We start from the raw sequence: 107,931 nt of genomic DNA, 5'->3' as shown, positions 1-107,931 counted from the left end.
GCAGCCGTTATGTGTCAAGGGAGCTTGTGAAAGTGACCACTGCACTTGAAGTGCTCCTAAATAATCAGGCTGCCAACACTGGTGCAAGTGATGTGGGGGACAGTGAGGAGACAACAAATCGCAGCAGTGTAACGCCCCATGCAACTGAGTCCAGGAGGAGCAGCAGACGTCAAGGTACCGGCACTGGATCGATTGCCAGTGACGACAGTCTGCAAAGGGAATGCAGCAATGTTGAGCGTGGCCGCAGGCATTAATGCAAGCCACATTTAGTCTAGCTAACTGGGTTACTTAACCCATGACATCTTTGTAGGGTGTTTACAAATAGGACTGCCATATTAAGCTCTTCAAGTGGTGGCGTAGTGCCAATATATTAAACTACGTCATTCAAATACAACAACTGGCTGTGTCTCCTTACTTACTCAAAAATAGTTGCGTATGATCTCAGCCTGTCTTTGTCTGGTGCTGGCGCCACTCCTGCTGTGTTGGGCTCTGGCTGTGCAAATTCATCATCATCGTTCTCAGAGTCAGTTAATTCAACTTTTATACCTTTCTTAGTGGCAAGGTTATGCAGCATAGCACAAGTTGCGATGATCTTGCTTTGGGCAAGTGTGTTACGTGCGCATTCCAGCCCCAACCCTCCCCCCCCCCGCGTTCAGTCAGCAACGCCACCACTACTAACATCAGGGCGGGACTGATTAATGCTAGATCGGCGGTTAAGCATGCAGCCGATATTTTTGAACTACTTTCGGACGGCCAACTGGAGCTGCTGTTCCTCACGGAGACTTGGATGACTTGTACCTCCGCTCCCAGTGTGGAACTTGCGGTCCCCAGGGGGTTCAAGATAGCTAGAGTGGATCGCCCCCTGGGTAGAGGGGGCGGACTAGCAGTGGTGTTTAAGGAGGGATGGAGTTTTGAATCCGAGCCTCTGACTGAGAGTCTAGGGGGTGAGGCTCTTCACTTCTCCATTAAAACCTCTCCCCACTTTACCTTAGGTGGATCTTTGATTTACAGGCCCCCGGGCCTGGCTACCCATTTCCTGAATTCCTTAGAGGAATATCTAGTGCCGCGGGCCTTAGGTTTTCCTAAGTTTCTTTTGGTCGGTGACCTAAATATTCACATGGATGCCCCTGATTCCTCCGAAGCCCGCAGGCTTGGGGAAATTCTTGAGCTTGCCCAGTTAGAACAATGGGTTTCTGGTCCTACGCACGTGGGTGGCCATCTACTTGATTTGGTGTGCGCGAATTTCCCCATCCAGTCAGTGTTTGTGGAAAAAACAACCTGGTCTGACCATGACTTGGTCAGGTTCAGCTGGGAGATGGCAGAGCCCAGCCCCCCGCCCCCTACATGCCATCTTCAAAAAATGAACCTACCCGCGTTTAGACTTGCCTTGTCTAACACTCGTCCACAACCTAAGGGATGTTTGCACGAAGCAGTTGGGGAGTTTAATGAATGGATACGGCAGGCGGCGACTGCCTCTACTAAGCAAACTATGCTGACTAGAGCCAGACGCTCACCCTCCCAACCCTGGTTTTCCCCTGAACTAAGAGAGATGAAACAGGGCTGCAAAAAATTAGAACGTTTATGGAGGAGAGTGTACAGCCCGAGGCTAAGTCCGCCCTACGGCTTGCTCAAAAAGACTACTATGCAGCCATTAGGGATGCAAAAGGTAACTATTATGCTGGGCGCATTAACAAGGCCGACAACAACAGCAGAGAGATCTTTGCGATTGTTAAAAGCTTTGTGTCCCCTGTTGCGGAAGCTATGCCCCTCCCGTCTTCTGCGCAATGGTGCGAGGAGCTGTCTACTTTTTTTATAACTAAAATAGCGAAGATTCAGCAGGGCCTTTTAGAGGCACTTCCTGCCGACTGCTCGGTAGCTGGCCCCTGTTCACCCTCTCCCTCATCCTCTGGGCACCAACTTACCACCTTCGCACAAGTTGCGGAGGATGATGTTCTCCATCTTCTCCAGTCCCTAAAATCGGGCTCTCCTGCCGACCCGTGCCCTGCCCGAGTGCTCTCGGAGGTGGCGGTTACAGTCTGTAGTGAGATCACGCAGATGGTGAACCTCTCCCTGGCCGCAGGCGCGGTTCCCCAGGTTTGGAAACACGCCAAACTCCTTCCACTCTTGAAGAAACCAGGACTGGACGTGTCGGTTCCGGGAAACTACCGACCCATATCCCTTCTACCTGCTCTCACGAAAATCTGTGAGAAGGTAGTTCTTCAACAAGTGGAGAGCTTTGTCGAAACATCTAATGCCCTCCACCCTGCCCAATCGGGCTTTAGGGCTGCTTATAGCACCGAGACGGCCCTGGTGGAGATGACCGAGGCAATTCGGGAATGTCTAGACGGAGGTGGCAGAGCGGTCCTAATTTTTTTGGACCTCTCTGCCGCTTTCGATACTGTCCCCCATGACCTCCTTCTCGGTCGGCTGTCTGCCATAGGTATTGGGGGAGTGGTGCTGGAATGGCTGTCCTCTTTTTATCTGATAGGACCCAGCAGGTCTGGATGCCTCCGCATGCCTCTGAGCAAAAGCCTTTGCTTACAGGGGTCCCGCAGGGGTCCACACTTAGCCCCTTACTGTTCAATGTGTACATTACACCTTTGGTATACCTAGCTGAACAGTTTGGGGCTAAAATCCTAGGGTATGCTGATGACACCCAATTGTTGTTTACCTGGCCAGATGACAATCTGGACACGTCTACAGTCCATCTGTGTCTGTCCTCGGTATTTCGCTGGCTAACACAGGCCCAGCTGAAGTGCAATGAGGACAAGTCCGAAGTGCTCTTTTATGGCTCCTTCCCCCCCTCATTTAAGAGCACACTTTGGCCTTCTAACATTCCCTGCCCAAAAGAGATGGGGAGACCAGCGAAAAATCTGGGCATTTGGTTTACGGAGGATCTCAGATTTGAGCATCACATTAAAAAACTTACAGGCACCTGTTTTGCCACTCTGAAAATGCTCCGCAAGTTTTTCCCCTTGCTCCCTAGGGAGGCCAGAGAGTCGGTTGCCAGAGCGCTCATACTGGCTCGCCTCGACTACGCGAATGCACTGTTCAGTGGCATTCCGGCATACCTGGTCAAACGCCTCCAAATTATTCAGAATGCGGCTGTACGCCTGCTATTTAACATCCCCAGGTGGAAGAGCGTTCGCACTGAGCTGCGCTCGCTTCACTGGCTTCCCGTAGCGCAACGCATTCTGTTCAAATCTTTGGTGTTGGCGTTTCGTGCAATTCATGACCAGGGCCCCTCGTACTTGAGAAAGAGATTCACAAGGTACATCCCGGCACGCACCCTGAGATCCGCCTCTCTGTTTAAACTGTCCCTTCCCCGTTTTAAACGTGCCAGACTGGGCGGCCAGTCGCTGTCTGTTGTGGTGGCTCGGGCCTGGAATGCCCTCCCTCTCCATCTACGCTCCACGCCGACAGTGGCTGCTTTCAAAAAACACCTGAAAACTCACCTATTCAAGAGTGCAGTCTAGGAGGATCCCCCGATGTCTTGTTCTCTGCCCTCTGTCTTTTTCCTCGCGCCAGGATACTCACCAGTAACAGAGCGCGTTACAAAACGGTTTATACATTATACAGATGATGGGTGTGAACTGACGCGTGCCTCCGCTTTTGTGGGGGCAGCGGAACCTGCTTTTCAATAGTCCAAACGTGCGCTCCACAACATTGCGTGTTGATTTGTGCACTACATTGTATAGTCTCTCACTTGGGGTTGAGGGGTTTAGGTAAGGAGTGAGGATGAATGACCGCACAGCATAAGCGCTATCACCCGAGTGGGGAAGACAGTGCCATTAATAACAGTCACCAACACATTCATCTGCAGTATACATCAGGGTGTGTCACAGTGATTTACCTAGCAGGTATCCTTCTCCAAATTCTCCCGCAGCCAGGTGTGTGTAGATCCCACTGTTCTGGAAAATGTATGAGTCGTGGGTGCTCCCCGGAAATTTGGCCACAATGTCGGTGATTAAGTTGGCTGCATCGCAAATTACCTGCACATTTATGGAGTGGGTGGATTTTCTGTTTCGGTAGATGTACTCAGTGGCTGCAGGTGGGTAGATTGGAATGTGTGTCCCATCAATGCACCCTATAACATGCGGGAACTGTGCCTTTTGGTAAAAGTCTGTCTCTGTTTTCTGCAGTTCCGCCTGTGTGGTTGGGAAGCTTCTGTAGTGATGCATTCTCTGCATCATGGCATGCAGGAAGTTGTTAAAGAAACGGGATAGGCAATTCTGTAACACATCACCTACCGCAGCTATCACCCCCTGGTAACTGCCAGATGCAAGTAGGTGTAGGCTATAGAGCACCAGCACATGTGGTGGTATAGCGTGCACCCTTGGTGTTGGATGCTCCAGGAGTGGGTGCAGGTCCCTTATCAGGTCCAGGATGGTTTAGGGGTGTAGCCTGTACCTTTCATGGATCTGTGCCTCAGTCAGTTGGAAGAGTGTGATGCGCTGTCTGTAAACTCGCTCCTCCCATCTCCAGATCCTCACTCCTGCTGCCTTTAGCCGTAGCCGTCTTGCAATAACATAGAGGGCCGCCATAGTGATCACACAGTTGCATTTTGGGGCTGTTTAAATACAGTGCACCTGATTACCACCTGCTTTGAGTCAGTGGTAATTACCGACTCTTAAATTCCGAATTTGTGGGAATTCAGTATTACCAAATTTTTCTACATCTCTTTTCTTGTTTTTACAGTTTCTTACTTACCAATTCAGTATTTGGGTGTACGGTAAATCCGAATCGGTAAATTAGGAATCGGTAATAAGAAATCGGTATTTACCGATTCCATTCCTACATTGGGGATTGCTAAATACTGGTCGGTAACGCAAAAATTTACCAATTTTCGGTATTACCGAGCGGTATTTAGCTACCTATGTGTAAACGTATCTAAAATCTATTTATATAAGTGTTTATAACCCACCCAAAATACATAAAAAAATTCATTGGTACTGGTTGTACATGAAAAGAGCATTTGTGCTGTACCCATTTAAAGCAATGGTCCATTCTAAGCACATAGTTCACATTTGAAATGCTAACTGAATGAATCATGAAAATAAGTTTCTAAAATGGCTCGTAAATACAGAAGAAAAAAGGCCAAAATCATTTCATGTCATAATACATATAACTGTTGATATGAGGACAAGGTAAAATATGGTCTCTGGAAGTTTTTCAAAGAATTTCTAGTTCTCTATGAATAGTTCTACTTTAAGCAGATTACTTTGTGCCAAAAAATGAAAAATACAAATTTGGAAAACAAAAATTAATCATAGAAAAAAGAGTTCCAAAGTTAGAACTTTGTTTTGAAAAAATGAAGGTCGAGTTCATAGTCTCTCAGTTGGATTACCTCATTAAGAAGATCAATCGCACATAGATGTGAAGCATCGCTGTCAGCATTGGTCGCATTAGCAATGTTCGTATTAGATGGTACCTGTGTGCCTGTTGTTTCTCGTACATCAGCAGTAACATTTTGCATCTGTGAGATCTCAATGAATGCCGTCATCAGGATTGGTAGGCGCTGGGGACAACACTGTGCATGAGCCATTACTGGTCCAAGCAAAGTATCAACATCCGTTGGCATGACTGATGGGAGTGTCAGACAGGTGTCCAGCACACATTCTTCTCCGCATAGCAGGCATCGTAGAACAGGTAAAATGCAATCTTGCCAAATTTGTCTGAATGAAAAAAAACATGTGGCATTCAATTCTCTTAGACGGGGTAGTCCCAAAATGTGGACGATGCGCTCACGACACTTCATCGCTAGTAGAGTTATCTCCACTGTGAACTGGGTGTCGCTGGTAATTTGGCTTGCTATATGGCAGCAATAGGAGCAAAAATAGTATTCCTACAGCGAGTCCTAAAATTAGAGGCACTCCGCCAAACACTGAGTGCACGAAGTTTGGAAATATTCCTAGGACTGCTTCAAAAGGTGCTAACAGTCCCGAAAATGTTTTCTAAAATACATGTACAATACCACTCGAATCAGACATGTTTAAGATCCCACTTAACATTTCTGAGAAATGTATAGGCAATTTGTAGTTAAAAAGGCATGTATCTCTGCAGAGGTCCTTGCAACTTGCAGATCATACGTTTCTTTGGCCGAGGTCAGTTGCACAGTTTTTCGTAAAAGAATGGCTTTCATTTTGCTTAAAGTATCAATTCGTATAGAAGAGATGTTCAGTAAAGGCCAAAGTGGCGACTCCCAGTCTGTCTTGGTTTTAGGAAACAATACTTGCATACAGCAAGTGACCCTGGCTGACACAGTTACTAGATAGGGTAAACCTGGCAACATGTCACAGCAGCTGTGATCGTTCAACATGAGGTAACTTCCATTAGAAAGCTGTCCAGAAATTGTAACAATCACTGCAGCTGGAGAACCTTGCAGGTGGCAGGATAAGTTGTTTGAGGAACCATCGCAGGCCCCTTGTAAATTAATACCCTGACAAAGGAGAGAACCGCTTAGTGAGTTTTCACAATTTTTACCACTAAGAAACACTTCTTTTCCCTCACTCCAACATCTATGTGTGTATGGTAATTCCCAGGATGTCTTGATGTATTCTTTACCCAACCTTTCATATATGCCTGCTGGTATATGTTTTAAGCAATACTGAAAATGGGAAATTGTATCAGGCAGAGTTATTGTTCTTTGTATAATCCATTCTGTGGCTGGTCTTTCAGCGTCAGTTAATGGTAATCTTTCCAGTTTTTCAATGCTCTGCACCATATAGTCTGCTCCCCTCTGTGCCAGTTCGATCTGTTTATCAGTGAGATTAAATTCTGAAAACAGTGATGTGGTATTGATTAGACGCTAAGGCACATAGCCTGAATGAAGGTTTTGTAAAGTCCAGCCTAATAGCATGATAGAACGTAATTGCGACTGACCATTTTGCAACATGACCAAGTCCTGTACCATGATGTCTATGGCAGAGGATACTATGCTGTCCAAAGAATATATCCTGGACGACAGTCGTTAACCCATTGTCTACTACAGAGAGAAATTTCTTTAAATTAATACGATCAATTTCTCGTATTCGTTCTGCAGTCTCGGCTTGTGTACTCTTCCATACTTCATTATACACAGCATAGATACAGGCGTATATAAAAGGTGTATGATGCAGTGTTCCTGGTCCTAGCAATAATTCTCTAAGATCAGCGCCATCTTTAAAGATAAGTGTTGTTTAACATCCCTAAGTGTAGATCTATGTAGCCACTCAAGGCATAGTTTCCCTACACTGTATGTTGTTACTATTCCTGGATGCGGTCTTCGAACATATCTTGGATCCAGCCTAGTGAATTTGAACCCCCGTGTTTTATTCAGGAATCTATCTTGACAAGGTGTTTGCGTCTGTGGGCCAGATTAACCACTTTTTCCAATCTGGATCTGTTCTGTCGTGATGCAAAATAGTGTGTACGTCGACCTCCCCCTCAAAAGTGTTACTACTATTGAGGTCGACGTACACACTATTTTGCATCACGACAGAACAGATCCAGATTGGAAAAAGTGGTTAATCTGGCCCACAGACGCAAACACCTTGTCAAGATAGATTCCTGAATAAAACACGGGGGTTCAAATTCACTAGGCTGGATCCAAGATATGTTCGAAGACCGCATCCAGGAATAGTAACAACATACAGTGTAGGGAAACTATGCCTTGAGTGGCTACATAGATCTACGCCGATGACCGCAGCTGGTTGTATCCTTGGTGAGGAACGATGCTTTAAATCAGGGGATCAACAATCTGGCCCCGTGTCTCACCAAGGTTCTGGAATGGATGACCTCCTCCTTTTTGAAGCTAAATGGGGCCAAAACGGACATTATGCTTCTGGGTTACAAAGCCCCAATTAACCCTGACCCTTGGTGGCCGCACTGCCTTGGACCCCCCCCAGCACCTAAGACCCATATAAAAAGCCTGGGGATCTGGCTAGATTCCTCCCTTGGATTTCACTACCAGGCTAAGAAGGTAGCCGCAACCTGCTATGGGCTGCTGAGAGTCTTAAAAAAAGTGTTAGACCTCTTGCCATTCGAAGCCAGACGATTGCTGGTCCAGTAGCTGATTATGTCGCGGCTGGATTATGCAAATGCCGTCTATATCGGGGCTCCAGTCGGCACCATAAAAATTCTGCAATCTGTACAGAATTGCGCTGCTCGGCTGCTCATGAAAGTCCCCAAAAGATGCTCAGCGAAAGCCGCACTTCAATCCCTCCACTGGCTACCCATCAAGGGAAGGATTATATTAAAAACCCTGTGCTTGGCGCATAAGTCCATCCATGGTGCTGGCCCGCCTATTCTGGATCCCCTCTTTCGTCGCCATCAATCAGTGAGATCGCTGAGATCCAACCAGCGGAACTTGCTGGTAGTCCCCAGGATGAAGCTGGCCGGGATGGGTGGCCGTCGGCTCTCTGTGCACGCAGCTAAAGAATGGAACGTACTCCCAGATGACATCAGGCACGAGTCTAACCACCTCACTTTTAGGAAGCGTTTAAAGACACACTTGTTCCAATAGTGTCTTCCATGTCCCTTGGTCTTACAGCGCTGGGATGCTCAAGAGTAGCCATGCACTATAGAAGAGGGTATTCATTCATTCATTCATTCATTCACTATCAGGAGTAGGTGTAGATATAGACGGGTTGTTCAAGTCTTTTATCTTGGCTAACCCAAGACAAGACGTCTGTTGGACAGTGTAATTCAAAAACATTATTTGCTCTGGGATGATGCAGGCTCTAAATAAAGCTTCTATCCCCTGCACATGCCAATCTTTTGTGCCCCAGACAGTTTTTGTCTCAATGTTGTCTTTCCAAAAGTCAAAACTTAATGAAGACAGCTTAGCATAAAAGGCTGCAGAATAAAGTTGCTTGGTGTTTGTCAACATACTTTTCATTCCTGTCTTATTAACATTTTTAAAGTAAAAAGATTCTGATTGGATACATTTAAGCCTGAAAAGTATGGAAATGTTCCCAATTTTTTTTTTGAGCAACCCTTTGGTGGCGTTTGAAGATTTGTGCAAGAAATGATGACCATAATGATTATAACAATACATGTGTTCATAATCTGAAAAACCTAAGTATTCATGATTTGTAAATACAGCAGACATTTCTAAGTCTGACATCATATTATTAACAGACTCAAAGTTCCAATCATCAGAAAAGGTACTAGAAGAAACAAAGTCATTCAAGGAAATCTTGAACTGGTGTAGAATCTTCAACTGCTCCGATGGGCCAAAAATGTCATAATCAGTTCTGTCCCAAGCTATACCCCCAGCTATACCCCCAGGTATAGGAACGGCTGTGATGTTCACTGATGACAAGTCTCTTTGTTCACGATGAGATGATTTGTGTGGCTTGAGGAGTAAGTTGATATTCTTACTTGCTGTGTCCTTTTTAACATATCTTCCATGCTGTGTCCTTTTTAACATATCTTCCATTTATCAGCATACCCAGAGTTATTACCAGAGTCAACCAAAGTAGAAGAAAAAGCACACCCAACACAATCCAAAGTTCAATCCATGGTAAAACCAGATAAGTCTTTTCCAGGTGACAAAAAAGTTTTTTTGCTTGTTCTTTAAAAGTTCTTTTTACTGGAGTCATTTCAGGTTCGCTGGGATCCTCGGAAAACGTATCAAAGTTAATGAAATAGCCAGATGCAGTTCTGTCATTTGTTGGGATTGCATCAGGATTTGTTGAAATCGCTGGAACCACTCGATCACTTGTTACATTTGTATAGTCAGATGCTATTTCATTGCAGACAGGCGCTTCTTAACAAACTGTTATTTGGGTTTCATGAGGCACAAGTTCCATAGCTTTGTTGCTTAGTCCTTAATTTCGCACTGCAGATTCTTCAAAGGTGATGAGTCTCTCAGTTTGAACCTCTTGGATAGTAGCCAGATTAGGGTGTCTGCTACATCAGCGGAGTCCACTTGCACTACTGCTTATATTCGGCCACATGATGTGATTTTACCAGGTCGATAAACACAAACCTGTTCTCCTTCTTTCCAGCAAGGGGCAGCAGTAATTCTGTTCTTCATCCGTGGATTGCTAGGACAGGTACTGGTTGTCTGTAAGAAGGCCCAAATTCCTTCTTGTCCGTGATCTTTTCTCTGACTAGATCCCCAATCTTTGGAATCCAGACAGGCCTTGCTGGGACGGTCGGTTTCTGTTCAGTAGTTGTTGGCTTCAGAAACACATTACTTTGTTTCATTCTTATTTAATTTAAGTCCTGCAAAACAGCCAAACGGTCTTCGATATCAAAGGGTTTTTGGTCTACCACTGAAGTCTGACAATAGAGGTCCGATATCATTCTGATACCAAAAAGGACTTCACATGAAGTGATAGCCCCTAGAGAACTTCTTGGCAGATTGTTAAGACTACGTAGGACACTTATTAGATGTTTGACCCACCCGTCACCCAAACCCAATACCAGGGCTGTTATAGATTGCTTTATGTCCCAGTTTTTTCTCTCCACTACCGAATTTCCCTCAGGATGAATGGACTAGAGTACAGCAATGCAACGCCCAGATTGGCCATGACCTCATTGTCAGCTCGAGAGCTTAACGCAGGACCCTGGTCAGAATGTAGCGTGCCGACTGCGTATATGCCGGTAAAGACACGCAAATCTTTAATAACAGTTTGAGCATCAGCCGAACGCTGAGGCCACATCCAAATTAATCTTGAACACGAATCCACTGCGACCATGATATATTTATATTTGCCATCCCTCTAAGGGACCGCAGTAGTCCAGGTAAATGCAAGCTAATGGTTTATCTGGGATTAACAGGGGCATCTGCGCAGGACGTTTCACAGTAGAGACTTTCAGATTTTGGCAGATTTCACAATCCAAAACATAGTTTCGAGTCTGTTTCCTCATGCAAGGCCATCAGTATCTCGGTTTTAATAATGACACTGTGATGGAAACACCTGCATGTGCAGAGGCAAGCCCTTCATGTGCTGCTAAGATTAATCCTAAAAAATGTTCCATGTTTGGAATTACTCTATCCCCCACTCCAGGGATTCGAGCAAACAGAACATTATTTGCATTAGTTATGTAAGAGTATTTGAGTGGAAAGTCTTTTGGTAATGTTTTACCACTGTCTTTGCTTGAAGCATTGGCAGCTTGCATTATCTCGCAGTCTATTTTTGTTTTTGAATGAGTGATTGCAGCTATGGAAAGCGTTTGCACAGCTGCCTTCGTGGCTTCATCAGCCAATAAATTCTCTACAACGTGAATGCCATCACGTTGATGACTCAGTGTATGTATCACGTGTTTTGTAGTTCTTGTTGTAACTGAACTACTTGTTCCCGAAGCAACTTATGCTTTATCGTACCACCTTTTGCATCTTTGTAACCGTTTTGAATCTAGTTCTGCATGTATTCATTGTAAGATTGAACACAATAATATGAATCGCACACTATAAGTGTGGGGAATTCACGATCTGTATCTTCAAGCGCCATCTTGAATGCTTGTAGTTCAGCTTGCTGAGCTGTACTATCTCCTAGAGATTGGGTTTTAGTGACCATTGTTTGAAATTTGCAATCTCGTCAACGATCTTTAACAATCGCGCATGCAGCACTATAAGCTTGTTTACCCTCCGTAGCGGGCTGTGCTGATCCGTCAGTATAAATGATACATTCATGCTTTCCTAGAGGCAGAATTTCAGTCGGCAGAGGATATTCTTGTTCATATTGTAGAAATTCTTGTATTTTCAAATATGGATCAAAAACTTATTCAATGTCTGTTACAGCAAGAGAAATAATCCATTGTATCCATCTTGGATGTAATGCTTTAACATTTGGAATGCTTGCTATCGTCACTGCCTCTGAGGCAGGTACACGTGTAACGACCATTATGCGCTTTCCCTGTGCTATGACTCTCTCTTTTGCTACTGCAGTTTGAACGGCTGTGAGAATTTTTTCTGTAGAAGTGAATTTCATTTCAGCTTGTGTGTACAAGTGTGATTTATAAGCTATTGGTACTTTTTCTCCTTTGTTAAAGGTTAGGTACGTGAATCCGCATCATCCTGGAATGATTCGGATCACTAAGTTGCGTACGTTTACACGAGTTTGTAAATGTTTTGCTGCTAACATGTCTGTTTGCAATGAACGCAAAATTTCTGTGTGTTTTTGTGTCCAATTCGTTGTTTTATAATCAGGTTTGATTAATTCATAGAAGAGTTTAGCCCTTTCTGCGTAATTTAGAATGTATGTTCTTCCAAAGTTCAGGAAACCTAGAATCAACAGTAAGTTTTTCCAGTGTTTTTGGAGGTTGGAGCAGCGCACACTTTTCTAAAAAGTTAGCTGCCAGGCTTTTGGCTTCACTTGATAGTTTGTATCCTAGAAAAAGGACATTGAGATAGGCAATTCTCGATTTCTTAAAATTTAATTTATACCCTTCAGAGGTGAAGCCCAGTATGATGGTGTTTACCCTGTTCAAGTCATCGTCTGTCAGATAGACGTCATCTACATATGATAGAGCTTCATCATCATATGTTTGTAGTAACTGTTACTCTAGCTGAATAAAACAGGACTATTCTTGAATCCCTGAGGGAGACAACAGAAATTACGCTGTGTCCCCATGATTGAGAAAGCGGTCAAATACCTGCTTTCATGTGCAATGTTTTGACAGACGAAACTGTTAGAAATATCTAATGTGGTTTTATATTTTATACGCACAATGTTAGTCATTAATGCTGCACTATGTGCATTTTGTACTGCAAAAGTTTTGCAACAAGAGTTTAGATGTCTGTAATCCAATACTAGACGATATGTATTGTCTGGTTTGGAGACAGGAAACAAAGGATTGTTCATGAACGAAGTGCATGTTTCAATCACCCCTTGGTATTCAAGTTGATCTAATATCTCCCTGACCTGTTTTTTAGCTTCTTGTTTAACTGGGTACTGTCTTTGTGCAGTTGGTTGAGTTTTCAATTGGATTTTATGGTGAGGAGAAGCCTCATCCCATCCTACATGATTCTTGTATACTGCATGAGCCAGGGCAACTGCCCATTTCCTGTCATATGTATATTTTAAATGAATTGGAATATGGTTGGAGAAGGCTGGCACAATGATGTCCTCGCCACGTGGGCACTCCCTGACAAATTCTGGTGGCCAGTCTTGTTCAGCGAGAAGAATGTCATAACTCTGCGAGAGTCTCTCCCAAAAGAGTGCTCCTATTTTTCTTGTTATATCTCCCTCCATCCGAAGTGTGTAGTTTAGTTTAGTTTTTAAATTTGTAGTGCGCAACAGCTACCCAAAAAGGGTTTCCCGGTGCAGAAACGGCAGGGTCAGGGCATGCAAGACACAGAAGGATCTTATCTGTCGAACAGCCAGGTTTTTAACGAATTTCAGAACTGTATGTAGTCTGTTTCATTACGGAGTGCAGTGGGAAGAGAATTCCAAAGTGAAGGTCCTAGGTGTGAGAAGGATTTGCCACCCATACGGGCTAATATGAATTTTGGCACCACAAACCTTCCTTGGGTGGCCGAACAGAGATTACGCGATGGAAGGTATGGTTTGACCAGAGCTAGCAGATAACTGGGCGCATTACAGGATTTGATTTTGTGCATATAGCTGAGTGCCTTGAATTTGATTCTGTTTTCGATTTTTAACCAGTGTAGTTTGCGCCGGTGACTTGAGATAGAGGAGGTCTTTGTGACTCCGCACAGAAGTCTAACAGCGGCATTTTGTGCCATCTGTAGTTTGTGAACTACAGGTTTATTTGATCCAAAATAAAGCATGTTACCGTAGTCCAGCCTTGATGTAACTAATGCATTGACTACGGTTTTTCTGGTGGCTTCTGGTAGCATCCCGCAGATTTTACATAGCCATTTGATGATGGTGAAACAGGTTGCTGTGACTTTGACAGACTGAGGATGCATACTAAGTGCATCATCAATTATGAATAAGGCTCCCGGTTTTCCGTTTAAACAGATTTTTACAAATAAATACAGACGGAAACCTTTTTGGTTTTTGTCTGTATTTATGTATAGAAACGGGAAAATACTTACAAAATAATCCTGCCGCCTCTGTGCTCCACTATGAAATCCGATGCAGAGGTGCTCAGGGGCTGCCAAAAGAGATCGGAAACTGCTGAATAAGTGCAGCTGAGAGCTCCGCGTCTGCAGAGACCCTCCAGCACCCCTCACAGCGGGGTTTTAATTGTTCGAGCAGTGCAAGCAGCGATGTCCATTAAGAGGTGTGAAAACACCTCAGGACATCGGCTGCAGGCCCAGCAACCTTTTGTTTTGTTTTGGGAGGAACAAGGAGGTTATGTGGCAGGGTAGGGGGGGTTAGTAGTAGGGTGGAGATACTGACTTGAACTGCGGCGTTCATAAAAAAGAGGGCGAACTTTGTGTGCCAAGAGCTAGGTCCACATCGGGTGTCAAAAAAATATATGTAAAATTAACAGTAGTCTTTTTATAAAACAATTTAGTGGCCCATTGCATTCTGAAAAAACACCCGAGCTAAGTGCCTGCTAAGAAATCCAGGCATGGCTCGGATGACTCTGCGACCCCGACTTCTCCCCTTTCCCTGCCAGGATCAATGTGTAAACCGTTTGACCCCCCCAGGGAAGTGGTAGCATTTTTACAGAGTGAAATATCATTAAACAATGTGAACACGTCCATTGTGTCGAAGCTGCCAATCACCTGAGCGGAGATGCAACACAGCCGCGGCTGATGGCAGCAGAAACCGATGAGTGATGAGGCATGCAGGTAGGGCGCAAGCAAACTAGTGAAAAGCCTGGACTGAGACACAAAAGCCTCCATCGCCAGACGCAAACATTACCAGATTGTGGAACTACTCATTCATGACACAGATGAAATCACGATCTGATCTGTGAAAGGGAAACTCTGAGTCAGAGAACCATGGAGGTGACGTCACTTACACAGCAAAAGCTCCATGGGCCCTGGTGAAAGCGAAGCAAATTGGTCCCTCCCATCCACTGGCAGAACAGTAAAATACAGAGCCAGAATGGGGTGTATCTTGCTCCCATCTGCCCTGGCGCTACTGCACCTGCTTCACCCTGTGTACCAATGAAACACTGTGAGAAGAGCAGACGTCAGGGCGGGGCAGTGATTGGCATTGGGGTGTGGGGGCATACCTATCAATCCGGACGGTGCCGCTGTGTGACCCACAATATCGGCTCCCAACACACGGTCACCTGGTGAGGAGCCGACATCACACTAAAGAAGGAAAAACGAGATGAAAACCACTGGGAATAGTGGATTTACAGGTTGTTTCCGGAGGCTTTAAACTGCTGACGTCCATTAAGGGGAAAACACCACAGGACATCGGCACGAACCTCTGTACGTTTTTCTGTTTTAGGAGGAGGGGGCTTTGGAGAGGTCGGGTTCAAAAGTGCCTCCTAGGTATTTCCCGTCACGAGGCCCCGCCCCTCCTCACACTGAGGTTATTCTTCAAGTTGGCGGTATGTGCTGGTGAAGTCTCCAGGAACAAGGAGCCACTTGTTCAGCTCTCGAGTTGTTTTCGGATACTGTGGTAACAGAAGTTTGCACCATACGTCATCCTATCCTGTGTAGACCTTCCTTCCACAGTAGACAGTCAGTTTCTGTCACATCCAACCCCCATGGCTGGTCGACGAGAGAAATTGCATCCCTTGATCTATTGAGCCATTGGGATGCAAATGCCCGGTTAGCGACAATATGATTTTATTTACCACTACAATCCTTTTTGTTGTACTCCTGAGAAGGTCTGCTGATGCCACTGGGAAAATCCATGCAGCCCCTTGCGACGGTGCATGGTAACTGCGCATCAATTTAGGTGGTGCAGCAAATGCCTTGGACACCGGAGGGCCAGCTCAGTTCAGAAAACTGTTCACAGGATCCTTCTTCACCACTTCCTTCTGGACAGCAATCCACCTTTTACTTTTGCTGAGCGCGCCTTAGCTTGTGGGATCACACAACACTTCCCACCCTTTCAGCCCTCTTCAGCGTGTAGGGCAGCCCGAAATATGACATGTCAGAGTAAGGCACTCCATAAAAGGAGGTTTGCTCACGCCTATTTGTAGCCTGGTTTCCAAAGAGAGAAATCATATATATAAATTGGTTCTGTCCCATTTGGGTGAGCAGCTAAACTTTGAATATTCCTCCTGTAGTGATTAGTGCTGAACCCTTTCCCAGCACACACAAAAATATTTTAAAACTGTCCTTCAAGCCAATATTTGGATGCTTCTTATAGTTCGAGTTCCTGCATGGCTTCTGTGCCAGTACACTGTGGACAGTAAGATACATGCTATGCTTTCCCCCTAGGCTGAGACCAATCCTGAATCGGTTTTAAAAAAGACCATATTCCGGGAGGTCTATGTGGAAGCCCCATAGATCAATAAAATTATGCCAGAGCATGGTAACGGAGATAAATAAAGTATTATTCAGTTTCGATACCAAGTTGGGATTTCATTGCTATCTCACAGAAAACAAGCATTTGCAATGCAATAGGTCTCGCATTTGCGAGAATTTAAGGTATTGCCATTGTAAATGGCAATGCCTTTTATATAAGTTTTAAAAACCAACACATAAATAAAAGGAATTGGCGTTTACAGCAGGGACATTTTTTGCATACTTCTTTGTGGTAATAGTAGGTTGTTGCATATGATCTCCGGATCTTGTTCGGCCTTATACTACCACTTGCTCGTGTCTCCATAGGCCCTAGGCGCTAGAGAGGTTTCACTTCTCTGGGTAGTGATGGGGAGGGACTCCCCTCGCTGTTCAGCCACAAGGCAGGAGAACATGCTTTCTTTCCCTCAGTAGGGGCATAGGGGTGGAACGATATACATGCCTCCTCAAGGTAGGAAGGAACTGGCCTGCACTCTCAAATGAAGGCAGGGTCGCTCCCAATGTGTAAAGTGTGCTTAGCATAGGCTCCAATTGAAGAAAAAAAACAGCTAAACAACCTAGGGCATGTGTGCATGTCAATTTAAATAAATGGGGAAAAATACTAGCTGTAGTGTCTTTTTTCTTGCTACAAAAATAAATGTGGATAAATACAGGTAAAATGAACCAAAAATAAATATGGATAAATACAGACGGAAATGTTAAAAAAATAAGTACCATAAAACTGGGAGCCCTAATTATGAAGCCTAAACTACGAAAATGATGCGGGAGATGGAAGATCACCCATTTTACATGGCCAATTCTGGTTGTTCCAAAGATCCTTTGGTTTACCCAACACCAGTATCTCTGTTTTTTCTCCGTTTAGTTTCAGAAAATTATTTTGCATCCATAACGCTGTGTTATGTAGTCCTGTTTTCAAAATGGAGGTAGTACTTTTATTGTGTGAAGATAGGGAAAAAAAATTGTGAGTCATCGGCATAGAAAAACAGCCAATGGTCTCACGAACAGATTGAATAGTAAAGGGCTGAGGATGGAACCCTGTGGTACGCCATGATCAAAGGAGTGAACTTCAGAGCAGGCATTTTGCGAGAAAACTTGGAAGGTACGGTTGGACAGGAAGGCAACAAGCCAATTTAAGGCAGCTCCACCGATACCCTGTGACTTGAGTGTGTCTATGAGCACCTTGTGGGACACAGTATTGAACGCTGCGCTTAGGTATAATAGGATAAGCGCCACTGTGTCCCCGTTGTCCAAATGAGTACGTATGCCTTCTGTTACCCCAAGAAGGGTAGTTTCTGTGGAAAAGCCTGCTCTGAAACCCGATTGAGAGGGATGGAGAAAGCCATGTGTTGTGGCATATTGGTTTAGGTGTGAATGAATATGCCTTTCCAGAATCTTAGACAGCACAGGAAGCAAGGATATGGGACGGTATTGCTGGAGATTTCAGGGTTTGCATTTGCCTTCTTAAGAAGTGGATAAATCATCACATGTTTCCATTTTGATGGGATGGTGGATTCCGTTATCGAGGCATTTAGGAGATCTGTTATTACAGATAGTGCGGTAGTATTCAATTGTTTTAATATGGAGACGGGTAGTGGATCTTTTGAAGATCCAGTTTTTATAATGTTTAATGATTTAACTACATTTTCTCTAGTCAATAAAGGCCAAGTCGTAAGAGTATTTGGGAGCATTGAATTTCTGTCTGATAAGGAGAAGGATAAACTGTATCAAGAGGGATTTGTGAGTGATGGACAGTGGTCACGTGTTCTGCCTGTTCTGACACAATGTCTTGATATATTTTATCTACTTTTTGGATAAAAAAAAAGGAGGCTGACTCTTCACACTTAGGCTGGGTCAGTGCAGGTGGTTGTATTGATGTTTTAGATCCTGCAAGTTCTTTCTTCGTATTAAAAAGAGTTTGAGCAGTTAGTTGCTTTGGAGATGTCCAGAGTGACAACGTCAGCACGTGCCTGTTTGCAGAGTTTGTGGTATTTATTCAGGGCTTTTTTGTAGATAAGTTTGGATGCAAGGGTATACTCATTTCTCCACTTTCTTTCTAATATCTTGCAGGCGTTTTTTTCAATTTTAAGTGACCCATTGCACCAAGGGGCAGGTGGACGATGGTTATTGTTTTTTTTTATTTGTAAGAGGTAAACATGTATCAATGGCTTTAGATAGCCAGTTATGCACAGAGGAAGAAAACTGATCTATGTCTTGCGAATATAAAGGTTTCTGTGAGACTAAGAAATCATTGAGGTTATTCATATTTAGTTTCTTCCAGTTTCTTTTCAAAGATCCCTGTGAATTTATAGGGGGGAAATTGTGTGTAGAAAGTGTAAGAAAATTTATTTGATCGGATAGTGATCGGACCAACTAGATGGCAAAGCCGTCGAGCATGTAATCACTGAAAGGTTGGAGAAAATGGGATCCAAAAGATGCCCAGAAATATGCGTAGGACCTGAATTTAATAGGTGAAGATTCAGGGAAGCCAGATCAGAAATAAAATTAGAACTAATTTTACAGGCTGTGTCTCCTAGATGAAGATTAAGGTCTCCTAGAAGAGTGAAATTAGCTGTTTTTGTGGTGTACGGAGCAATAAGTTCTGTGAAAGCTGAGGTCCAAGCTGAGGGCGAGTCCGGGGAACGATAGACAAGTATCCCTGAAAAGGTGAAGTTAGGGAAGAGAGTTAGTTTAAAATAACCAGCTTCACAATTTGTACAGGAAAGATGTTCAAAGTCGCATTTAAATGTATTCTTAAAGAAAATCGCTATTCCTCCACCTGTTTTTAATTCACGATCCTTCCTTACTATGGCATAGTTAAGAGGCAATCCTGCAGCGATGTCTGGGCCTGAGCTATCTTTCAGCCACGTTTCCGTGAGGAAAACTGGATCGGGTTTGTCATAAAATAATCAATCAAAAATGTTTGATTTGATTTTTGGCAGCAACAGACAATTCATACTGATAAAAGTAAAAGATGTATTATGTGAGATATGTGCGCTAGAATTTGGCGGTAGACTGTCCGTAATAGCTTCTAGGTTTGGAGTGAAACTAAAGCCGCAGTTGGCGCATGTTTTATGCTCATCCATTGAGTACAGTCTGGTGCTGTTAGATATCACCGGTGTCTGGAGAGCTTTCAATTGTTCTGAGGAATATTTATGATTATGGGTATATTCCTTAGATTCTTGATAATGCATAGATCCCGACAGTTTGATGACGGGACCAGGGGTTCTGGACCTGGGCCCGGTCCAGGCGCGGACGGGCGCAGACAAGCTTGCCTTTGGCATGCCCGCTGCATGCGTCCGCTGCGTGTGCGCACTATCTCTGACATTTATACAGGGAGGGGAAAAAAATAGCCCGCTACCCGTTTGCTCGCCCCAAGATGGCAGCTCCTTCGATCGGCAGTCTCTGTCCAAATGACCCCCCGGACAATGCCTACTCGGCTGTGTGTTGAGTTCCAGATTGTAGAGTGCAATTTAAAAGTGAGCAGGTGCAGTTTTAAAAACAAACTCAGTGCTACTTTCAGATTAAGCGCGGTGCAGAAAGAGTGTGCAGACTGAATTCAATTGACTCCTGGCTTCCGCCTCAGGCATCATGCAGTTCTGCGCAGGCGCTGCTGACTTAGACTTTTAAACATAGAGGGCAAAAGAATCTAGCCCGCTACCTGTTTGCTCGCCCCAAGATGGCGTGTTACTTCATATAACTTATGTGGATCGCTAACCCTGGTATCTGCAGTTTTAACTTGGATGTGATCATTTAAGTCCACTGTCTCAAGATGATCCTTCAAGTTCTTGCGAGCTATGGTGACTTCTGCTGTGCTGTCCAACATTGTCTGAGCCCACTCCCCATTCTTGAGTTATGTCCTCAAATCCTCAGCATGTCTGATTTCTAGACCTGCTACGTCCTTTTTGGTGAATTGAGGTTTCTTGTTTTTCTGAACGTGTTGATCGTCTTTGAACTGCACACATTCTTCCTTGTGTTCTGACCGTCCTCTTTCGGATTTCTGTGACTAAGTCTGAAAGGTACGAGAGGAACGTGTATCAGTATCTTGATATCTATCAGGTATTCTCAAATCATCCCTATTTTTGAGGTTATACCTCCTTTCAGAGGGCTCCTTTTGAGGAGACCTACCCCTGGAATGAGAACGCTTCTCTTTAGTAGTTTGTTTAGTGTTCTCCCACTTCTTTTTAGGAGGAGTAGGAGTGTTTTTAATAAAGACCTTTTCAGGATTTTCAGACAGTTGGGGTTTCACTGGCTTCCCACCCAAGCAGTCTCTACCTAATTCTTCATAGGATTTTTCAATTATTCTGGCTAGTTCTTGAGGTTGCTCAGTTACAACGAACTCCCTTAATTTCTAGCGGATCGCCACGGATGCTGCTTCACCTTTCATATTAGCTAATATTATTGTTGAGACCGGTTTGAAATCCTTCAGTAATTTCATACCCAGATTTAAAGCAGGCTCTGCCCCGTATTAATTTTGAATCTGTTTCAGGATGTCTGGTATTACCGCCATAGATGGAACACCATGTGTTTTGGTGTAGATTGCAGCAAAGACTGTACCCCAAGTGTCGCAGTCCTTCAGATGTGGTGTGATCCCCATTGGTAAACATATTGTTAGAAATCTGTATTTGTCATGAGGGGTAGTATCAGGAAATACTGCTCAGATTTGAATAATTTTTTGAGTTATCCGGAATGGAATTTGTTCCCGTTTTGCGGGTAACTCACCAACGACTGAATGTAGAGTCTGTGGTGTAATTTTATTTGTGTTCCCATCATAAGGGGATGTTGTGAAATCCTTTTGTAGGCTAAACTATAAGAGTCCGCATGACATATTGAACCAATTATCTATAGATTTTAATTAGCTCTTAGAGTTGAGCTAATAGTTCCGCATCTGACATTTCATTAATTTCAGCATGTGGTGTATAGCTGGCTAAAACCGGCCATGTTGCTCCTGGTCTACCTAGTGGACGGAGACTGGTAATGTGATTTATGTTTTAGGGCACCTTTAAACCAGAGCGCATGCTCTTGGTATGTGAGTGGAATTTCAATATCCTCGAAAGGAATGTATTCCATTGGTGGGTCATCTCCTTTGCAGAAGTGAAACACTTTAGTTACTGGACTTGCTTCAGGGAAGATTATCCATGAATAGAATACCTCTGTCTGGTGATATTCATGTGCCTCTATTATGAAAACTACCCTACCACCTCTTAGGCCATTTTGTATAAGTTTTATAATCTGGAATGCTTACAGCATCCTCGTTGGTTTCTTGGAAACCTGTAAAGTTAAAAGCTTGTTCGGCGTCATCGCTTGTAGCTCCACCGGCCTCGGTGTTGTTGCCCTCCGTTCGTTGCCACTCCTTCGTCAAACAAACACATTGGACGAGTGCTCTGGTGTTCACGCAGGAACCTTCCTTTCACTCTAACAGCCCAACTAACCGCGTCCACTTTAGCTTTACAACAAAAATTAAACACTCGGTCAAAAAGGACACCTCGAGGGCTATTCACAAAGGTATCTTACACCTGTGAATACACTACACATGCAAGGATGCTCTCTGAGACTTACTGTGCTACTTTTAGCTATCCACCATTACAAGCGTAAACATACTAAAATATGTAGACTTCGCGTCTGTACGCCATTAAACTAAGGTGGGGCAAAAATGTACAAATGTAACTTACTACTGCAGCTAAAGTTGAGCAATCGACAGTACAGCCCCACACATAGCCAGTCAACGGTAAAGCAAAACCCTCCCTTAGAAAATACTGGAAACAGAGACTTAAAAATAGAACCCAATAGGAAATTAAGATAAATTACAATTATTTATTTAGCCTGCATATAAATTCAAAAAATTTTAAAAACAAGTTACTTCATGATAACATTTTAAACTTTTAATTTTAAAAATATTGTTACTATTAAGAAATTAAGTTCAAATAATTATATTCATAACTTTTTCTAAACAGATATGTGCAAGGCAATTTAATTATTCTGAGTACATGACAAAAAACGACAATTTCATTTTCGGTGTGATTTTTTACAACAAATCTGTAGACATTTTTATTTAACATTTAAAATTAATGAAATTTTTAATTAAAATACAATTTACAAGTGTAGCATTTTTCATTTTGTTCTACATTTGAAGTACATAAAATTAATTTACATTGATATTAAACATAAAATTATATATATTTTCAAGTTCAATTAACTTTTCAAATGTATCCTATGTTTTTACAGAGAGAGCACCACCCAAGTTGAATATATTAAAAATTATATCTTTTCTTAAGCTTAGATTAAAAGTTTTCTACCTAAAGGAACATTTGCAATATGTAATAAGAATCATTAAATGAGTTGTAGAGAGATAATGATAATACATTTAATTATACTTTACGAAGAGCAGAAGGGAAGGGGAACATGGCGGCAGGTAGACGCCAGTCGCAGGGAGCTCAAGGGATTCTTCCTGCTAGTCTCACACATTACACTACCTACTACTGCTGGAGACCTAGCTACATTACCCTCCTCTAGACCGTTCTCCAGATCCTCACCTCTTCCTGACCCATCATCTCTTAGAGGTTGTTGTTACTTAATTTTTCTGATTAATTTATCTGCATCCTCTCCCCTCCCTTAGATTGGGCATCTCATTATTACACATAACCTTCAACTTGTCGAGGAATATAAACTTAACAGAGGCTCCCAGAGCTCTTCGCTCCTCCATTTTCACGTCCGCTTAACCCTCACCCAATTGACAGATCTCCTGCTTTGCTTTTCAGTTTAAAAAGTTTAGATCTTTAGCTAGGACACTCAATCAGCAGCTGGGGCATATATATTCTGCTATGTTGACATCCCTGAGTGCTGAGAATCTTTTATATAATTTGGAGAGCCTAAATTTTCCAAGTAAGTAGGGGAAAAAAGTCCCTTTGGCAGCACTCAAGGACTGGGTGCACTTAAGGAAGAATCTTGGGATTCATGCTATACAGACTCAGCTCCCATTGAGGACTCTCCTGGGACTACTGTGTGGTTGAGGGATGAACTCAGTCTCCCACTACAAAAGGTAAACCCTAGTACCCGGTGGGATCTGAGGTTGAGACACACCTCTATTGCATGGTAGGACCTCCAGTTGTTAATGGGAAATGAAATCTCCAAGTTGAAATATCTGCAGCTCTGTTCATGGTGTTCAGAGAAGAGACTAGCAACAATAGAGCTCTGGGAACACAAAACTCTGTTAAATGAGGATACGTGGTTTAAAAAGGAAGTATCTTTGTGGTACTGGGACATGGTGGTTTCAGGGGACGAGAAGAATATAGATTGACACCAGATATGTGAGAAAGACCTGTCGCAGCTGGCTGTGGAAGATCTCTGGCAGCAAGTTTCTAGGAATCTTCTTGACAAAACAGTAAAGATTGCAAAACCATCTCTTCACTCTCCCCAGAGCCCACTGAACACCCCAAAGACTGGCTAAGTTCTCCAAGGTGGCCCCAGGTTGGAAGAGGTGCAGTATAACGGGAGCAGACAACACGCATACGTTAATGGATTGTCCTATTCTGGAACATTAATGGAATAAAGTAAGTGGCTATGTAGAGGAACTTATGGTCTGTGAAGTAAAGATAAGACACTCTCTGATATCCTTTGGGGTAGACCTGGCTTTGAATAACCTCCATGAGCACCAAAAGGACCTCTTGTTCTTACTTACAAGAATAGAAATGTGCAACCCCTGAATTTCTCTGGTTCTGACATCTGAACTAGACTGGATTAAGACAGTAAGGCATGTGAGACAACTAGACCTAGCGTGTAACAATAAAGAAGCCGGAAAGCTTAGGTCACCTTTAGTAAACTGGCAAGCGAATGCTATTAGTCCAATGATTACACCATTCCTTTGCTGAGTTGAGGTCGGACCGTATTGTGTATAATACCATTCAGCAAGACACACAGTCATATCTACGGTAAGGAGTATCTCAGTCCGTCGACTAGGATAACTAGAGTTGGGCAGTGACTGACCATGGAATGAGGACGAAAAAGATGAATTATACTTTTCTAAAAATGAATGTTATATCAGTGTTTAATTTAACAAACCATCTTAAAACAATAAAATACTTTCATTTCAGTTAATTTGGCCATTAAATTACATTTATTTAGATTTTTAGTTTACAATATCATCATCAAAACTTTATTTCGGTTTTTATAAACCATAAAAGTACATAGTAAAAGTACATCACAATAACATTTTTAAAATCAGCATCACAGCAAATAAGATAAGGTTTTGATAACTGGGCCCTATATCATGGACATGGGGGAGCTTTGCATAATTCATCAAAAATGTCTAGAATCATTTAAAAAGAGTAAACGGGGATATACACAATTTTATGTTCATACATACCAATAAAATTAAAGCTATTAATATTCAATCGACATATAATCAATCTGCATATTAATCCAGTACCTGCTTGCATTATGCTCTAACTAGAGTTACAATTTCAAACCATTTTTAATTCTATAGAACATAACACACATAAGAAATCTGGAGACGCAAAAGACTATCAGTCGTGCAGTATCTGATAGGAAAATTCTTTCTGCCAGTCTTTAGTGCCTTAATTTGAAGGTGTTACATAAGGGTTTCATCCATCTTTCCCTTGGGGACTTATACGCCGGGCAGAAATATAAAATATGTACATAATTTTCCTTAACCAGTATAACATTTTTACAGAAACTGCATTTATCCGAGTCTTTATCATGAGTCTTATTTCCCCATTTAGATTTTTTGTCGTTGGTTTGAAGGACCCCAAACCTAAATTTAAGGTATAATGACTTAGCCACCGGGGGGTAAACCTCGTCCAAAAAAGTTTCAAATTCGGGCACAGCTTTGAACTGGAGGAACCTTATGGTAAAAGGACCCAAACTGGCATCCTGTAGTAAAGCATTGCGTTTGTAATCCCAAAATACACGCTCTACTATTTTACTACAAGATTTTGTTAGCTATTCTGGTTTTTTTTAAGGGATATCCTTTATAATGCCAAAGGGCATTAACTCCAGAAGTCCAAGTCTGTAATGGATAAGTTCTTCCGTAGTCCAGATTGTTATCCAGTACATAAGGGGACGTAGCTCAGCTTAGCTGTCAGTGCGTTTGAGATTAATATCCAAATAAAAAGATACCAGTGGGGTTCTTGTTGGCAAGGATAATAGACTTTGTACAAAGTTATTTTCACCCACTTCGAAATTGTGTTTCCAATGCGGCCCCCAAAGTTCTGCCTCGTACAGGGCTGCAGATGGTGCCTTGCATTTGTAAACCTCGATGGCAGGTGATACAGCCTTCGAGGTGCTCCCTCTGTGTTTCTTTAATATTGGCATAGAGTTTTGGAGCAAGATTAATTTATTTTTGTCAAATTGGGGTTTCCACAACATTTTAGAATCTAGCGTGATGCCTAAATAGTTAAAACTATTCACGTACTCCAATCTTTCTCCTTGGAGTTCCAGCTTTTTTTTTAAACGTTTTACTTGGATTTATGGACATATATTTAGTTTTACTCGGGTTAATCTCAAGTCCCTTTTTGATGCAGTACAGGTGGAAAGTATTTATCAAGTTTTGGAGCCCACCAGGAGTTTGAGAAATTAGAATAGTATTGTCTGCAAAAAGTAGAGCAGGAATTGCCTCCCCTCCTAGCTTGGGAGGACGGCTCTTACTTCCTTCAAGGAAGGAGGGGATGTTGTTTACGTAAAGGGAGAACAAGGTTGGTGCGACCACACAACCTTGTCGCACCCAACACTTCACTGGGATTTCTCTAGTGAGTTCTCCTCGAGGCCCCCACCTTACTTTTGCAAAGTTGTTTTCATGTAATCTAATTATTTGCACTAGTAGTTCGATGGGCATTCTAAGGTTTCTCAAGTGGATCCAGAGACTGTTTCTAGGAACTAAATCGAAAGCAGCTCTTAAGTCCACAAATGCTACATACAATGTGCTATGTCTAACCGTAATATATTTCCAACACAGGCACAAAAACCTAAAGACCTGGTCGATCTTGCTAATATTTTTTCTGAACCCTGCTTGGTATTTTGTTAATAGGTCCACTTCTTCGATCCAGGACAAAAGACGCAGCAATATGTGTCTAGCGAATATTTTCTGTGGGATGTCTATAAGACTGATAGGGCACTAATTCGCCCGATCCAGTCTATTCCCCCTTTTTAAAAATTGTGACGATCTCCGCTCCCCACCATGTTTTCAGTATTGGGCCAAAACTTGCTATAGCATTACATAAACTGTTCATATTAGGAACCCGGGTTGATAAATCGTGTTTTAGGAGGTCCCCAGCTATTTTATCTATTCCCGGAGCTTTCCCAGATTTTAGTGTTCCACAAATATAGTGTGTGTTTCTTTCAATGTGAAATGTAAATTAGCTGCCTTCGCTAACTCAATCATTTCTCCCATGAACTCAAAATTTTCTGTAATAGATTCATTTTTTGATTCAGAGTAGAGCATGGAGAAGTGATTGACCCAGGTATCCTCATCCAGAAATAAGTCTCTCTGTTTGCTACCAGCCCTATTACCTTTCGTCATTAAGTTACAAAAACCTGCCTGATCCTTTGTTTTGGCTGCTCTAATTAGACCTTCCCATATCTCCTCGACCCAAGCTTTTTTTGCAACATCTATTGTTTGGTTATATGACCGTCTTAGAATCCTTGTTTTAAGTAAATCCTTTCTTTTTATTGCGGCTATTAACTCAGTCTTTGCTATACGACAGTCCTTGGAAAACCAGGGTTTACCTTGATTGGCCCTTTCGGTTATTTTTCCCCTCTTACTAATTGTTGTTTTACTTAGTAAAGGGCCGAGAGCTTCTACCAACCTGCCATGTAGGTCAGTCATTAGAATTGGTGCTACATTGTTCTCAATTTATGTAGACAGGGTCGCTATAAAAGCTAGGTAAATGTTAGTCAGTAGCTTTTTATCCCCCAAAATATTGGGCCATTTTATTGCACGATCACTCCTAGTTAACATTATTTGATCATCTAAGGTATCATAGTTAGCTTGTACAGAGATCGCTGGAGAAACCCTCAGGCTCAGGGGTAGGTGATCACTCTCCGTTCTTAGTTATATTAAAGTCACACAAGAAGCACCAACAATTTAGTGACACCATTATATAGTCAATGTGACTTTGCAAAATCATTCTGCAGAAGGTGCGGGCTTTAGGTCTGTCAGAAGGAAGGCGACTGTTACAAGATCTAAGATTGTGAGCCAGTGTTAGGCCTAAAAGCTGAGTCACTGCTACGGTACACTTGGCCTCTTTTTCACTAGCCAGGGATGGAATGTTATATGCTTGATCCTGAGACTCCATCAGATCCCCAAAACCATGAACCGGCTCAAAATTACAGTTAAAATCGCCGGCAATAAATACCCTTGGGCTATGGCCTAATGTATCTAGAGCACAGCCAAGTTGGTTGATAACATTTGATTCACCCTGTGAAGGGGATGGTCTGTTGTAAACATTAAAAAGATATGTAATTTTGTTATCTTTATCCCTGAACCTTAGACCCAGTATATCTTTGGTATTAATTTCTAAAGAGGTAATCTTGATTTGCAAAGACACACGAATCCATATAATAAGTCCTCCAGAAGGTCTTCCTTTTACTGAGCGTGTTGCCCCCACCCCATACGTTTTGTATCCTAACCTGTGGGGACTTTCTAACATCCAGGTCTCTTGCAGGAGTATGATGTCATACGTTTCTATGAATGAATGCCATATTGGAGCCACCAAATTTCTATTTAGCCCTTCGATATTCCAAGAGACAATGGATAGGTCTGAGCAATTATTGAACTTTCTATCGCAGCAAGATCCATTCCTCAGAGTTTCCACAATCTGATTTGCCTTTGTAACTTGACCTATAACACGTAATATACAGGGAGATTTGGTTCGCCACCATATGCCGGTCCACATTGATGTTAATTACCTCTCCTATGCAGCTAGATGTCTCTATCACGTTTATACCCTTTAACTCTCCCCTCTGGTATGAAGTTGGGAGAGGCTCGTACTCCCCCATAAGCTGGTCACTCCCAGTTGTTGGTCAATCTACCCCCTCCAATCCCATGAGAGAGGAAAATCTATTGGAGGTGGGGATGCTGAACATAGGTGGCCTAGGACAGGAGGTGTGATTTCCATATCTCCCTGAATTACCCACTAGGGTTATCGGGTAAAAATAACTCAAAGTTCTTGCAGTTATACCCCCTCATAGCCCTCACAGTACCACTCACGAATGTGATTTATCACTCTGTGATCCTGGAAATTTACTATGATTATATCTCCAGTGACGTCTTTTGGTCTCCTCCCTACCCATCCCGTCCTTCTAACATTTATGATTTCACCGTCCAGATGTGGAGGTAGTGGTCTATTTACTCTTAGCCAGTACATGTCTTTATTCTTGAGGGTCTGGTAGCTCTCAAATTTCCCTACTTGTAATGGAGGCACCCCAGTTAGTACAATTACAAGGGGTTCTGCCTCTGGTGGGAGATCGATGCAGGTAACGGGCCCCATTGTCTGTCTGTCTTTGTTGGATGACCTCTGCTTTTTATCCTCAATTTCCATGTCATTTGTTTTAGGAGGCCTATTTTCAACTAATTCCTTTGGTCCACTAGTTTCCCGCACTGTTTTCAAATTCTGCATGCTAGAAGCATTGTCTTGGGCATTTAGGTTTGGCTTGCTACTAGTTTTATTAATGGGTAAAGAGGATGCCGTTCTCACCCCACGCAGGCGCCCATCAGCGGCCATTGCCCAGCAGCGCGCCCCAAGCACAAAGCTGCTGACATCGCCCCCGCAAGCACACTCCACCCCCCCCCCCCCCACCCACTATCACATATATGTTTACATGTTTGTAGTATCGGACCCCTGCTCACGGACGGTGGCCTCTCTGACCCCTCGTGTTGGAGTCGGCAGAAGCCGCTGACGGCACTACAGATGGCGACTGCAGGCGTAGACGCTGATAGCCACACCGACAGCGAGGCTCCTCCACCTGAAGGCCACATGCTCCACTAACAAGGCCGGCGGCCGATGACACACTATGGCCCGCAGGGGCTGCCCCACTCCAAGTTCAGGCACACTTGCGCACGCGCACCTCTGACCTCCAGCTGCACTGTAACAGCATCGGCAAACAGCACACCGTACAGAGGTGACACCTACAAATACCGTGCTAGTGGGACGGACTTCGAGTGGGGAAACCGCGATAGGAACATTGGGACACACCGATACGAACTGTTTTGTTTAGTTTGCCGATTTCATGGCTCAGTTCTAGAAAAAAATGAAAAATAAGGCGTCATTTATGGACTTTTCCTTTCTTGACTTAAGAAAATGTGACTATCTTCTCCATGTCCTAGCACACCGGGGACACAAGGGACGCAATGACATGCCCTTTTTATGATGGCCCACACCCCCACGATTCACCGTTCATTTGCAGCCGGCCCGCAGGGTTGTAGGCTTTGCTATGTGTACTGTACCTTTGAACATTAATAAACGTCTTAAAAAAAAAAAAAAAAAAAAAAAGAGGATGCCGTTCTCACCTCGGGAACAATAGTAGTGGGTTGCCTAGATAACAACTCTTTGAGGGAGTTAGAATTGGCAGTTCCAATATCGACAATGGACCCCATTTGCTCATTAACACGCTTGATTTTCTCCATTATAGGTAGCAGCATAGATTTGAGCAGAAGTTCAATATTATTCATTAATCTTTGCTCAGGAGTTGGTATCAGATTCTCTTGATCATTCCCACTTGGGGCTGGAACTATACTCTTCTTTGAGTGTTGGTGGGCTTACAAATTTTGGCTCTACTTCCCTTATGCTTCCCCCCCCTCTTTCTTTTTTTGGAAGTGGCCACTACTTGAGGTTTATCGTTTGAGGATTTCTTGGAAGTGACGTTTCTAGGGGATTCTAACAATGGATCTTCTGATAAAGTTTCCAATAATGAATCTAAGGTAGTATCAGAGATAATTGGGCCCCTATGGATCGCTAGTCGGACTGGAGAATCTTGTAACTGTAGTGGGATGTCTGTATCTACCAATTGATTGTTATTGTTGGTAGTATGTGTTGGGGTTTTCTCTAGATGTAAATCCCCCAGGAACGAACGTTTATTTTGCCATTCAGTGGATATTCGTCTCTCAGTTAAAACTATTTCTTTTTCCAGTACTGAGACTGCCCTAGTAATAAAGGCATCCAATGTACCCCTAACAGACCCTCCTATTTATGATTTCCGACCCAGACTCTGGATATTATTCATGTTTTGTGCACTATATGTAACACAATAAGCAATAAAAACGAAGTAAAACCAATAGGTACACAAAGCCTTACTAGAATGTTCAAAAGTTCGATGAGTCAAAAAGGTCCCACTCAGCGGCCGCGACATTCCTAGCGGCGGCAGGAGACCGTCAAACAAAAAAGTGAGTGGCGAAGTTCCAATCTTGCACCAAGGGCCCCAAGCAGTTTCAGCTACAGCAGCAGGTATATTTTAGGTATAATGTCCAGGTCCACAAACAGAGTAAAGGGGGGTGGCCCAGCCCAGCCTCCTCTGACCACAGAGGGCCCGCCCTTTGCCCGGGCTTAGCCCGGCGAACGCCCGCGCGCGTCCCGCGCTGCGCGGCTTCGCCCGATCTTTAATGAGCCCTGGCGCCGCCTGTTGACGCTGATGTCCTGCGCCTGGGCTAGGGCTTCTGGGAAGTGTAGTTCTTGTCCCTTCCGTGGAACACCGGACACACAGATAGCCGTTCCCCTCACAGCGTTATTGAAGAACTGGAGGCAGTTTTCCTCACGGCGCAAGTGCTGGTAGGGATATCGCCTCTCCTCTCACGCAGGCAACCAAAGTTAGCGCGTCCCGCGCTGCGTGGCTCCGCCCGATCTTTAATGAGCCCTGGCGCCGTCTGATGACGCTGATGTCCTGCGCCTAGGTAGGGCTTCTGGGAAGTGTAGTTTTTGTCTTTCCATGGAACACAGGACACACAGAGAGCCGTACCCCTCACGGCGTTATTGAAGAACTGGAGGCCGTTTTCCTCAAGGCGCAAGCGCTGGTAGGGATATCGCCTCTCCTCTCATGCAGGCAACCAAAGTTAGCGCGTCCGTTTACAATATTTAATGTAACATTATTTCCTATGGGATTTTATTTGACGTCTCTACCTCCAATATTATTTGTGGAGGGTGTTGCAGTTCCAACAGATGGCAGTGTGTGATTTTGTAGTTACTCCAGCTCGGAGCTGGATTACATTTAAGACTGTTTAGGTACATTGTGGCCATAGTAACTTTAGAAGGGTGTCTTGTAAATTGAAATGGGTTTACTCCTTGGACAGCAAATTTTTTGCCCTTCCTTATCTCCTACCTTAGCCTCTCATCCTCATTCATAAGTATTTCCCATTTTACAACCACAACCTTCTGTCCCTCTTACATTTACTACTAAAAGGTATGCCAACATGTGGAAACTGGGCATTTGAGGCAGACAACTCAACCAGAAAAAGATGGGAGAGGCGGAACGTCCGCACATAGGTTTGTGAATCACATTTTGCAGTGCTTTAGTCGTTCTATTGTAGTTCATGAATAGGCCTGATTACCTGTGAGACTCTCTTGGAGGTATCTGATGTAAATTTAAAGCTCATGAGACTGTCCCCAGCAGATGGGAAGCAGGTTCCATTTGTAGCAAAAAAAGAAATGGTAAGCGGTCACTCAAGTGGATCTTTATAATACGAGGAAGTGTTCCCTCAGAACAGAGGTGTTTAGGACTATTTATAGTGGGGTCAAGAATGGTTTGCATATGATTGGCCCTGTCTGTAGTTCAACAAAGACTAGAGAATGATGTGGCGGGATGTTGAAGAGATTAACTACCAGTTGTTCCATCACCTTTAGTTTTTCTCAATGATCAGCACTTGGTGGCACAGGCAGTAACCGACGTTGGGCCTATACAGACCTACAACAAAGGAAGCCTTTCTTCAGCTCCCTGGTGAGGCTTATTAAGGCTGCAGACAGTTTGAGGTTACTTGCATTCCTGATCATGGGGCGTGGCCTTAAAGTTCAGAATCAACTCCACTTTGTGGGTTGGAGCCATAGCTTATTATCACACAGGGAGCAAAAACATGGGACGGAATGAGGCCACGAATAGTCACAAAGAAATAAGGCTAATTCAAGCATTTCCATCCCTCGCTGTATGCTTTTCTCAGGACACAGATTGTTGGAAAATCAATGGATTGATGTCGTTGTGGCTGCTTCATGTGAATGTTCTGCTATAGTGAAACCTCCTCCCCAGGGTTGACACTGACCACCTTTTATTCTCCCGCATTGCCTATCTCATGTACATAGGTTGCATTTATAACTGAAGTTTTCATCACATTTAGAGCACTGTTAATGTTCTTTCTCGCTGTGGGCCCTCATGTTGAATCAAACTGAATCTCCAGCAGACACCTCCCTGGCATTTAGAGCAATTACAAGGTTTTGTCTAGTGTGAGTTCTCTCGTGTTGAACAAGGGTAGATTTGTGGCTGAAGCTTTTCTGGCATTCAGTGCACTGATAAGGTCTTTCACCAGTGTGAGCTCTCTCATGTTTAATGAGAGAGGCCTTACAACTGAAACTTTTTTGGCACTTTGAGCACTGGTAAGGTTTGTACCCAGTGTGTGTTAGCTTATGTTGAGTGAGATTACTTTTCTGATTGAACCTTTTCTGGCATTCAGAGCACTGATGAGGTTTTTGCCCAGTGTGGATTCTCTCGTGTCTAATGAGACTGACTTTACAACTAAAACATTTTTGGCATTCTGAGCACTGATAGGTTTTGTTGCCAGTGTGTGTTATCTTATGTCGAGTGAGACTATTTTTATGACTGAAACTTTTCTGGCATTCAGTGCAGTGATGAGGTTTTAGCCCAGTGTGTGTGTTCTCATGTTGAATGAGACAGGATTTCTGCTTGAAGCTTTTCTGGCACTCTGAGCACTGATAAGGATTTAGCCCAGTGTGGATATTCTCATGATAAATTAAACGGGCCTTACGACTGAAGCTTTTTTGGCACTTTGAGCACTGATAAGGTTTGTACCCACTGTGAATCCTTTCATGTTCTGCAAGATGACTTTTCTGACTGAAGCTTTTCTGGCATTCAGTGCACTGATAAGGTCTTTCACCAGTGTGAGTTCTCTCATGTTGAACAAGAATAGATTTGTGGCTGAAGCTTTTCTGGCATTCAGTGCACTGATAAGGTTTTTGCCCAGTGTGGATTCTCTCATGTTGAATGAGATGGACTTGATACCTGAAAAGTTTTTGGCACTCAGTGCACTGATAAGGTTTTAACCCAGTGTGTATTCTCTCATGTTTAGTGAGATGATCTTTCAGTCTGAAGCTTTTCTGGCATTCAACGCACTGATATGGTTTTACCCCAGTATGTGTTCTCTCATGTTCAGTGAGATTACCTTTCAGTCTGAATCTTTTCTGGCATTCTGAGCACTGATGAGGTTTGAGCCCAGTGTGGTTTGTCCCATGTTGAATGAGAGAGGATTTGTGAGTGAAGCATTTCCGGCATTCAGGACACTGATAAGGTTTTTGCCCAGTGTGAGTTATCTTGTGTTTAGTGGGGTGGGATTGATAACTAAAGATGTTCTCCCATCCATTACTCTTATTCGAGTTATGCGAGTCTCCATGTTGGGTTTGCACCTGGACACCGGCCATCTTAAGACTGAATCAGATTCCAGAATCTGTACTTGTTTCTGTTACACTCCGCAATAACTTCTAAAAAAAAACTGCAGATGCTTTTATTAACATTTGTGTTCAACTAATTATAGCTTTGATCTGGAGATTATTTTCTTACTTTTAAATGAAGCCTGTCTAACCTGTTTTATAAACTTTTATTAAGGAGCCCCTTGTATTTAGTGAGCTGGATTTATTTACTCAAAGTTATGCCCGGGTGAGTTCTCTCAAGTTGAATTAACTAATTTTGTGACTCCATTTTATAAGATTTGATTTAGGAGTTTTAAAGGTCTTTGGGGTTTAGTTTTTTCCGTTTAAGTATTTTTGTTCATGCAAGTAATGACAGGGGATTAGGGCATGCCAGAGTGGCTTTATGAGTTAGCAATAGATAGGACTGCCCTCTTTTTGACTTTGTGGCAGTACATGCTTTGTAGCTCTTTGGCTAAGGCAGGTACATGATCGACTTTGGCGGTCCGGGACACTTTGAAACTACTCAGATCAACCCAAGCGACAGCGTGGTGGGGATAATGTTTTGGTATTGGAAAGAATAATCCAGCGTCTTTGCTGTAATGAGAAAGAGCATTTAAAGTTAGTTTTTTCAAACAATGTCTTCTCTCTAAGAATCACTTAAGACGTAGACAAAAGCTTGCTCTTTTAAAATGCCGTTATTACTCTTTCTGACAATTCTGTCACTTCAAGGTCACGGATACTGTTTTTTAGGAGGGGATTGGCTCTCCAGGGCATTTCTCATAAACCGTCAGACAGAATTTACTCTCAAATGCACTGTGTAGGTATCAATTGTAGCCAATGTCCTTTGTTCAACCAATCTTGAAATGTTTTTTAAGTGAAAATAATTTTACAATTAGTAGATGCAGATTTTCAATACACCTCTGAGATCCATCCATATTTCAGAGGCTCATCAATCTCAGTAGCTGACTCTTCGTAAACAGTTATCGTCATTTTTCTTTAAATATTTGACAACATTCACCAGTTTCTTCCGCTCCAAATTCTTCACCATTCCTGGCACTTAGAATACGTTTCTCCTCTAGAACTCAAGAATGTTTTAACTTTTCTTGAAATAATCCTTTTTATTGAGTGTCACAAAATGAAAACCTTCTTTTATCTACTCATGCTTCGGTCACCTGGAGAAATAGAGTTAGATATTGTAAATTAACACGTAGAGAAAATATTTATGACTTTGTACTTTGCAGAAAGAAAGCATTTAAAGAAGCAAGATAGGAAATCAGTTTGAGTTGCATTTCTGATAGTGATGAAACAGATCTGGGACACAGTATAGAAAGGAAGCTTGAAACCACTGGAACTCAAGGTTGTGAAAGCAAAACAAGGTAATATTTAAGAAAGAATCACAAGTTAGACATATATTCTTGCACAGATTATCAGACACATCCAACATTTTTGTAATACTGTTAATGAATTATCAGATGCTATTTATTCCATTGCACACTGGAAGTGTTCATTTATTCTTTTTTTCCAATGATCTATGAAAGGACATTTAACTGAACAAAATAATTGGCCTGTTGTAATCACTGCTTCAAATGCCTGCATAGACTGAGGCCGTGTCCAGTTAGCTCAGTGGAATTCATCATTTCAAATTTGGGGATGAAAAGGACTTACTTTGTGGCCTGGAACTCATCACAATCCTCCTACAGGGCCCAGGCACTGCAACACCTGACAAAGGAAAAACATCACAATATTAAGGGAAACCAAAAAGGGCAAGAAAAGAAAAAACACAAAACAGAGGAATTAGAGAAAAAATAGACTATCTTCCATTCTCACCACAAGTACCCAGCATGACACCTCAAGTGGCAAAAAAGACAGAAAAGGTCAGGATGGGAGGATGTAAAGAGGTCGAAGTCAGATCCAGAGAGAAAAGATGCAGAAAGAATAGACATAGAGAGGATAGTATCACATGGTGTAAAGGAGGCGAGAAATGCAACAATTGTAAAGGAACTGCTGGGCAAAACAGGAGGCAAGTGCTCACAGTTCAGTGCCTCCTATCCTGATAAGGAACCGGACCTGCACTAGGCACCCAACAAGTTCCATCAGGTTATTATCGCATGTGTGATTGCAACAAGAAAAGTGTATGGAGGGAGTCAAATGCTGAAGTTGGAGAGACATAAACCTAGATCAAGAGAGGGAAAAGAGAAAGAAGAAACAGGCTACAAGGAAACGTAGGGTGCTAGGAAACACTAACCGACAGTTATGTGTTCCTTCCTCCAAGAGTGCCAGCCTCGCCTCACAGTATAGCCTGATTATTCCATTCTTGATAGGAAGTAAAGACAAGGTTTTACATAAGATGACAATCGCACTTTATCCCATCTTTTAAATTACCGTCCTGAACAAACAAAACAAAATGAGCTGTTCTCTGAAAACCATTGTGTAGCAACTATGGTTATAAATGTACAGACCATGATCTATGATCCCACTGCTGGGAAAGGTCTGGGTGCATGTGGAGCGCACCCACACCCTCAGAGAACAGACCCCAACAACACAGTCCCTTCATCATAACTCCCATCTGTCCATTTACGGTTCATGAAATTTGCGAAGCAGAACAGTCTGGTTCACAAACAGCATGTTAAAGTCCTCCTACATACAAACCATGCTCTCTGAGAAACAGCAATTCAAGGTCAGGCTGATGCAGTGTGGGAATACTGAGAAATGGAAAAGGAACAAGCCATCAATATTTTGGCGCTTTTTATTTATAAATTATTTAAAGGGATGATGTAGAGGGTTAGTGTCTTGAGAGCCCCAAAGAACGGCAACTCAAGAGCCGGAATTTGGACTTAAACCTTCGCAGGACAAAGCTTAGAACATTGGAATGTTGAGCTCTCCATTGTAGACCTTGGAGCAGCAGCAGCCCGATATAGGCCCGCTGCTCTCAACAACAATACAATGTCTTATACACGGCCTCTCTCGTTCCCCTTTCTCTCCAAAATATATGAGTTCGGCAGAGAAAAGCAAAAGATAGTGCCTTTGCAGTCGGGCTCCAGGAGCCTTCCCTCTTCTTCCCGTAGCTCGCAGTGTCACTGGCGTCTCGGCAGGGGGGGTGGGGAGGGGGGAGGGGGTTTACTGCTCAGCTCCTGCATCTCCCTTCATCACCTGAACGACGAAAGCAGTTTAGCCGAGCTCAAGGAGACCAAGGTGTGGACTCCAGCCCCTTTCATAGCTACTGCTGTTAATGTTCAATAATTAAATACCGTGGCAATGCTTGCAGCTCCTAACTGTTGAACATTCACATCAACAGCTGTCAAACAAAGGTTCGGAGTCGCAGGGGTATCTCAACCCCCTCAGTCTCGGTCTCCTTTGTTTTACTAATTAATACATTCTGCCCTCCTTAGTCAAATAATGTAATGGCATATAGTCCTCCGCAGCAGGCTATACCAGGCATTAAAGGACCACTCCCTAGTTAAAGGCCTTTGCCTTTGGAGCTGTAAGGCCATATTAAAGATTTAAAATATTTACAGTAGTCAGGAACATGGTTACTCTTTCAAAGAAATAATCATTATAGTATTTGCAAGAGGATCACAAAGTATATCAATAGACAGACCAACACAACAACTGTCTGCTAAGAAATGGAAATAGGTTCTTCTATAACATCAAATAGCAAATTGACAGAGTCTGCTTAGTTAAAATGAAAGGAAAGTTCTTAAGTATAAAATTAGGGGTGGGGTGTAAACTCCACTCCGCCTGCAGATTTCACAGAGTTTACTGGCACCCATCCTTATTTTTCAGGTGATTTCAAGACAAGGAGGCCCGCTGATGTGTCCAAAGCAAGGCGGCCCAGGTTGCACCATATCTATTTTTGGGAATAAGACTTTTTTGCATTTGTTGCAGTACACGACCCCTCAGCCCCCAGCTCAGGTGCATTTGCCTCACAATACCACTCCAGTTCATTATCAGGGTGGGAGTTATCAGTGACAGATGGGCACAGTAATGTAAACTCCTCGGCCAGTAGCGAAAATGCTACTTCTCCAACTGAGAGGGGATGGGCAGTGTGTGGGAGCCCCATACCTCTTACTGCCCATCCCAGCCAACCAGAAACTCCATTTGGGATCACATGCCTTAGAGTTCTCAGACAAAGAAGGTTTCACCACCTACCTCGAGTCTACCCTCCCCCACCTTGCAATATCCCTACAAAGCCAAAGAAGGGGCAGCTGGCACTCGAGTGGACTGTGCAGCTCCAGAGTGTATGGGCAGGTCCCTTCTTTGCCTCACTCGGTGTCTAGCTGGCGCTGTGCAGGCAGAACGCTGCGAATAAGACTGCTGCTGCTCGATGGGATTTTTGTTGTCAGATCTGTGCTGCTGCTTGGGTCATCTCCCTGTTGCGAGGAGGGGGAGTCCTAATCATCCCCCATCAATCTCTGGAGAGCTTGACTTCTACGGAGATGGAGGTAGGGAGAGGCACATCCTGCACAGCCAGAGAGAAGTGATGGGGTGCTGGCACTGGATTACTGTGGTAGTTATGGGCTTAGAGCTGGATTTTGTTTCCATGTCACACGTTGTGCTTTCTCCATTGTGTGCGGAGCACAGTTTCTTTTGCGTTATGACACTTTCTTCTTGAGTGGGTAAGGCTTACAGTGGTTGGTGAACATGGGCTGAGAATTCTTATTTGGAATTGAGCCTTTGTTGAGGTTTATTTTCCTTGACTCACATGGGGCTGTTGCCAGTGCCCCCAAAGTGTTGTTGGTTTGAAACTGCTGGGCGGGGAAGCATGAAAAAGATGGTTTGTTTGTAAATCTCACTGCTCCGCATGTTACTCTTGGAGGTTTTGCTACCAGTTCCTAAGGGCCAGTCTGTGCAAAGGTGAGGGGTGTTAGTAGTATACATTGTGAGGTTGAGTCGATGGTATGCATGCTTCTGTTTCATTCTATGTAGAGTGCTATTTGAGCTCCGCCTCACAGTTACAGAATGATTTCTGAATCCTGGAGCCCCCACATTGGCATCAGCATGTGTTGTTTGCAGATTAACTAAACTTTCTTAGCCTTTGGAGCCATCATAAAATGTAGGAGTCACAATGTGAGGTTTCAGAAGTCTCTAAAGGATTTTTTTTAAGTTAAAGGGTTTCATAGCGATCCTTCTTGAGGAGACAGGCTACACTCCCTATGTCTTGCGGTGCCTCAGCCCCTGAATGTTAGGGTTTGGGGGCAGGATTGAATGATTAAAAGATCTGAAGATGAGCCCTTAGCACATAGGGCCCCAGTGCTTTCTACCCAGATCAGTGAGGCGCTTATTGTGTGTAGGCAAAATGTGCGTACTTCGTATGTCTTTGTGCGCAGAGTTGGCTGTACCAATGAGTGTACTTAAACAGATAAGAATAGACCCTCTAATGGTCTCTTGTTCTCAACAGCATGGGTGTGAAGCACCAGGATTGCACCACTCGCACCAACATCAGGGGTCCAGCTTTTGGTTTCTTCCTTCTGTTATGTTATTTTATTATAAGCTTATAAAGCGCCTTATCACCCAGAGGTATCTAAGCGCTATCAGTGGACACACAACACCAGTGAAAGCACACAGCCACCCTATCAAAGAGGCCCCCAAGCCTCCAGGAAAAGCATACTTTTCAAATTCTTCCTAAAAGGAAGAAGATTGGTTTCTTTCCTGAGGCTAGCTGAAAGGCGATTCCATGCCTGGGGGACGGTATTAGAGAAGGCTCTGCCACCCTTAGATGTGAGGTTAAACCGGGGGCATACCAGATTACATGCCTCAGCGGATCGCAAGGCCCTACTTGGCATGTAGGTAGTAAGTCGGTCCTTAATATAGCTGGGAGCCGAGCCATACATGGCCTTATGTACAATACAAAGGCTCTTAAATTTCGCTCTCTGGGCAATTGGCAACCAATGTAGATCCTGTAGTAGGGGCGTGGCCCGAGTTCACCTGGGTTTGTTGAAAATAAGTCTGGCGGCGTCGTTCATTACAACTTGTAGCCTATATAAGAGATGTTTTGGTAGGCCATAGTATAAAGAGTTCCCATAGTCCAGGCGTGCCAGAATCAGGGCAGAGACCGCCAGCCTAACGGTAGAAAATGATAACAGAAAGGATAGTTTCCGAAGCTGGCGCAATAGACTGACGCATGCGCCTACCACCGCCGACACCTGCTGAGTCATGGACAATAGGGCATCAATTATGTGGTGTAGTTGTGAGGGTAGGACACAGGGGGCAGATTTACAAGGAACTTGCGCATCTGCATAGATGCGTCAGTTTCCTTGCATCAGCGCCGAACGTCCTTGCATCACTATGGATGTGCTGTATTTACAATACAGTGCTCCATGGTGCAAGGATTAACAGATGAGTCAAAAATTCTGACGCAACTGTTGGCGCAAAAGTGGCGCATTGCTGGAGTTACTCATGAAAGTGACGCAACTCCAGCAATGCGCCACAACAGATGGGTGAGTCCCATTCAAAAAGTCCTACGTCATTCCTTACTCCTGGTCTGAGCAGGCGTAGGGATTTTGACGCAGTGAGGTGCAGAGTGACGCAGTGAAATCTTGTCAATTTCACTGTGCCAGCTCTACGTGGCTTTTTGCATGGGAACGCCCACCCTGCATACATTATACCGGACGCAGGTATAATGTGATGCAGGGCTTTACAAAGTGATGCATCTCCCTAGATGCGTCACGTTGTAAAAGGGCCGCAACTTTAACGCCGCAGCTGCGTCACAAAACTAACGCAACGAACGTGCAACAGTAATGCGAGGGGCTTGTAAATCTGCCCCAGAGAGTCCCCGAACACCGAAGCCTCACTGCCTAATTGGTAGTTGTTCGAAACGGGACCCCTGGCTGGCCAAGGCTCGTGCCAAAGTCAGTCAGAGATCGCCATTCCCAAGTCAGGGCAAGGGAGTTACGCACCAAGATAACCCCTGCTCACCCTCTAGGTAACGTGACGCGAGCAGCAAGGCTCATCAACCATAGGTTTCAGGCCTTATATAGTTAGGAATTAGCTTTAAAAAAAACCTTTGAAATTCACTCAAAAAGCTATAAGTTTTAGGGGTGTTCTAGTTAGCTGGACATTTCACTCATACAAAACCATTGAAATTGCTCCTATATAGTTAGTTGTACTAACTATATTTCGCGCACCCACAACCCACTGCTGATGATGTCACATATTAGATCATTCATGACATGGTCAGTGACATCACTGATGACATCATCCACGTGACAATCACATACACCTTTTCATACACTAGTAAAATCTTTCATCCCTCTTTGTAAAATACGGAGTATCATATTTGAATCCATTGTTACAGCAATACAAGTATCTAAAAACCCACTCAGTGATTCATAGATGTATACACACATCTAATCACTTACCTGTAGATTCACTCATACATGCTGTCAATGAACAATAGAACACTATCAAATATACTTATACACCTATATCGACATTAAACAGCACACATTCTATTCACATATGAAGTCAACCTACTCACTTATGCAAACAATGGATCATACTTACATATTTACTTAGCTACACACTTATACAAACACCACTTCATCTATTCATTTAGATAGTAAGTCATACTTAGTGAATTATAAAATCATTATTACAAGTATACAGTTATGCATACAGTCACTCACACAATCATTGAGTCTTATGCATACTTAGTACTGTGAGAAAGAACATTTTTTGTTCGAAACTTTGGTGGGTGATGGTGGCTGTTAGGTTTCACACCAGTTATAGTTAGGTGGAAATTTTACTCGCATGAAACCATTGAAATTCCCACATTATAGTTAGTTGGACTCACTATAACTTGCGCGTGCAATGCACTGCTGACGATGTCACATATTACATCACTCATGACATGGTCAGGGACATCACTGATGACATCACTGATGACATCTCAAATGACATCACTGATGACAACATCCTTGTGACAAAGTGGCAGACCTCCTAACAGCATAAAAAAACCTTTGACACACATTCAAAAATAGAAACTTAACATTTTCTTAAAAAGGAGAAACCAATACCAATTACAACAACTTATTAGGTAATTCCAACATCTACATACACATCCACTCATTCACCAACAGTTCTATATAGTCACTCATGCATGTACTCACTCATCATATGTACTCATACACCTATACATCCTGTTACACACTAATACTCATCCATATAGTTACTCACACACAAAAAAACATTTACTTGATTATACTGCTATATACACACCACTACACATACTTCTACAGAAACAGAAACATATTTACTCTTAAACAATCAATTATAAAAACACATACGCACTAACCCACCCATACACACAATCATCCACCCATACAGTCTTGCACACATGCTGTCTTCAAAATACATACAAATAGTGAGTCACTCATTCATGCATCTGTGCTCTAAGTAATATCCCCCACCGAACCATACAGACACCGATACTGATACTCAAAAAAACAACTAATAACCCATATACACACTCATGTAGCTACTCACCAACCCATGCAGCCACTTATACACAAAGTGAGACACAGATATTTAAATATTTAAACATTACTCGCTAATATATGTATTCACTAAGATACATTTAATAAGTCAGTTAACCAATCAATTTTACACAAAAAAACATCCATTTAGACATTTATTTACCCATTTATTCTTCCATCAACCTTTAGATATACATATATAAAAAATATTTATTTTTCAGAAAGATACACATTCACTGGATGATGTCATCAGTGATGTCATTTGAGATGTCATGAGTGATGTCATGAGTGACGTCATGAGTGACGTCATGAGTGACGTCATCAGCAGTGCATTGCACGCGCAAGTTATAGTGAGTACAACTAACTATAACGTGGGAATTTCAATGGTTTTATGCGAGTAAAATTTCCACCTAACTATAACTGGTGTGAAACCTATGGTTTTTTTCAGTGAATTTAATAGGTTTTTTAAATGCTAATTCCTAACTATAACTGGTGTGAAGCCTATGGTTTTTTCAGTGAAATATATATATATATAATTTCTTTGGCAAAATGAAACCCCTCATTTTGTTCCTTTTCAAATTAAATGTTTTAAGTGTTACCACTTTATTCCAATCAAGATGACTTCAGGTGTGCCATACTTTTGTCATAATTAAGACCGTTAGCGCTCTAGTTGTTCTTTAGAACACTGGGATATTCTGTCATTGGGCTATAGTTGGGCTACATCTGGCTGATATTTGGGCTACATTTGTTTTTTTTGTCTCTGGTGGCCATCTTTGGGCTACATTGGGCTACATTTGGGCTCTAACATATATGTAGCCCAATATATATTTTTTCAAAGTTAATTTTCGTAAAAACCACTGGAGCACATATCTTGAGACATAGCAAAGGCACATCGGGCTACCAGTCCCTACAATTTTGCCAAGTTTGGTGGAAATCCATTCAGCCGTTCGGGCTAAAAGTGAGGTCGACCGCCCTATGGAAATTAACACGGGGAAAACACGTTTTGGGACCCCCCCTTGACAAATCCCCCCGAAACTTTCAGGGAAGGACCGGAGCTCCACGAGGCAAATTTATTCACAATAGAATTTTGAGATTTTGCATTGAAAAAAATCCTAACTATAACTACGACCGCAAGTAGGATTATATATATATATATATATATATATATATATATATATATATATATATATATATATACATACATACACATACATAAACACACACACACTAGCAGCCCTCCCCAGCATTGCCTGGGGCAGAAAGGGGCTGGGGGCAGCATTTGATGCTTGCATGCACGAAGGGCTCCCGCCGTCCCGCTGTGCACACCCGCTCCCGCCCGATTCCTCCCGCCCGTTCCTCTGTGCACACCCGCTCCCGCCCCCCCTCCCCGGCTCGCACACCCGCTCCCGCCCCCCCCCCCCCGGCTCCCGCCCCCCCCCCCGGCTCCCTCCCGCCGTGACTCCAATGTGCCTTTAACTCACCTGAGCTGCCGCTCCTTCCCGCGCTCCTCACTTCACCGCCACTCCATGTCCGCCGCTTCATAACACACCTGAGCCTCTGCTTCTCCCCGCGCTCCTCAATTCACCGCCGCTCCATGTCCGCCGCTCCTCGTCATCACGCACGTCACGGCCAGCGCAGCGTCGCGGCCGGCACTACTTTTTTTTTTTTAAAGTTATATTTTTAAATTTACGTTTATTTTTTATTTTTTATAGCCTATGTCCATCTGCACACACTGACAATTTCTACAATGTATCGGGTGTGTGGATTGGCGCTGTGGTTCTCGAGTTTACCTGGCTCAAAGGTGTGTGTTCTCTCTTTATAATAGTAGTATAGATACACACTTCTAATATTAGTAAAACTGTCTTATTTGTGCCGAGATCTATCAAATGAACACAATACAAAAATAATACTGACAACTTATCTATGTAGCTTCAGAAAATAAGTTTAAATTAAACAAGTGTGGCTAATATATATCATAAGCAAATCAAAAGGGAGAGAGAGGACTAGGTAAGCCAGTCCGGGTCCCCTGGTTATATGTAGAGATATCAATATAGGACTAGCTATGTTGTGTTAGAGGAAACTCAGAAGGTATATCTGTGGGCAAACCCTTAGGTTTGGTCATGAAGCCCTCACACACCAACCTAGTTGGTGTCATGCTTCATCATCGGGCCCACCACAGTGACACCGAATGTGTCCCGGGTGTGCTGCGACTCCAGATTACTGAGGAGCTGGTATTCTTACTGAGTGTGCAGTGTTGGTGAGAATGAAGGTGAAAGGTTTTAAAAGCTATACAGGTGGTCCCAGTTCCCGAGGGTAAGAGGTAAATTTAATACCTGGGCCCCTGTTAGCAAGATAAAAAGGCTGTGGACGATGTGGAGTATATTAGGGGCTCCTACGTCCTTGTGGTCTACATGTTTCAGCCAGGCCTTTTGATTAAAACTGGCTTTCCTCAGGACCAAATGAGTATGTGTGGGTGAAAATAAACTATATTAAGTGAAAATGTGTGGTAAAAAAGTGTTGCACTCGCTAAGGTGCCGTACGTGTAAGAGGGGGATTCCCTCTGCTTTACTGTACATAAAACACAAAGACAGTACAGACATACAAAAAGAGTCATTGAGAATGGTATTAACCAAAACACAACAAATAGCCGGCTTCTGGTGTGCGTGAGCGACCTAGAGCCGGCTATTTGTTGTGTTTTGGTTAATACCATTCTCAATGACTCTTTTTGTATGTCTGTACTGTCTTTGTGTTTTATGTACAGTAAAGCAGAGGGAATCCCCCTCTTACACGTACGGCACCTTAGCGAGTGCAACACTTTTTTACCACACATTTTCACTTAATATAGTTTATTTTCACCCACACATACTCATTTGGTCCTGAGGAAAGCCAGTTTTAATCAAAAGGCCTGGCTGAAACATGTAGACCACAAGGACGTAGGAGCCCCTAATATACTCCACATCGTCCACAGCCTTTTTATCTTGCTAACAGGGGCCCAGGTATTAAATTTACCTCTTACCCTCGGGAACTGGGACCACCTGTATAGCTTTTAAAACCTTTCACCTTCATTCTCACCAACACTGCACACTCAGTAAGAATACCAGCTCCTCAGTAATCTGGAGTCGCAGCACACCCGGGACACATTCGGTGTCACTGTGGTGGGCCCGATGATGAAGCATGACACCAACTAGGTTGGTGTGTGAGGGCTTCATGACCAAACCTAAGGGTTTGCCCACAGATATACCTTCTGAGTTTCCTCTAACACAACATAGCTAGTCCTATATTGATATCCCTAATATATATCATAAACATCAAACTGCAGATATAAAAATATGGAACAGTCGGGGGACCGCCCAGAACCCTTGTTGCAAGTATCCAAATCCAGATAATCCGATACTGTGCCCCAAATTTGTCGCCCTAACTTCTTTTTACGATGGCCTTTAAGGGCATACAGACTAAGCTCCATATCATACACAGAAAAGAATCGCCAATTATAAACCACCCAGTCCCAAAAAACTGTTGGAAAAAATGTTGTGGCTGCCAGAGGTGTATACCATGATATTCTCTCAAACCCATACATTTTCCTAATTACTTTCCATACCTTGTATGCTGCCCCAAAAACCTTAAATCTAGTGCACTTGTAGTAGCTCCAATCTAAATTTAAAAACAAGCAATTTTTAACCTTCACTCCCAATAACATCTGATATATGGAGGGGGCATTCCGCAATATCCAACGGGCCCACCCCTGTAAGTAATATATTAATTCTTTGAATCATACATGCATAGTAATACAAAGTGAAGCCCGGTACGGTCCAACCACCTGACAATCTAACGCATAGCACAACGGGCCTTCCCCCTAGACCACAAGAATCGCATACAGATAGATTGGAGTTGTGCCAGGCACGGCTTTGGATTTTCCAGGGGAACGCATCTGAAAAAGTACAATACTTTTGGCAATATCATCATTTTTAATAAGTTACATCTCCCTACAAGAGAGAGGTGTAGGCATTCAGCCCGATCTACCTGTCGCCTTACCCCCGTCAAGAGACCGTCCCAATTTGTTTTAACTAGGGCAGTTGCTGAGACCCTAATCTTGACGCCTAAGTAAATAACCTCCTGGCACGCCCTAGGATCAGCATAAGTCGGTAGGTTAGCACACAGCATCTGAGTTTTAGCTGTGTTTAACTTGTACTCGGATACTGCCCCAAATTCTGCTGCACATACTCTATCTCCCACATCGCATTAGTTGGTCTAGGAGTGACAAAAGCGACATCGTCCGCATAAGCGAGGACCTTAAACTGATAATTCTGCATTTTCAATGATTGAATCATGGTGTTTGATTCCAGCATTTTTTTTAAACGGGTCAATATATGATGAGAAGAGCAGTGGGGAGCACTGGCACCCCGGTCTAGTACCACACTGTATGGAGACTGACTCAGACTCGAGTCTCATGGTGCAGATACGAGCTACGGGTTGTTGATACAATGTCTGCACAGCAGTAATAAATTCTAAACCAAAACCCTGCCACTTCATTACCTCCCATAAAAAACGTCATGAGACTCGGTCGAACGCCTTCTCGGCATCCAGTAGAATTAAACACAGCGCTTCCCCAGTTATATTGACATAATCAAAAAGAGGTATTACCCAACTAACGTGATTTGTCGTACCACGGTGCGGGATAAAACCATGCTGCATAGTAGAGACTAATGGAGTAATAACTGATGCCAACCTAGTGGCCAATATCTTTGAGTAGATCTTCCGTTAAGCATTTAATAACGATATGGGCCGATAGGACCCAGGTAGATTTGCAGGCTGTTCTTTTTTATGGAACACGACTATACTTGCTTCGTACCAAGACTTGGGCGGAGCGCCTTCCTGAGCCGCTCTTATTGTTGCTAACAGATCAAGCTGCTATACACTAAAAAACTTTTTGTAAACTTTCAAAGGTAATTTATCTGGGCCTGCTGCCTTGCCCACAGCTAGCCCATTCACTCCTGCTTCCAATTCCTCGAGGGTAATTGGAGCATCCAGCCTGTCTGCCTCACCTACAGGGAGGTCTGATAGACAGTATTGGCGCAAAAGCGTTCCCACCCTATCCTCATCATAATCGTCCCCATGATAAAGTGTGTCATAAAACTGTTTAAACACCCGTAGGATACCGCTTTCACTCTTGATAGAAAAGCCCTCCGAGTCAATAATAATATCAATTCTTTGAGCTGCCTCTCTTACTCTTAATTTCTGAGCGAGGCATCTGCCACTAGCCTCCCCATACTCATAATGTAACTGCTGTTTAATAAAGAATTTTTTTGCAGCTTTCTGAGACCATTTAAGATGTATCCTTGCTTTGAGCCGTGCCACTTCCGTTGTAAAGGGGGTGATATCTGTCGCTGCCTGGATACCCTGCATAAGTAACTCCTCAGCCTTTATAAGACCCTGGTATAACTCTTGGAGTTTTGCCGCCTGCTTTTTTTGATTTTATATTCCCACACTCAAAGCTTTGCCCCTAAAGGCGGCCTTGAAGGTGTCCCAGACACACCCAACATTGGTGCTCCCACGGTTTATACTAAAGAAAATAGTAATCCATTCTTTCATGTGTTCCACAAATTCCTGGTCTAATAATGGGATCGAAGGAAAACCCCCTGGGCTTATTAACTGTTGCAATATCTATTATAGAAATAACCAATGGACCATGAGCTGAAGTAATTCGTGGATACAACTGGATAAGTGCCTGATTTAGTAGCAATTGTGGAGCAAAAAAATAATCAAGTCTCACTAACTTTTGGTGAGGAAAAGAAAAAATAAAAAGGTGTATCCAGGCTCTACCCCCGCAGAAATGCCCAAACATCAACCAAGCCATGTGCATAAAGTAGTGATTGCAAAGCTTTAAAGACCTGTTGTTTCCTGCCAATATACGTCGCATTCACATTGCATAGTACATTTGGAGCCAAGTTGATGTTCAGGTCACCACACAAAATCAGAGGTGTTGACCAAGTCGCAAGCTCTACATTTAAAAATCTAAAGTGGCAGCCTCATCTATATTGGACCCATATACTGCACAAATCGTGAATTTTGTAGCGCCTATAGAACATTCCGCAATTGCCCACCTGCCCAACCCATCAGTTAAAATTGTACCAGTATTACCAAAATGTTTAACCAAGATCGCAACTCCTCTAGTCGTACAAGTATGTTTTGTACAGGCGAGTAGATTAAAACCCAGCTCTTCTAAGAATTTCCTTTTAGACCAGACTATATGGGTCTCCTGGAGACACATTAAGTCACAACAAAGCAACCGTGATTCCTGTGCCACCCGCCGTCTTTTATCTAAGGCATTCAGGCCCCTGACGTTCAACGTGCCAATCCTGATACCCCTAACCGCCATGAAATTGGAGCAGAATTCTCACCACTAGCCACAGATACTGAAATGAACGAAAATATAGATCCCGAGATACAGCACTCGATTCCATACTGTACTCGTGTATTATTTTCATTTCACCCCCCACACCCTCACCACCAACAACCCAACTACCCAACTCAGTAGGAAAAGTGTTGGATAGCGGAGGGATACAAATTATTATTCCCACTCTAATTGGTGCAGCAGTAGGAAAAGTGCTGGATAGCGGAGGGGAAAAAATGACTATTCCCACTCAAGTGAGTGGACTAAAACGGCCCTCCAGGGGCCCAAAATTGGCACCCGACCTGGCGGCCGACCGGGGAAATGCCCTGTACCAGCTACCACCAGTGTGGCCCTGCTCTAACCCCTCCAAAAACCAATGCTTTCCCTACTGTTGCTGAGACTGAAGTGGGAATAGTAAATCTAAACACCCAGATGTTCAAGACTTTCCTACTGTTGCTTAGAGTGTTTTCAAATATTTTTAGTACTTTTGTTTCTAACATTTTGAGTTAAGCAATGTTTATATTAAAAATGTTTTTATAACTGTTTTTCTTTATGCACTACATTAGTTCGAAATTTATGCACATAGTTTTTTACATTATTTTTGGACAGTTGTTAAATTATTAAAATGCTATAACTAAGTTAAAATGGTTTTATTTCTGAATTTACTGTACAGTATAATTAAATAAAACTTGTTTTTATATGTGTATTTTAATATTTAAGTTAGGTTAAATGCCCCTCCGTTCTCAAATGTTCCCTACTGTTGCACTCACTATTGTGGGAACACTAATTTTCACCCCTCTGCTATCAACCACTTTCCTTACTGTTGCACATATTGGAGTGGGAATAGAAATGTTTACCTCTCCACTATCCAACACTTTCTCTACTGTTGCATTGACTGGATTGGGAATAGTAAATGTATCCCTCCGCTATCCAACACCGTCCCTACTGTTGCACTCATTGGAGTGGGAATAGTAATTTTTACCCCTCCATTATCCAACACTTTCCCTACTGTTGCATTGAATATTTTGCTTATGATTTGTTTTTATACGTAATGTATCAATTAATATTTAAAGGAAGATAGGGTAAAAGAATTAAGAGATGTCAGCTGCTCAAGCTAGTATAGTAAGTTGAGCTGAAACCTGCAGCCCATACCTATCAGCCTGACCCTGCTGCCTACCTGTAGGAGAGTGGACTTACGTTGCAGTAACACCCCCACTTTTTGCCAGACTACTGATACACTTTGACTTTATGTGCCCTGGGTCCCTGCCAATCAAGTTCCCAGGGCCTGTGTTCTTTCTCCAAAGGTAACCCAATTGGCATCTCTTGCCACAGGTCAGCCCCTGGTAAATGGTACCACAGGCACCCATGGCATTGTGGCCAGGGAAGACCTCTAAGGGCTCCAGCACTGATTGTGCCACCCTTAGAGGCCCTGTATCTTCACACACACACACACACACTGCCTTTGCAGGCTGTTTGTTTTGGTGCAGAACAAAGTGAAGAGTCGACATGGTGCACATCCCTGTGTGCCATGCCTATAACCCACTGCCTTGGCATAGGTCAGATACCCCTCTAGCTGGGTGCACCATACCAGTGGTGAGGGTACAGATGCATGAGCCCTGTACCGCTACAGTGTCTAAGTCCATTCTTAGACATTGTAAGTGCAGTGCTGCCATTAAGAGTATATGGTGTTGGGAGCTTGTCATTATGAACTCCATAGCACCATAATGGCTACACTGACAACTGAGAAGTTTTGTTTCAAACTTCTCAGCACATTAAGCCCACACTGATTCCAGTGTGGGATTTTATGAAAAATGAACACAGAGGGCATCTTACAGATGCCCCATGAAAAACGACCGACCTCTGATGGGTTCCCTGACTGGTACACACTAGTCTGCCACCACAAGACATGTTTTTGGACCCGTAGGGTGGGAGCCTGCGCTCCCTGAGCCCAGAAACAAAGCCTTTCCTGGGCGGAGGTGTTCACACCTCCCAAGGCCAGGGAAAGCCATCTGTGGCAGGGGAGCTTCAAAGGCCTGGCAGCCTTTGTAATGCGACCCTCAGCCTCTCCTGCTATTAGGAGCAGGCCCCCTTCCTGACTCCCCCCTTTTCGGTGGGAAAAAATAACCAGCCCAGAAGGTGTGCCCACCTTTGCCAACTTCACCCTTCAGGTGGGGTGGCGAGGTGAAGCCCACTCTTCAGTGCCAGCCATCTTGCAGATGGCCGGCACTCCCCAATCAGGATTAAGTATTGTGGGGTGAGCACACCAAGGGTGTAGTCACCCTAAGGTCAGTAGCCCATTGGCTACTGGCCTTGAGACCCCTAACCGCCCCATAAATACAGTATTTAGGGGACAGCCCTGAACCAAGAAAGCAGATTCCTGCAACCTATGAAGAAAAAGGATGAAAGAAGACGCCCAGCAGAGGAGACTGCAGAGAACAACTGACTTGGCCCAAGCCCTACCGGCCCATCTGCAGTTACCAGAGATCCTGCGCCAAAAATGTGTCTTGTCCTGCAGCCAGTGACCTCCAGAACCCCTGGGAGGACTGACTGCCTTCAACAAAGACCAGATCTCCTGTGAACAGCAGCCCTGGTCCAATGAAACTCAGAAAACAGACTATGAGCCGGATGAGGACAAAAAAAAAGAAGGAAAAAAAATGGAACTACCACTGCACCTGATGCCTACGGCCCGAGTCTGAGTGGCCCATTGGTACCAGCGAGGTCCCTCAGCACTCCAGAGTACACGTCTACCGTCGGTTGACTCACCAGGACTTCCAGACGTCACCTGCAACCTTTGCACGGAGACCCCCCCCCAACCGAGAGAGGCATGGTAAGGTGAAATCCGACCTCAAAAGACACCCCTCCCTCCACCTGCCCTGCACCCTGGATAAAAGAACCCAAGGTGCACCTACGTCCCAGAGCCCTCCAACTTATCTGCCTGGCTGTTGGTTCCTCCAGGAAGTCTTTCTGGACCAAGCCTGCAGCTAAAAAACAAAAACAAAAATCCCTATTGAAAACAAAAGGGCATACAATGTCAAAACAGCACCCTTCACCCAGCCGCTGCTGGTGCACTTTGTGAGCTAAACCAGATCCCCCTTTGCCCTGAGCCTAACAGGAGCTTGGCTCCCACAACCAAGTGGCCTGCGCGTCAGCAGCCACCAGCCGGAGGCCCCCTATCCCCCATTGGATAACATTGGGCCTAGGCACTCTGCACCTGGCCGCCCTAGTGCCGCTGAGGGTGTACCAAGAGTTAATCGCTGACCCTGGAGGACCCCTGAGTCTTCCCCAGAAACTCAACTCCCACTGCCAAATACTTACCTTTAAACCGATAACACTATTTTCCTCCATAGGATAACATCGTCTGTTTTTCTTGGAAAAGTTTCTAAGTGTGGAGTTTGAAAACCTAAAGAAATTCTGTAAATTGTGCCATTTAACAAAACAATTTTACTTACCTGTTTGCAGGATATGTCCCAGGGTAGTATCCAGGTATACTACTCTGAGTATGAAAAGTTATCTATAAAGTAACGTACCTGGTATTTTACTGAAAAGCCCATTCAAGTCTATGTACTGTATTTACAAAGCATTGCATTTCTCTGAAACAATACTGCAAGTCAAAACAAAGTGCATATACAAGTGCACATGTGTCTTATGTCCCTGTCCTGTAGTTCCAGACTGAAATGCATTGGCACATGTCTTTCTCGCTTAAGAGAAGCAGAGTGTGTCTGCCCATTTCAATTTAAATCTGTTAACCCTTGCAACAAAGCATACCTCAGGCTGTGAGGTTCAATGACAGTATTTTGTTTTAATTGCTTTCTCATTAAATCACAATGAGTGACATCACACAACTATTAAATATAAAACTGCTGCTATGTGACTGACCTAATCACATACCACAGTGCACCTGGAAGGAGGCGGCCTTGGGCAGGGACTCTTTAGCCCATCCCTTAAAGGTTTCTGAACACAGAGTGCTCCCTCTAGGCCTGCAGCACCTTGTGCAGGGAGCAAGGAGGTTAGTTGGAGGGAGTGAAGACCAGGCAGATATTCTGCCAATCCACAAAGCCATACGCAGTCATCCTTTATGAATGTCTCAACACTTACTTTTCTCTTGTGTACACATCCCAACCTATAACAATTACTTTGATGCAGAGGTAGGGAACACACCAGCTTACCAGCAGAAGGGTTTTCAATAGGTGAAAAGCTGTAATGTCTGTGCTAAAAAGTCTTATGACAGTTACATTATCCCCTTGCTTAAAAGCCTGCACATAGGCCCAGTACAGGAAAGAGTTAACTTTAAGATTTGTTGTTTAACATTTACGTGCTCACATCACATGTCACTGTAGAAGAGTTCACTAACATTGCCCTTACTGAACTCTGATTGAGTAGCATATTAAGCAAAGTATATGGAAGAGCCCTTTACAAGAAGGGACTAGTATTGTTTTGCCCTCGACTCAATAGATTTGAAAACCTTGATTTCAGATGAACAAAGAAGGTGGCTATTGAAGGAGAATTAGTACTTTTAACTTATTTGGCACATGATTTCAGTTGTGGCAGTTCAGAGTTTAAATTTAGTTTTGCTCACTCAATAATATCAATGAAGAAACTTAGGGGCTCATTTATGAAAAGTGGCGCATCGCTGTGTGAAAACAGCGATGCGTCACTTTTCACTGCACCCTCCTTGCGACACCAATGATGCATCATATTTACAGTATGACGCATCATTGCGCAAGGAGTTACAGATACGTCAGTATTTCTGACGTATCTGTATGGCGCAAAAGTGATGCATTGCTGGAGTGTGTCACAAAAGTGACGCAACTCTAGCAATGTATACTTTCACGGGGCAAGCCCCATGTGAAAGGGCCTGCGCCGTAAGAAATTGACGCATTTGTGTCCTAGAAGTGGCGCAGTGAAATCCTATAGATTTCACTTCGTCACTTCTACGACCCTTTCTTGCGTCAATACGCCCCCCCCCCTGCATACATTATACCTGGCGCAGGTATTATGTGGCGCTGGGGTTTACAAAGCGACGCATCTACCTAGATGCGTCACTTTGTAAATATGGCGCAACAAGGCGCATTTTTTACGCCACTGGTGCGTCACAAAAAGTGACGCACCAGCAGCGTAAAAGTGACGCACAGCCTCATAAATGAGGCTCATAGGTGTTGTACGTGCAGCTCTGTGCTTTCTTTGAGTTATGTTTCTGCTGCATCAGCCAAATGTACTGCTTACAATATTGCAGCTAGGTCTGGTGGCTTAGTGGACTAATGTGCCCGCTGTAGGAGCCTGTGTTTGACCTCACGGCCCAGGTTCAAATCCCAGTTGGTCCACTCAGCCTTTTATCCTTCTGAGGTTGATAAAGTGAATAACATTCAATAGGGTAACCATACACATCTGTTATTCAGCACCAAGACGCTGTCTGCATGCATGTGTGCTTTACAAATACACGTCTTGATATTAGTGCATTACAGATGAACGACCCAAAGATTCTTAATTCAGATGCATTGCAGTAGAGCTATCCCTTCAGGTACAGCTCTTGGATTCCTGTCTTGCAAAGCATTCCTCACTCATAACATAATAATTCTGCCTTTTCTTAGGACAGCGTTGCTTAACTTCAGATAAAATAGTCATACAGGGCACATAGGCAATGTAGCTATCTTTCTTGCGGCAATGCTCTGATGTATGATGCGGTTACAGACAATAAAAACACTGCAGGGCAATGGATCATGTATGCTGTCCATCATTCTGAGAAATACATAAAAGAACAAAATGTAGCTTACCCAGAGTCAATAGTAGTAAGAAATATAAAATAAGCCCTTAATGAGAGAATGAGTGTGAAATGCTGGCTGGATCTTTAGAATAAGGGTCACTTAAGAGATATTACCTTGAAATGTATGTGTGCTACCATGCTCTTCCAACTAAAGGTTAATATTTATGGTCGTTTTGTTACGAGCTTACTGATAACACTCAGTGCCATCTTTGAATCAGTATGTGCACAGTTTCTTATTTTAAAGTGCAGTCGGGAGAATTATTTTACCAAGCAAGCTATTATTATTTCAACCCAATATTTCTGTCCATTTAAAAGAAAATAGTAAAGAGGAAACGAAACAACGAAAGACACTTTTTCTGCTTTAACGAGCTCTTCCTTTCAGATATAAACTATACTGAGGCAAAGGGTCTCAACTGTTTACATAGTGCAGAGATAATTAAAGCTGGAGTTTAACTTAACTGTGTACCTCTTTAATAAATAAGTTTTTAATTCTAAACAGTGTAAAAGGCTTGTTGGTGGTTTCTTCCCTGTGAATGAATACACACCTGGGAGACCCCTCTGTGTAACTACCATTCTCTTCCCAGGATTGAGAATTCTGAGTGATCACTGAGCCTTAAACTCTTTCTTATGGGCGAATGCAGGAATTCACAAGGCTGCCCTGGGGGATGGGACATCTACCCGATCCCTATAGATATGCTACTGCTAGCCTTTGTCCAGGGGTGTGTGCGAGGCTCTCCAAAGCAGCGGCTGCAGGTTAGCAGCTCTGACTTTGACTTTGTTATGGAGCATTGGAGGCTCAGCCACACCTCGGCTACCTGCTCCCTGGCTCACTAACAGGAAGAGAAGCCAGGGATTGCAAACAGAGCCCTGCACGCGCTCACACTACCCCAGCAAAGCCTCAGTTGTACTTATGTATCAAGCATATTATTCACATTGGCGCGCTCGGTAAACACCTTAAGTATGACAATATACACATGTTTATTTAAGCAACATATTTCAAAATTATAATCTAAACACTTGGTAAAAATGCTTCCAACTCTTGACGTTTTACTCTGTCGTCTCTTCAGTGGCGTCACTAGGGTTGGTGTCACCCGGTGCGGGTAACTCGTGGTGTCACCCCCTCACAACTTACCGGATGGACCATCTCCCCTCTGCCTGCACCATCTCTCCCCTCTGCCTGCACCTTCTCCCACTCTGCCTGCACCTTCTCCCACTCTGCCTGCACCTTCTCCCACTCTGACTGCACCTTCTCCCACTCTGCCTGCACCTTCTCCCACTCTGCCTGCACCTTCTCCCACTCTGCCTGCACCTTCTCTCCCACTCTGCCTGCACCTTCTCTCCCACTCTGCCTGCACCTTCTCTCCCACTCTGCCTGCACCTTCTCTCCCACTCTGCCTGCACCTTCTCCCACTCTGCCTGCACCTTCTCCCACTCTGCCTGCACCTTCTCCCACTCTGCCTGCACCATCTCCCCTCTGCCTGCACCATCTCCCCTCCGCCTGCACCATCTCACCCCCTGCCTGCACCATCTCTGCCTGCACCATCTCTCCCCTCTGCCTGCACCATCTCCTCTTATAAGTCATAGTACAAAAAAACAAATGAAAAATGGTTTGTATTTTATTCCGATTGCGTATATTAATCAGGGAAAGGTCAGATCAGACAAAATAAGTTATTCTTAACAAGTGAGGTTCCTTGAAATAATAATGTGTTTGTCTATTGGACAAGATTAATTACAACAGAGTAATTTGTCATTACAGAGCATTACACAAGTCCCAGCATTCACTACATCACAGGGGGGGTCCCCACCTGTTTTCGGGACCCATCAAACTCTTCAGGGGGCTTATTCTGACCAAGGTCAAGAGTATCAATGAATTTGGAAGACTTAGGGGGCCTCCCTAACGTTCTGCAGGGTGGGGGCCATCATTTTACTTTACACCACTGTCACTCTCGGCTTTATTTTCAAGTCACTATAAACTGAAATAGTACTGAGAACCTTTCACACCCCTAAGCAGCCCAAAAGGCACCGGTGATGAAATATCCATGTACGTTTATTAGAACAGTGATCTGGTTCAATAGCAAGGTAGCAGACAGACGCGGTGCTCGGTTGCCCCAGTGTTTTTAGCACTCTCCACACCCAATATGTAAAAGGACCCGTATATACTGATTATTTTAAAAGTAGACAAGCTTCCTCCACCCTAAGACCAGTGTGTTTGTGTGAGGAGAGAGATCTCTTTCTTAATTGTTAACTGTACTCCTAGGAACACAGGGCTTCATGCACATGTTCTGTTTTTGAAATTAAACTCGCCGTGAGAACCACATTGTACCGAACCCATTGAAATCACTGTTAGCTGCGCTTGTATTTGTAAGCTTGAAGGCATTTCTAAATAAATATACATTTTATGATTGGAACACATATGTATTCCATAGGAATACAGTAATTTGTCTCTATAGTGAAAAATAGTTTTACGTACAGCACATAGTGGGTGTTTGAAAGGAGAGCATGTATAAAGCAGTGTGTAGATGAAGGTGCAGTTTGATTAAAAAGTCCTTGGATCTAAGGACTTTGTGTACAAATCCAGTGTGTGTGCATTAACAGTATGTGTGGATAAAATAAGTGTGTCTCATGAAGCATTCTTGCGCCTTCCTAAAGGGAGTGCATAGGATGTGTTTGGATGAAAGGAGTGTATCCATGACTTGAATGTGATAGAAAATAATGTGTACATAATGGTATGCAGTTATGATTGGAGTATGCGCATGACAGAAGTGTATATATCAACAACTTTAGTGCATACAGGCGTATGCTTAAGAAATAGATGTGTATATGCCAGGTTGTAAACTTGAAAGCAGTATGCACTTCAGCAGAACAGGTGCATAAAACAAAAGAGCACAAACGCAATACATATATGAAAAGAGTTTAGCCACGTGCAGTGCATGAGGCACGTGTATGCATGAAACAACTATGTGGCATTCTCCTCTCAGCAAATACAACAAACACTCAACACAACTTGCTGGACAGAACCCTGTACACCCATGTGACACTGCCCAATTATTCAATATTCTTGGGTATCAATAAGCTCAAAATAGAAAACACAGCAGAACTAAACATTGACAACTGTGCTATCTTGATGAGCGCTTTAGGTGACTAAAACAGGCATCTATCATTTCATTCCACAGACTCTGGTCCCTATTGGCTCTTAGGGTTTCAATGGTTTTGCATTTGACTTGTGAGGAACATCTAGTAACGACTAGTGGAACTGCAGCTTGATGTAAGAATAATTTCAATGCTTTGCATTTGACTCGTGAGGGACATCTAGTAACCACCAGTTGAACTGCAGCTCTTTGTAGAATTATTTTGATATTGGATACTATAATATTCACTGCCCACTGCTAATCTCGTCCCATAATGCTTTGCAGGGGCTTTGGTTGGAATTGTTTTTTTGCCAATAACTGTGCTTGGGGTGGTCCTAAGAGGATGGGACACAACTGAAGTATAAGATGTGCTTATTGTTTATGCTCTTTGTGTTAAAGGCATCTGCTTGGTCCTCCCCCTAGGTTAGGGGGAACCCCACAATCATCAGCTCTCTCATTGACCAATGTTTTCATTGAAAAAGGTCACTTTTGTGAATTGGATGTATGTTTTTAAGTATGTAAAATAGCTTTAACAAAGCATCTAAGAATGCTGTTGATGTAGCTGCTACGCTACATGATTAAGCACAGTTTTTGCACTGTTCTATGTGCAATTTGCGGAGTACGAATTTGCACATACTTTGCATGCTTCGTCAGCGTAGCGTAGTACTATGCCCATGCCTAATTAGTATATGTTGGTTTTGTTAGAAATGAATGGGTTGCAGTTGCACTCTCTGGTTTCAAATCTTCATCAATTAATTCTTTTTTTCTTTGGCGCTGATGAGTTTTGTAGGAGAGTAGAATCTGCTTACTATGGTTACCCCCACTTTTTGCTGGTGTTTCACTGTTTCTCGACTTTAGTCTAGCTGGGGCTCGGCTATGCAGGACCCCAGCCTAGCTGCTCCCTCTCTAAATTGATTGCATGTACGATAGGTACATTCCAGTTTGGTTACTGGGTTACCCTTGTGAGTCCCTAGTATATGGTACCTTAGGTACTAAGGGCATGGGTACCCCCAGAGGCATACCAGGGGCTGAAGCATGTATTATGCCACCCCTGGGAAGCCTTCCAAAAAGGACACCACAGGTCTGCTACTGCAGACTGGGTAAGGTGGTGCATGCACCCCTTACTAAAATATAGGTTACCTATATCTACCTTTAATCATTGACACATATAAACCTATAAGTCACTCCTGTGGCAGGCCTTGTCAATCCTGAAGGCAGAGCGCTTGGATTTGTGTGAGAGGGTGCCCTAGCATGAGCTGAACCCCTCGGCAGCTTTCGGAATCTATTCTCCGAGTCTGTTCTGTGATGCAGACTGCAGTGAACCTTACAGGTGTAAGGGTATTAGTGTGAGCACTCCTATAGGCAAAGTCAATTTGCAAGAAAGTGATCAAAACGTAATATGATAGGTATTTCTGATTTTTAATTCAATCAGTACGACAAAATCATATTTCCTCATTTGATTCAAAATTCCGTGCAATAGATAAATTCTAGTGATAACAGTACAATCACTGGTCTCCAGATGTAATCAATTCATCATTTCGTAAGGGACACCCCAATGCATTTCGAGCCATGGGCTCTTCTTCGGGGGAAATGTATCTGAAAAGAAATGGAAATTAAAGCACTGTAGCAAGAGGCCCGAGATAGAGTAGCATCTAAATTTCAGAAAATGCACAATGGAATGAGGTGCGACCATGGTCACCAAACAAGCATTTGCAATGCAATAGGTCACGCATTAGGAAATTTTGAGCTATTGGTATTGTAAATGACAGATTTTTTATTTATGTGTTGGTTTTGAAAATAGTGTAATTAATAGCTTTGTCATTTACAATGCCAATAGTTTTAACTTTCGAAAATGTGACACATATAGCATTTGTAATGCAATATGTGTTGTATTTACGTGACTTAGATGTATTGATATTACAAATATCAATGTCTTAAATAACTTTTGTGAAGATTATGTTCATTGTATTTTATTGTGATGAAAATCCAAGAACAAAAGTGAAATATTAACATCTTTCTGTGACATTTGTAATACAGCTTGAAACATTGAGAGAACATGTTTGAACTAGTTGTTGTTGAATGGTTGCACAGATTGACGCTGTGGTGGCGCTGAGTAATGTTGTAGTGGCGACGAGTGATGATGTGGCGTTCAGTGATGCTGTGGTAGCGCATAGTGATATTGTGGTGCCCCTGAGTGATGCTGTGGTAGTGCTGAGTGATGCAGTGGTGATGCGATAGATAGATAGATAGATAGATAGATAGATAGATAGATAGATAGATAGATAGATAGATAGATAGATAGATAGATAGATAGATAGATAGATAGATAGATAGACAGATAGATAGACAGATAGATAGATAGATAGAGTGTGGGCGATAGATAGACAGATAGAGTGAGGGCGATAGAGTGAGTGCGATAGACAGATAGAGTGTATTTATGTTGCATTGAGTAGAGTGCAAGTATGAGGTGTGTAATTATATGGCACGGAGTGGTATTATGTGGAGTGTATTTACATTGCATTGAGAAGAATGTAAATATGTGGCGTGTAATTATGTGGCACTGAGTGGCAATATGGGCATGTATGTTGTATTCAGAAGAGTGTAATTATGTGGCATGTAATTATGTGGCACTGAGTGGTATTTGGAGTGTATGTTGCATTGAGTGCAGTGTAATTATGTAGCATATAATTATGTATTAGTGGAAGTAAGCGAAGCCTACCTGCAGAATGCTCTGTACCAAGAAAAATCCTTTCTCAACAACAGCTATTTCCAATGGAAGGATACATATTATGGTCAAATAACCGGCACAAGTATGGGATTTTCTGGGGCACCAGCATATGCGAACATTTTTATGTCTAAATTTGAGAAAAACCACATCTTAACCGATCAGGCTTGGCAGACAGGTCTTGTGCAATACAGTCGGTATATCGACGATATATTTTTGATTTGGGATACCTCATCGACCCTGTGGGGCTGGGATACCTCATCGACCCTGTGGGAGAGCTGCTCCTGTTTGTTTGCCCGCTTCCATTTAGTCACCACGCCTCGCGGCCCCCGCTCCGCGGGTGCCGCTCGTAGGCGAGAGACTCTGCTAAGGATCCAGTCCTGGTTTTGCCACGTGCTCTGTGCACCAACGCCCCCTCAGGGACACTACAGCTTGACAGCAAGCCCAGAGGCGGGACTGCGAGGACCAGCGTGCTCAGCGGCGCTGATCGGCCGCAGCTGGTCCTCTTCCCGCCCCCTCCACCGTCAAAACACCGCGGTGTGAGTGCTGCTGCCTGGTATACCTCATCGACCCTGTGGGAGAGCTGCTCCTGTTTGTTTGCCCGCTTCCATTTCGTCACCACGCCTCGCGGCCCCCGCTCCGCGGGTGCCGCTCGTAGGCGAGAGACTCTGCTAAGGATCCAGTCCTGGTTTTGCCACGTGCTCTGTGCACCAACGCCCCCTCAGGGACACTACAGCTTCACAGCAAGCGCAGAGGCGGGACTGCGAGGACCAGCGTGCTCAGCAGCACTGATCGGCCGCAGCTGGTCCTCTTCCCGCCCCCTCCACCGCCAAAACACCGCGGTGTGAGTGCTGCTGCCTGGGATACCTCTTCGACCCTGTGGGAGAGCTGCTCCTGTTTGTTTGCCCGCTTCCATTTCGTCACCACGCCTCGCGGCCCCCACTCCGCAGGAGCCGCTCGTAGGCGAGAGACTCTGCTAAGGATCCAGTCCTGGTTTTGCCACGTGCTCTGTGCACCAACGCCCCCTCAGGGACACTACAGCTTGACAGCAAGCCCAGAGGCGGGACTGCGAGGACCAGCGTGCTCAGCGGCGCTGATCGGCCGCAGCTGGTCCTCTTCCCGCCCCCTCCACCGTCAAAACACTGCGGTGTGAGTGCTGCTGCCTGGGATACCTCATCGACTCTGTGGGAGAGCTGCTCCTGTTTGTTTGCCCGCTTCCATTTCGTCACCACTCCTCGCGGCCCGCTCGTAGGCGAGAGACTCTGCTAAGGATCCAGTCCTGGTTTTGCCACGTGCTCTGTGCACCAACGCCCCCTCAGGGACACTACAGCTTCACAGCAAGCCCAGAGGCGGGACTGCGAGGACCAGCGTGCTCAGCGGCGCTGATCGGCCGCAGCTGGTCCTCTTCCCGCCCTCTCCACCTCTTCATTTCCCTGATAATCAGTGATAGCAACGCGCACGCGGGACGCGCGCGGGACAAAGCCCGGGACAAAGCCTGGGGCAAAGACCGGGCAAAGAGCGGGCAAAGAGCGGGCCGTTTTAGGCCGTTAGAGGCAGTTAGAGACTGGACTGGGCCACCCCATTTGATTCCCCCAATTACACTCTTCACTTTGCATCCATTATGGCAACCCGCGAGTTTAGAGACAGAGCAGCCAAATCTAAACTAAAAAATGGTACCTTGGACGATTTTATCACCAGGACCCACACTGCCATCGATAACGAAATAACTAAGATGCAACACAGGGTTTCATTAGAACTCGAAGCTGCTAGAAGACTGTCAGTTGAGTTAACTGCCGCCAAAAAATCCTCTCTAGGTCCTATTGCTTGGGCGAAAACACCAGAGCGCCCGCCCGGCTCCACACCCAACCTGATTGTTACAAATGCCGTTATCCATGTAGTACAAGCAGATACTATATCTCCCCCACAGGGGGAATTCCCACAAAACCCTACTCCCTCTCCAAATTCTCAGCTGGGTGCAAATGTAGAACAAAAGAAGGGAACTGAGGAGGGCTTACCATCCAAAGTCGAACCCACCCCCGCTTCACCAGAAAAAGGTGGTAATTCACTCAAATCACAAAAGCACCCACACAATAAAAGGAAGCGTAACCCCACCTCGGCATACTCAAGGAAAAAGGCCAAAGTGGCCAAGGCGCAGTTACCAACAAAGGCACCTCCCCTTGTTACGCTGCCACCACCTAAATCCTCTCCCCTGGTAATATGTCCAGATAATACTCCCTCTCACACAGTAGTCATTCAAGAAAATAATGACCTCATCATAGAAAGCGACACTGTAGGAACCCCGCTCTGTACCATTAAAGGGAAGGACGTTGAATTTCTCACTGTTGTCTGGGAAACACTCAAAAAACTACTCTCCCCACTAGAAAAGAGATTCACACACATAGAAACACAGCTACTGGAAATAGAAAAAAGCATACTAAATCTGGCAACCATCACTATGCAGAACCCTAAATTTACATGCTCAAATGGACCCCTGCCGCCAGCAGCACCTTCTGATCCTACGACTCAGGTTGCTGTGAACTCGCGGCCCCCTCCCAAGGTCAAGTCACCAGGAACCACCAATACACTTCCGCCTTCCCATCCGGCTGCAACCTCTTCTTCTGCTAGTGTTACCGTTACACCCAAGGTCAAACCAACACCTAAACCCCGAACCAAGGTAGAAACCCATAATCCTCCTAGTAGGGCAATGTCAAATACCATGCAATCGGGGGCTGTATCCCTTCCGCCACCCCCCCTAGCTACATCTGGCCAAAGAGTACCCGCCCCGACTGACCATCTTAATCCGAGGCAAAATGGCCAGAATACAAACCCTCTAACATCGCAGAGAGCCAGCACCAGCTTCATACGATCAAGGGGTTTTGTGGATCTTCCCCCTGAGGTTAGCCCCTATGTTGTGGTGCTGACCGGGGTAACCGAATTGACGTACAACCAGCAGGAAAACTTTGCCTCGCTAAAGAATAAAGTGATCCACTGGTTGGACGCCAATAAACCAATACCCAACCACCTAAGGAGCAAAATCCTTATGGTACGGAGGGTACCCTGGGTAGGGACCACACAAAAGTCCACCTGCGGAGACTGTGTGATTGTCTCCTTTGAGGATTCTAACACTGCTAACGCCATTTACTCATGGATTAACCATAGTTCAACCGCCTCAATAATAGCAAGACCACTTACTTTTTTCTATCCACCATCTCCCCCTCCAACTCAGGGGGGGAATTGGAGTAGGATCCAGGCGAGGAACCACACATGGGGAGCACAAAGCAACTGGTGGGCAGATACACTCGGAGGATGGAACGGGGTCCCGATGTCCAATAGATATGGATGTCTTGAGGAAGTGGACTGACTTCTACATTCAACAACTACCGTAGCCCCTTCACCCACCCCAAACTGCGCCCACATTCAGTCTACGGGCGACGCACTAACCATTAGTGTTCTAAATACACACATGGTCGGTCAATCTTTTCCATCAACACCAGCCCACATAGCTACAAACGATCTCAGAGTAGGGGTAGGTAGGCAAGTCACATGCTCATCCAAGGGTGTAACTATAGATTCACACCTAAGGCTGGAACATAATCCCCCTATCTCACATAGCCTCAAATTAAATAGCGCCCCATTGGACGCCCCCCCACCCAACCAATGTGGGAAACCTGTAGCACAAGAGCGCTTCGTGATACCTGATACTAGAAGCACACCAGAGGCTCCGGGCATAATTTCCATTCTGTCCTGGAATGTGGCAGGGCTAGCCAATAAAGTAGACACCCCTGACTGGACAGACCTAGTAGAGGGCTATGACATATGTCTCTTACAAGAGACATGGGCTAGAGAACAATTCAGCCGCCAGGGATTCGCTATCTTTAACATTGAAGCGAAATGGGGAGGAAAGGGCCGACCCTCAGGAGGACTTTCGACCTGGGTTGGGTCCCATTTGGCCTGTAGGGCCACACAGCTCGAAACCAATTCCTGTGACTTCCAGTGTGTCTCCCTTGATTGGCCATGCGGAGGGAAGCTCGTATTGATTAACATATACTCAAGGCCAGTGGGGGTTGCAGCAACTTCGGGTCCAGTGGAAGATTTAGCACAGTTCCTCGACACACATAATTTTTCTTCCCCTCTAATCATAGGTGGAGACTTCAATCAGCAATACGAACCACTTCCTGACTACCTAGAGGGCATATCCAGCGAGGAGGATGACCTATGGGACATTCCTACCCTGACAGATCCAGTGACCAAGGCATGTTCCCCTCTTCCCATCCAGATAATGTCCCTCACTCTCAGCCACTCACTGAGAGCGTGTAATGGTCGGACTGAGGGTGATATCCCGCCAAAAAATACCTTTAATAGACCGGGCTACGAGTCACGGATTGATTATATAATGGTTCCAACCAGGGATTGGAGGAGGGTGAAAGACTTTAAAGTTATCCCTAGATACGACAGTGATCACAATCTGCTCTCACTAAAATTCGAGATCCCTGGCCGGCAAATAGATAAGGTAGACACTAATGCACCATCACAGCCCGACCTTGTGCTATCCAGCAATAGGCGCAGAATCAAATGGGCCAAATTGCTGGAAAACCACAACAACATTGAGAGACTCTATGCACTAGTCGCCCCCGCCCTGGAAAAAGTTGAGTGCTGCACGAACCATTCAGCCAGCGAATCCGAGACCAAAACCACAGGTAGTTTGGGTACTCAGGCACAATTGGCTGTTCTTGGTAACATCCATTCGGACTTATGCACTAATCTTGCAGAGGTACTGAATCCAGTTGCCAGGCCTCACAAGCCCAAACAGAGAAGAGAGACTTGGTTCAATGCCTCTTGCAGGGAAGCAAAAATCCTACAGCTGGAATCACTCAAAGCACGAGACACTTTAAACACAATAAGGGAGAGACGAGTAGCCTACAAATCTGCCCTCGACACTGCAAAAAAAGATTGGGACGAGGAGAATTGGATAAAAATAACAGCTGCCCTCGCCTGCCGAGACTCACGGACCTTTTGGCAAATTGTTAGGCACGGCTCTGCCGAACCACTTGCAGCAGTCGAGGCCAGCATAGCACCATCTGTCTGGGAGGAGCATTTTAAAAATCTATACCATCCACATAGCAGTGACAGTGGGAGAAGTGAACTTGCAGGAGTGTCCCCCAAAATCAAAAACAGTGTAATTGCCATGGATGGTTTCAGCATAGAGGAAGTCACCCTGGCAATTTCCTCCCTGCCTGCAGGTAAGGCGCCAGGCCTAGACAGGCTTCCAGGCGATCTTTACAAGCACGAACCTAAAGTCTGGGCTCCCTATTTTGGGGTATTATTCAATTCCATTCTGAAAGGTCTGCCAATCCCTTCCACCTGGCCAGGGGCCGAAATAGTGCCAATTTTCAAAAAGGGGTCCCCCTCCTCCCTGCAAACTATAGGCCAATAAGCCTAATTGATGTATCCCAGAAACTTTTTTCCAAGCTTTTGTTAAATCGCTTGCATGAGTGGATCAGGGACTTCAACATCCTTAGCCCCTTTCAAGCAGGCTTCAGGGAGAAGGTCTCCACTGTGGACCAGGTCTTTCGTCTTGTCCTCATTGTAATAACCAACTTTTCCGACCCTTTTGAGAAGGAGGATGATGAATGATGACTCCAGCCTTTTATCCCCTATGGTATAGGGATTAGGACTATAAGTAGGACCTATCCATAAGGCACAGTAGTGCATTTTCGTACCCTTTTCTTTAGATCAGGGCTTATAAGCTAAAGCTAGGGGATAGATATATAAGTATTAGAGATGATCCGTCCTTTTGTAAGAGTATTAGTACATTTTCTATGGAGTCATGCATATTTTGGGCCTTGCAGGCCTTAAACGGGACAGACTCCATCTTGCCCTCTGCCCAGTAGCTGGAGAGGCTTTCTAGGTTAAATGTAATGTTTTAGTTTCAAGGTGTTGTTCGCTTGGAGAGAACCGGTTCAGGCTGGCCCTTATCGAAAGACTGTATTTTTCTCCACTCCGAAGACACAACTTCAGGCCGGCCGGCTGGGAACGTGTCCTTGGTACGGGGAGGTACAAGAATTTGGTGGGCGGCAGGTTACTGGCCGTAACTTTCCATGAAGGGACAGCTTCCATATTAGTGAAAGTGTTAGGCAATGAGTCAGTCAGTCCGTAGGCGGCAGCTAGCCGTTAGCATCTCTGCCATTAATTATTTCTGCGGCAGACAATCGCCATTTTGAAGTCTGAGAAAAGCCGAGACACTCTGAGAGCTAGAGAGGGAGGGAGAGAGAGAGAGAGAGAGAGAGAGAGACGGTAGCTAATAACGAGCAAGGTTCCAGTGCCTTGGAGGGAAGTAGAGGAGGTTGAGCCTAGCGGTGCAGACGTGTACTTGTGACGGCTGAGGTGGACCCCCCGAGACGAGCCAAGACACAGAGAGAGAGACGAGACGAGAACCTAGATGACTGCCGAGTCCAAACTTCATATTAACCAGGTGATATCTGCCCCTTCCCTTGCGAAGCGCGCACCTTAACCTCTATCTTTTCTTTGCAGCATATATACGTATAGATATATATATATATCGTGTAGTATTGTGTTTATTCTTTATATTGTAATAAATGCCCCCATTTTTGGTGAACCGACATGTGCCTTGTATTCTTGTTCAATCGTTGTGATCTAGTTCTTCTAGTCAGGTGTTGTTTGCATGAACGGATGTGGATCCCGGTCAGGTAAGGAATGACTGAACAAGTAGGGAGGCAGAAAACAGTTGATGTCAAGAGCAGAAGGCACACCTTGTGATTCGAACACTATACTAATTTCCATTGCCGTAGTTTTACCCTGAATAGATAATTACAGATTTCATCCCTGAAGATTCATAGGAAAGTGATCGTCGTTGGTACACGGCGTTAATGAGAGCACCTAAGGATAGGTGTGTAGGTCTGCTGGATTGTAGACCGTGTGTAAATGAGAGCACCGGGGGAATACGGTGCAGAGGCCTGCCAGATTGTAGGTCGTGTGTAAGTGAGAGCACCCAAGATTGAGGGGTGTGTAGGTCTGCTGGATTGCAGATCGGGTGTAAAGGAGAGCACTGGGACTGCAGGCCCACGTGTGTAGACGCGCCGGATTGCGTGTCAAGTGAATAAAGTGCGAAATGGTACATTATCAGATCTGCCCCAGGGTAGACTAGTCTGGGCTTATGTGGCCGCGAGACTAATAGGTGTGAATAGGATGTTGTAGAACCAATGCTTGTTTATTGCTATTTTTCCCATCCTTAGGTACGAGATGTTATACATATGCTATATCCATTGTAAATACGTTCGAAGGAGGGAGTTGTTTACGTTCCGGCTGGATTAGAGGGGCTCCTAGGAGCGGATTCCATCTGGTCCAAAAATCTGGTCGGTACACTCATACACTGGAAAACAGTGCAGTTGGAGGGTGGCAGCCTCTACACTGTATTTGTGGACCTGAGGGCAGCGTTCAACCTGGTCCCGAGGAACAAGCTGTGGGAGGTCCTTGACAAACTGGGGGTCCCTGAAGGTCTTTTGAACATGATAATCCGCCTCCACACCACTAATTTTGCCCAGGTTAGATGCGGCAGGATGGGGGAATTGTCTGAGAGGTTCCCCGTTGGCAGGGGGGGGTAAGGCAGGGTTGTGTGCTTGCACCAACCCTGTTCTGCCTCTATGTCAACGGGGTAATCTCCCACTTAGCGGGTGTACCAAACTCTGACACCCCAAAATTGGCTGCTGAGAGGGTCCCAGCCATCATGTTTGCCGACGACACTCTGCTACTATCTAAGTCGGCAAAAGGCATCCAGCGAATCCTTGACGGCTTTGTGGACTTCTGCGAGGCCCATGGATTAGAAATTAACGCCACCAAGACGAAATTCATGGTCCTCAACCCCCCACAGAAATTTCACTTTAGTCCAAGCATTGCACATATTAAGCTGGAAAGAGTAAAAACCTTTGAATACCTGGGAATTGTACTAAATGACAAATTCACCTGGAGCTCACATCTGGAGAAAGCTGCACTTAAACTGACCCAGCATTCGGGAGGCATAATGAAGCTCTTGGCAAGCAACAAATCCTCAATCAGGCCGATTGGCCCCCCATTACAGATATATAAATCCCAGGCCAAGGGGGCTGTCATCTATGGATCTGAACTTTGGGGCCATGAAAAAACATCAAAGCTGCTGAAGGTGGAAAATAAATTCATTCGTAACCTTGTTGGGCTACCACCGAGCACCCCCCTTGTCCCCCTCAGGATGGACCTAGGCCTATGCCCGCTTGATGAGGATCTGGCTCTACGCCCACTGGCCTTCTGGCGTAGAATATGGACAACTCCAGAATTGGCCAGTTACAGGGAAGGACTCCGGGAGGTTCTTGCCACTCCAGGTGCTGGAAAAATTAAATGGCTCAATTCTATCAAAATAGAATTGGAGGCCCTGGGCCTTTCAACAATGTGGTCTGACCCCCAGAACACGTGCCATATCCTCTCTAAAAAGGATCTAGCCAGGTCATACTGAGAAAGCAAACTTTCCCTGATACTTAACCACCAACATCTCGGGTCCTTGACAGCTTCCTTTTTGTCCCACAAGGTGAATTACAATATGGAACCAACTTTGGATAAAATGTATCCCTCCTTACTAAGAAAATTATACCTCCAGTGGAGACATGGATCTCTCCCCATCAGAACCCTCACAACCAAATGGAGTCATGATCCAAGTAGCACCTGTCCAGCATGCAGAATTTCGGTCGAAAGTGAGCTCCACATCCTTTTCTTCTGTCCAGCTTACCGAGAGATCCGAAGGTACTGGATTGTTCCCCTATGCAGGAACCTGGGATTCAAGAAGTGTTTGGCCGCTTTTAGAGTCTTAAAAACTGATTTGTCAGACCATATTGTGTTTGCTATGGCCAAGTACTTGGGCGCCCACTGGTCTATCAGAAGGAAATGTCTCAAAACACAGACTTGAGTGCGGACCTGTTTTTAGTATATAAGGATTTCTTTCTAGTAACGTTTTATGAATTTTACAATTCGCTGTACAAATCATTTAAATGAACTGTTTTTATATAATTGTCTTTTATGGTAAATTTTTACCGAAATAAAGATTTTTGAAATTGAAAATTGATTTGGAATTAAGAGCGAGCTGAATTGCAAAGATTGGTATCACAACTCAATGAGAAGAATTCTAGGATCCAGTTCACATATATCATCATTAGCAGTGAAGTAAATTACCTGAATGTGAAGATCGAAAAAGATGAACAGAATCGTATACTTCCCACAGACATCTACACAAAGCCTACAGATCGGAATAATACTCTTTTGTTTACAAGTTTTAATCCTAAAAGTCTCATTACTAATGTAAATGTATAGGCATTTATATAGCGCACTACTTACCCGTAGGGTCCCGAGGCGCTTCGACCGCTGCGAAACCCTTCCTGGCTTCCCTGAGAGATGGTCCCTTAATGGGTATCTCCAGGGTGAGACCAGGCATCCCCAGCGGTCTGGTGGGGCCGTTAGTGAAGATGAGGCAAGCTAATGCCCAGAGTTGCCGAGTGTGATCGCTGATCAGAGTGGGCACCGAGGCGAGAGAATTATCGAGTCCGCTGACCCTGGTCCAGAAACCTGCCGCGCCGGGAATCGAACCCTGGTCCCGGGCCGTCCTCTGCTCTCGGGTCTGCCGCCTCTAACCAGTGAGCCACACTACTTAATCTGCCATATTCTCACTTTTTAAGAATTAAAAGGATATGTGCTAACCCCGAGACATTTAACACTCAGGTCCAATCGGACCATACCAGGTTTGAACAGATAGGGTATCCTCCCGAGATACTGGATCAAACTATTGATAGATTGGCGATCGTGGACAGAAAAACCTTACTGAATCCTATGGCAAGAACACAAAAACAAGGCATTACATTTGTATCAAAATACTCGACAGCCTCTAGCAGGATTAAAAAAATCATCCTGAAGAGATGGGAACTATTACAAGCTGAAAGTGATTTCAATGGGATTTTTTTTAGAGCATGGGTACTCACAAACTTTCTCTCAGGGGCCAAATTTACTGTGTGGTTTGTGTCTGAGGGCCGCACCGGTGGGGGAGGGGGCGGGGCTAGAGCAACAAAAAGAAACTGACTATGAGGTTGAGCAGCGGACGCCTTCGTCCACTGAGCTATCAGACCCGGCATATATATAGATCTCTCTTCCTCCCTCCCTCCCTCTCTCTCCCTCCTTGTCTTCCTCTGTCTCACTCACTCTGACTGTCTCACTCCCTCTCCCTCTCCCCTTCCTCACCTTCGCTCTCCCTCCCTCTCCTTTCCTCTCCTTCCCTCCCTCTCCTTCCCTCACCTTCCCCCTTTCCCTCACTCCCCTTCCCTCATTACCTCACTCCCCTTCCCTCACTCCCCTTCCCTCATTCCCTCCCTCCCCTTCCCTCACTCCCCTTCCCCCACTCCCCTTCCCCCACTCCCCTTCCCTCACTCCCCGTCCCTCACTACCTCCTTCACTCCCTCCTTCTCTCCCTCCCCTTACTCCTCTTCCTTCACTCCCCTCCCCTTCCCTCACTCCCTCCCTCCCCTTCCCTTACTCCTCTTCCTTCACTCCCCTCCCCTTCCCTCTCTCCTTCCCTCACTCCCCTTCCTAATGCCCTCCCTCCTCCTTCCCTCACTCCCTCCCTCCTTCCCTCACTCCCTCCTTCCCTCACTCCCCTCCCCTTTCCCTCCACTCCCCCTCCCTCTCCCCCCCTTCCCTCACTCCCCTTCTCCCTCACTCCCTTCCCTCCCCCACTTCCCTCATTCCCCTTCCCCACTCCCCTACCCCCACTCCCCTTCCCCCACTCCCCTTCCCTCACTCACTCCCCTCACTCACCCACTCCCTTCCCTCACTCACTCCCTTCCCTCACTCACTCCCTTCCCTCACTCACTCCCTTCCCTCACCCCCTCTCACTCCCCCCGTCCCTCACTTCCCTTCCCTCACTCCCTCACTCCCCTTCCCTCACTCCCTCCCCTTCCCTCACTCCCTCCCCTTCCCTCACTCCCTCCCTCCCCTTCCCTCCCCTCACTCCCTCCCTCCCTCCCCTCACTCCCTCCCCTCACTCCCTCCCTCCCCTCACTCCCTCCCTCCCCTCACTCCCTCCCCTCCCTCCCTCCCCTCCCTCCCTCCCCTCCCTCACTCCCCTTCCCTCACTCCCCTTCCCTCACTCCCCTTCCCTCACTCCCCTTCCCTCACTCCCCTTCCCTCACTCCGTCTCCCTAGCGCTAACTTGACCCAAGAGGGAATCAAAGCGCTTTACATGTAGGATCATTGCGTTAGAAGTTACATCAGTTACAAGAGCATAGTAAGGTACAGTATACATCATGTTCTTTAACTAACCAGCCTGAGAGGTCAATGAAGTAATTCAGAACAAGATCTCACTATTACACAGTTAATATTAAATAGTCGAGTTTCACATTTAATGACAATATAAGCTATTTAAACAGGAAGCATGACAATGTGACACATTTTGGATAACCAGTGGCAATAGTCCTTGGGGGGAATTCTCATTTTTTTTAAATGACGACACAGAAATTTTTAAGTTTTTATCATATTTTTTCATGAGATTTGTTACAAGACTTACTTTACATCGTTTGACGACTCAGCTTTGGTTCTTAGAATCAAACCAGAGCCCTGGTACGGTTATATCCAAGGCAGTCTGTGCCCCCCACCACCCCTTAGAAATAAAGCATCTCCCGCTCCCCTGATTGCGTACATCTCCAAACCCCACAGGACACCAAAATACTTCATAAATACTCAAAATAATTCTCACATACAATAGGCTGTAAAACACGCAAACTATTTGACCACCAATAAAGCGATCCGAGGACCTGTGAGGTATATGCAAGTGCTATAGTTAAACGTTAAAAGTATCATCAATATGAGGTCGGAGCACAAAACATCACAAACAAGAACACCCATACAATATTCCGCTAACAAAGGTAGTATCCATCCAGCCAACAGCGGTCCTGTAGCAGGACGGTGTGACATTCACTATAATGCCAGGCTGAGTCATGTGTACGAAAAACCTCTCCGTGACATCATGAACACAAGGATGAGCTTGGGATCTCAATTATCAAACAGATGCATTCTGAACTTCAACGCAAACAACTGGAGTGTCACACCTGAAAACAACAAGTTTGACAAAAAGTGCGCTGGACTAGAAGAAGGGGTGCTTCAAGGCGCTAGCATCCTTTTGTAATCTCAAAGCCGTGTACACCCTGGGCAAAAAAAGAGCTGAGCCCCATTATTAAAAGAAAAGACCCCCCTCCTCCCCAATATACCTACAACAATGCTATACATATATACCTGTCTGTCACCGGGCTGAGACAGCTTCCCCAGCGCGCACAGACACACAGCCCCACCCGAGCACTTCACAGCCATTTGCATGTGAATGGAGCTTTGCTGTATTTCACCTCCTCTTAGCGCCCCTGCAGCTCCACTCTGGCCTCCTGGGATGAATCGCCCGGCCCCCATAGAGCAACAGAGTGTCTCTGCAACCGGCAGTGTTCGCAGACACTCTTTAAAAAAGTTTTTTTTTAAAACACCGGTACGATGTCTCATGGTCCGCGGGCCGCCACGGAAGGCTTGCCGGGCCGCTGTTGGCCCGCAGGCCGTACTATGAGTACCAGGGTTTTAGAGAAACCAATTTTTGCGTATACTAGGGGAAGAAATCTGATGGATATCATGAGAACCCCTCACAGGAAGAATACTGTTAACGGACACAAGGTGTTCATTGCAACAATATAATAACAGGCAACAGTATTGTACATCCCACATCTGGTAAAAAAATACAATTGCGCCATTCTGGCGAGTGTAACACCACAAACATTGTCTATTGTTTGAAGTGCCCGTGCGGCAAATTTAAGACAAGGCTCACAGAGCACAAGAGTAACTTTAGATGTCAAAGCAGAACAACATCTGTTGCCACCCACTGGGTTGAAGCAAAACACAACATTGCTCAACTTGGAGCACAGATTATCGAAGTTGTGGCCAAGCAATAAGGCTGTGATAATAATGGTAAACTTCTCCAGAGGGAACTCTTTTGGATCGAACATCTTAGCACGCTGCTACCGAACGGTCTTAATGACAGAGTTGATTAGTTGTTTTTTATAAAGTCACAAACATGGGTATTTCTTTCCTTTCTTTTGTTATCACCATAACAGAAATGTAGGACCACTAATTGTAATCCCTCCAACATCCACTGTCAGCTTAACACTCCTGATAACCATTAGAAGGTTGTTTACTAACTATTCACAGTATGGTAGATTTACATGTTAGATCATCATATGCATTTCATATATTAGAAACTTTCTTTTGTTACACTTGTGAATTTTTAGAGAGGATATAGACACAAACGTTTGGATTTTATTAACTGTTGGTCTTCGGTCACTATCAAGGTACTCTTTGATGGAATTGGTTTTTTCGTATCATGTACCATTTACTGTAATTCATTAGATTGTGACTACCTTAGGAAGAGGGTATGCATTACATATATCTATAAAGGGGATACCCTTTAATATGACTATATGCTTTGTATAGGTCATGTTAGTGAATGGTCAACATATTGAAAATTCTATCATAGTGAGTAAATATATAGGAGCAATTGCCTAGTAATACATCCTCAGATTGTAACTACTCCGGTAGAGTGTAAGGACTGTATCCGAACTCCCCACTAACCGAGATAAAGCTTAAAAAAAGCACAGCGCAATAGTTACGGTTTGTATAGGGACAATAATATATTATTTTCAGTTACTACGGTCTCAGGGCTAACAGCCTCTTCGATCCCTTGAACAGACGGTAGAAGGAATTTTTTAACCTGTATATTTTTTTATTTGTCTCCTTGTAATGATGACATTACAAGATTCAGTCACGCAGGATCATACGGGTGTAGACAGTTCTACATGGTCGTGGTACTCAATTGGTTATGCGACGGTCTTCATGTTGTGTTATGATAGATATATCCATTCACACCTACCACGTATGGTCTTCCAAAAATAAGGATTAGATAATTAGAATAAACTACATATCCCACAATTGTCGTTACAACCGAGTTTGAGTGGCACTACTTAAAGTCTGTATGGTACCCTTCCGCAGTATCTTCCCATACGCGTTGAGCGCCACAGAGGCTTGCAGCAACTGCTAGCTGTCGGTAAGAACTCTTCGGTACAATCAGTTATACTGTCCTGCATACGACGACATTCGGCCGCTTTCATTTGCTCACACGAGTTTCCCCTGTGTTTACGTTTTAGCCACAGCGGCTTGCAGTATCAAGTAAATTGTTGAAAGCTTTTAAGCTGGTACATCGCATTAACATTCTGGACCAATTTTAACCATACATACAGGTATTTCGGATATTACTATGCTTCCTGACTAGTCATGTGTTTCCATCAGGTTATCGTTTTTTTAGGTCGAGCCTTTACCATTCCGCAGGAATGGGAAATGGGGAGAATTCAAGTCGGCTATTTTCTCGTCAAACCAAAGGCCTTTCAGCCGCGGTTTTCTTGCAGTGCCCGTGAACCACGTGATAACATGCACGCGCATTCAGGGCCAGCCAGCCCAGCACATCAAAGGGCTTCTCCTCCCCTAATTATTCATGGCCGGCCGCAGGCCGGCCGTACTTTCAGTTTCCCCAGAACGGCTAATTAGGGGAGGAGAAGCCCTTTGATGTGCTTCACACCAATGCGCCTCAGTCATTCCTCTTCTTTGTATTTGCTTCCAGACTCCGATCTGCTCATGTGCACAAGACGCTTTACACATTACACTCATCTGCCTGAAGTGGGAGTTTTAAACAAGCAAAGCTGGTCCTTCTGTACTTGCAGTTTCACTTCTAATGTGTGTTGTTATTTATCTGATTTTTAGCTTAGGTGTATCACGCTTGTTCATGAGTTTGATCTCTTCATACTGTCAAATGTTTTCTAAGTTGTTTTGGATTGTCTTACCACTGGAGGTCTCCCTGTGCTACATTTAGCCTCTGACACATGCAACGCCACTCAACCACGCAACGCCACTCAACCACGCAACGCCACGCAACTACGCAACGCCACGCAACTACGCAACGCCACGCAACTACGCAACGCCACGCAACTACGCAACGCCACTCAACTACGCAACGCCACTCAACTACGCAACGCCACTCAACTACGCAACGCCGCTCAACTACGCAACGCCGCTCAACTACGCAACGCCGCTCAACTACGCAACGCCGCTCAACTACGCAACGCCGCTCAACTACGCAACGCCGCGCAACTACGCAACGCCGCAATGCCACGCAACTACGCAACGCCACGCAACTACGCAACGCCACTCACACATGCAACGCCACTCACACATGCAACGCCACTCACACATGCAACGCCACTCAACTACGCAACGCCACTCAACTACGCAACGCCACTCAACTACGCAACGCCACTCAACTACGCAACGCCACGCAACTACGCAACGCCACGCAACTACGCAACGCCACGCAACTACGCAACGCCACGCAACTTCACAACGCCACTCACACATGCAACGCCACTCACACATGCAACGCCACTCAACTACGCAACGCCGCTCAACTACGCAACGCCGCTCAACTACGCAACGCCGCTCAACTACGCAACGTCGCTCAACTACGCAACGCCGCTCAACTACGCAACGCCGCTCAACTACGCAACGCCGCTCAACTACGCAACGCCGCGCAACTACGCAACGCCGCAATGCCACGCAACTACGCAACGCCACGCAACTACGCAACGCCACTCACACATGCAACGCCACTCACACATGCAACGCCACTCAACTACGCAACGCCACTCAACTACGCAACGCCACTCAACTACGCAACGCCACTCAACTACGCAACGCCACTCAACTACGCAACGCCACTCAACTACGCAACGCCACGCAACTACGCAACGCCACGCAACTACGCAACGCCACGCAACTTCACAACGCCACGCAACTACACGCAACGCCGCTCAACTACGCAACGCCGCGCAACTACGCAACGCCACGCAACAACGTAACGCCACTCAACTACGCAACGCCACTCAACTACGCAACGCCACTCAACTACGCAACGCCACTCAACTACGCAACGCCACTCAACTACGCAACGCCACTCAACTACGCAACGCCACTCAACTACGCACACATGCAACGCCACTCACACATGCAACGCCACTCACACACGCAACGCCACTCACACACGCAACGCTACTCACACACGCAACGCCACTCACACATGCAACGCCACTCACACACACAACGCCACTCACACACACAACGCCACTCACACACGAAAAACCACTCACGTTGCCAATAGGTCTCGCAGTACGACAGTTGGAGCCATTACAATTGCAAATAACAATGCCTTTCACTTTGGTTATCATTTTAAATACATAAAGGGCTTTGTCATTTACAAAACCAATAGCTCCAACTTTCCTACTGTGAGACCTATTGGCAACGCCAGTGCTTGTTTTTTTAAACGTAGTGCCTTTTAGCTAAGTATACGCAAGTTTAAGCAATCATAGACATGTGAAATAAACTAGTCACTCGTGTTGAGCATGTTCATAGTAACTGGTTACAGTGATTTTGCCGTAACAATATACTTGGCTACATTTTGGCATCCCTTGATGTTTTTTAGATCCTGTCCTGGTATCGCATACTTGCAGTAAAGAAATTATCGTGAGGAAGTAGTATCAAGGTATGCAACATGCTCTACCCGATTTATTGAGAAATGCTATTTATCTTTTTGTTCAAATCTGTTTTTATTGTGAACACAGCGATAAGCCTACAACCCCTTATCGGGGCCGGCCGCGCAGAGAAAAGTCAGTAGGTGTAATTAACCAGGGGAGGTGAAATCCTTAACACAGCGCCCTGCCTACAACCCCCGGGGGGGCTGGCCGCGTGGCTTAGGGGAGAATATAGCAAGAGGTGGCCATGCGCTGGCAACGTGTCGTTGTACGGGGGAGGCGCGTATGGGAAGGAGAGCAGTGGTGTCACATTTTCAAAGGCCCAACAGGGACCAAACTGCCCCAAAGGGGGGCGGAAGCCAGAGTGGCAAGCAAGAAAGAAGAAAAAGTCGGAAGAAGAAGAGCAGTGGTGAGGCGGAGAGGGGCCAGGGAGGTGTAGCTGCGGTCGCCTACAAGAGACGTAAAACGCAAACCAGCACTGGGGGAAGCGACTAAGAGCCTAGCCTGCTTGGATCAGCAGGGATGAGGGCGTCCTCGAACAACATAAACTTTTGATCGTTTTTATCCTGTTTATCGCAGTGGAGTTTTTCCGTAAGCATCGATTTTCCTGATGCTCACTGATAGCTGAGCTAACACTTGTTATATCTGGGGGGCTAAGCTTTTACAGCATGTAAAAGATTCTAAGATGGACGCGGTTCACTAACCCAGTACTTAGTACACTTTTGATGCGCTAAGAGACTACCACTGATTACTTTGTTTACTTTACCTGAATATTGTGACTATATGCTCGCTATCATATACGAGAGGGCTGTTATGCATTTGATCTCTGAGATCAGAGGCAGATTACTATGTATGAAATGGTTGTTACGTATTTTTCCTCCAACACTGTTCCCACTTCATACGCATGTCTGGGAAATAGGAGAGTTCCCTGAATAGTTGGGCAATTAGTTTGTCTAATGTGTTAATCAATGAGGAGCAACTCACTTGATATGCTTAATCCTTGTATAGTTTCAGGCAGTTTTATGACTCAGGAGTAATCTTTGAATGTGATTAGAGGGTCCTTCCTAAATTATAGGTCATCATCATTTACGTTAGTCTTCTGATTCCCCTTTTGTGTATCTACTATGTTATATAGTATCTAGGATACCACAGCCATTTTATGCATTTATGTTTTTTCCAGGTATTCGCCCCTGAAGAAGGGAACGGGATTCCCGAAATGCATTGGGCGAAGCTTCTTCGCAAGTTTTGTTAGCATTGTGATATTCAATGTATTACATGTAATGAACAGTCATGTGATTCTGTGAAGTATGTTATGATGAGGTATACTGTAGCAAGATACTGCTACACTGTAAATATTGAGAGCATTGAAGTATTTAGGCAAATGCTGATGTCCAAATAAAAATCATGTTAGATAAATTTGATTTCAAGCTAATAAAACATGAATACATCTTGATTATTCAAGAGATCATATAGTTCTTTGATTATCTTTTTTATTGGTTTAAAAGATTGAGAAAGGATTTCTCTTGGTACAGTGCATTTTGCAGGTAGGCTTCGCTTACTTCCACTAATACGGTCTTTCACATACTGTGTAGCCAACACAGTTAGCAGTTTGCACCCTTATGTTTAAATTAGATTACTTTATATAAACTAGGTCAGAGTGGAGTGCTCCTCTTTCTCCCCCGCATTTAGCATATAATTATGTGGCACTGATTGGTATTGTGTGGAGTGTGTGTTGCATTCAGTAGAGTGTAATAATGTGGAGAAGTGTGGCTTACTGGTTAGAGGAGGCATACCCTGAAGCAGAGGTCAGACCCGGGACCAGGGTTCAATTCCCGACACGGCAGGGTCTGAGCCCAAGTGTCCACGGACTTGATAATTCTATTACAGGACCGGAGGCTTCGGATTATGCAGCAAGATCTCACTATTACACAGTTAATATTAAATAGTCGAGTTTCACATTTAATGACAATATAAGCTATTTAAACAGGAAGCATGACAATGTGACACATTTTGGATAACCAGTGGCAATAGTCCTTGGGGGGAATTCTCATTTTTTTAAATGACGACACAGAAATTTTTAAGTTTTTATCATATTTTTTCATGAGATTTGTTACAAGACTTACTTTACATCGTTTGACGACTCAGCTTTGGTTCTTAGAATCAAACCAGAGCCCTGGTACGGTTATATCCAAGGCAGTCTGTGCCCCCCACCACCCCTTAGAAATAAAGCATCTCCCGCTCCCCTGATTGCGTACATCTCCAAACCCCACAGGACACCAAAATACTTCATAAATACTCAAAATAATTCTCACATACAATAGGCTGTAAAACACGCAAACTATTTGAGCACCAATAAAGCGATCCGAGGACCTGTGAGGTATATGCAAGTGCTATAGTTAAACGTTAAAAGTATCATCAATATGAGGTCGGAGCACAAAACATCACAAACAAGAACACCCATACAATATTCCGCTAACAAAGGTAGTATCCATCCAGCCAACAGCGGTCCTGTAGCAGGGCGGTGTGACATTCACTATAATGCCAGGCTGAGTCATGTGTACGAAAAACCTCTCCGTGACATCATGAACACAAGGATGAGCTTGGGATCTCAATTATCAAACAGATGCATTCTGAACTTCAACGCAAACAACTGGAGTGTCACACCTGAAAACAACAAGTTTGACAAAAAGTGCGCTGGACTAGAAGAAGGGGTGCTTCAAGGCGCTAGCATCCTTTTGTAATCTCAAAGCCGTGTACACCCTGGGCAAAAAAAGAGCTGAGCCCCATTATTAAAAGAAAAGACCCCCCTCCTCCCCAATATACCTACAACAATGCTATACATATATACCTGTCTGTCACCGGGCTGAGACAGCTTCCCCAGCGCGCACAGACACACAGCCCCACCCGAGCACTTCACAGCCATTTGCATGTGAATGGAGCTTTGCTGTATTTCACCTCCTCTTAGCGCCCCTGCAGCTCCACTCTGGCCTCCTGGGATGAATCGCCCGGCCCCCATAGAGCAACAGTGTGTCTCTGCAACCGGCAGTGTTCGCAGACACTCTTTAAAAAAGTTTTTTTTTAAAACACCGGTACGATGTCTCATGGTCCGCGGGCCGCCACGGAAGGCTTGCCGGGCCGCTGTTGGCCCGCAGGCCGTACTATGAGTACCCGGGTTTTAGAGAAACCAATTTTTGCCTATACTAGGGGAAGAAATCTGATGGATATCATGAGAACCCCTCACAGGAAGAATACTGTTAACGGACACAAGGTGTTCATTGCAACAATATAATAACAGGCAACAGTATTGTACATCCCACATCTGGTAAAAAAATACAATTGCGCCATTCTGGCGAGTGTAACACCACAAACATTGTCTATTGTTTGAAGTGCCCATGCGGCAAATTTAAGACAAGGCTCACAGAGCACAAGAGTAACTTTAGATGTCAAAGCAGAACAACATCTGTTGCCACCCACTGGGCTGAAGCAAAACACAACATTGCTCAACTTGGAGCACAGATTATCGAAGTTGTGGCCAAGCAATAAGGCTGTGATAATAATGGTAAACTTCTCCAGAGGGAACTCTTTTGGATCGAACATCTTAGCACGCTGCTACCGAACGGTCTTAATGACAGAGTTGATTAGTTGTTTTTTATAAAGTCACAAACATGGGTATTTCTTTCCTTTCTTTTGTTATCACCATAACAGAAATGTAGGACCACTAATTGTAATCCCTCCAACATCCACTGTCAGCTTAACACTCCTGATAACCATTAGAAGGTTTACTAACTATTCACAGTATGGTAGATTTACATGTTAGATCATCATATGCATTTCATATATTAGAAACTTTCTTTTGTTACACTTGTGAATTTTTAGAGAGGATATAGACACAAACGTTTCGATTTTATTAACTGTTGGTCTTCGGTCACTATCAAGGTACTCTTTGATGGAATTGTTTTTTTCGTATCATGTACCATTTACTGTAATTCATTAGATTGTGACTACCTTAGGAAGAGGGTATGCATTACATATATCTATAAAGGGGATACCCTTTAATATGACTATATGCTTTGTATAGGTCATGTTAGTGAATGGTCAACATATTGAAAATTCTATCATAGTGAGTAAATATATAGGAGCAATTGCCTAGTAATACATCCTCAGATTGTAACTACTCCGGTAGAGTGTAAGGACTGTATCCGAACTCCCCACTAACCGAGAAAGCTTAAAATAAGCACAGCGCAATAGTTACGGTTTGTATAGGGACAATAATATATTATTTTCAGTTACTACGGTCTCAGGGCTAACAGCCTCTTCGATCCCTTGAACAGACGGTAGAAGGAATTTTTTAACCTGTATATTTTTTTATTTGTCTCCTTGTAATGATGACATTACAAGATTCAGTCACGCAGGATCATACGGGTGTAGACAGTTCTACATGGTCGTGGTACTCAATTGGTTATGCGACGGTCTTCATGTTGTGTTATGATAGATATATCCATTCACACCTACCACGTATGGTCTTCCAAAAATAAGGATTAGATAATTAGAATAAACTACATATCCCACAATTGTCGTTACAACCGAGTTTGAGTGGCACTACTTAAAGTCTGTATGGTACCCTTCCGCAGTATCTTCCCATACGCGTTGAGCGCCACAGAGGCTTGCAGCAACTGCTAGCTGTCGGTAAGAACTCTTCGGTACAATCAGTTATACTGTCCTGCATACGACGACATTCGGCCGCTTTCATTTGCTCACACGAGTTTCCCCTGTGTTTACGTTTTAGCCACAGCGGCTTGCAGTATCAAGTAAATTGTTGAAAGCTTGTAAGCTGGTACATCGCATTAACATTCTGGACCAATTTTAACCATACATACAGGTATTTCGGATATTACTATGCTTCCTGACTAGTCATGTGTTTCCATCAGGTTATCGTTTTTTTTTTTTAAACGTAGTGCCTTTTAGCTAAGTATACGCAAGTTTAAGCAATCATAGACATGTGAAATAAACTAGTCACTCGTGTTGAGCATGTTCATAGTAACTGGTTACAGTGATTTTGCCGTAACAATATACTTGGCTACATTTTGGCATCCCTTGATGTTTTTTAGATCCTGTCCTGGTATCGCATACTTGCAGTAAAGAAATTATCGTGAGGAAGTAGTATCAAGGTATGCAACATGCTCTACCCGATTTATTGAGAAATGCTATTTATCTTTTTGTTCAAATCTGTTTTTATTGTGAACACAGCGATAAGCCTACAACCCCTTATCGGGGCCGGCCGCGCAGAGAAAAGTCAGTAGGTGTAATTAACCAGGGGAGGTGAAATCCTTAACACAGCGCCCTGCCTACAACCCCCGGGGGGGCTGGCCGCGTGGCTTAGGGGAGAATATAGCAAGAGGTGGCCATGCGCTGGCAACGTGTCGTTGTACGGGGGAGGCGCGTATGGGAAGGAGAGCAGTGGTGTCACATTTTCAAAGGCCCAACAGGGACCAAACTGCCCCAAAGGGGGGCGGAAGCCAGAGTGGCAAGCAAGAAAGAAGAAAAAGTCGGAAGAAGAAGAGCAGTGGTGAGGCGGAGAGGGGCCAGGGAGGTGTAGCTGCGGTCGCCTACAAGAGACGTAAAACGCAAACCAGCACTGGGGGAAGCGACTAAGAGCCTAGCCTGCTTGGATCAGCAGGGATGAGGGCGTCCTCGAACAACATAAACTTTTGATCGTTTTTATCCTGTTTATCGCAGTGGAGTTTTTCCGTAAGCATCGATTTTCCTGATGCTCACTGATAGCTGAGCTAACACTTGTTATATCTGGGGGGCTAAGCTTTTACAGCATGTAAAAGATTCTAAGATGGACGCGGTTCACTAACCCAGTACTTAGTACACTTTTGATGCGCTAAGAGACTACCACTGATTACTTTGTTTACTTTACCTGAATATTGTGACTATATGCTCGCTATCATATACGAGAGGGCTGTTATGCATTTGATCTCTGAGATCAGAGGCAGATTACTATGTATGAAATGGTTGTTACGTATTTTTCCTCCAACACTGTTCCCACTTCATACGCATGTCTGGGAAATAGGAGAGTTCCCTGAATAGTTGGGCAATTAGTTTGTCTAATGTGTTAATCAATGAGGAGCAACTCACTTGATATGCTTAATCCTTGTATAGTTTCAGGCAGTTTTATGACTCAGGAGTAATCTTTGAATGTGATTAGAGGGTCCTTCCTAAATTATAGGTCATCATCATTTACGTTAGTCTTCTGATTCCCCTTTTGTGTATCTACTATGTTATATAGTATCTAGGATACCACAGCCATTTTATGCATTTATGTTTTTTCCAGGTATTCGCCCCTGAAGAAGGGAACGGGATTCCCGAAATGCATTGGGCGAAGCTTCTTCGCAAGTTTTGTTAGCATTGTGATATTCAATGTATTACATGTAATGAACAGTCATGTGATTCTGTGAAGTATGTTATGATGAGGTATACTGTAGCAAGATACTGCTACACTGTAAATATTGAGAGCATTGAAGTATTTAGGCAAATGCTGATGCCCAAATAAAAATCATGTTAGATAAATTTGATTTCAAGCTAATAAAACATGAATACATCTTGATTATTCAAGAGATCATATAGTTCTTTGATTATCTTTTTTATTGGTTTAAAAGATTGAGAAAGGATTTCTCTTGGTACAGTGCATTTTGCAGGTAGGCTTCGCTTACTTCCACTAATACGGTCTTTCACATACTGTGTAGCCAACACAGTTAGCAGTTTGCACCCTTATGTTTAAATTAGATTACTTTATATAAACTAGGTCAGAGTGGAGTGCTCCTCTTTCTCCCCCGCATTTAGCATATAATTATGTGGCACTGATTGGTATTGTGTGGAGTGTGTGTTGCATTCAGTAGAGTGTAATAATGTGGAGAAGTGTGGCTTACTGGTTAGAGGAGGCATACCCTGAAGCAGAGGTCAGACCCGGGACCAGGGTTCAATTCCAGACACGGCAGGGTCTGAGCCCAAGTGTCCACGGACTTGATAATTCTCACTTCGGTGCCTACTTGAATCATGGGTTCACACTCTGCAACTCTGGGCAAATGCTTGCTTAATCTCCACTACGGCCCCCCCCGAGGCGGGATTCCTGGCTTTCACCTTGGGGATGCCCAGTACAGGTTATCTCACAGGGAAAAGCCAGGACGGGTTCCCAATGCAAGTCGAGCGCTATATAAGAACACACATACATACATAATGTGTTGTGTAATTATCTGGCACTGAGTGGTATTTGGAGTGTATGTTGCATTAAGTGCAGTGTAATTATGTGGTGTGTAATTATGTGGGACTGAGTGGTATTTGGAGTGTGTGTTGCATTGAGTGCAGTGTAATTATGTGGCGTGTAATTATGTGGCACGGAGTGGTATTTGGTGTGTATGTTGCATTAAGTGCAGTGTAATTATGTGGTGTGTAATTATGTGGGACTGAGTGGTATTTGGAGTGTGTGTTGCATTGAGTGCAGTGTAATTATGTGGCGTGTAATTATGTGGCACTGAGTGGTATTTGGAGTGACAGAATAGGCGAGACCTAAAAAAGCTGGAATGGTGTATTATGGTGGTGTAGAAAAAGATAAAACGTGCTGTAAACAGATACCGCAGTGAAAATATCAGGACTGTAAAAAAATGATTTCAAATGTCTTCAATGGCGCTGTGTAAATACCATAAAACCATTGAGAAGTGTGTGGAATCATGCAAAGACCGAGAGAAAAACAACCAAATGAAGGGGACAGCGGCGCATAACAGCCACAGGGACGAGGGCGGGAACAGTCCATGCCAAGGACCGAGCCCGGCGATCAACGATAATGAGCGTCAAGGAAAGGGCCGCGTGCGCACCGCAGAAGCGGCCCCGAAGCAGGAAGGGGAATCAAAAGGAGCTTACCGTGCCCAAAGTGACATGGCGCCCGCTCGAACGCCGCAACCTACACTCCCGAGCGCAGGAAGTGACGCAGGAGAGCTTACCGTACCCAAAGTGACATGGCGCCCGCTCGAACACGCGTAGTAAGTGACGCAGCAGAGCAGGAGCATGCGCAGTACAGCATCCGGAAGTGTGATAAAAAGGGGACTGCGCTTTTATCAGCCCGCCAACAAAGATATATACGGAAATGGAAGGTAAGAAGAAAGACATAAAAGACGGTATGAAAGATCATTAAAAAAACTAGCGCGAAAAGGAGAAAAAACATGAATTATTCAAAGATAAAATATTAAAAGAGATGCCAAAATAATACATTAATGCAAAAGACTGGGTTTACTCGAATATTCACAAACAATGACCTGTAAATACAAAAAAAAATTGCCAATAAAAGATGGAAAAATACAGGAGATAGAAAGTAAGACAAGGAATAAGAAAAGAATGAGAAGATGGGTGTGTGGGCATATGTATGAAGTCAAAGAGACGAGCTAAAGAGAGTAACTCAAATGAAGGAAAAGTGTGTTGTAAAGAGAGTAGCTAAAGGACAGTCATAACAGTGGCAGAAGTGGTAATTATAAGGTAGTGGCATAACTGCCAAGGTTTCAGATTGCTTTGTGTGACATTTACATAATTTCAGAGTAATTATGAGTGACATTTCAACGACTACGAGTGACACTTTCGCGCGGGCAAAATCAAGCAATGAAGATAAGGGAATCATATAGATATCAGAAATTACACTAATTTAAGCAACAAGAAATTCTAGGAAGATTTTAAAACATATCTGCAAAGCACCAGAAACGGCAACAAGGGCACTAACCAGAGACAGACTACGTGTCTGCAGTGCTCAGTAACTGAGGGCAGGCAGGCAGGCACTGTTGATGATCTCATTGATGTGATCATTCATGACATGAGCTAACCCAAAAAGGATTTTTTTTTACCATAGCAAGTGCGACTAGAAGATAATGCCGTCACTCAGTCACATGCATAATTGGTTGCTAATGTAATAAGGTAAAAAAGAATGGTGGGAAACACCAGCGTAAAACTTGGCAGTGTTTTACTCTGAACACATGATAGTGCAAACACATACAAATTGCACTGACAGTCTTTTATTAGTTTTAAAAACAAGCTTTTGCAATCATGTCACTATTTTATCAGATCACTAATGATGAAGAAACAACGCCACCCACAATGGTATTATTCAGGGTCTGCTGGCAGGAAGTCTTTATTCTGTGTTAACATTTTAATCTCTCAGAAAACAAACGGCTGACAAGTGGTGCAGTACTATTCATGCAATATTATCACCATGGCCTGTTAAAATGAAAGTGGATAAAAGTAAATGTTGAATTTGAATTTTATTAATAGATTTTTTCACTGACTCACATACCGTAACTAAGAGATGTGACTCCTAGTCCAGGCTGTCCAGTGCGTCCCGGGCCGGGGGCCCGTCCAGTAACAAACTGTCTGGTGGCTGCTTTAACCCGTGTCACTGACTCCATTGTCTTCCTCCACTGCGTTAAGAGATGAAATCTTCGGCAGCAGGGTGCTCCAGCACAGCACACTGCGACTCGGGGCGAGCTGCAGCAGGACACTGCTAGCGCCATGATTGGTTTCCAAGCGCGCAAATTCAGCCTCTCACCTCATACCCCAGCACGCAGGATGTGACGTCCCCGCGCTTGGCACGTAACACACAACCTGACTGGGCCCGGTAATGACGTCAGTCTGAAAAGTGAGAGAGCCCTGGGAAACATTAATAAGGAAACTCAGTTATCCCTAGTCAACTGTGTCTTAGCAGGGAATGTGAATGACGGAAGCAGGCGCACTCAGAGCAGCAGAGAGAGCCCGGGCACAGAGATGACAAGCGGTGCTGGTGGATCGCCTGGCAGCAAGTAGCAAAATGCGTGACAATGCATTTCAGTGCGGTGATGCGGATCACCGCACTGAAATGCGTGAGCGTCACACCTGGTGCGTGACGCTTGGCAGGACTGTAGTGGGCAATGCAATGGCAAGCAAATGAATACAAGAAAATAGGCTTGAGAAATGAGAAAAGAACACTAGTGTGGGAAAAACAAGCTGTCCGAAGGAATGTGTGGACAAGCAGACACAACAGTGGAAAAAATGGAGTTAGATAGGAGAACTATGTAAAAGCCAGAGAGAGAGCAAGGAAGGGGATATTCGAACCAGTCAACATTTTTTTTACAGGAAGCTGCTATATTCAAGTCTCTCATTAAGACCCACAGCAGAGGCACCTCCCATATGGTCGCACCACCCGAATCCCAATAACTTCAGACCACACAAGTTCTGTTTTATGGAAGAATTGAGGCCGCAGTTTATTAGGCATTTCCAACTTACAAGCGATCCTTTACACACCATTATTTTGCCTGGCGAGCCTGTGTCCTTACCCCAGCCGCTCTGCACTGTGCCCTACATCCATTGCAGCTATCTTCGCCAAGGTGACCTATTACCATCCTTAACCCCCATTTGCTCTGCACTGTGCCCTACATCCAGTGCAGCTATCTTCGCCAAGGTGACATGGTCACCGTCCTTAACCCCCATTTGCTCTGCACTGTGCCCTACATTCAGTGCAGCTATCTTTGCCCAGGTAACCCATCACCTGTGGACGCACCCTTTCCTTTCCCTCCGTACAAGCTTCTGCTTCCAGCCCAACCGGGTAACCTTTTACATGATGAAGTACCGTATCATTTACACATGGTGCAGTACCCCTTTGCCCATCACATCAACTTATACAAACCCAGGAGCACCTGAGCTTGCTACCCCAGGTCCAAGCTGCACACGCTTTACTCTAAGGAACTCTAAGCAACGGAGCAAACGTCCCACAGAATGGACCCATTTGTATCCCCCATCAGAGTGTCAAAAGAAGCGAACAAGGCCCCCTCACGGCTAAAAGGATGCCCTGGGCCGCAGGAAATTGTCCCTCATGATCCTGGCAGGCCCCAGCTGTGCTTACGGAAGTCCAGACTTGACAATACCGTAGCCTGTGACCACCTGGACAAGCCCTCTCTTCCCTGTTATGCGCAAACCGTATAGTGTGACATAAGTGCTGGTTTTCAGATAATGTCTGGAGAAGACCCCTGTGCCCCCCCTACTGAAAACCATACCAGTCTTCTGCTCCTCTACCCTTGTGTTTACCCCTCCTATCACCTATGAGCTGAGGCCAGCAGTTGCATGAGGTACTTGAGCACAACTGGGGCTGATGGGTAATGGGGGCATGGTAATTGCCCAACTGCTACACTTAACACTGCTTCTACTCGCCCCTGCAAGAAGTCAGAACCAGGTTGTCACCTTGCCCCCCCTAGAGCACTTAACCAGGAACAGCATTCAGGCTCCGAGCCCGGAGCACCCCTGGCCATTCCTGCTTCCGTTCCCACCTGACCTTCTCAGAGTGGTGCCTGTGTACTTGATCCTATTGTCCAGTTCATTACCCATGCATTACTACCATGGGGTGTAACCTGCACCCCCCACAACAGGAGCAGTAATGCCACCTGGGGAGAACCAGGGAATCCCAGACCCTAGCACACTGCCCCCAGTGTTCTATGACCCTTCCACCTGTTGATAGTTCGGGTGGCCCACCATGTTAGTAGGGCGGTTCTCCAGCACTGATCCTGCATTTGAGACATAAAACATCCATTAGAAGCCATGCCCCCCTCATATACCAAATGGGTTCTCTGCCATGAGACAGGGGCCATCAATGCCCCCCACGCTACCAAGGCTAAGCCTGTTTGTAAGTTATGAGAACTAGTTTGCCCGGATAAGAGCACCTTACTTGCGCACCAGTTGCTGTACAAACGAACATATTCCATTATTGCCCAAGACCCTCAGTTGTGTAAAAGAAAAACGCATTTCCACTTTGTCACAGGGCATGCATGATCTGCCCACATTCTCCCCCTGAACACTAACAGAACACCCCAATTATTCCCAGTAGACAAATTGCCCAGGCTCCTCCGATGTTTTACAAGAGAAAACAACCATTTATTGCACAGGAGCTACCTGATAAGCTCAGATTCACCAGTTGATTAAGAATGTAACACTTCCATGTACTGTAACCTGTGTGCCCCACAATCGGGACAGTCCTGACACCTGACACCTGGGGAGAAACCGGGTGTCCTAGACCCTAGCACACTGCCCCCAGTGTGCGATGACCCTTATAACTGTTGACAGTTCAGGTGGACCCCCCATGTGAATAGGGAAGTTCTCCAGCGTGGTTCCTGCATTTGAGACATAAAACATCCATTAGAAGCCCTGCCCCCCTTCATATAGCAATATGGATTCTCTACAATAAGACAGGGCCATCAAAGCCCTCCCATGCCACTGAGGCCAGGCCTGTTTGTCCGTTACGAGAACTATTTTGCCCACAATACATTCCCATAAGGAGTTTGGTGGGGCACATACTAGCGTACCTCCAGCGCCTGCTGCAGAAGTGTAGTGTCTTGAACCTAAGTCAAATATCCACAAGCTAAGTCTGCTAATGACCCTTGCACTAAGGGGTGTGTGATAGAGTCACATAACCCATCTCCTTACAATTCTTCTCATAAACACCTCCTCCTCCCAGGCATTCAAAACTGAGTTTGCTTACGGTACTTGCACAAGTGCCACCATTGCCTACGTAACATTAGTTCTTGTGTTTGAGTGTCTGCCATGTCTAGCAGTAATTTACCTCTACTTGTACTTTGAAGTCTCTTCACACCCCACTGATCATCAGCAACCCCTGGATGCGCAGCAGTGGCCCACCTGACACCGCGGCTGCCATGCCACAGAACATTGGCCCGCCGGTGCAGCCCGAGGTTGCCGCAGTAGAGGTCCTGGATCAGCACCGGATTGGATGAACGCCCATAGCACCAGCAGCCTAGCAACATCACAACCCGGCTGCGGGCCCAAGACCCATGTCGCCCTAGCCCCAATACTAAGAATCAGTCTACCCACAATACACACGTAGGCTGCTGCCCTTCCTGTCTGGACAAACACCCTCTTCATCCCTGTAGTAATTGTACACAAACACGGCTGTGGCAAGCAGCCACATAAAGCATGTGTTGCTTTGCATTCCAGGTGGTAGCCTCACCGCAAAGGCGTCTGAGAAGTCTGCTGTGCCACCGGATCATTTCACCTATAGCGGATTACCGCCAGGGATGATTGTGACTAAAGACAAAGCCTCTTGGACCCTTTCTCCAAAGCTGTTACCTGTGTCCCTGAACTGTAGGTTCCTCGGAGGGGTAACAGGTTCCTCACTGCTCTGGGAAACCCGATATAAATGGCTCTGGATGTCCCTGTTTTTCTTGTGTGCAACCCACGCTTAATAGGGCTGAAAACACGGGGGTTGTGGCCTATAAAGCGTGCGGGCCTATGTAGTTGTGGACGTGGCTTTAACACGTAAGTAAGAAACTGTGGTTAGCTAATGTGCCGCCCAACATGTATCTCGCTGTTACTGTCATTGTAAATCGATGTATGATTTAACCAGGAACATAATACCTACACAAGTAAGGACTGTTGGCTTTGTCAATGCTCGTTAGTTGCATACGCTAAAACGCAGCACACAAGACCCAGCAGCAGACCCGGACTTTTCATTTAATAGGTTGTTGACACCTGTTTACCTTTGGTCAGTCCAGTGAACTTCTATGAGGCGTGGCCCGACATCCTCCTCTGACTGATTGCCTGCATGGGCATAAAGCAAGACGTCAAAACCCAGACCCCTCCCCTCATACACATCACATCAAGTAACAAGGTGGCTGGACGGGTTAGGAAAGGCATAAAATTAATCACACGGTGTTGAGTTATATTATCCCTTGCATCCGTATAATTGTCACGAGACATCCCCCAAAACACATGGGCATGTACTACCCTCCTGCAACAGGCCAACCCCCATTGCTCGCCGCGTGTCCTGCTATACCTGCTACAGTAAATCTTAGCCAACCGACACTATGAAATCAGAAAACTACGTTAGCCTTAAACCACAACTGTTTTCGTTACCGCAGGCCCACTGACCCCAGTGCGCAAAGACATGTTTACCCATGTTAGTTCCTTCCATGATGTGTGCCCCGACACCCTCCTCTTGATGATGACCTGCATGGACATAAAGTAAGACGTAAATGTCCCCACCCCCGCCTCACCTACACCACAATCCATGCACCGGTGACTTGGACGGGCAAGAAGAAGCAGAAAAAAATGACATGTTCAGGGTATATTTCAACTAATGCAATCGTATCATTGATACATTCTAACATTACATGCGTACCTACCCACGCTTCACATTTCAACAACCTATTCCAAAGTCCTATGAAACTTGGTTCTCTGTAAAGTGCACTGACCCACGTGCCCCAAGGAATTTTAGAAAAAGTGCCACCTTATGGTAATTGTCAGCCATATCAGGGCCCAACCCTTGACCTTTGAAATAGTCTACCCCCACAAGCACTGGACTTGCAATAGCGTTATTGCTCATGGAGAGACTGCGCCCACACCAATTATCTATGCACAGATGCCACTGTGCATGCCAGACCTAACTAAGCTGTCCCTGCCGAATACTTTTGACGCCCCTTTGAGAAGCGCTCGCACATACAATTATTAGATCCCTGAAACAGCTCCCACTCTGAAGCAAGATAAACCGGCAATACCCCCCCTACGCCAGCCTGATTGGGCAACCTATGCGGGACAAGAACCCGTCCCCCTGCGACCCCGCGGCCAACCCGGCAGAGCACGGGGGATGGGGCAGAGGGGCGCGCACCTGAAAACCGGAGAACACGGCACTTGAAAATAGCTCGGCGCGTGTGGTGTTCGGAGGGCAGGCCCCAGAGGTGCTCCTGACCCGCAGGCCAGGGAGGCCCTACGCGGTCCCGCAAGCGCCCCCGGGAATAGGAGTGCCGGTCCCGGAGGAGCCTGGGAGAGACGGGAGGCGTGCGGAGGCATCAGAGTGACGGTAGGACGGGCCATTGTGCAATCTCAGAGTGCGAGGAGGGGGGGCCCGCTGAGCCACAACACGCAGGGTGGGGGAGGACGCGAAGGAGTTGAGGGCCGGAAAGTGCAATAGTGCTAGGGGGGACGAGGCAGCAGACACGCGGTCCTTCAAGTCGCGCCCAGGCCTTAAACTCTGGTCCATAACCGTCGCACATAAAAAAGGGGGGGGCAGTCAAGGAAGGCCCGGCACCAGCCTCGCAGATGTCCGCAACAACCCCTTCAAGGGACCCGTTTGCAAAGAAACGCCCCCCCCCCCCTCCCCCCGGGTCCTTAACGCACTTGCACCACTCATGCCGACACCCCAACGCCCGACGCATCCCCCTCCCGGGGGGCCCCGAAGGCCGAGGCTAAGGTAAAGCAGGTTGCTCCGGCCCCCACACGCCCCTAGCTCAGACCCCGCAACAGTCGCCCCCCTCCCCTGGCTAAACAAGTCACCCCGGACCCCAGGCAGGGAGAGAGGGGGGAAGAGGCCATGAGGCACCACTCACCTTAAAAAAAAAACAGTGTCTGGGCAGCACCGCAAGTCTAGGTCCAGGAGGGGGAGAGGGTCAGTCCACGTGGCCAGACTAGGGTCGAAGAGGGCGTCAGGCCCGCGACCCCAGGCCATATACCCTCGGCCCCTGACCCCTCCCTTGCCAGAAGTGACATCACCGGGAGGGGGGCCCTTCGAGTCCCCAAACACTAGACCTCTCTTTTGGGTCTGTGCCATCATGTGGCACTAAGGGTGGCCGCCCTCTTAGGTGGCCACCTTCGGTGGCCCGGGGAAGCCCGGCAGAAGAAGCAAGGGGTCATTACACCCACGTCATCAGGATTGGTGTGCAGCGCCCGGTAAGTATGTGGGACTGGGCGCGAGGTAAAGAAACGAGGCTTACAGTTTGTCTCTCTGTTCGGCCAGTTATCATGTGCGACCACAGCCCCTTTATTTATCCCCTTCGGCCGAGCCAGGCCACTAGGGGTGAACTGGAAAAATCTTTGGAGGAGAGAGGCCGGATGGCTCTCTACAGGCACTAGGGAGATACACTTTGCACATGCAGAGACACTCTGTGCCAGGGAGAGACACTTTTCACGTACAGAGACACTCTGTGCCAGGGAGAGACACTTTGCACGTGCAGAGACACTCTGTGCCAGGGAGAGACACTTTTCACGTGCAGAGACGCTCTGTGCCAGGAAGATACACTTTGCACGTGCAGAGACACTCTGTGCCAAGGCGATACACTTTGCACGTGCAGAGACACTCTGGGGGAGATTTAACTACTTTTCACGAAGTGCACTGCAGCAGCCACAAATGCGGCGCTGCGCTACGTGAAAAGGATAGAGGAGAGCACCCTATTTACTCAAATAAGGAATTCTATGTCAGGACAGGAGGCTCCGATTATGCTTTCTCATTTCTTTAATGAAATGCTCAGCAGCCAATGAAAAAACAGAACTACAAATCCCATGAATACTTGGGAACAACCATAGAGTATACACTATATAAGTTCCAAACACTAGTCCGTCTTCCTCTTTCTTTGCTGCTCCGCAGCCAGTTAAGTCTATTTACATTATTACTGCTTATTTGCTGTTGTAACTCTTGTTATTGTGGTTGTTCATGCACTTGCCTTATCTTGCGCTTTGTGATACCTGCGCGGCTTGTGTGTGCTGTGTTCCGGTCCGCCCTTCGGTGTGCCGGTAATTTTTTCCGTCCGTTTGCGGCGTGTTGTTGGGAGCGCGTTGCTCGCCTCCCAGTGCCTGGCCGCTTGTGCCGGTCGCTTTCAGTGGAGCAGGAGCAGGGGTCCGCGGTTCGCATTGAGAGCGCGAGCGCTCTCGAGCCGGTGTTGTTCTGTGGCTTTGCAGCGTCGCGCATGCGCGCTGCTTTATTTCCGGCTCGAGGCTTTTCTTGTCACGTCCTCCTGCCGGTTGAGTGAAGGAACGCCGTTTGTCTGCATTCAAGCCCACAGCCCTGAACTTTTGACCCCAATTGACGCCGGAGCACAGGAAAGTGCTTCGGTTGTATTGTTATTGTGCATAGGCTCTGCCTAGAGTGTTTTTTGTCGGCAGGCTTGTCTCCCTCCACATTCAAATTATTTTTTCATTGAGTTTTACCTCAGTTAAGCCTGCTTTGGGGTTTACACTCCCCCTTTACTGGTATCTCAGATACTCCATATTTACTACAGTCTTGTGGGCATTGACTTTTGCATACTGTTGCAATGGCTGAGTATTATGACGCAGATGAAGACTGTTATTATGAGGAGGAGGAGGATACTTCTCTTGAATATGACTTAGTGGAGGAGTTGGATAAAGGTGTTCAACTTTCAGTTAACAAGGCACTGGTAAGGGCTATTAATCCCCTTAAACGCCATCTTAATGAATATGCAATTCAACAGGGCTGGTTGCCTCCTTCTCAAAAATCCGCAAAGTCTCCTGGTAACCCTCACAAATTAGATTTTCAGAGACTGGCGAAGGTTTTATCTTCAGACAAGCCCAAATCTTCTGCGTCTCTTTATGCGGAGGAGTCCGACCATGGTCAAGCCTCTTCAGGTCACGATTCTCCTCCTAAAAAACGTCTCCGCAAGGAGCATTTTGTTGACGCTCTCGAGCGTCCCCCCCTTCTCAATTTTGAACCTGAGGACATTGTCCATCCAAATTCCACGTCATGGCTGCCCGCTCCAGCGGTGGCGGCTTATCTGGAGGCGCATGTCCGCCAACCCTTTGAGGCGCCTGTTCGGGCTCGGCTTCGCTCTGAGTGCCCGAGGCCTGACCTGGCAGACCATATTGCTGAAACCCCGGAGGTGGACCCTATGATGGTCACCTACCTTAAAAAATATTCTAAAGACCCCAAGAAAGGCCTGGACCACTCCTGGCGGTCTTGTCAAGACAAGCTAATGGACATGTTGGGTCCCCTATCCAAGATACTGGACCTGGGTTTCAAGGCCAAGGAAGCCTCGGCGACAGTTAACCCTGACAAACTCATCGAATGGGCACAGAGGGCCGTCTGCATGTTTGGGAACGTTAATTGTGCCATTTCAGCAGAACGTCGTCGATCCATTCTCCTGAAACTGGATCCAAAGTTAGCGGAGTTGGCCACCTCTGAGGCAGGTCCGGAGGCGCAGGGCCTTCTTTTTGGACAACCCTTCCTCAAGGAATTGACAAAATTTGTATCTGCCTTTAGCGGCATAGATAAAGCACAGGCTTCCTTGCGCCGGGCCATGCGTCCGGTTTTCACCAAGGCCGGACGACAAAGGGGACGGTCGTTCGGCCGTGGATCTCAACAACAGTTCCAGAGGGGTGGCTCGCAGCATCGTGGTGGCCAATATGACTCTGGCTACTCCACCCGCGCCAACTTTTATCCTTCCAGAAAAGGAAAAGGACAATACGGCAAGGGACGTTCCGGTGGCCACCAAGGCCAATATCAAGATTCCGGAGCTACAGGTGAGCTTAATTCAGGCATGCGATGTAATGTTGGGGGGCAGAGTGCAGTATTTTCTGAACAATTGGCGCATGATCTCCAACGATGCTTGGGTGTTAGAAACCGTTCAAGGTTTCAAGATCGAATTCTATCATCCAATTCGTCAAACCTGTCTGCCGACCCCTCTACTTTTTTCCAGTCACTCTCAGACTTGTCTTTCGGAATAGATCAAAGTGCTCCTCTCCAAAGGGGCGATTGTTCTGACCCAACGCCATCCACGGGGCTTTGTCAGTTCAGTCTTTCTGGTCGAGAAAAAAGGAGGCGGGTCTCGCCTAGTTCTCAACCTGAAGGACTTCAACAGCGGAGTGATCTACAGGCACTTCAAGATGGAAGGTATCCATCTTCTGCGGGATCTCCTTCGGGAGGGAGATTGGATGGTCCGTCTGGACCTGAAAGATGCTTATTTATCTATCCCGATTTACAAGCCTCATCGCAGGTTCCTACAGTTTCAATGGCTGAACCAATGGTACGAATATCAAGTTCTTCCATTCGGCCTTTCGTCAGCACCATGGTGCTTCACGAAATTGCTGAGGCCGGTTGTAGAGCATCTTCGTTCCAGGGGGGTCCGTTTGATTATTTACCTGGACGACATTCTTTTCCTGGCGGATTGCCCTCTCAAGCTTCTGCAGCACTTGGAATGGTCCATCATTCTCTTGCAGTCTCTGGGTTTTCTAGTCAATGTTCACAAATCGGTTTTGGTTCCCACTCAGTCTATCGATTTTCTGGGGTTTCAAATAGATTCTTTGACTTGTCAGCTTCTTCTGCCCAATCAGAAGCTCCGTTACATCCGGAGGGAGTTGACATCTGTTATTTCCAGACAGACTGTGTCACTGAGGTCGTTGGCACGAGTGGTAGGTCTTTTAGCGTCCTCGATACAGGCGATTTTTCCAGGCCCTCTTCATTACCGGGCGATGCAACGCCTGAAAATTCAGCATCTTCGGAAAGGTCTCCGCTATTCAGATCAAATTCCTCTCTCGGAGGATGTGCGGATGGAGATGCAGTGGTGGCTAGACCACATGGAGGCCTGGAACGGTCGAGCCCTGTTCGGGTCATCTCCGGAACTGGTAATCGAATCGGATGCCAGTCGATGGGGTTGGGGAGCCCGTTGCGGGTCAGTTTCGACAGGAGGTCGTTGGTCTCCTCAGGAGTTGTCTCTCCATATCAATTGCCTGGAACTCCTAGCGGGTTCCTTTGCGATTCGGTGTTTCTCCCCCCTACAGGCGAATTGTTGCATTCTTCTCAGGATGGACAATGTTTCGGCAGTCCGTTATATCAACAAACTGGGCGGGACACGGTCCAAGATATTAGCGGAGATTGCCAAGGATTTTTGGCATTTTTGCCTCCACCGGAAGATCACAGTTATTGCAGAGTATCTCCTGGGCCGCGACAATCAGGTTGCGGATTGGCACTCCCGTCATCTTCGGGACTTCAGCGACTGGAGACTTCACCCTCGAGTCTTCCGTGCCATTCTTCGACTTTGGGGCCAGTGTCACCTAGATCTTTTCGCCTCTCGCCTCAATGCACAGCTTCCCCGGTTTTACAGCTGGAGACCGGACCCCTTAGCACTGGCCACGGATGCTTTTCTCCAGCAATGGCCGTCGACTCTATGTTATGCATTTCCCCCGTTCATGATGCTTCCCAGAGTCCTTGCCTACACCAAACGATTTCGAGCGGAGCTGATTCTGATTGCTCCCTTATGGAAGGCTCAAGCGTGGTTCCCGGTTCTCTTGGAGATGTGCTGTGCTCCTCCTCTCCTTCTTCCCCCGAAGCGGAATCTATTGCTGGATCCCCTCGGAGATCCGCATCCCCTCATTCTCGCCGGCACTCTCCAGTTGCTGGCATGGCGAATCTCGGGGAACGTTGGTCTGTCCCAGGCATTTCTAGCGACGCTGCCACCTTCATTAGTAACGCCTGGTCTCCCAATACCCACAAGCGATATCGAGGAGCCTGGAAACGCTGGAGTGATTGGTGTGTTCAACGGGAGGTTGATCCCGTTTCAGCGGATATCAGTTTAGTCATTAATTTTCTGACCTCTCTGGCCACTTCTGGCTTGGCTTACAGAACTGTTAGTAGTTTTCGTTCTGCCATCTCGGCGGGCCATATCCATGTCGATGGTAAACCTGTTGGTGAACACCATTTACTTTCCAAACTCTTGAAAGGTATTCGCCTCGCGAAACCTCCCACACCGAAATATGTCTCTTTGTGGGATGTTTCGATTGTTCTAAAATTCTTGGAGGCCTGGCCTACTAATCTTTTGTTGTCCCGCAAACAGTTGTCTGCAAATCTGACCATGTTACTGTGTCTTGTTTCTTGCAAACGTGTTTCGGATATTCGTGCTCTAGACCTTGCGGGTCGCTGTTTCACCCCTGAAGGTGTTACTTTCACTCTCTCTAGGAGGACTAAAACCAACACCTCCTCCATAACGTATCCTTCTTTTCCGGATCACCCCAATCTTTGTGTTGTCCAGTGTTTGAAGGATTACGAGGTAAGTACTGCTTCTTTACGCACTGACATGCAGGGTCAGTTGTTGATCGCTTTACAAAAGCCTTTCCGTCCTGTTGCACCGGCTACTCTGTCTCGCTGGGTGCGTTGGCTCATGTCTGAAGCAGGCATCGATGTTTCTGTGTTTGGGGCACATTCTGCCAGGGGAGCAATGGCCTCAAAAGCTTATTCCATGGGTGTTACTCTATTTGACATTATGAAGGCCGCAGACTGGTCTTCGGATTCTGTTTTTAAACAATTTTACTATAAACCAATTGTTAGTATTGCTTCTGTTGTGGTGGACGAGCTTTAAAAAAGCATAATCGGAGCCTCCTGTCCTGACATAGAATTAAAAATTTGCAAACATTCGTGACAAGAATTTTCAATTCTATTAAGGACTAGGAGGTGAGGATTATCCCACCCTATTGTTACCATGTTGCATTATCATGTATTGTACAATATTGCATACTGTTGCAGTTGTTATTTCCTTGTTTCTTTCCCCCCCTAATCTACTTTGATTATTATTATTATTCTACATTATTCGGATATTACGGCTATATGTCTTTTGCAGGTTCTGACCAGAAGTGATATGGTTATTCTGCCTCGAGAGTTTCCTCTTCCTCCTTGTTCACGGACCCAGGATGCCTCCATCTTCTGCTACAGGATCCTTTGGATTTCGGCAGCTTGTTTGGAACTTTTATTGTTACTGTACCTGGGATTGTTTTTTGATGTGGATCTGATTACCCAAAGAAAGAGGAAGACGGACTAGTGTTTGGAACTTATATAGTGTATACTCTATGGTTGTTCCCAAGTATTCATGGGATTTGTAGTTCTGTTTTTTCATTGGCTGCTGAGCATAATCCTCGCCTCCTAGTCCTTAATAGAATTGAAAATTCTTGTCACAAATGTTTGCAAATTTTTAACTCTCCTCCCTTCTCACTAGCGCCTGCGCTGAAATCAGCTGCCCTGTGTCGTTGAGACACCTTTGCACCAGGGTGCAAGGGCTTCTCCGTGAGTCTAGCATAGATTTTGTACTGGAAGGGAACTCTTCCAGTACAAAATACCATGCTGAGACACATTACAAACCTTTTCTCTCTTTGTACGCGTGCTGTACAGTGCAGCACACATGCCAAGTCGGAAAAGGAAGGAGAAATAAATGCACTTCTGCTTCCTTGCACCCACTTGAAAAGGGCGCAGTTTTCTCATGCTAAACAGAATCTCCTTTACTTAGTAAACTGGGTTAAGCATGAGAATCCTTCGGTGGCTGCATATGAACACCCATGCACCACCCTTGGTACGCCCCCATGGCGCATAGTGTTGCAAAGCAGCACATAGCGCTGTTGCGCGTCACTTTTCCATTATTTGCAGCATTAAACAAGTTTCGCCCTGGAAAGTAAATTGGAAACAAAAATTTTGCGCCAATTTGCATCATTTTTGTGACGTAAACACTGTGTAAAATCTTAGTAAATCCCCCTCTCTGTGCATGCAGACACTCTGCGCTAGGGAGAGACATTTTGTGCCAGGCAGAGACACTTTGGGTCAGATTTACAAAAAAGGCACGCAACGCAGCACAGCCTGCGAGAGGCTGCGCTGCGTTGCACCACTGCGCGGGAGCTGGAGAGCACCATATCTGCAGAGATATGTCTCTCTCCTCCGCTTTCCCTTGTGCCGGTGCTGATTTCAGCGGCCGTGCATTGTGCACACACCTTAGTGCCGCAGCACTAGGATGTGTGCATGATCCAGCATAGGTTTTGGACAAGAAGGGTACCCTTCTTCTACAAAATACTAAGGGGCGTCAATCCCCTTGCGCCACTGGTACGGTACTTAATCCCATATAAAAAGTGACGCACTGGTGGTGTAAGGGGCTTGTAAATAAGCCCCTAAGCCCCAACACGATAGAAAGCTTTACCCACTTTGCATGCGTGCTGCACAGCGAATCACGCATGCAAAGTCGGAAAAGCATGGAGAAATGCTATTGCCTCCTCTGAAGGGGCGTTAACTTTTGGCGCAATACAAATCTTTGTAAATATGGTTTTGTGTCAAAAGGCATGGGTGGTTGCAAGGGAGCGCACATGTTTCATCCATGGAGTAAAGCAGTGCCCCGCGCTGTTTTGCGCTACTTTGAGGGTGCTTTCTAGTGCAAAACAAGTTTTGCCCTGGGAAGTAAATAGCAAAAAAACATTTCACACTGGTTAGAGGCACTTTTGTGACGCCAACCCAGCACAACATTTGTAAATCTCCCCTTTAGACACTTTGTGCCAGGGAGAGACACTTTGCGCAAGGTAGAGATACTAGGGGGCAGATTTACAAGCCCCTTGCGCCTCTGTTACGCCACCATTGCATCACTTTTGTGACACAGCGGCGGCGCAAAGCCAGCGCCGTGCTGTGGGGTATTTACAACGTGACGCATCTGGGAGATGCAACACGTTGTAAAGCTCTGTGCCACATGTGGGCGTTCCAGCAAAGGGGGGGGGGGGGTGTTCCGGTGCAGGAACAACTCCTAAAAGTGACTGAGTGAAATCTTGTCAACAAGATTTCACTCATCCTTTTTACTGCCATGCTGCGTCAAAACCCTGCGCCTGCTTGAAGCAGGAGTAAGGATTCACGCAGCATTGCAAAGATAGGGCCCCCTAGAGCATTGCTGGAGCTCTGTTGCGCTTGCGACGCAACTCCCACTATTTATTTATTTATTTATTTATTTATTTGACTTGTATAGCGCGCTATAACCACCGGGGTCTCTAAGCACCGCCTTTACGGCACAGATGCTTCACATATCGTCCCATTTTTGCCCCATGGTACACCGCATTGTAAATGCGGCGCATCTATGGTGGCGGAGCCGCGGCGCACAATAACTGCACTGGGGATATGCAGGGATGCGCCACTTATTGTAAATCTGCCCCTTTGTGCCAGGGAGAGACACTTTGCACGAGAAAAGACACTTTTGTGGACAATTATGCAACTAAAATAGAGTCCAAGCATCAATTACAAAAACAATGAGTGTACATTTCGGGTGGGGAACCGACCAATAAATAGCGTTTGAAAGGCTTAAGAAGGAGGCGGCAGGAGCACCCTTCTAAAATCTTTTGTAATAGGCAAATACTGTGAGATTAGAGCTGATGTTGTTGCATGCGGGGTTGGACAGTGTTAACTCAATGTCATGGAGTAAATTAATGGGTCGCATCGTATGCCTCAAGGACCTTAGAACCTGCTGAGAAGAGTGACTCCACAATTAAAAGTGCTGTCGAAATGAAGGCAAAACTGATGAATTTGAACGATGAGTTTATGGAAGCTGATGGGAATACCTCTATGTTGGATTGAGGAATAGGACTTTCAACCTGGCTCATAACGTGCATATCAGGGACTAAGAGAAGGATTCGACAGTGGTATTGGTGGCCTAGTGTGGACAGGGTGGTGGAGGCTTGGGTGAGATATTATGGAATGTGTGCCAAATGATATGAATCTCAAACCCTGTGTTACTGAGCACTTACCTAAGGAGTGCACATCTGAACTTTGGAGGAAATTGGGGCTAAACATCTTATGCCTGTTTAGTATAATGTCAAAAAAGGAAGCATATGGGATCATTCTTGTTGGAAAATGGCTTGTTCCCATTTTTCTCTTGTTCATCGACACATTTTGCTAGATGTTGCTGCTGTTTCTTTACTCTCTGCACTGGGGCTCTGCTAACCAGGCCCCTGTTCATGTGCTGACTCCTAAATTATGTCATGCTCCTACAGCAGTATTATGCACAGGGCACACCTACCCTGTTTGCTCCACAACGCACCTGCACCAGAAGCAAACAGTGAAAGTGAAAGTGCGCCCTACTATGCTGAATGCGATGCCCTCAGGGAGCCGTGAACACCGCCTGCTGGAAGTGGAAGTGAAATACATAGATGCTGTTTACATGCTACTCTGTGTTTCACAGTGCATGCGGCAACCCGCACAAGTGTCTTCGTCCCCTTCTGTAATATCAAAAGGCCTTGGGAGCGCACACCATGGTGGACATACAGGCCAATTATTCCTAGGGAAATTTGTGTAATACGGACCCTGATTAGCATATTTAACTTACCTTTAAGTCCAAAGTATATGGAACAAAGTCTACAGAAGGCCTGCAAGTTAAATGTTGGTAGTGGACTGTGGCACACATTGTGCCACCACTAGAGCGACGGTGCAAAACATGACTTTAGGCTCACTACTGTAGCCTGGCAAACACACGGAGATGATGGACGGAGCGCTGAAAGTTTTCAGACACTCACTCCCAGTCACAGATCTTGGATGAATCCATCATCATTCTTTAGCTCCCTTCGCCACCCTAGTTCAGACCCAGATATATGCAAATCAGTCTTGACCCTGTGCCATATGGGAACAGTCCAGTCCAAACTGCCAAGCCAGGTCTTTCCTGAACCAGAAACAAGCATCCTGGGACCGTTTCTGGCTCATCAGCCAGGCTTGCTTGAATCCAGTGGCGTAGTGAGCAAGGGACCCATGTCTGGGTCTGCTGCATTTCAAATTCCTCCACCATGTATACAAAACCCTTTCGGACATCGCAAAATGTAATCTCACATGCCCTGGTGTATGCCCCAAATCTGCTCCGGATGCTGACATTGCACATCTGACATGGGTTACCCTCAGATTGGTAGCTACTGCGTCTCTGTCCACCCTCTCATCTCCACCATGACTGACGTTGTAGTTACACCACACCGCCTTGTAGCTCTCCTGGGATACCCTCGCGATATCCCTAAATCTGCACGTAGATTCACATTGTTGGCACTTCTCTTGGCTAAACGTGAAATTGCAGCTCACTGTGGAAGTAGCCACGTACTCACCACTTCAGCCTGGGTCAAGAGCATGGTGCACTGCGATAAAGGTCAGCGGGCACTATTCAGATACAGCAGCCCCCCCTCAAAGCCTGGGGAATGTTGCAACCACTCAGAGATTATCTTCTTACTCTAGAATCCGACACTCGGGATTGATCCCTGCACCCACCCCGACTGGACATCACCCCTTACTTATTCATGACGTCATATGTACTTGCGCCTGCCTGTTTAATGCGTGATCATCTGGTGGCCAGTGGCGGCTCCTCTGTAGGGGCGTTTGGGCGCCGCCCCCCTGCTTTCTCGCAGTGCGAGTAGGCAGGAACATAAATGGTAATAACCAGGGATGTAAAATTCCTATAGCCCGACGCCCAGGACATATTGTTTGGAGTCAAGGGCAACAAGTTTTAATGTGTATTTTGTCCTTGAGACAAATAGGCCCAACCCCCTGCAGCACAAACCCGTTGGCAGCCAGTTTGCAGTAGCACATTAAGGGCCAGGGAAGGGCAAGGCCTGAAGTTAAGTTATTATTTGTGTCCCTATGTTAATGCTGTTCAAACTTGCATTTATGGTTCATTAATTGAAAGCCTGTATTATTAGGGTGAGCGCTCCAAGTAAATGTAGGTTCTGATCGCACTACTGATAGTGGTTACAGTATAAAAATGTGTGCTCACTTTCAAAGTTTAGCAATATGAGGCTATGCATAATGCTCCCAGAATGCTCTCTGATTAGATGCAAATATCTGCAGAAGCTTGAGAGCAAGATTAAGGACTCATTTCTTTCAATATAAAATGTTCCTAAATTTCGACCAGTGAATGAAGCCCGATAGATTTCAAGGCGTTTTGCAGTTGGTGCACTAATTCATAATTACGAGGCTGTTCTTGAGTACTTTGAGCATGAGAAAGTTGAGGAGAATGACCCAGTTGCTAAATATTGTTACAAAAAGATAATGGGCTAAAACTACCATTTTCCCCTTGCAGTACTTAATGACATTCTGGGTGACTTTGGATCTTTATGCAAACTGTTACAAAAACGTTCTTTGAGTGATGTTGAAGCCTTACAGTATGCAAGAGCAAAGATTGGCTAAATTAAGGAACAGTACTTGAGGGACACTGTCTTTTAGAGCAGCACGGTAAGAGATCTGATGGTGTTGTACAAGGAAGGACAAGAGTTTGATAGTGGGCCTATTTTGTCTTTTGTTTCCTTTCTTTGTGATCACCTGCAAACAAGCATTTACAATGCAATGGTCTCGGCATTATTAAAGGTAGAGCTATTGGCATTGCTCATGAAATTTTTTTTAAATCTTAAATAAATGGCATTGTCATTAACATTGCCAATAGCTTAATCGTTAAATAAATGTCATTGTCATTTACAATGCCAATAGGTTAATCGCTCGCAAATGCATGACCTATTGCATTTACACCCACACAGAGCCACACACACAAAGCCACCCACACACACATACAGAGCCACCCACAGAGCCCCCCACAAACACACCCACAGAGCCCCCCACACAATCACCCACAGAGCCCCCCACACACACCCGCAGAGCCCCCCCACACATACCCGCAGAGCCCCCCCACACACACCCGCAGAGCCCCCCCACACACACCCACCCACAGAGCCCCACACACACCCACCCACAGAGCCCCTCCACACACACACCCACAGAGCCCCCCCCACACACACACACACCCACAGAGCCCCCCCCACACACACACACCCACAGAGCCCCCCACAGACACACACCCACAGAGCCCCCCACACACACACACACCCCCAGAGCCCCCCACACACACACCCCCACAGAGCCCTCCCCACCCCCCCACAGAGCCCCACACACACACACACACCCACAGAGCCCCACACACACACACACCCACAGAGCCCCACACACCCACAGAGCCCCACACACACACACCCACAGAGCCCCCCACACACACACACCCACAGAGCCCCCCCACACACACCCACAGAGCCCCCCCCACACACACACACCCACAGAGCCCCCCACACACACACACACCCACAGAGCCCCCCACAGACACACACCCACAGAGCCCCCCCCACACACACACACCCCCAGAGCCCCCCACACACACACCCCCACAGAGCCCTCCCCACCCCCCCACAGAGCCCCCCACCACACACAGAGTCACACACACACAGAGCCACACACAAACAGAGCCACACACAAACAGAGGCACACACAGAGCCACACACACACGCACACAGAGCCACATATACACACAGGAGAGGAAGCACAGCGAGGGGGCAGGGAAGCAAGCACAGCCAGGGGGCAGGGGAGCAAGCACAGCCAGGGGGCAGGGGAGCAAGCACAGCCAGGGGGCAGGGGAGCAAGCACAGCCAGTGGAGCAAGCACAGCCAGGGGAGCAGGGAAGCAAGCACAGCCAGGGGGCAGGGAAGCAAGCACAGCCAGGGAGCAGGGAAGCAAGCACAGCCAGGGGGCAGGGAAGCAAGCACAGCCAGGGGGCAGGGAAGCAAGCACAGCCAGGGGGCAGGGAATCGGAGGGGGATAGAAGGGAAAATGTATGTGAATATTTCTGTGAATTACCTAAAACTTCTAACTCAAAGTTCTTCTATTCGTCCTCCACTCTCTCTGCACCCCAACACTACTGCACCCCGCTTTACTCACTTTACAGGATTAGGGGAGACTCCTAGATAACACCGCACATATTCAACGCCGCCGAGCCCAGGCCCTGCAAGAAGGTGAGCTCCGCCTAACTGTAAAAACACGTCAGGCTGGCGGGAAAGACCTAATCAGAACCCCATGTGGAGGCGAGGCCTGGCCACATCCGCAGTCATTTCATTCTGACAACCGCACATGTGGTTCAAACAGAACATTCATTTTTATGTTAATCTTGAAAGAAGTGAAGGATTGCATTGCCCTGGACACGCACACACACCCACAGGCACACACACTCACGCACAAATGCTTTTACATACACAGGCTTACACATACACAGAGGCAAACACACATACACAGTTGCGCACACACGCCCAGGCACGCGCGCACACACACATAGATGCACACACACACAGATGCGCACACACGACCAGGCACGCACACACACAGATGTACACACACACAGAGATGCGCACACACACACACACAGATGCACACACTGATACGCACACGCACCCAGGCACGCACCCACACAGATGCACAAACATACACACAGGCGCACATACACAGATGCGCACACACAGGCACGCGCACACACACAGACATGCATTCACATACAAGGGCAACCACACACAGGCATGTACACATACACAGATGGGCACACACACACCCAGGCATGCTCACACAGACACACACGCGCGCACACACACACACACACACATTCATGTTTCCGACTGCGAGGCTGGGAGAAAGAGTTAATTCCAAACTCCCTGAGTGTTCACATCTATGGATCTTATGGCCATCATTTACATGCATAATATCGCCCCATAGACCCAGCACATTCATGAACGTCCCGCCACACTGGGCTCCATTAATATCCCCAACAGACCACCATGGCCCGTTACGGAGGTAAATATGACATAGTATTCCTCGGATTAAAACATATCTTTAGAACTCCATTAATTGCCAAAAGCACCTCTAGCTCACAGTATTTTCCAATAAGATCTATTCAATGCTCTGAGAATTGCCTCATTCATACATTTTCCTGTTACATCTCAATCAAGCATGCCCCACGAACACCATTGCCTAACAGATCGCTAGTTCAGTCGGACAGAAAAGCCTTCCCGCAGACAAAACGGCTTACCTCAAGACCTTTCCCACGGCTTGTAGGACTATTTTGCAACTTAACCCGGTCTTGGAGCTGGGAGAGAGTCCGGGACGGTCCACGCTGAAGCTGCTATGATCGCCTACCATGATAGGGAGAAGGAGCAGGAAGGGGGCTCGTGGGAGGGGAGGGCTGGGGACAGAGGGAGGCAAACCCGAGGGGTACCAGAAAGAAGTCTACAATTGCCGAAAGAAGTGGCTGTAATATGAACAAGGCCGGGGCTGGAAGGAAATTCAGACTAAAGAGCCCAGTTTATGGAAACAGACCCACAGCTGTGAATCTCAAGAAAAGTTCAGGTGACCCCGTTTTCTGATCTGCATAAATATAATTAAAGTATTTTTTGTGGCATTAATAAAGACTTATTTGTATAACATTTCCACTGCGCTGCACAAAGGCCACCTTTATGCTGTGTGAGGGCTTTTTCTTTTACTGGAGTTCAATTTATACACATTTTTTTGTATTTTTAGCTCTGGCTTGCGTGTGGATGGATGGAGTCTCTGGAAAAAGGAGTACCCTTTGAGCCCCCCTGTAAAAAAAAATTGATACATTTCTTTTCGAAATAAAGAACTATTGAGGTCTCTGTGCGTGCGGTTAACCCGTTCGGTTCCAATTCAGTCAGGAAGGCATAAGCAGGGGAAAGTCTAGTCTCAGTGTGAGCAAGTTTTAAAAGGTATACGTGGGTATCAAGCAGCCTACAGTGTGTAGTGTACACCTAACTCAGATGGATTAAGCTGTATTTCTTTTTGTGACCATAGCTATACTATCCCTCGCAGTAGTTGTTGGGTGGCGTCTTGGTCAGTAAAGCCATTTTGGGGGATGGTCTTCGTAGGCGGAGGTGATGGTTTTTTCCCCAAATTAGTATGGAAACCTCGCCTTGGATTTGGACACTGGTGAGAGAGAGTCTGCTGTGTGCAGATTATTTCAGAGAACGAAAGCATGCTCTAAATAGGAGGCATTACTAGTGACTGATTTACTGAGTGGGCGCGAGAGACCCGAGTTACATGGTTTTCCCGACATCTCCGGGGGGGGAGCGGAGGGGGGATACATAGTTCGGTGTGCCCGCTCTGCGCATCCACGACTCTGGGCGATATCTTCGCATCAGATGCTGCCTCCTCGGATGCCAGGGTCGCATGTCTGCCCCCTCTCTCTGCTAGAGAGGACTCACCCACCCTACCCTGCCTTCCCTCTCAGATCGCCTGCTCGCTGCTTCGGTGAGCACTGCATTGGGTGCTTTTCCGATTCCATGCGCTGTGTGCCACCCCTGCTGGATACCCTGGAGTGGGTATTGGTTAACTGCCCGTAACCCCCGATATCCCTGCACACAGTAAATTGC

General features: G+C 45.5%; 1 protein-coding gene across 2 annotated transcripts; it reads right to left on the bottom strand.

Annotated features, from left to right (window-relative positions):
* Positions 1–29,181: 29,181 nt before the first annotated feature.
* On the bottom strand, positions 29,182–85,134 carry LOC147661242 (uncharacterized). Of its 2 annotated transcripts, none has more exons than XM_086951211.1 (3): positions 85,060–85,134; positions 35,638–35,691; positions 29,182–35,144 (listed from the first exon to the last, which is right to left on the bottom strand). In XM_086951211.1, the coding sequence occupies exon 3, from the start codon at positions 33,982–33,984 to the stop codon at positions 32,713–32,715; it is 1,272 nt and encodes a 423-aa protein (XP_086807337.1). In that variant the 5' UTR covers positions 33,985–35,144; positions 35,638–35,691; positions 85,060–85,134; the 3' UTR covers positions 29,182–32,712. The 2 variants fall into 2 exon arrangements, with proteins under 2 accessions (XP_086807337.1, XP_086807338.1); XM_086951212.1 differs by lacking the exon at positions 85,060–85,134 and adding an exon at positions 36,218–36,289.
* Positions 85,135–107,931: the final 22,797 nt, after the last annotated feature.

The sequence above is a fragment of the Lissotriton vulgaris genome, unplaced genomic scaffold (genome assembly GCF_964263255.1).
Source record: "Lissotriton vulgaris unplaced genomic scaffold, aLisVul1.2 SCAFFOLD_372, whole genome shotgun sequence".
NCBI classification, from domain to species: Eukaryota; Metazoa; Chordata; class Amphibia; order Caudata; family Salamandridae; genus Lissotriton; species Lissotriton vulgaris.
The sequence above is the reverse complement of the archived record's forward strand: the minus strand, read 5'-3'. Positions and strand labels throughout refer to the sequence as shown.

What these genes read in the sequence shown, in the direction of transcription:
- LOC147661242 (XM_086951211.1), bottom strand. Translation starts at nt 33,984, where the DNA reads ATGGCCGGTGTCCAGGTGCAAACCCAACATGGAGACTCGCATAACTCG.